Source organism: Pongo abelii, chromosome 3, assembly GCF_028885655.2.
Source record: "Pongo abelii isolate AG06213 chromosome 3, NHGRI_mPonAbe1-v2.0_pri, whole genome shotgun sequence".
Taxonomy (NCBI): domain Eukaryota; kingdom Metazoa; phylum Chordata; class Mammalia; order Primates; family Hominidae; genus Pongo; species Pongo abelii.
Window position 1 is genome coordinate 37,976,544 of NC_071988.2, and position 144,179 is coordinate 38,120,722.

The 144,179-nt window shown below is 42.7% G+C and overlaps 1 protein-coding gene, 1 long non-coding RNA gene and 1 pseudogene across 3 annotated transcripts; 1 reads left to right on the forward strand and 2 right to left on the reverse strand.

Annotated features, from left to right (window-relative positions):
* Window positions 1-3,293: 3,293 nt before the first annotated feature.
* On the reverse strand, window positions 3,294-32,232 carry LOC112133076 (uncharacterized). Its single transcript, XR_010139664.1, has 3 exons — window positions 32,107-32,232; window positions 20,179-20,272; window positions 3,294-3,373 (listed from the first exon to the last, which is right to left on the reverse strand). It is a non-coding gene; the product is annotated as an uncharacterized LOC112133076 (long non-coding RNA).
* On the forward strand, window positions 31,339-68,219 carry KLF3 (KLF transcription factor 3). Of its 2 annotated transcripts, XM_002814662.5 has the most exons (6): window positions 31,339-31,777; window positions 47,866-47,961; window positions 55,835-56,321; window positions 56,985-57,135; window positions 61,937-62,097; window positions 64,263-68,219. In XM_002814662.5, the coding sequence occupies exons 2-6, from the start codon at window positions 47,905-47,907 to the stop codon at window positions 64,442-64,444; spliced, it is 1,038 nt and encodes a 345-aa protein (XP_002814708.1). In that variant the 5' UTR covers window positions 31,339-31,777; window positions 47,866-47,904; the 3' UTR covers window positions 64,445-68,219. The 2 variants fall into 2 exon arrangements, with proteins under 2 accessions (XP_002814708.1, XP_063579445.1); XM_063723375.1 differs by lacking the exons at window positions 31,339-31,777; window positions 47,866-47,961 and adding an exon at window positions 48,003-55,094.
* Window positions 68,220-100,286: 32,067 nt separating this feature from the next.
* LOC134761338 (basic proline-rich protein-like) lies at window positions 100,287-101,819 on the reverse strand (annotated as a pseudogene).
* Window positions 101,820-144,179: the final 42,360 nt, after the last annotated feature.

Sequence of the window (144,179 nt, forward strand, 5' to 3'; positions counted from 1 at the left end):
AGCTGAGGTTGCGCCACTGCACTCCAGCCTGGGCAACAGAGCGAGACTCCGTCTGAAAAATAAATAAATAAATAAAATAAAAAGCATTTATGTCCAACACAAATAATGTTTTGTGAGTTCTCTAATAGAGAATGTATTGTGCCACATATGTTGGTCTGCAACTTGCCTTTTTCACTTTATTATCAGTACAGATAGATCTCATTCTTTTTGACTACACAGCATTCCACTGTATGGATGGGTATGTTTAAAAATTAATTGAACCATTTCTTTGTTGGTGGTCATTCAAGCAGTTCCTAATTTTCTAGTTGTTGCTGCAATGAACATCCTTGACTATTTGGATATCTATGTTTGTTTTCCTAAAGGATAGTTTCTTAGACTTTGGATTAGTAGGTTAAAGAACCTATGCATTAAAAATTTTGAAAACTACTGCCTAATTGCTCTCTAAAAAGTTGTTTCATTTTATGTTTGCCCAGGGTTATACAAGAGTGCTCATCTCTGCCCACAAAGGCCAAAGGTGGGGATTATCAAGCCTTTGAAACTTTGCCAATCTGAGAGATGAAAAATGCTATCTCATGATTGGTTCTGTTGGCTTTTTGTTGTTGTTGTTAACGCACTTGACCAGGTTTTCACATATTTATTGACTAAATGTATTTCTGTCTATGAATTACTTTTTTCTAAACTCTGCTGTCCCGAGATTCTCAATCTGTGGTCCCAAGGCCCCTGACATGTAATATAAAATGTTCTGTGCTTATTGGTTGTGCATTATTCTCAGGATAGGGGACAAGGAACATTAAGAACCACTGATTTTTGACTTCCTGCTGGCAAGGATAAAAAATAAATAAATAAATAAAGAACCACTGATTTTTGACTTCCTGCTGGCAAGGATAAAAAATAAATAAATAAATAAATAAATAAAAAATAAAGAACCACTGATTTTAACGGGTATACGCTGAAAAGTATATGTGGAAAGAAAGAAGCAGGCCCAGAAGAAAGGGTGTAAAAGAGGTGAGGCAGGGTTCTATGATTCCAAACCAGAGTGTGCACACACACACACCCTTTTATTATCTCTCCCTCAATTACACTAGGACTTCCCAATAGTATTTTCTCATTTTCCTTCCTAGAAGGCCCACCAGCCAGAGGCAGGCTCCTCGATCTACTGCAGATTGGGCTTATTTCTTTACCAATATGTTTGTACATATCACAGAGAATAAGGACAAACAAGTCAAGATGCTGCTTTATTTACATTTTGGTTTATAGACACATTCAAAACTTTATACGGACAAGCTGTCACCTATTTTTTTTGGAATCAGGACAGCCATTAACTTCAATTCTAACTCCTAAATATTTCTCTAATCTGCCCGTTTCTCTTCATTTCCACTCCAGCTATCACATCTTGCTTTGACCATGGCAGCACTCTCCTACCTGGCTTCCCTATATCCTCCCTGCCATACTCTCCAATCCACTGTCCATGCTTTAGCCAAAACTATCCCTTCACTCACCAGCTCTCAACCTGCCCATGGCTCCTCTTTGCTCTCTGGCTAAAGGGCCAACCTCTTGGTGCATGTGCCCAACTGTTCAGTCTGCCCCACCTACCTCTTCTATGATGCTGAGCCCCTCTTCCGTCACCCTGCCTCCCACCACACCTGGGACACTCAGCCATTCTCTCTCCCACACCATAACCTTTGTCATTCTATTTCTTCTGCCTGAATGCTCCCTCTCCCACTCCTTTCTTTCACTGAGTTGACTTCTACTCAGCTTAAAAATAACTTCCCTGACTTCCCAGGCCAAGTCATGTGCTGCTAGTTCATGCTTTCATAACAAAAGCATAAAATACTCTACTTGTTTTCTTTAGCAGTTATCCCAAATTTTCAATAATATAGTTCATTAACATCTGCTTCCACTCTGGCAGGAGACGTCCATGAAAATAGGATGGGATCTGTTTTGCTCTTCTTGAAATCCCAGAGCAGGGCTAACCCAGAGCAGATGACCAATAAGTACTGTTGAAATGGGGAGAGGAAAAGGATGCTTTTAGAAATGATCCTTTGTAGGCCTTTATTTTTCTTTACACTTTCCTTCCAACCTAAGAGGACAGTAACTATGTCCTGGATATGGAAATTTGCTAACCCTTTCAAGGCATTCCCAGCATTTATCAGGAACCTACTATGTACGTACTAGACACCTTTCCAGGAACCGGGAGACACCACAGTAAAAAAAAAAAAAAAAAAAAATCCAGACCAATCTTCTCCTTACATTCTAGGAAGAAACAGATAGTCAACATCACAGTTAAGTCAATTACATAGTAACTTAGAAGATGAAAAGTGCTGTGAAGAAAAAGAGAGCTGGGTAAGTTGGGTGAAAGAAGAAAGAAGAGGGAACTCACACCCATTCGTTGTTATGTTAAAAAATCAGGTTGGGGAGGCCGGGTGCAGTGGCTCACGCCTGTAATCCCAGCACTTTGGGAGGCTGAGGCGGGCAGATCACGAGGTCAGGAGTTTGAGACCAGCCTGGCCAACATAGTGAAACCGCATCTCTACTAAAAATACAAAAATTAGCTGAGCATGGTGATGGGCGCCTGTAATCCCAGCTGCTCGGGAGGCTGAAGCAGGAGAATCGTTTGAACCTGGGAGGTGGTTGCAGTAAGCTGAGATCACGCCATTGCACTCCAGACTGGGCAACAAGAGTGAAACTCTGTCTCAAAAAAAAAAAAAAAAACCAACTAGGTTGGGGAGATAGACATAGAGGGGGTGTCATGAAGTGACATAAGCTCATGAAGTTTAAACTAAGTTTGAGAAAAACAACAGAAATAGATACACATACATACTAACTCTCGTAGTAAAATATCGTGTACACTGGCTTGTGAGCTGCCTTGAGCAGCGTGCTGGCCGGTTTGAGTAGCTCCTATCACTCCCCGAGTCCATCCACATCTTGCTTAAGAACTTCATCAATTTCAATGTTGACTCTATTCCTCAGAACCCATTCCTTCTCCCTGGCACAGCTGGTGGATCTTTCTTCCATGTTCCTAAGGCCTTTTGTTCACCTTTAAGGTGTCACTCATCTCCCTGTCCTGTGATTACTTTTGTGTCAGCCCAACTAGAACACAGGAACTCCTCAAGGGCAGAAACCATGTCCCAGCACCCAGTGTCTGACAGCTCCCAGCATTTGGTAATACAGAATGTGCTCAAAGCATTTGACAAATCAGTGAATGAAAGAATGGGTAGAGAATGAATGAAGGGAGTTAGAATGAGTGTAGCTCTGGCAATTGGAATGCACCTTGTTCTGAGCAGCTGAATTCTCCAGAAATTCTCCGTACGTGTGTGTGCTCATCTTCAGCACTTCTGCATCCAAGAATACTGGTAATCAGACAAGTTATTCTCTAGAGGTAATCAGAAATGCTTGGTTTAGACTCATTAGTAGGTTACAAAATTAATGTAATAGGTCCTGAAAAGCATTTTTTAAATTAGCTAGAATACAAGAAAACAGAATGCATCCAAATACATAAGGTCAAGTGATTTGGGGACATGTGGCCCAATTTGCCCAGAACACCCTGCTTTATTCTTATTGGCCCAGCATGGTTACTACCTTCAAAATAATAACTTTCCCAGTGTGTACTGTAAATTGGGTGATCACGTTCATTATACATACATTTGTGTATAATGTATATACTGGTTTATGAAGTAAAGCATATTTCTTACAGTGGACAATGGTCAAAACAACTTTGAAATTATGTAAGATAAGGTGAATATAGAAAATAAAAATTAAAAAATTAAAAGTTTGATAAACATTTTTCTTGAGAGACTCAAACTTCTGAGACTCCGGGGAAGCAGCATCAAGGAGAAAAAGCCAGGGAAAAGCAGAGGAAAGAAAAGAAAATTGAAGTATGCCTGGATAGCTTTCTAACCCTCACACTATCCTGTGTGGAAGGCAGAACTGTTCCATCTTACAAATGGGGAATGAAGCTCACCGGGCTTAAATAAGTTGCCCAGGTCTGGTCTATATGCCATCAAGCCACAGTGCCAGCATTGAAATCTACACACAGTGAAAAGTAAAAGCATTTTGTTCTACACATAGCAGGGGAAAGGATTTTTTTCCACTTCTTGGACACCACAATATTTGTAACCACATCAAAATTGAGGAGGGGATAATGGAACATATCTCCCAGTGTCCTATTATGACTTTTGTAATTTAAGAAACATACTTTTATTTTGGAAATATTCTGCATTTGAAAGTAGTTAGCATTTTGATTCAGAGATCAGTTCTTAATTATGGACCAAAAAAGTGGGTAAGTGTTTCAGATTGATGAAATAAGCCTTGCTAGGCAAAAGCAAAGAAAATGAGCAGTTCTGTGCAAAGTGTCACATTAATAAAGAGTTCAGGGTCTGAAGTCAGACAAGCATCGGTCCAAATCTTAACAGCCAGGGGACTGCAGACAGGTTCTCAAATTTCTCTGTGCCTTAGTTTACTCATCTATAAAATGCCCACTACAACAGTACCTACCTCATGGGGTTCTAATAAAGACTAAACAAAAGAATCCACATAAAGCTCTGAACATGTTTCCTGGAATGTGGTAAATGCTTGGTAATGTTGACCACAGTCAAAATAGAAATCAAGATGATTGGAGCCAAAGGTGCTCTCTTCTTACTTTTATTTGTTCTTCCCATTGTCATACACCCCCACCTTTGATGGTCTTCCTCTAGTTGCTCATACATTCCTGCAATAACCCCCACTTGGCCATGACACATTATTTCTTTAAGAGAGTGTTGCACACAATTTGCTAATATTTTGCTAAGGACTTTTACATCTGTGTTTATGAAGTTTTTTTCCCCTTGTAATATCTATCAGATTTCATATCAAGATGACGCTAGCCTCATAAGATGAACTGGGCAGTATTTCATCCTCCTAGTTTCTAAGAGTTTGTAAAACATTGGTATATTTCTTTCTTAAATGTTTGATAGAATTTACAACCGAAGCCATCTGGGCCTCAAGGTTTTTTTGTGGGAGGTTTTTAAACTACATATTTAATTTCTTTACTAAATATAGGGCTATTCTACTTCTTCAGTCACACACGGTATGTTGTATTTTCTAAGGAACTGTCCATTCATCTAGGTTGTTGACTTATTGACATAAAGTTATTCATAATATTCATGTATTTTCCTTGTGGTGTTTGTAGCGTCTGTCCTCCTCTCATTTCTAGTATGATATTTTGTGTCTTCTCCCTTTTTTTCTTAACAAATCTGGCTACAAGTTTATAAACTTTGTTGAAATTTTCCAAGAACCAGCTTCAGGTTTCATTGATTTTCTGTATTATTTTTGTTTTATATTTTATTGATTTCTGCTTTTGTATTTGTTATTTTCTCCCTTCTGTTTTCTTTGGGTTTGTCTTCCGTGTCTTGATTTTTTAAGGCAGTATCTTAGATTGCTAATTTTACACCTTTCTTATTTTCTAATATAAACATTTAATATTTTACATTTCCCTTGAGACACTGCTGTAGCTACATCTACATCCCACACTTTTGATATGTGTTTTCCTTTTTATTCCGTTCAAAATATTTTTTAAGTTCTCTTGTGATTTCTTCTCTGACCCACGTGTTATTTAGTCGTTTATTGCTTAATTCCTAAATATTTGGAGATTTCTCAAATAGCTGTTATTGATTTCTAATTTAATTTCATTATAGGTGGAGGACATACTCTATGATTTCAGTACTTTTAAACTTGTTGGAACTTGTTTATGATTAACATATAGTCTCTTTTTGTTAATGTTCCATGTGAACTTGAAAAGAATGTATTCTGCTGTCATTGGACAGAGTCCAGTTACGTCCAGTTGACTGGTGCTGTCTTCTATATCCTTGCTGATTTTCTGTCTTACTTCTTTATTGATTGCTAAGTGAAGAGTATTGAAATCTGTAACTGTAATTGTGGGGTTTTTTAAATTTTTCCTTTCAGTTCTGTCAGGTTTTGCTACATGTATTTTGAAGCTCTAGTACATTTGGGATTGTCATATCATCCTGATGAATTGACACCTTTATCATTATGAAAAGTTCCTCCTTATTCCTAGTAATATTCCTTTTTATATTGTCTGCTCTAACATAACCAGTCTAGCTTTCTTGTAATTCATGTCTGCATAGTATATCTTTTTCCATCCTTTTAATTCTAACTTTCTGTTCTATAAAGTGGTTTTCTTGTACACATCACATAATAGGATCTTACTTTTCGTAACCAGTCTGACAATCTCTGACTTTTAATTGGAGTGTTTATACCACTTACATTTAACATAATTATCAGTATGGCTGAATTTAAATCTACTATTTGCTATTGGTTTTCTATTAGACTCATCTCTCCTTGTTATTGTTTGTTTCTTTTTTTCTTCTTCTTTTGATTTAATTAGTGCTTTTTAATATTTAATTTTATCTCTATTGCTGGATATATATATGTATATACACAAACACACATATATGTTTAAGTACATCTATAAAACTTATTTTATTTTTCATAATTTTCCTACTTTTTATAATACGCATTTCTAACTCATTATACATATTCAACTAATATTATGCTACTTAATATGTAATGTAAAACTCTTATAGCTACAGGCTTACGATGGTTTGACTTTATGATGGTGGGAAAGCAATACACATTCAGTAGAAATCATACTTTGGATTTTAAATTTTGATCTTTTCCTTGGCTAGCAATATGCAGTGTGATAGTCTCTTGCAATGCTGGGCAGTGGCAGTAAGCCACAGTTGCCAGACAGCCATGCAGTCACGAAGGTAAAAAACAGATACTCTACAGTGTACTGTGTTGCCAGTGTTTTTTGATACTGTGTTTTATGGTTTTGCATCCCGTGGTGTCCCTAAAATGCCAGTTTTGACTTATGATATTTTCTACTTACGATGGGTTTATCAGGATGTAACCCCATCATAAATTAAGGGGCATCTATATAGACTTCCCTTTCTCCCTATCCTGTCCTTAAAGCTGTGGTCAAATATTTTACTTCTATTAATACACATTTGATATATCTCAAAAATACATTGTTACTATTTTTGCTTCATGCAGTCAATTAGCTTTTCAAGAAATTTAAAAATAAGGACACAAAGTCTTTTCTATTTGCCCACATATTTACTACTTCTGAAATAGTGTCTTTCAAGTTTCCATCTGGTATCATTTTGCTTTGGCCTGAATAATTTCCTTTAAACATTTCTTGTTGTATATATCTGCCGACAACAAATTCCCTCAAGTTATGTCTGATAAACTTTATTTCATGTTTGTTTTTGAAGATGTTTTCATTAAATATAGAATTCAAGGCTGCGTTTTTCTTTGAGCACTCTAAAGATGTTATTTCATTGTCTTCAGGCTTGCAAAGTTGGAGATGAAATGAAGTCTGTGATCCTTCCATTGTCTGTTTTGTATATAACGTATATTCTTCTCTGATTGCCTTTAAGATTTTCTGTGCAACACTGGTCTTCGGCAACTTAATTATGTGCCTTTGTTTCTTTATTCATTTTATTTTTGGAGATGGGATCTTGTTATGTTGCCCTAGCTGGTCCCAAACCCTAGGCTCAAACAATATTCCCACCTCAGCCTCTCTAGTACCTGAGACTACAAAAGTGCATGCCACCATACCTAGACCTTAATTTTTTTTGATGAAATTATTTCAGCTCCTGGTTTATTAAGCTTCTTAGATTTATGAAATAGAGTTTTCATCAAATTTTGAAATATTTCAGCTATTATTTCTTCAAATACTTTTTCTGTCCCTTATCCTTTTCTCCATGTATGACAGCCTGCTTGATATTATCCCACAGATCACTGGGTCTCTGTTCACTAATTTTTTTTTTTCAGTTTTTTATTTCTCTCAGTGATTCCTCTTGCATAGGTAACGTTGCTGTATTTGTAGGTTCACTAATCTTTTCTTCTGCATTGCCTAACCTATTAATCCCATCTAGTGAAATTTTCATTTCAGATGTTGTATTTTTTTCATCATGGTTCTTTTTTATCTTTCTTTTTTTTTTGATTATTTTTGTGTTTTCATTTATTTTTATTTTATTTTATTTTATTTTATTTAGAGACAGGGTCTCACTCTGTCACTCAGGCCGGAGCGCAGTGGCACAATCACAGCTCACTACAACCTCAACCTCATGATCCTCCCACCTTAGCCTCCCAAGTAGCTGGGACCACAGGCATGCACCACCACACCCAACTAATTTTTAAATTATCTTTGGTAGAGATGGAGTATCACTTTGTTGCCCAGACTGGTCTTGAACTTCTGAGCTCACGCAATCCTCCCACTCTAACTTCCCAAATTGCTGGGATTATCCGCATGAGCCACCATACCCAACTGTTTTTGTGTTTTCCTTTAAATATTGATACACACTAATAAAATTTGTTGTAACATCCTTGTCTGCTAATTCCATTACCTTGTCACTTCCAGGTCTGTTTCTCTTAACTGATTCTTCTTCTTGTTACAGGTATTTTTTTCTGCTTTTTAGCATATCTAGTGATTTTGTTTGATGCTGGCATTGTTATCATTACATTGTTAAGTGTCTGCATTATGTTGTCTTCCTTTAAATAGTATTGGGCTTTCTTTTGCTAGGCAGTGAAGTTAAGTGCTAATCTTCAAGATCTGTTTTTAAGCTTTACTAGAGAGAGGCTAGGGCTGTGCTGTCCAATAAGGTAGTCACTAGCTACATGTGGCTACTGAAATGCGTCTAATCTGAATTGAGACGTGATAAAGGCATAAAATACACACTGGATTTGGAAGACCTAGTATGAGAATAAGAATGCAAAGTATCTCATTAATAATTTTATACTGATTACATATTGATGACACTTTGGATATACTGTGTTAAGTAAAATATATTACTAAAATTAATTTTATCTATTTCTTTTTACTATATAATATGTGGCATGCATTGTATTTCTACTAGACAGCACTGTTCTAGAACAGAGGTCTGCAAACTACAGCCTACAGGTTAGCCACCTATTTTTGTTAATAAAGTTTTATGGGAACTCAGCCATACCTATTCACTTATCTATTGTCTATGGCTGCCTTTACACTAAAATGGATTAGTTGTGACAGAGAATATATGACCCACAAGCCTAAAATGTTTGCTATCTGAAAATTTAACAAAAAATGTCCACCCCTGGTCCAGAGTACCCTTCACTCCAAGGATAGGTCAGCCCTATTTTCTAACTTGTGATGCCTCCAAGGTCTCCACTGAATGCTTCAGGGCTGAATGAGGACTCCCCTCTGGCTAGTTAGACAAAAAACACTTTCCCATATCATGTGTGCTCTGGGTTTATTCAGCTTACAACCAAAAAGTCTTTTCTTGCCCAGACTTGTAGAGCATCATTCTATATACTTGTATCCTAATACTCAGAAAAATTCAAGAGATTCCTATGCATATTTCTGGAGCTCTTTTTCTGCATAGCTTCCTCCTTCTCAGAACTCTGCCCCAGTACCTCTCACCACCTCAGCCTCCCCAAACTCTGATCTTCATCTCATCAATTCAGCGAGGCTACTAGGATCTGTTCATATCCCTCCTTCCTGGATCTATGGTCTAGAAATTGCTTTCAGACAGAAAACCAGGGCAGTCATTGAATTCACTTTGTTTCTCTTCTCTTAGGGATCACAGTCATATATAGACTGTTGCTCAATGTCCAAAAGCAGTTATTAATTATAATAATTTATAATGGGCAGTTAGGTCAGGCTATTATTATTCCATCATGACTATAAGGTGATGTCCCCTCTACTTATCATTTGATAGGTAGAACTTACTATGTAGTATACTCTGGGTCTTCAGACTTTCCAAAGATTTGGTAAATTTGACTGACTTTTATGGAGCTAGAGAACAAAGTGTAGAACTTTTCCTGCAGTTTGCCTAAATAGTTGATATGCTATATAATCATTGACCACAATTTCTCATGTTCAGGTTATGACAGAGAAGACAAAGAGAACTTGATAGAAGAAGCTGAAAGAAGGGTAGCTTGGAGCTATGCATTTCTGAATCTATTTGTATGTTTATATCAGAGGTAGAAGAAGCATATTTGCAGGCCTAGAAAAGATGACAGAGCAATGGCGTGATCTTGGCTCACTGCAACCTCTGCCTCCCAGGTTCAAGTGATTCTCCTGCCTCAGCCTCCCGAGTAGCTGGGAATACAGGCATGTGCCACCATGCCCGGCTAATTTTGTATTTTCAGTAAAGACGGGGTTTCTCCATGTTGGTCAGGCTGGTCTCAAACTCCCGACCTCAGGTGATCCGCCCACCTCGGCCTCTCAAAGTGCTGAGATTACAGGCGTGAGCCACCGTGCCCGGCCATGATGTACCTCTTTTTAAAGCATGTGAAAAGTTTAGGAAGCAATTATCATTAGCTCCAGATGCTATATTATGTGAAACAAATAGAGCTGTATACCTCCAGGTATTTACAGTGAAAAAAAAAGAACTGATCCAAAATACAGATAAATGATAGAGACAGATAGATGGATATCCCCCAGAAAGTTTGTTTTATATTAGTGGCATTTCTTTATTAAGAGATAGAAACTACAATCAGCCGACAAAACCAAAAAGGAAATTAAAAGTAAAAACAAACAAGTATCTATTTTCTCGCACCTGATTAGAAAAATATTTATTTCATAAAAATGTGAAGAACCCATTTGTTGAAAATAGAATGAGTAGTTATACTTTTAGTCAAGGTGGAGGAGATGGAAGAGAACTGGGAAGAAAATAACATCAAAGATGGGTGTCAAAAATAGAAGATTCAAGAATCATAAAGGGGTAGATTAAAAAAAAGGAGTCAAAAAGAAAAAAGGAGAAGAGAGAGGAAAAAATAAAGAACTTGGGGTGCAACAGTGCCAGGCTTATGTTAGGTGCTCAAGGAAAGTTTATTAGATAGATAATGGATGGATGGATGGATGGATGGATGGATGGATGGATGGATGGACAGACAGTAGGAACAATATAATAGAAGAGAATAAACATGATACCTGAAAGTGAGCATTTGATCTTGTAGAACAGAGAAGAAATCTAATGGAGATAGACAGAATTGTCATGAAGGGTTTTGTAGGATGGTAATTTGTAACTATTTTAAGTGCAAATAAGTTTTCCCCCAGTTAATTCATGATTGAAACTTCATCTCAAAGGTCAACTTTCTGAAAGAGACCTTGAGCATCAGTCTAGATTAATTCACCTGTTTTATTCGTCTTCTGGTACCATGTATTTTTCCTTTATAACTCTTATTACAGTTTTGAAAAATGTTTTGGTAACTATTTGTTGAATATCTGTTCTCCCACTAGAATGTAGGCTCCATGAGGGAATGAGCTATGCCTTCATTGCTACCCCCTTGTCATCAGGGTCTGGAATAAAGTCTGGCCCAAATTTACCTCCCAATAAATATTTGTTGAGTAAAGTGTAAGTAAGTGCATGAATTCATGAATGAAGGAGGGTGGTACTTGTGGAAGTGCAGAGCTGTGAGACCTACCCAGCCCCATGAGGACTGAGCCTGTTCATCCAAGGAGTGGCTTTAGTGCAATAGAAAATGCCCTGGAATTAGAGCCAGGAAGCTTCACATCTGCCTCTGCTATTTACTTACTGTATTAACTAAGACAAGATAATTTATCTCAGCTTCTGTTTTCTGATCTCTTAAATGAGGATTATACACCTCACATGGTTATTATGAAACTTGGATGAATAAAGTGTTCAAACCAGGTGTGGTGGCGCATGCCTGTAGTCCCAGCTACTCGAGAGGCTGAGACAGGGGTATCACTTGAGCCCAGGAGGTCAAGGCTGCAGTGAGCTATGATTGCACCATTGCACTCCAGCCTGAACAACAGAGTAAGAACCCATCTCTAAAAAAATAAATAAATAAAAAATAAAAATAAAAAAGTGCTTAGAACTTCTCCAGTGTTTTCTCCCAAGAACCCTTCTGGAAAAAGTGGGCATTCACATCTGTGTTGAACTCAAGGTACACTAAAAACAAAAGCAACTTCCTTGAAACAGATTTTAGCTAAAAAGTTCATGCAAATGTTTCATTTTATACCATAATATATATCTACATTGTCTCAATGTTGAAATTATGTTTTAAATTATTCATCAGTTAATTTAGATTTTATTTCATAAAATAATGGAATAAAATGGATGTTTATGGTACACGCACCATGTTATCCTCTGCTTTTCCATATTTTTGAGAAACATGGATTGATGTAAAATGACCTGCTACATGGTGGGCAGGACCTCTGTAAGTGTTTGCTGAATCCAAATCTGCCCACCAGAGTTGCTGCAGGGTTGAATCAAAAGCAAAGTTGATGATGCAAAGAGGATTTCTCCCACAGGAGGAGTGACCAGGCAGGCTGCTAATCTGGAGATAAATCAAAAGATACAGGTCAAAAATGACCTATAAACTTATTTGAATCTAGATAATCAAAAGGAAATGATCAGTACTATATAAAAGTAGGCTATATGTAAAATGATTATATATTTATCATAAATTATTTAGAATTATCATTATAAATTTGTATAATAATGTTTTATTATATATAAAAATGTTATTATATAATATACTGGACTGTCTACAGAGAAAAAAAGATACTTAATTGTAAAGATTACTCCTGGCCAGGTGTGTGGCTCATGCCTGTAATCCCAGCACTTTGGGAGGCCAAGGCGGGCAGATCACTTGAAGTCAAGAGATGAAGACCAGCCTGGTCAACATGGCAAAACCCCGTCTCTACTAAAAATACAAAAATAAATTAGCCAGACATGGTAGTGTGCACCTGTAATTCCAGCTACTTGGGAGGCTGAGGCAGGAGAATCACTTGAACCTGGGAGGTGGCAGTTGCAGTGAGCTGAGATTGTGCCACTGCACTCCAGCCTGGACGACAGAGTGAGACTCTGTCTCAAAACAAAAACAAAAACAACAAGAACAAAAAACTCCTATCTTTGGTTTTATTCTTAGAACCTAATGTAAAACAAACAAACAAACCTTCCCCACCCCCAGCTCTATTTTAACATCCAGACTTTGGTCTGCTCTGAATCTGAATTCGCCATGAATTCAGCTACACATTTAGCTGTAGCTCAATTTCTATTTCCAAGGCTTTGACTCAATGAAAGCATTAAACATACTATCACAAAAGCAAACTTCCCTATGAACAAACGTGGTCTGCCCTCAGTTTCCTCACTGTAAAGTGGAGATAACAACACCTATCTCACAGGTTGGTTACAAGCATTCAATGAAATGACGCACACGAACGTGCCTGGTACAGTGCCTGCCACATTGCAAACAACCACCCAACTTCTAGGGGTTTATTCACTGCTCTATCACCAATTTCCACTTGTTACAGGCAGAACTGTGTCCCTAGCCACAATTCATGTTGAAGTCCTAACCCTTCATATCCAAGAATATGACTGCATTTGGGTTGTGTTTGTTTGCTTGTTTTTTGAGACAAGGTCTCACTCCATCACCCAGGGTGGAGTGCAGTGGTGTGATCACAGCTCACTGCAGCCTCGACTTTCCAGTTTCAGATGATCCTTCCACCTCAGCCTCCTGGGTAGCTGGGACTACAGGCACACGCCACCACACCTGCCTAGTTTTTTGTAGAGATGGAGTTTCGCCACATTGCCCAAGCTGGTCTCAACCTCCCAGGCTCAAGCAATCCTCCCACCTCAGCCTCCCAAGAAGCTGGGACTACAGGCACACACCACCATGCTTGGCTAATTTTTGTATTTTTTGTAGAGACAAGGTCTTGCCATGTTGCCCAGGCTGGTCTCAAACTCCCAGGCTCAAGTGATCCACCCATCTAAGCCTCTCAAAGTGCTGGGATTACAGGTGTGAGACACCATGCCCAGCCCAATGTGACCGTATTTGGAGATAGGGTCTTTACAGAAGTAATTAAGTTCAAATGAGGTCATTAGAGTAGGTCCTAATGTAATATGACCGATGTTCTTTAAGAGAAAATCTGGATGCAGACAGAGGGAAGACAATGTGAAGACAAAGGGAGAAGAGGGCCATCTACAAGTCAACAAGAAGTCTGGAGCAGATCCTTCCCACACAGCTGCCCTGAAGAAACCAGCCCTGCCAACACTACCTTGATCATAAACTTCCAGCCTACAGAACTGTAGGAAAATAAACATCTGTTGTTTAAGCCACCCAGCTATGGCAGCCCTAGCAAACTAACATACCACTAGAATAAAAGCTCCATGAGGGCAAGTGTTTTTCTTTTTGCTCTATACTGTACCCTAAGTACCTAGAATACAGCCTGGCCCATAGTAAGCACCTAATAAATAATTGTTGACCTATTCCATAAATGTCCAATCCTGAGCCTGGCACAGATATTTAGCAAATATTTGAAGACTGGATCAATGATTCTATTTCTAAATACCAAATTAGAACACAGTCTGAAAAAAATATATATTACCTGATTTTTAAATATATATATATAAGCTTTGTTAAACTTTAAATATTGTCACACTTAAATCACCTTAATTGGAAAGGACAAAATGTCACGAAATCCATGCTGGTCTTGGAAAATCCAATTTTGGTAGAGTACGTCCTTAATTGTTTAACATCCAAACTCCTTGGCCTAAATTTAAGCACTGCAGAGCTCTCTCTCTCTTGCCAATCTAACCTCATTTCCCCAAGTCCCCCACAGGATCCATCTGCTGAAACCACACTGGTCTCTGCATCACTTCCAGAAATACCATCCTGCTAGGCTCAGCTCAAACCCCTCTTCTCACATGAAGCCTTTTTCACCCTCTGAAGCCAAAGTAATAAAGTAATACCACTTTCTTTAGGGACTTTTTTTTTTTTTTTAATGTATCACTTACTTCCTCATACCATTAGTTATCTTTGTGTGAGTTTATCTGGTTTCCATTCTAGGTTAAAAACTCTTTGAGGACAGGAACTTTTAAAAACACTTAATTCTACCCTATCTAGGTTGGAATCCAGCAAATATTATAAAGAGATTTTAATTAAATCACTGGAAAACACACAGTCAGCATTTACACCTAACCCCAGCATTGAAAGCACAGAGAGCCAGAGAAGGCACTGGCAAATCCAAGTCTCTTAACATTAACAACTTGAGCACAAGTTCTACTCAAAGTGGGAAATAGAGAAGAACTGCAACAACATAGTTCAAAGTGATGCTGTTGCTTCTGAAAGGTATCGCTTTACTGTTAACACCAGTATAATAAATATCCATCATGCCCTACGTTTGAATAATATCTATTTGATTAATGCTGGGCATTTCCTTCCCAAGGCTTCATACTATTCCTCTTGCTACTTGTTCTTTTTCTTGTTTTTGAGACTGGTTCTTACTCTCTTGCCCAGGCTGGAATGCAGTGGCACAGTCATGGTTCACTGCAGCCTCAACCTCTCAGGCTCAAGGGATCCTCCCACTTCGGCCTCCTGAGTAGCTAGGACTACAGGCACGCACCACCACACCCGGCTAATTTTTCTATTTTTTGTAGAGACAGGGTTTCACTATGTTGCCCAGGCTGGTCTTGAACACCTGGGCTCAAGCGATTCTCCCGCCTCTGCTTCCCAAAGTGCTGGTATTACAGGTGTGAGCCAACTTGCCTGGCCCCCCTCTTGCTGTTTTTTTGATTAAGTAGGCATTTGCCTCAGATAACCAGATCAGCAGCAGGACCAAGAAATACATTTCAGCTGTTTTGTGGGCTTTGGCAAACAGTTAATGTGTGTTTGTGCAATCACAGGTAGAAGAAATACCATAAAGAATTAATTACTTTTTTAAAAAATATCTGATTCTTCTGATTCACTTGATATGAAACATGAGCCAATGTCAAACAAATTCTTTTCTCTTGGCCAGGCACAGTGGCTCACGCCTGTAATCCCAGCACTTTGGGAGGCCGAGGCAGCTCAAGAGTTCGGAGACCAGCCTGGGCACCACGGTGAAAATACAAAAAATTAGCCAGTCATGGTGGCATGTGCCTGTAGTCCCAACTACCTGGAAGGCTGAGGTGGGAGGATCACTTGAGCCTGGGTGGTCAAGGCTGCAGTGAGCTGAGATTGTGCCACTGTACTCCAGCCTGGGTGACAGAGGGAGACCCTGTCTCCAAAAAAAAAAAAAAAAAATTCTTTTCTCTAATTTAATGGGAAAAAGGAGTGTAATATTCCTCAAGTGGCTTTCTAGCTGCTTGATCCCATCTTCATATGACCTTTAAAAATCTTGTTGCTATATTTCTTTTCATATAATTGCATCCAAGCAATATGATAAATAAAGGTAGTTAGGGTGAGGCAGGAGAGTGGTTCCTAACCTCACACATAAGCACGAATGTCAGTCCTTGGCTATTTCAGTAAGCATTCCTCATTTAACCCCCAGTCTAATATTTTTATGTGATATAACAGTGATACTAGAGGAGGGCAGGGAAGCGTAGGGAAGGGAAGGGTGTGGTCTCCCTGGCTAGAGCTCCACCGTGAGCCTGTGCCCACGGACCTATGTGAGGACAGGCATTTCTGTTTTCCTGCCTAAATGTTGCATTTCCCAAGACCACTCCGGCCTGCCATGCCCCCATCCTGTGCCTATAAAAACCCTGAGACCCTAGCAGGCAGAGACACAGGCGGGTGGACGTTAAGAGGAACACATCAGCGGAAGAACACAAGCAGAGGAACGCACTGGCATAAGAGTACACCGACAGACACTGGCAGGCCATCAACCGGAGGAACGACACAGTTTGGCCAGAGTGGTCGGAGGAGGGCCCAGGCTGCTGAGTGGCTGGACTCCAGGGGAAAACCACCTTCTCACTCTATCCCCCTTCTGGCTCCCCTACCTGCCGAGAGCTATTTTAACTCAATAAAATCTTGCACTCAGGCCGGGCGTGGTGGCTCACACCTGTAATCTCAGCACTTTGGGAGGCTGAGGCAGGTAGATCACTTGAGATCAGGAGTTCGAGACCAGCCTGGCCAACCTGGTAAAACTCATCTCTACCAAAAATACAAAAATTAGCTGGGTGTGGTGGCACATGCCTGTAGTCCCAACTATTTGGGAGGCTGAGGCAGGAGAATCACTTAAACCCAGGAGGCAGAGGTTGCAGTGAGCCAAGATGGTGCCACTGCACTCCAGCCTGGGCAACAGAGTGAGACTCTGTCTCAAAACAAAAAACAAAAAACCTTGCACTCATTCTCCAAGCCCATGTGTGATCCAATTTTTCTAGTACACCAAGACAAGAAACCCCAAGATGCAGAAAGTCCTCTGTCCTTGCAATAAAGCAGGGGGTCTCATTGAGCTGACTGACACAAGCCACCTACGGATGGCTAAACTAAAAGAGCACATGGTAACACACGACCACTGGGGCTTCAGGAGTGGTAAACATTCACCCCTAGACACTGCCATGGGGTTGGAGTCCACACTCCCCATGACCTGCCCATCTGCCTGTTCCCCCTAGGGTTTTTTTTTGTTTTTTTTTTTTCTTGAGACAGTCTTGCTTTGTTGCCAAGGCTGCAGTGCAGTGGTGTGATCTCAGCTCACTGCAACCTCCGCCTCCCAGGTTCAGGCAATTCTCCTGCCTCAGCTTCCTGAGTAGCTGGGATACAGGCGTGTGCCACCACGCCCAGCTAGTTTTGGTATTTATAGTAGAGACAGGGTTTCACCATCTTGGCCAGGCTGGTCTCAAGCTCCTGACCTCAAGCGTTCTGCCCAGCTCAGCCTCCCAAAGTGCTGGGATTACAGGCATGAGCTACCGCGCCCAGCCACCCCTAGGGGTTTTGAGCAGCAGGGCACCGAAGAAGAGAGTCCAAGCCATACCCCATCGCATGCCCTGCAAAGGGGACAAGAGAATTTTTCTCGTTTCAAAAGGACATCCATTTTTATGTGATATAACAGGACATTTTATATGAAACTCTTAATTATAATACTTTAAATATAATGTAATTATTAAATATTATAATTAAATTTAATTATATTTAATATTTTCCTTGAGAAATGGCTTTAAATTATACTATTTTGAGTAAAGTTTATACTTTCAAGAATATAACAGAGGTACTAAAGCAAGTGATAAGCCATAAGGTATAAGATATAAAAATACAAATCAATACTAAATAAATAATAGTATAAGCATCCTATTTATGGAGAAATAAATTCAAATTTTAAAAGTCATATATATGTCCAGGCACAGTGGCTCACGCCTATAATCCCAGCACTTTGGGAGGCCAAGGCAGGTGGATCATGAGGTCAGGAGTTCGAGATCAGCCTGGCCAACATGGTGAAACCCCGTCTCTACTAAAAATACAAAAATTAGCCAGACGCGACGGCAGGCACCTGTAATCCCAGCTACTTGGGAGGCTGAGGCAGGAGAATCGCTTGAACCCAGGCAGCAGAGGTTACAGTGAGCCGAGATTGCGCCACTTCACTCCAGCCTGGGTGACAGTGAGACTCTGTCTCAAAAAAAAAAAAAAAGAAAAGAATAAGAAAAGTTATTTTTAAGGCCAAGGATATTAGTTGTTAGAATAATATAGAACTGTCTGTTAAGTATAAAAATTGTAACAGAAACTATAAACAAGACAAAGCCCTTGCTCTAAGTAGCTTATAAACAACTACAAGAGTTCAAGCAAACTAGAAATGTATTTGGGTTTGTTTTTGTTTTTGTTTTTGAAACAGTCTTGCTCTCTCACCTAGGCTGGAGTGCAGTGGCGCGATCTCAGCTCACTGCAACAATGATTCTCCTGCCTCAGCCTCCTGAGTAGCTGGGAACACAGGCATGTGTCACTGCACCCGGCTAATTTTTGTATTTTTACTAGAGACAGGGTTTCACCATGTTGGCCAGAGTAGTCTCGAACTGCTGACCTTAAGTGATCCGCCCCCTGCTCGGCTTCCCAAAGTGCTGGGATCACAGGTGTGTGCCACTGCACCCAGCTAATTTTTGTATTTTTAGTAGAGACAGGATTTCGCCATGTTGGCCAGGCTGGTCTCCACCTCCTGGCCTCCAATGATCCACCTGCCTCAGCCTCCCAAAGTGCTGGCATTATAGGCGTGGCCACCTCGCCCAGCTGCTAACTAGAAATGTGAACTGCACAGAGTGGTGGCAGTGGTCATAATTCTAGAGTATAAAAACAATTTAAAAATTTTTTTGGAGAATTTGTTTTTCAGATTTGAAAAGAAAAGGTGAATGATACACATATCTGTTTAAAACAATGATACAAGAAAGGTTTTCTTTAAAATAGGCTAAAAACTTTTGCCTTCCTTTACTAATTTCTAAAGATGATGGAACAGAAAGACCGTCATCTGGGCCAGGCGCGGTGGCTCATGCCTGTAATCCCAGCACTTTGGGAGACCGAGGTGGGCAGATCACTTGAGGTCAGGAGTTTGAGACCAGCCTGGCCAACATGGTAAAATCACCATCTCTACTAAAAATACAAAAATCAGCTGGGCATGGTGGCGTACACTTATAATCCCAGCTACTTGGGAGGCTTAGGCAGGAGAATAGCTTGAACTCGGGAGGCAGAAGTTGCAGTGAGCCTAGATCACACCACTGTACTCCAGCCTGGGAGACAGAGCAAGACTCCGTATGAAAGAAAGAGAGAAAGAGAAAAAAGGAGAGAGAGAGACAGAAATTAAGACTGTTATCTGGAATTGAAATAATAACATAATCAACAGTGTTGGCAGGGTGCAGTGGCTCACACCTGTAATCCCAACACTTTAGGAGGCCAAGGCAGGTGGATCATGAGGTGAGGGGTTCGAGACCAGACTGGCCAACATGTGAAACCCTGTCTCTACTAAAAATACAAAAATTAGCCGGGTGTGGTGGTGGACCCCTGTAATCCCATCTACTCGGGAGGCTGAGGCAGGAGAATTGCCTGAACCTGGGAGGTGGAGGTTGCAGTGAGCCAAGATCTTAGACACAGCAATTGCTGTGTCTGAATTATACAATGCATCTTTGTCAGTCATCTGTACCAAATGGTTTAGATTCAATTAACTGGGTTTTTTTTTTGGGGGGGCGTTGTTGTCTGTTTGTTTGTTTGTATCTAAGGGTACTTCTGCAGGTACAGAAGAAAGTTAAAGGAAATACATTAATAAATGTGACTAATTTTGTCATTATCCAAACTACACTACTCATTTGATAACTACCACCTAATGAAAATTGAAAAGTCCTGAGGACTGGACTTTAGACAGGTACTTTCAAATGCATCACAATTGGGAACACCTTGAGATACGCGGTTTGAGAAAGTAAGCTGATATCCTACCAAGAGTATCCCTCCTGGGAGGCGGTGATAAATGCTCCTCAAGACTTCTCCTGTTTCCTCCTGAATCTTGGGAATTCCTTTAAGATGCCTTCATCTTCATAGTACCAAATGAAAGAAAATCAGTTGCATTTGAAACAATTTGCCACATAAGAAAATAAACAAACATGGAAAAGGAGACACATTCGTGTGAATCTGAGGGGAAATCTTATTTTTCAGATATTGATGAAATAGCAAAAGAAACAAGATATTCATATGAGTTTAGAATGCCGTCATCCATTTCTGCTTCTTTTGAATCCATTTCCCTTATCTTTAGTGCAGAAAAGGAAACTGATTAGATCTATTACTGTGTAGCAAAAGTTGTACTCAAATTTTGAAAGTGTTTCCCTCCTTTTTAAAAAACTAAATGTTTCTCTTTTTTAGAAAGTGAATTTTCTCTATTGTGAAGATACCATGACTACTAGGCAGAATTACATATTTAGTTGTGCTAGAGCACTGATGACTTCTTTTATGATGATATTTTTTAAAATGTTTAAATATTTCTCATAAACCTGCGAAACTTAAGTGCTAAACTCTATAATGTTTCATAGTTAATAGACCCATTTGCAACAGCAATGAGAAAAATTTTAATGTAAGTCCAGACACTTCACATAAAATTATTGACTGGCTGGGCTGTGCACAGTGGCTCACGCCTGTAATCCCAGCACTTTGGGAGGCCGAGGCAGGCAGATCACGAGGTCAGGAGATCAAGACCATCCTAGCTAACACGGTGAAAACCCATCTCTATTAAAAATACAAAAAAATAGCCAGGCGTGATGGCACGCGCCTACAGCCCCAGCTACTAGGGAGGCCGAAGCAAGAGAATCTGTTGAACCCAGGAGGCGGAGGTTGCAGTGAGCCAACATCGTACCACTACACTCAGCCTGGGTGTCAGAGCAAGACTCTGTCTCAAAAAACAAACAAAAATTATTGACTGGCTAAAATATTCTGGAAAATCTAATAAACTAAACATCATATTGATGTGAGCATGAACACACTATATATTGTAGATTTCTTGTTCCTATCATAAGCAAGTAACTTTAAGGGCAAAGCACACCAAAAAAAAAAAAGCCTTTTACATAATTCAAAGTTGTCCATACTTTCTTTTATCCTCTTCCGTTCTTTTTTTTAATTTTTTATTTTTTTAAAATTTTTATTTATTTATTTTTTGTTATACTTTAAGTTCTAGGGTACATGTGCACAACGTGCAGGTTTGTTACATATGTATACATGTGCCATGTTGGTGTGCTGCACCCATTAACTCGTCATTTACATTAGGTATATAACAGTATCTTCAAGACAAGGGGAGGAAGGGAAGACACACTGCAATATATAGCTAGACATATTTTAAAGATATTCACGATAGAAGAAAGCACAAATTAATGAATAAACAATTGGATAGATGACGTGCCTTGTTTGATGTGAGAACACTTAATAAAAGGTTAAAATTAATGAGCTAAGGGAAGAAAACATGGCTAAAAGGGCTGGTAGCTCTGTAAGGGTGGGGACAGGGCGGGGAACAGAGTCAGGGAGACAAACAGGATGCTGGGAGGTGAGAAATAAGGGTGGGGAGTAGTGGGCAATCTCAAGAGGAACTAACAAGGCCGTTGCTTATAGTTACCCAGAAAAGCTTATGAACAATAACAGACAAGCAGATGCAGCTCAGAAAGAAACAGAGGAGCAGCTAGAAGCCCCTCCTGCTGAGACAACGCACCAGACACGTTAATGGTGTTTGGGGGCTGCAGGTCATCTCTCACATACTCACATCCACAACTGCTGACACCTCTGTTTCCCGTCAAATCAACAGATCCTGGCAAAAGACCCCCAGAGAGGATGAATGGACCTTGATCCAGGAGTTTTAATACATTCCTATCTCTTCAGAAATAGGAACTTCGACTCTACTCATTGTAGTTTGCTGGCTTTTCTATTTTTGGTTTTGTTTTTGTTTTGTTTTGTTTTTTGTGTTTGTTTTTAGCTTTTCCTCTTTGGAAAGGTTTGCCAATTAAATACTGTACGTGTTATTTTGAGGAAGAAATTCCAGTTCCAAGAACCAGCACAGGTCCAACTATCCAAGCAATCTTTAAAAAGCCAAAGAGTCAGCCGAGTGCAGTGGCTCATGCCTGCAATCCCAGAACTTTGGGAGGCCGAGGCAGGCGGATCACAAGGTCAGGAGTTGGAGACCAGCCTGGTTAACATAGTGAAACCCTGTCTCTAATAAAAATACAAAAACTAGCCGGGTGTGGTGGGACATGCCCGTAATCCCAGCTATTCGGGAGGCTGAGGCAGGAGAATCACTTGAAGCCAGGAGGCGGAGGTTGCAGTGAGCCGAGATCATGCCACTGCACTCCAGCCTGGGCAACAGAGCTAGACTTCGTCTCAAAAAAAAAAAAAAAAAAAGCCACAGTCAATAAAAGACGTTTGCCTTCTCTCACTGCCCTTGATTCCTAGAGCCTCCCTCTTCACAGCCTCCTGCCCCCCTAGACTCAGCCCCCTTCAAAATCCCAAGCAAAGGACTGCACCTCTGGCTCTGAGGTGCTTTCAAAGGGCCAACTTGCAAAATTGTGCTTCAGATCCGACACTTAATCACACACAACTTGCCCGTTTCTTTCTTTCTTAGCGTTTTTTTTTTTTTTTTTTTTTTTTTGAGACAGAGTGACTCTGTCACCCAGGCTGGTGTGCAGTGGCACAATCTCGGCTCACTGCAAAGTCGCCTCCCAGGTTCAAGCGATTCTTCTCCCTCAGCCTCCAGAGTAGCTGGGATTACAGACACGTGCCACGACGCCCAGCTAAATTTTTGTATTTTTAGTAGAGACAGGGTTTCCCCATGTTAGCCAGGCTGGTCTCGAATTCCTGACCTCAAGCGATCCACCACCTCAGCCTCCCAAAATGCTGGGATTACAGGCGTGAGCCACCATGCCTGGCATTTTAGCTATTTTTTAAAACACACTTGTTTCTTATTACAAACGGAATACATGCTCATTAAGGAAAAAAACACAGAATATTGAAAGGCAAAGAAAAAATATCCCCCCTACTCCTATCAATTGGATATGAGTATTAATATCATTTTAATGTTTTTGTGTAATAGCAAATCTTTTTTAATTGCCAGGGTGATGAAGAACTCTCCACTGTTCATGTGGGAGAACCATGTGTTTAATTTTTTCTAGGACAGATCAGCAAAACTTTCAAAGCATTTGTGAATGCAGAATGGCTTGCTGGGTTGGGAGACCAAGGAATAAAAGGCTGAAGTCCTCTTCCCAGCCAAGTACCAGGGAAGCCTGTGCAACTGAGCTTTTACATGGAGGGAAATGCTTCAAACTTCAGGGTTTTGGAAGTGTGGGCATGCAATGCACTTGGAATGAGCAGAAAAGAAAAGGTGGCAAGACCACTTCCCTAGAGCACAGTGTACACACTGCCTCTTTGCTGGCTTAGTCACTAAGGTAGAAAAATGCTCACACGTGCACATGTACATGTGCATGTGTGTACAGGGTGATAGAGTGAGAGATGACATGTGTATATATACATGAATAGATGTATGCACCCTTTGCTTGCTGCCTTCTTCTCTGCACTGTTGGAGCTTTACATTGACATTAAACTTCATGTCATTTTTATATGCTATCATGCCACTCACCTGCTTAAAAACCTTCTGTGGTTTCCCGATGTCAAATTCCAATTTTCTCCACAACATGGCCTTGGCTGACCTCTCCTGCCTTATCTCACTCCACTCCTAAGTGACCCAGGTTCCTGTTGGACCCTTTGCCTCCATGCCCTTTCCAGATCCTAAAATGTGATTGCTAGCCCCTTCTGCAGCCATGAGTTCTAACACAGATATCACCTCCTCCATGAAGATTTTGAGGATTTCCTGACCAGATATGATTTCTTTTGCAAGACTGTAAGCTCCTTGAAGACAACCAAACCACACATTACTACTCATATTTTGGACAAATAAATTTACCTTTTTGTCCATTTTACTCTCATATCATTGCCCTTTTCTAGATTTTATTCATTATATTCTTGGCCAGGCACAGTGGCTCACACCTGTAATCCCAGCACTTTGGGAGGCCAAGACAGGAGCATCACTTGAGATCAGGAGTTCAAGACCAGCCTGGGCAACATGGTGAAACCCCGTCTCTACTAAAAATACAGAAATTAGCTGAGGGTGGCACACACCTATAATCCCAGCTACTTGGGAGGCTGAGGCAGGAGAATCGCTGGAACCCAGGAGGCAGAGGTTGTTGCAGTGAGTTGAGATTACGCCACTGCACTCCAGCCTGGGTAACAGAATGAGACTCTGTCTCAAAAATAAAATAAAATTAAATTAAATAAATTTTATTCATTATATTATTATTTCTGCATTGTGTAATAATTAAGCAGAATAATACATATATTCTAATTCCTTGAATGCAGGGATTATGTCATGCATATTTCTTGCACTATCACCCCCACCGAGACCTACGGTAAATGCTCAAGCAATACTAACTGAAGTAGATTAAATTCAAGATTTAAATGCCAATAATTATTCCTTAATATAGAGGAGAGGGCTGGAAAAATAAATAGTCCACCTTACTCCAAAATAGTTGAAAAACAGCCTCATTCCAAAACAAGGGAGGTAGTTTTTCTTACTTTGTGGGTCTCCCATTCTTTACTTACTCTGACTACCAGCACAGGAAAAATCTAGGTAGTCTCCAACTCAGCAAGAAGTTGCAGTCTCTTTGTATGTGTAGGACATTGATTTGGAAATTATAAATCATTTCCCTTTGAAGTCATAGTATAAATAATGTTTTAAGGTCTCTGACAGGTCTCCAAAAGTTGATTGAAACTCTCAATAAAGCAGAAATAATATATTTTCAATAAAAAGTAGAAAATAAAACTACTGACATATTTTACTTGCAAAATAACCAATAAACAATGAAATACATTGTTTTGTTTTGTTTTTTTTCTTTTTGAGATGGAGTCTTGCTCTGTCGCCCCGGCTGGAGTGCAGTGACATGATCTCGGCTCACTGCAAGCTCCACCTCCCGGGTTCAAGCGATTCTTCTGCCTCAGCCTCCAGAGTAGCTGGGATTACAGGCGCATGCCACAGCGCCCGGCTAATGCTTGTATTTTTAGTAGAGACGGGGTTTCATCATGTTGGCCAGGCTGGTCTCAAACTCCTGACCTCAGATGATCTGTCTGCCTCAGCCTCCCAAAGTGCTGGGACTACAGGCGTGAGCCACCGCACCCAGCCCAAGTGATTATTTTTAATCTGAATAATCATGATTCAAGGAAAGCAGATTTAACTATAGAAAAAGGAGGATATCTTCTAACCATTCTCTCCTGGTGGCTATCATCCATGTTTCTCGGAGGCTTTTTTTTTTTTTTTTTTGTGGAATTAAGACATGACTTGAGGGCCTAAGTCTTACTCTGGCCATAGCTCTGAGTAATTTCAGGATCCACAAGGAACCATGTTTAACACCCCAGTCATTCTTTTTCCTCGTCTCTTCATCTTCAGGAATCTTCTCCACTCCTTTCTAGTTCTCCCACTTCCATAGGCACTCCCTGGACCACACCATCCCCTAGGACTACTTCACCTCTAAATACTAAACTTACAGGTAGGTCCCCATTCTCTGACAACTCACCTCCTAACCTTCCAGGTCACTCACTCCATTATTCCCAAGACACACACTCTTCAACCTATTTGGAATGTCCAGTTCACCAATTCCTTGGCTATTTCTCTACAGCCTTACTCTGTTTTACCTCTCTGACTTCGATCCCAAGAACCAACATTTCCACTGTGTCACTGTCCACGGATTGCACTGTCCTGCCAAACACAATCCAAGACAACTGTCCACCTGCACTAGAAATGCTGAGAGCTTCTGGAGGTGGGAGTGGATCATACATCCAGTCTGATCTTCACCAGAACTCATGGTCACCTAACTCAGCCTCAATATTTCCTGGCAATTCTAAATTACATGGATGGATAGATAATAAAGGTGGAAACTTGCAGAGATCATGCAGAGAATCTCCAGACCTTTTGTAATGTTTTAGAGATAGATAATCCTTAGACTAGCATTTCTAATTTTACTTCAAGTCATATAGCTTTGTTTTCCTTTAAGGTAAATGTATCTGTGCTGCTCGTAAATTCACAAGCACATGACACTTTTCTGCCTTGGTAGCTTTGTCTGTCATCATACGAGGAGGAGAAATTCCCCGGGAAGAAATAGAAAAGCTCTAAAGTAGACTGGAGAAGAAATAAGGAATCTCAAGAAAATGTATTTGTGTAGCAGGAAGAGACTGCCTGAGATGGGATATATTGTGATGTAAGTCACAAAAGAGAAAGTGGAGGTTTGCAGTGGCTTGTGTCCACTAGCCCCTGAATACATTTCAACATGGTGTTATTGTCCTGGGGTAGCTTAGCTGTCATACATTAATCCACAAATACTTATGGAACACCTTCTACTTCTATTTGTCAGACACTGTTCTAGAAGCTTGGGAAAAAGTGAATAAAACAATGTCCCTGCTCTCACAGAGCTCACATCCTAATAAGAAAAAAAGGCAGCAAATAAACAAAAAAAGAAAGGGGGATTTTCAGTTAATGATATACAAAAAAAGAAAAGAAAATAGGACAATGACTAAACAATGAATGGGCATATTAGTCCATTTCGTGTTGCTGTAAAGGAAACACCTGAGGCTGGGTAACTCATAGAGAAAAAACATTTATTTGGCTCACAGTTCTGCTGGTTGGAAGGCTCCTTCCATGCATGGCAGAAGGTGAAGGGGAGCCAGTGTATGCAGAGATCACAGGGCAAGAGAGGAAACAGGAGAGCCAGGAGGGAAGTGCGAGGCTCGTTTTTTTGTTGTTTTTTTTTTTTTTGAGACGGAGTTTTGCCCTTGTTGCCCAGGCGGAAGTGCAACAGTGCAGTCTCAGCTCACTGCAACCTCCGCCTCCCAGGTTCAAGCGATTCTTCTGCCTCAGCCTCCCACGTAGCTGGGATTACAGGCGCCCGCCACCACGCCTGGCTTGTATCTTTTTTTGTATTTGTAGTAGAGATGGGGTTTCACCACGTTGGCCAGGCTGGTCTCGAACTCCTAACCTCAGGTGATCTGCCCACCTCAGCCTCCCAAAGTACTGGGATTACAGGCGTGAGCCACCACGCCTAGCCCAGGCTCCTTTTAAGAATCAGCTTTCTCCGAAACTAACATAGGAAGTGCTCATTTATTCCCCATCCTCAGGGAGAGATCCATGAAGGATCCACTCCCATGACCCGAACACCTCCCATCAGGCCCCGTCTCCAACACTTAGGATCAAATTTCAACACGAGATTTGGAAAGGACAAATATCTGAACCATAGCAAAGAGGAAGGGGGGTATGTTTCAAATTGTGTGGTCAAGGAAGTCATTCCTGAGGAGGTAACATTTGAGCTGAAAACGGAATGACTTGGAAAAAAAAAAAAAAAACTATCCACATGGAAATTGAAACGTTGGCTTTCTCTCACGAATACAAGATGGCTACCACAGCTTCAAGCATCACATCCTCACCTAACAACTTCCAAAGCAGGTCTGGGGATTTCCTTTTATCAGGAAGAAACCCCCAGCACACTTCCCTTCATGTCCCACTTGCTAGAACTAGGCTGCATACCTACCCTCTAACCAGTCACTGGCGAAGGAGACTGGGATTGGCTGGGAGTAACCAGGGTTCCTCTGCTGGGACCAGGCATTGGCATCCTCCACTGAGGATAGGCTTCCCACACCTAAACCAGACTGGCCTGCTGTCAGCAAGGAAAAAGGGCAAAGCAGCTACCACAAAGATCACACTTCAGATTGTCATGTAGGATTTACTGAACACCTGACCATGTTCCAGGCACTGTGCTAGTGTTAGGAATTTTAAAAAGACCCAGGCATCACTTTTACTATCTCACTCTGTTGCTTAAAAGCACTCAGTGGGGGTAACTCCCTCTTCCCTCCTCTCCAACATTTCAAAGCCCCTGGACTGATGGAGGTATAGTTCACTGCCACTTGCCTCCCTATAGCCTCCGCTTACCTCTTCAGCTCAGAACGACTCCTCCTTCCTCTCAACTCATAAACCACATTTATTCCTTTGACAAATACTCATTGAACATCTGGGCCCTGGGAATACATTTTTGCTGAAAAGACAAGGTCCCTGCCCTCATAGAGTTTCCAGTCTAGTGCCACAGAGAGATCATTAAACAGCCAATTACAAGAATAAAAAGTGTTACAAGAGCGGAAATAGGAGGATCCACTCCGATGACCCAAACATCTCCCATCAGGCTCCACTAAATGTTACCAGAGCACCTCAACTTGCCCAAAGGTGCAGTGAGAGAATACATATTTGGAGAAAATGTCATTTAAGTCAAGACTGAAACGATGATAGAATTTAGGGAAATGGGAGTACAGATCAGGTTGAGAAGACAAGGCTTTTCTACCTAGAAAAATGAGCATGTGCAAAGGGCCAGAGGCGGGGAGAGAGAGTTGGAAGAAAGGAATGGAAAGAAGTTCAGCGTTGCCGGAAAAGAGTAGGAAGAGAGAAGAGGGAGAAGTGTCTGTAATGACAGGCAGAGGCCAGGCCAGCAGGGGTGGAAAGCTTAGGACTTCATCCTCTGGGAAGCCATTGAAGGGACTGACATGATCAGGCTTGCATTTTGGAAAGGGCACTCTTACTCCCGTGCTCTAATGCCTTTTTCACGCTTCAGCCCATACTACAAACAGGATGACAGGATGACCAACAAGACATGGTGGCAACAGGCTGGGCCAGCATAGTGGCCGGAGAGTGGGTAGTGACGAAGGAGGTCCAGGACTCAGTGAAACATGGGCTATGCCCTGCTAGCGAGAAGGGCTTAGGTGCTTCTGTTGGTTTTTTGTTTTTTGTTTTTTGACAGTCTCACTCTGTTCAGTGACATGATCTCAGCTCACTACAACCTCCACCTCCTGAATTCAAGCAATTACCCTGCCTCAGCCTCCCTACATAGCTAGGATTACAGGCGTGCGCCGCCATGCCTGACTAATTTTTGTAATTTCCGTAGAGACGATGTTTCGCCAACTTGGCCAGGCTGGTCTTGAACTCCTGGCCTCAAGTGATCCACCCAACTCGGCCTCCCAAATTGCTGGCATTACAGGTGTGAGCGACCACGCCCCATCCTGTTGGGCACTTTGAAGAATGATGCTGTCGTTCACTGAGCTACCCAGCACTAGATAGATTCATTTCTGACAAGTTGCATTTGAGCAGCTTCCCACGGGGCACCGAACACACTGTGTTGACTAATTAACTTTTTAAAATGGCTTTTCTTCTCCTTTGCCGCCTGCCCCTTCCATATCAAAACCACTCCTTTCTTATCTTGGGTCACACTTTTCTCCGACAGGCCTGTTTCGCTCTTCCCCTTTGCGTCCACACCCACATGTAAAAAACATGGTTTATGTGCTTCAAGTTTTCGTCACTGTGTCCCTGGAGAAAAAAACGTACTTTTTTGAGCACCTACTATGAGCCAGTTCCACCAGCCATTCCTAACACGGTGTTCCGCTAATGCAAACCTTAAGGTAGCCAATCAGACATTTAATGATGTCAGTGATCAATAAATGGCAATTAGTAATTGACACGAATCCAACTTTTTTTTTTTTTTCTGGAATGTCTTTTATTCATTATGAAGAAAAAAAAACTCACACCCTTTACATTTTAAAGATGAAGCTTATGGGACAGCACGACGTCCCATGAGCCGGTGTCGGTTCTGGGTATCCTCCACGTGGCCTTTCCCGGACTTGCGTTATTTACAATATGCGATTTCACTACTTGAGGTTACCGAGTACTAATTTTACAATACTGTGTAGCTACATGAAGCAGCTCGGAATATACTATTATCACTCCGTTTTAAGCAGTACGATGTCTGGATGAAGCATCGAAGCGAGATGGGTCAACTTAAAGGGCCTTTAAAACATCTTGAAGCAATAATATGCCATACACTGAAGCAGGGGCGGTTTTAAACATTACACAGAACTTAAACAATCGAACCAATTTGTCCTTTGTTCTTTTTATTACATTCATTATTACATTAATACTGTTTAAAAAGAAACTCAAAAGGCATTAAACTTAGTTACCAATCTACACAAAGTCCTCGAAGGGGCCTGGCTTGGACCGAACGCGCGTTTGTGCCGCCCCGCTCGCTCGCAGCGCCCTGAAGGCCACTGAGCTTACGGCGCTCGGTCCCTAGAAGCGACTTGAAATGAGGGGGTCGCCAGGCCAGGCCGTCGCTCTGCAGGGGAGGATCCGACCAAAGTTTGCCAAGTTTCCAGGCAAGCCCAGCTGCGCAAATGCCGCTTTTTAGCTCCAGCGGCAGGCCTGGCCCGTGGGAGGTTTGCCCCGGGGGTCTCCGGGCCTTCAAAGAAAAGTCCCACGAGGCGGGGGGCGCCGCCTGGGCCGCCGGCCAGGGGGACCCGTCGCCCCGGGGCACAAAGAAAGAGCGCGCCTACAGGGTGTCCCCTGACCCCGGCGACTCGGGACCAGGGAGGCTCGGCGCGCCCCAGCGGCCGCTCTTCCCCTCCCGAACCCGCCCGGCCCACCCGCTCCTGCACCACGGCCGCCTCGGCTCGGCTTTTCTCTTCCAGTGAGCAGAGTGCGCTCAGCCGAGGAGGGGCCGCGCCGCGTCGGCCGCAGGGCCCAGCCCTTCCCGCCGCGCCCAGGGCCGCCCTTCCCGCTGGAGCCGGCTGATCGATGGCCCTGGCCGCCCGCGCCCCCCGCCTCGGCTCGCCCGCGAGCCCGGCTGTGTGTTTTGGAAGCGGCGCAGCGGGCCGCAGCCGTGTGACGCCCGGAGCGGGCAGCGCCGCCCTTCCTTCCCCCCGGGCTCGGGCGGCGGCGCGGCGGTGGGGCCGGGCGGGAGGGCAGGCGGGGCGCGGACTCCGGGGAGGAGGGCGCGGGGAGGAGGGCGCGGGGAGGGGACGCGGGCGGGGACGCGGGCGGGGGGCGGAGGCCGCGCCGCGCACGCCCAGCCCCACGGCCGCGCCGCGCCTCGTGGGACAGGTTGGGCCGGCGGGGCGGCGCCCGGCTCCGGGGAATAATGAGTGTCTGTCAGGCCGTCCCCGGGTGACTGGGCGGGGCGGGGCGGAGGCGGCGCGGGAGGCGGGGGTGGCGGGGGAAGGGCGCAGGGCGGGGTGCGTGTTTGCGCGAGTGACTCGGCCGACCCCTCCGGCGGCTGCCTCCACCCAAGTGGGTGGGGACCCGCCCAGCCCGGGCGGCCGCGGCGGCTCCCTCTCCCCTCCCTGACCCTCCCACCCCGGGTCCCAGCCTCTACTTACCCCGCCAGCCCCGGGAGGCTCGCAGAGCGAGCGGCGCCGGCGTCATGTGACTGCCCGGAGTTGGTGCCAGGAGCCAGAGGGGAGCCAGGAGCGGAGCCGCGCGGAGCCGGGGCTCGAGCCGGAGCGCAGCGAGAGCGCCCGCCGCACGCGCGCCCGTCCCCGTCCCCTGCGGCCGCCAACGCCGCCCGGACTGGAGCCCTGACATTGCTGCGCTCGGGGGGCTCCAGGCAGCCCGGATCGGGGCCTTTATTTCTCGTCGTCGGCGCCCCGCACCGCGCCTCGCAAAGTAAGTCCCGTCTGCCTCACCTCTACTCCGCACCCCGGCCCCTGCCGCCCCCCTCCTCGGCCAGTCTGGTTTCATTTTTTCCCCTGGAGGGGGCCGCGGGGAATGGGTCGGGGGTGCAGCGCTGGTGGGGGGGGCGCCTGCGGGCTTGGGAAAGTGCGGCGGTTCCACTTAGCCGGGGTGGGGGCGGAGAGCGAGCAAGGAGGAGGGGATCACGGGTTCGCGGTGAAAAGTGAGGGGTTGAGGCGAGGCACCGTGCAGACCCCGGGTGCGGGGGAGCGGGGCCGGCAGCGCCCGCCGCCGTCCCGGGCAGGGCGCGGGCGGGGCCTCACCTGTGTGGTCCCCGGCCTCCTCCCGCCCGCTCACGATTCCCTCCAAAGCCCCAGAAATCTTCGTGCTCTTCGCGTGTGGCAACGTTGTTTGGAGAAAGGTAGCGCCGAGGCCGCGCGCTCCTGCTCCTCCCCCTCCCGGTGCCCCCCCCTCCCCACCACAACCCCGGCTCCCGCGTCCTTCCCCTCCCCGCCCTCCGCCCGCGCCCCCCGCCGCCCCCCTCCCAGGACACGGCGCGCGGCCGCTCGCCCGGCAGAGCAAACTTGGAGCAGCCTCCCGGCCCGCTGGAAAGAAACTTAGGGCAATTGGGATTGGAGGCAGCATCCCATTCTTGGTTCTGGAGCCCAGGAGCTGCCAGGGCGTCTGGATCCTCCGGGGCAGGAGAAATGAGCTGGCCGGGTTTGGAGAGTCTTCCCGGGGGCATGGAGAGAACCTGCCGCAGTGCCTGGAGCAAGGATTGCAGCGTGGCTGAAGGCGGAGGACGCCTTAGGCAACTGCCTGCGGCCGAGCCTGATGGGGACCCAGGGACAGATCCCTGGATCAGGACCCATGGGACCTACCTAACATTTCCAAGTGGCTTTCTTAGAGATGGCAGATAAGACTTGAAATTGTCATATTCATTTTTTTGGGCAGATAGCTACTGACAAGGAGAGGCACTTTTCTGGTTTAAATTTTATAGCAGTATACAATAATACTAGAAGAATGTGAATGAGAGTTATTTTTAATAAGTCAAGTTAAACGGAAATTGGAAATTGCTCACCTTCTTGTATTTCAGTAAAATAAACATTTTACACTTAACCACTGAATTTCTTACTCAGAATTTATGTTTCCATTAATATCACCCAAGACATTTTAAATATATTGATTATATTCTCACAAGAGTCTGGTATATGGGAAAAAGTATGAAGTGGTATTCTGACAAGTACCTGAAATATGCCAGCAAAATCAAGTGGGGAATAGGCCAGTTGTTCATTATAGGTTTTTCCACACAGCAGTTTTGTGCTATCCTTTTCTGTTTGAATTTGAAGGAGCATTTTTATAAGAGAAATTCATCTGGATGATCTGCCTCACCCTAGGGAAGAAGACTTGCTTTTAGGGGAAAGAACAATCTGCTAGCATTAATATCTACAAATTTTTTGGAGTTAGTAATAGTGTTTAAGGAAAGTGTCCACGAATGATTTCTTCTGGTTTGAAAAGAGGTATGTTAGTTGACCTTAGGCTGTTAATAGAAACCTGAAATTAGATGTTCGATTAAATTAAACTCCCTAGAGAAACTGGTATCTTCATTTCTGCAGTCAGTGGGCTTTGCTGCAGAACTATTTATTGGAAGAAAAAAACCTAATGTACTATCGGTAAGTTTAATGATGATACATTGTAAAGAACATTTAGCTTGCATGAAAGAATGCAAGTATAAAAATCTCAACATGGGAATAACAAAGAAAAGTAACTGCTTAGACCACAAAACCTTGTCAGGTACAAAACAACAACAGAGTTTTGCAGAAAGCTATTGTTTTATTCACTGCAAAGTTTCTAAATTAAAACCCAATCTTGTTGCTATGGGCACAGTGATGCTTTTTTTTTTCCTTTTTTTCTTTTTTCTTTTTTTTTTTTCCTTACCTGTACTTAGTCTGCACACACCACATTCTTATCTCTGATAACGTAAGCTTGAGTTAAACAGTCCTGGCTAACAAAGTAAAGAGAAATAATGGGAAAGGAACTGTGAATGGATTTTACTATCTTAAAAATAACCCAAAGGGAAAATAGACATTTTAGAATGACTTCTAGAAATTAGTACTCTGGTGTACAGATTGTATAATAATTTTTAGATAAATGTCAGGAACAGAATCGCATTCTTAAAAGGCGAATTTCTGTAAACGTGTGTATATGTTGAACAGATGAGCAGCTCTGTGCAAAAATGTGTATAACTGCATTTGAAAAAGACAGTGAAAATTTTCGGTTACTCTAGATGTCCCACAGTCTGTCTTGGAATTTAGTTCTGTAACTAAAGGAGGCTTACAATTGCTCCAATTTTCGTTCTGTGGGGTACCCCAATTGTAATCTGAATTCCTAACAGCAGTGCTCTATCTTTTTTCCTCTTGATGCACTGAGGCTGAACCATAATCATTACCCTAACTCAGAATTTGATCAGAGCTAGGGACTAGCCATTGGAATGGGGCAGAAAGGGACAAAAGAAATCAGGAGGGAGGCTAGTGTTCATTAGGAAGGTCTCTGCTGCTTGAATATGATAAAATCACATTTCACTTATGATGTTTACTGTATGTGGCAGCTCTTATTTGTAAATAGGGCAGGTCCCCTGTATAAAGCTGGTGTTATTATTCACACCCATAGAACAAACACCTCCACCCCCCTGTTGTTGTCTTAAAAAACTCCAGCTGCTCATGAATATAGGGTCAGGGAGGGCCGGCTAAATGTTTCTCTGTGCTTTCTCTCCAGCACAGCCAGCAGAGCTGTTTCCTGTTCTTTGTTTCAAGGCTGGGGTTTGCGTCATACATTCCAAGTGGCATATGTGTGCTCTTTCCTGTTTCAGGCTGTTTTCTGGTAGATCAGTAGCCCAGACCAGGCTGAGGTCCCTGCCCCTAAACTCTGTATCCCCACCCATGGAGTTATCATGTCTCTACACACTTGATATTGCTTAAGACGCCTGTGTTATGTCATAATGAGAAGTCAGTTAACCTTTTTACGTACACCCTTTGCTCCACTGCATTTGTCTGGGTGAATAAATGCTTTTACCTTTTTAAATTTTTTATTGCCAGATTGTGATTTGGGGAAATTCGGGTCCATCTTGGCAAAGAAACCTAAAGGAGTTTTGTTTTTATTTGTTTGTAATTCTTGTGTTGAGGTGGTTAGGGCGTTTGTTTTAAGATAGGCATTTTGCCCTGAAGCTGTCAATTTTGGATCAGGATTAACACCTTACAGTTTGGAAGACCTAGCATTATCTGAAAGATGTGGTCCACCCTCGTTCACGTTTAACCCAGGCTGCTCCAGGTGGCTTCCGTGGATGGAGAATTTAAGCAATGTTGGGAGCCTGGCCTTAGTTTAAGTCTTGCTTATGTTTGGAAGGAGAAATCTTTAGAAAAATCATTGAAGCAAAGCATAAGACATTGAGAAAATCCCAGGATTATTTATTTTTAAAGACAAAGATTTAAATATCAGGATAATGTTTTAAGGACAAAGATTTCACTGTGCAATATTCTACATCTCATTTCCAACCCATTTTTAAGAATTAAAAAGCTCAAAGAAAAGGAGAACTGGCATTAACAAATTCTTTTAATGATAGATTGTTTGGAAAATTTTAATCTTCTATTTTGAAAACAAGAAGAATGCTCTTCTCATTTTTGTTTTACAATAATATTTTTCATTATTTTAAAAATATTCTATCAGTTGTGGGTTAATGAATTTCTGGGATAACTATTTAAGATCTGCCTTAATATTAGTTTTCTGTTGGTTCTTGAGAAACTAAGATTTAAGGAAATATTTGGTTGAAAAAGAAAAGTTTTGGAAAGTGCTCTTGTAAACTTACTTGGGGATTTTTTTTTTTTTTGATTGAATCATCTACAGCATCTCCGTGGAATTAATTTAAAGAGTTGCTGAAGCAGCAAATCAGGCTCTCTTCTCCCCAAAATTGATGATAATGATGCATTAGTTTTAAATGTCACATTCCACCACATTCTTTATGTATAAATGGAAAGTATAAAATATGATATTAAGAGAGTTATTAGTATCAAATAGTTGGCTACTGATAACCTTCTATGAAAAAAGCTGGGAGTTTTAGAAGTCCCAATAAGTTCTTTCTCCTTTGGGAAAAGCAACTGGAAATACTTAGCTGACCTGTAGGACAAGAGACTTTTAAGCTTAAAATTCATAAGTAACTCCAATAGAAGCAGGTTTTTTTGTTTGTTTGTTTTGGTTCCAAAGTTGCTAACAGTCTAACTAGGTTTGGTAAACAGAGTCTTTATTTGGCTTTCCCCAAATTCTTTCTTCTCTCTTTTGCAGGGAGATGAAGTGGTTAATAGAGATAATTAGGGTCTAATATATTCTATCAGAAAAAAATTCTGCAAGCTTCTAAATGCTAAGCTGAATAGTTGGGGAAAATTATCCTATCTTATAGTTTGCTATAATTACCAAAAAAATGGGAACAAGAGTTTTATTTCTTAACCATATAAATCATGATTCCTAATTTAATTTCATTGTGTCTCCATCCCCCCTTGAGATACTTGCCTTCTTAATATTTTCAAATCAACATTTTTGCTATAAAATGACAGATTTCTTAGACATCATTTCTTGTTCTCTGTTTTCACACCCAGTTGTGTTTAAGAAAAATAAATACACACAACCTCATTCTTGAAGGTACTAGGAATTACAATTACATTATTCTGGAACTTGGATTCTTTCTGAAGTGCTTCATTTGTCATTGGTTCTAGCTTTTTAAAAAAACAAATCCCTAGAATCTTAAAACAGTTGATATCTGGTTTGCTAGTATGTGATATTCTAGTCAGAATTCCTCTTGGGAGTGAGTTGGAAGAGGGTTATGGTGGTCGCTAGCATTCTCATTTTCAAGACCACTCTGTTCCTTTCTTAGACCACGTTTCTCATCGTAAGCAGTCATGCCTGAGCTGGAGACAGGAAACCAGACAGCAGTCTGCCCTGATAAGGGACAGCATTGTCTGAAGGCGGGGATAGCCCTGCCTTTCCCCCCAACTCAGCTCTCTTTCCTTGAAATTTAGTAGTCATAGAAGAGGCACAATGCTGTTGACAGTTTCTGAACCAGAACTAGGATTCATTTCTTCCAAAGCAAAAAAATAGTGTCCTTGGCCGGGTGCGGTGGCTCACGCTTGTAATTTCAGCACTTTGGGAGGCAGAGGTGGGCGGATCACCTGAGGTCAGGAGTTCGAGATCAGCCTAGCCAACATGGCGAAAACCTGTCTTTACTAAAAGTGCAAAAATTAGCCGGGTGTGGTGGTGGGCACCTGTAATTCCAGCTACTCAGTAGGCTGAGGCAGGAGAATCACTTGAACCTGGGAGGTGGAGGTTGCAGTGAGCCGAGATTGTGCCACTGCACTGCAGCCTGGGCAACAAGAGCGAGACTCTGTCTCAAAAAAAAAAAAAAAAAAAAAGGTGTCCTCTTAACTGGCCCTGTCCTAATTCTGTAATGTGACCATATTCTCTGGAACAGTAAGAGAAAAAAAAATGATCTGTGCATTTTGTATCCGTTGGTCAGAGGGTTTGTAGTAAAATTCTTTCTTTAGCAAAACAGGCTCCTGGAGGTTTTTGAAACTCACTCCATTGTGTCGGCAGGCTGAATTCATTATCATTTCTCCATCTAATTATTTAGAAGGGCTGGAGACAGAAGAGAGCAAGTTAAGTGGCCCTCTAGCCCATGCATTTCATGTAACCCCTGGGTCTGGCTCTTACTTACCCTGTTTCCTGTAAGGGGGCGCTCCCTGAGGCAGACCCTTTGCAGGAGGACCCAGAATTGCCCTGCTTAGTCTGGGACATCCTCAAGATGGTTGTCAGTCTCTGGAAGGCTTGTGGATCCTGCCAGGGATGGCCCAGAGCTAGTCTCAATCCAAATCAGTGGAGTTTGGCCAAATCTGGACATAAGAGATCAAATGGATATTGAGGTCAGCAGATTCTACCCTGGAGAGCGACTTGCAAATCAAGTGTGGGGTTTTTTCTCCTTTGGCCTATATGCTGTTCTTTCTGCTACCACTGTTGTTTAAGTGTAATCACTGAAATCCACTCCTTTATCTGTTCCTGTACTTTGCACCCCTGGTACCTTCCAAAGCTTCACACTCCAAAGCCTCTTTCATTTGTAAGATCAAGTTCCTGTTCTGAGTTTCCAAACCAGGGAGTTTTTCTCTCCCAGGCTCCCAAAGTTTTCACATTTACTTTGCATTTTAGAAGATGAGGTTTCAGGCTGGCTTCACCAGCTGCTGGACAGAGTTTCCATGTAGGACACCTGGTGCACCATCATTCCAGGGCCCTTGCCCTTAATTTATCCTAGCATATGAGAAGTGTAGTTTGACATCCATTCATTTATTCATCTCACAAGTATTTATTGAGTACCTACTTATTAGAGCTAATCTCAAATTATGTGCAATCATTACTCTGAGTTATGCCATAGGATGGAGTAGATCTACAGTGATCTAACCTGAAAAGGCATTTTGAAATCTTAATTGCCTGCTGGAACCTTCCCCTGGCACTGCTTCCCATGGGCCAGTGTGGCCGTGCACACCCATACCCTCCCTACTGGGGAATGACCCCAGCATTAGGCGATATTACCTAAAAGTCGGTCTCACAGCACAGGCTCTGAAGCAGAACAGAAAGTGCCCGGGTCTGCAGGCAGACACACTTCTGTTCCTGGCTGCAGCTCCAACCAGCTCTGTGAAATTGGGCGAGTCATTTCACCTCTGTTCCTCCATTTCCTCATTTCTAAAATGGGGATGAGGACCTGACCCTTCCACCTTTGTACAGTTATTATGAGGATTTCCGTATTTACTTGGGTCAAGCTGCCAATTTTTCTCAGCAGTTATATCGACAATGCAGGTGCACTGGCCAGGAAGAATAATTGCCTAATTTGGGGCCTTCAGAATGTGTCTTTTGATCTTGCATCCAAGTGTGCATACTGAGACAGGGTGGGCAGCAGGGGCCAGTTGGAAGGAGTGGAAACTGTCACTAATGTAAACAGACTGTCCCCACGTTCTGTCTTCTCCAGGGACCAACCTGTTCACAGAAATCACTATCCTGTACTTACTGTTGTTGGTGTAATGTTGTCCTCTGCCTGGGGAGGTGGAAGAGTGGTGTGCCAAGGCCACCAGTCTTAAGTCAGACTACCTTGGGTTCAAGTCCTGGCTCCACGAGTTAGCAGCTGTGTGATGTTAGGCAGGTTACTTGACCTCTCTGTTTCAGTGTTCTTTTCAGTAAAACGGGAAGGTAGTAACCACCTCATTGATTAAACAGCACCTGGGGATTACCAATCACGAAGGTGGTGGTGATTGGCAGTAAACCTGTGACATCACTTAGCCCCTTGCCTTCCTTGATCCCTTTTCAAAAACCTGTATTTGTGCACACACCCCTTCCCCATGCAGTTCCCCCCCACCTGCCTCCTCTCTCCCTTTCTCGCTTTCTTTTTTCTATTTTAGATTTTAAAATACAGTAGAGACCTCGACACTAGACTTGTTTAGAAGACCTCACTGAGTAGATAATAATAAATTATTTGAAGATGGTACTGATAAGGTCTCTGGAGTACACACGATGGGCCAGGCTAAGGTTAGGGGCAATAACTTTTTCTTAGGAAGTTTGGTTTACTAGGTTTCCCTTAGAGTTAGTTAGGCCCTTCGTCCCTATTACTTGTTTAAGGGAGATTTCAAGTGCATTCAGAGGGAAAGGGAGATGATTGTGGAACTCCTACTATAAGCTAAGTGCTCTTATGTTGTTAGCTCCTTAGGCTTGACATAAAAACTTCATTCAGGGAACAAGCCCGATCTCCTGTGGGGAGTAGGGAGGGAGCCCTCTCAGGAAGGCCAAGGCCTGCCTGTCTGTCCTTCCCAGTACTGGTGACAGTGTGGGACGCACCACTGGGAAAGCTAAAAGGCCTGGCCTATCTAGGTAAGAAGAGGCGGCCTTGGATCCCCCAGGGAGCAATCAGCTGGCTGCAGAGTGGGGAGGGCCTTGAGCTGGTCTTTGAAGAATTAGGGGGATTTAGATAAGCCGGAAGGGGAGGGGGCATTCCATTGCCGGTTGCCCAGCATCAGGGCCAAAAATGAACAAAGGCCTGGGAGTGGGCAGGGCAGCCAGCATGAAGGGCACTTGTTGGAGCAGGGGGCAGCTGGTGGGGAACGGGGTGCCAAGCATGGGTGCCTGAGCCCACTGTCAGACCCGGGGAGTGCACGGGAGGGAAGTCTGTGAGCTGGGGAAGGACGGGATGAGAAGAGATCTGTGAAAAACGTGGGTGGCAAGGGGCGAGGGCTGGACTGGAGAGGCTGAGGGAGACCAGTGGCGGAAAAGCTGCAGCAACGCGGGTGGGAGGCGCTGAGGGCCTGGCCCCCAAGGCAGGAGGGGAGAGCAAAGGAGGTGAGGAAGGCTTCAGAGATGGCCTCTAGGTTTCCATGGTGAAGGACCAGAAAATAAGGCCAATGGGAGGCAGGGAGGGGGCAGCCTTAGAGGCAGGAACAAGGAGGAGTAGGGTTGGTTTGGGCCACGTTGATAGCAGTGGTTCAAAATGCTTTTCTCTTTCTTTTCTGCTTATTTTTAAAGGGAGAGGGTAGGCTTCGCTCATGGTTTTGTATCCAAAGTTTCAGTGGCTCTCTGGGAGGAACTTCAGTGGACAATCCTCAGGAGCAGAGGAATGATCACAGCCCCACGGTTCCTTCTGGTTATTTTTAAGATTCTAACCATCCCTGTTCAGGCTGGAATTTCCAGGAACTGGCTGCTGCCCAGAGCCAACTGGTCCCTCCCAGCCTCCCACTCCCTGCAGGGTGGGGCCCCATGGGTGGAGGCTCCTTAGGGTGGAGTTGGGTGGGTCTCCAGTGATAGGGAGGGCACTGAGCAGAGGCAGATGAGAGGCAGCGTGGCCTCACACAGCCCTTCTGGATTTGATTATATAACACTTCACAGAGGAGAATTGTGAGGGCTTAGGCGAGGCCTTGTGAGATATGTACACAGCAGGATTAGACATTATGGGTATTTTTCAGTTTATCATGGGTTGCTTGCCCTTAAAACTAAAACACAAAATTGTCAGAGAGCATAAACAACTGTGTAACCCTAGTAGGGAAAATGATTCGAGTTTGCTGCAGTTTCTCTAAGAAGGGTATGGAATGCCACTAGCCAGATGGCCTTGAACTTAGAGGGTAGCATGGGTGTGGGTGTCCCCGCCCCCAGCCCTGCTTTGCTAGGCCTCAGTTTGGAAACTTGTCAGGCTTCTGCTTGGTTGTTACCTTTGCACCTGTCCTTATTGACATGCAAAACCAATTGCTTCACGTGGTCTTTCCGAAGTACAGGGTGTGGGCAGAATCTTATCTGAAGCCATGTCCTGTTTGGACAAGTTGGACTTGCCTTGGCAACTCTCCATAGGGTGGAGCAGATGGGTGGAGGCAGGAAAGTAAAATTGGGTGGCTTGTTAGCAGAGAGAGGAGAGAGGGTGGGTTGTTTGCTCACTGGATCATTATATTTCATCTGAAACGAAATAATTAATTTCTTTCCCATTTATAATACACATTAATGCAAAATAACTAATTCATGAGGAGCAAAGATTTAGAAACACCCCATGGAATTTTTCTCCTTTTCAAACCAGCCGTAGTAAGACAGGTGAAAATCACGGAGTGGCATGAAAATTTCCAAGAATGTCCAGGTAGGAATTTCCAGGTAGGTGCCAGGGCTTAGCTTTTCTTCAGGGAGCCTCCAGCTTAAAAATGCCTGCTGACATCTGTTGCCTGTCCCCTGTATTTCTGGCTAGGGCAACTGTCCTTAAATAATACTTGAGCCATTGGGGGATTTTGAAGAATTTGGGTAAAGAAACGAAGAGAGAAAAGTTTCTCTGGAAAGGAAGTTTAGCTACAGGGATGTTGCTTGCCTGCCCAGTTTTCCTAGCCAAGAATTACACACACACATGCACACACAGCCTTTTTTTTTTTTCTTTCTTTCTTTGCCTAAAGTTCCTTTGGGGAGTAAGGGTGGGGGAAGATAATATGTTTTCTCTTTTAAAAATCCAAAAACTTAGAACAGTTGAAAGGGAGGCTTAGCGATGGTGTGTTGGTGTATTGCTCCGTACGCCTAGCCGAGGTCAGCTGGGAGACGGAAGTTTGCTTGGAGGAAGGCAGGTGATTTGGAGCCTCGGGGTCAGTCCTGGGTTGGGGAAGATAATGCAGGCACCCTTTGAGGATCTGTGGGAAGAAATGAGGGCATGGAAAAAGGAAGAAATAGGGAGATGAGAAGGGAGAACGTCAGAGGCAGGTCTTGCTCTAACCCCAAGAAACAGGGAAGAAACTGCTCCTGATACGTACACATTCTCTCTCCACCTTCCTCCTCCCTCAGGAAGGGGCAGGCAGTTGTCTGTAAGGTCGTTTCTGTAATAAATCATGCTCTAGCCTCCAGGCAAGCTGCTTTCAGAGGAGGTTTAGTAACCCCCTAACCTCCTCTTCCATGAAGGACTGTGTGTGTGTTTCTAAGCCCTGCAGCTCACCTGCAGCCCCGCCCCCCTACCCCATAAAGCCATTGTGCACAGGCCTCAGACACCACTGGATAGGGCTCCAAAGCACGGCTGCATTACTTCTGAAACTTCATGTCAATGATTCACCAAGCCTTTTAATCTATAATCACGCAGTCTTGCATTTTGACAGAAATTTGACCCTTATTTTAACATCTGAAAAGTCAGAAGTGTAGGTGGAAAGAGCATGAAGGGAAATCTGTTTCTCCTTTTTGAGGACCGTTCATTTTTATTGGCCTTTCTCTGCAAAATAACACAGCTGGGGAAGATGGCATTTGCTCCAGTTATGGAAAATTATTTTGGCTGTGGTGATGTTCCTGTATATTTTTGCTTTTAAGCACCTCAATAACTTAGAATCTTTCATAAAAACAATTTTGCCCTTCCCCCCCTTTTAGATGCAGTTTTGTTATCCTGATATTGCTTAGTTTAGCATTAGAATGTATTTCTAAGACTAGCTAATGTATTTCTAAAGCTAGCTAAGCTAGTTAAATATAATGAAGATGTAAATGTGTTTATGATTGGAAAATAGTCGTCAGAAAAAATAGAACCACATTTAGAGCCTCCTCTTCTCTGTGATACCCACATAAAATGATTAATAGAATTCCTGAGCCTGGTTAAAACCCACTAGGTTTAAAGACCCCGAGGTTGGCCAACTGGATTGATTTACTGCCAGTGTCCTGGTCTCTAATGCCTGTTTTAGTGCGCCACCTACTGGTTCTGCTTCAGATTGCCGTCAGTACTGTATGATAGATTTTCTAAGCATTTGTGGTTTACTTAGCATTCTTTCAGAATGGTAATAACCCCAGTGCACTGAGCCACCCATGGGTACCAAAGACTGCCAAGTTTAGGGACCCTAATTCTTTCAGGGCTTAAGTTACTTCTCAGTTATGTGGAAGGCACTTTGAAGACTTTATAGTCACTCTTTTATGATTGTAGATCAGAACCTGTAAACAAATCAGTACCAATGACAAAAGTGGTCCCTCTAGTCAGAGAGATGGGTGCAAAGTATAGAAATTTTTTGCAAATACATAAACAGAAGCCTCATTTCTGTTCATGTGTTTGATTCTCTTTCTAAATTTGGTTCCTTCCTAGCTTGGCTTCCCTATCTTGTCTTTGTTAAAAGTTTTGATTATGGAAATAATACACTTGGCCGGGTGTAGTGGCTTACACCTGTAATCCCAGCACTTTGGGAGGCCGAGGCAGGCAGATCACTTGAGGTCAGGAGTTCGAGACCAGCCTAGCCAACATGGTGAAACCCCGTCTCTACTAAAAGTATAAAACTAAGCCAGGAGTGGTGGTGCGTGCCTGTAATCCCAGCTGAGGCTGAGGCAGAAGAATCGCTTGAACCCAGGAGGCAGAGGTTGCAGTGAGCCGAGATCGTTCCACTGCACTCCAGCCTGGGTGACAGAGTGGGACTCCATCTCAAAATAAAAATACATATAAATAATAAACTTTAAAAATAGAACACAGATGTATAGAAAGCTGTCCCACCCACTGCCACTCCCAAGAAGCTCCTGTTAACAGTTTTGGGTGTGTGGTTCCAGGCATTTTCTTTGCATGTCCTTTATCTTCTTGTTTTATATCCTGTGACTATCACTAAAAGCATCATCATTTAAAAGCTATTATCAGAAGCTACCAAATTGGAAACAAAGTGCTTGTAGACATGTGAAATAGTCAGTGAGTTTGATTCTATTCATTGTGATATTTGAATTTTGCACAGACTTTTTTTTTAATGTCCAGGAATGCATTATTTAGTTAGGAGTTTCAAAAATAGGTATTCTAATCCTATCATTCCTTCTTTGTTTATTAACTTAAATACTTCTGTAATGAGAATATCCCTTCATCAACATTTGGATTACTTTGAGGTACATTTCTGGGCAAATAAACATACCTTTGTAATTATTTTTTAGTAAAAGTAAATCAGGTTTTGTTAGTGCCAGTGTTTTTTTTTTTTTTTGAGACCAGAGTTTCGCTCTTGTTGCCCAAGCTGGAGTGCAGTGGCGCTATTTGGGCTCACTGCAACCTCCGCCTCCTGGGTTTAAGCAAATCTCCTGCCTCAGCCTCCCGAACAGCTGGGATTGCAGGCGTGCGCCACCACACCCGGCTAATTTGTTGTATGTTTAGTAGAAACGGGGTTTCACCACGTTGACAAGGCTGGTCTCAAACTCCTATCCTCAATGATCCGCCGGCCTCAGCCTCCCAAAGTGCTGGAATTACAGGCATGAGCCACCACACCCAGCCAGTGCCAGTGTTTTATACTAGACTGTGTTTCTCTTAGGATTACAAGTCTTGCATTTCCTTAAACTTAGATAAAACAAAAAATTAAAGAACAGTAGTGATTTAAATAATGTCTTAATGATAAAAAGATGTAGCACATTAATGTGTAATTCATTTCTAAAAGGATTCAGTAGTCGTTGCTGTGGCCATTAGACAAAGTCATTGAAAGCTCTGTGAGCTAAATGGTAGACTTAGAATTTGAACGAAGAGGAACTCCAGAGCCCATCGGCTTAATTTATTCTGCTGTGCTACAATTAGTGGTAGTAAAGAGTGCAGGATGACATGAAGTGTGGGGATGCTGGCCTCGCTCAGAAGCTGTTTTTGCAGTGGTACAGTTGTGAAGTGACAAGGCCTTATATGAGACCTCATACAGGATGTAGGCAGCTGTTAACTTTGAAACTGAATCTATTCTGAGTTTTATTTAAGGGTGGGGGATAGACCTCTAAGGCTAGGTATGTTAGCAAAGAGGCAAACACCAGACATTTTTGCTCCGAAAGTTGGAACCAACACATTTAGTGTTGTGTGTACAGAATATATATCCAGATTTTATGTGCATGTGGATATAAATGAGGGCAAAAGGAGTGTGTGTGTGTGTGTGTGTGTGTGTGTGTTTTAATCTCATTTGATAGATCTAAATCCTTGAGAAGCAGATAAGGGAGGCATGCTCTGCATTTTACAGATGATCACTCTTGCCCCATGGCTGCGTTAGTTTGCAGCCTGCTTGAGTCTCAAAAACATGGCTCCTTCCTTATACACCTGAGAATGTGAATGCTTTAATTTAGAAGCATTTGCATCAAGATACTCTCTAGTGGGATAGATGAGTCTGGAAGAGTGAATTCAGTGTAAAAAACTGGGGGTGAGGAGGTGGGAGGCTGCCACAGGGTGACCAGCCATGAGTCAGGGCTGCTAAATGATCTGACCTCATTGATGTAAGCAGGAGATCTCACATCTTTTGTTTATGGTCCACTGTGAGGCACTGGACAACAATTCTTAGAACCATGTTCATCTGTACAGCTGCTAGGCTGGGAACTGGTTAATAAGAGATCCCAAGACACAAAAGCGTTTTCATCCCTCATTATGAAATCATCTATTTTTCACTGGCTGTTGCGGTTTGTTCTTGCTGGAATACATAAGAGGGTAGTAGCACCATTGATTTGAGCAGCTTGGTATCAAATCGTGTTTGCAGATTACAATACACCCTGTGATGTAGGAAAATATAATTTTGAAGTCAAGGCCTTATGTGGAGTTATTGATGAAATTCATGTGTTGTCATGAGATTCAAAATAGGCTTTCTTCAATGAATCAATGAAGCACAAGAGCTATATAGTATCACTTCCATAATTGTATATGAAGATATCTTAGTATAACCCGTAGAGCACCAACACAACAAATTATAGGATTGCTATCATGGCGGTGGGGATGGGGGTTTTTAACACTGAAATACAAGAAGTAATCCAGAACCCTGGATTGCTGCAACTTCTTCAGTTGAAACTCACTCTAGAACTTGTTCACTTTGCCACTCAAACCAGGGTGATCTATAAAGACCTTACCTCTAACCAAAGCACTGAGCACTTAAACCAAATTTGGCTAGTGAGTGCCTGAAGTCGATTTCTGAAAGTGTGTCTAGTAGCAGGACAGTGTTTCTGTAACTGAGGAGACACAGTTGAACATTGAGCAGACTGAATATTTCATCTTGTGAAGAAGCAGTCGGCTTGATGTAGATTAGTGTTAGAAGTGGACTATACAGAACACAGAAGAAAATAGAAGGGATGACAAGCAGAGAACAACAGAAGAAAGGGACAGGACAGGATCAAGGTGGATATTTCCTTTACAATAGGCTCATTTCCTAATGAGGAGAAATCTGAGTGAAAACAAGCTAATATTCTTCATATGTGAAAAGTGCTTAGAAAACAGTAAGAAGTGGTGGAGGCTGTCAAGCCCTAAGTAGGCATTTCTCAAAAGAAGAAATCCAAATGGTTAATAAAGCTGAAAAAAAAATAACTTCAATAACCAAATCAATTTAGAATAAAAATCATTTGCCATCGTGAGATTTAACAAGTTGGCAAGGTGTTTATCTTTTATAAAACAAGTACATGTTGCTGGTGGAGATTTGGGGAAACAAGTTGTATTTTATTAATGAAAATAATAGTTCGTCTTTGCCAGATGATGCATCAGGCGCTTTGGGAAATGTATATACTTCTCACCCAGGAATTCCCCTACAGAAAACTTATCCTAAAAATTAATGGTGTGCAGGAGAATATATTTAAAGAGGCTCATTGCTGTTTGTAATGGCGAAAATTTAGAAGCAACCTTAAGTGCCTAATAAAGAGGAAGAAGTTAAGTAAACTGATATGTTCACACAGTGGCACGGGGTATTTGATGGTGCAGAACCATACTTACTGTAAAAGAAACATTTTCACATAAATTGTTCAGTGAAATGATAGGTACTAAATACCATGTACACTGTGAGCCCAGTTTTAAAGAGGGTTTGTTAGAATAAAAATGAAATTTTAATGATGGTTGGTTCTAGGATTTCTTTTTGCTTGTCTTTTTTTCCCTTAATTTTTCTGTGACCAACATCAGGAGAAAAGGGAAGATGTTTAACAATCATATGTAATCTGAACCTCTAAAGAGTTCCACGGCAATCCCAAGCAAGCTTTGGTGCTGAGAAGGGGCTGTACATAGTGTTCCAGAAAAGTCAGGGTTTCTGTATTGAGTTAGAAATGCTGGTTGGCTCTCATCTGGTTATGACCATGGAGTCTGGTTTTAATTATGTAAATGGCATCTTTCATAGGTAAGGGAAACAAATTCCAGCCATTCCAGGGGTAGGGGAGAAAAAGGAGTAGAGAAGTGGGGTGAGGAGTATTATATTTCATTTTATTATTTATTTATTTATTTTTTTTTGAGATAGTGCCTCGCTCTGTCACCCAGGCTGGAGTGCAGCGGTGCCATTTCGGCTCGCTGCAACCTCCGCCTCGTGGGTTCAAGCGATTCTCCTGCCTCAGCCTTCCGAGTAGCTGGGATTATAGACGAGTGCCACCACGCCCAGCTAATTTTTGCATTTTTAGTGGAGACAGGGTTTCACCATGTTGGCCAGGCTGGTCTCGAACTCCTGACCTCAGGTGATCCGTCTGCCTCAGCCTCTCAAAGTGCCGGGATTACAGGGGTGAGCCACCTTGCCCAGGCTATATTTTATTTTTACTAGTTTGCATTTAAAGTAACCTTGAGACTTAGATGGATACCTTGTTTTGTTTTCTAGGCCGAACACCAGAGCACCCTAGAAGGTTTAACTAAAAGAATGCTCATGTTTGACCCAGTTCCTGTCAAGCAAGAGGCCATGGACCCTGTCTCAGTGGTAAGTTTTCCAAGATTGAACACCTCGCCTTATTTTTTCCAAGTGATGATAACATTACTGTGTGTTGAATTATTCCTTGAAATCATGACCGGGTGTGGTGGCTCACGCCTGTAATCCCAGCACTTTGGGAGACCGAGGTGGGAGGATCACCTGAAGTCAGGAGTTTGAGACCAGCCTGACCAACATGAAGAAACCCCATCTCTACTAAAAATACCAAATTAACCAGGCGTGGTGGCACATGCCTGTAATCCCAGCTACTCGGGAGGCTGAGTCAGGAGAGTCGCTTGAACCCGGGAGGCGGAGGTTACGGTGAGCTGAGATAGCGGAGATCGCACCATTGCACTCCAGCCTGGGCAACAAGAGCGAAAGTCCGTCTCAAAAAAAAAAAAATCACTCATTGCTTGACAGGCATTTCATAGGCAAACTTTTCTCAACGCCACCAGGTATGAGTGAGCTAAATACTGTCCTAGCAGCTGTGGATCCTTTAAATGAGGTCTGCGCTTCCTTAAGACCTGTGCCCGGTGTCCCCCTGAGATATGATCAGCATAGAACTTAGGCCACAGGTGAATCCTCTCATGACAGAAGTAAGTTTACAAAAATTCCTCAGCCCTTTTGTGTGTAAAAATATATTAAGAATAGGATGATTTGCTTAAAAACCAATGACAACAGCCATATGGAGCTGTAACTATATGAGATGACTGAGGGAAGCCAGCAAGAGAAAGACTTGGCAGTGAGGACGGAATCTCGTTTACTTGGAAGAGTCTGGCTGGGTAGGAATTACGTTCATTGTCCTTTTCAGCACCTTAGCGCTAAGCCAGCCCCTCATGGGAGCCAGGCCACTGGCTGCTTTTAGGCCGCTAGGGACTAGTGAGGAGTCTGGGGTTTCTGCAGGTACAACACCAGTGCCATGGAGGTGAGACATGGTGACAGAGGCAGGTGTCTGACTTCAGAGCAGGGAGTGGTTTCAACTTGAGGGTTCTGGTTGAGTGAATATTGAATAACAAGGCAACGCTCCCACTCTGTCTTGCTCTTTTCTTCCACGGGCTCGGAAAATATTCACAAGGGGGAAAACTTGGCCCGAGTTGTGTGTAACTGAAGGTTGGTAATGACACGCTTGCAAAATTAGATCATCCTTATGCATGGGCTCTGGAGGTTCCTGCCAAAAATGTTTATACGAGACACGGGGGTCACGCCGAGGCCCTTGGAGCTGAGTTGCTATGGATATTACTAAGCCAGTAAAGTGTTTACCAGTATCTATAATGCAAGTTAAGTCAGAGGGGCTTTAAGGAAATAACATTTACATTCCAGCATGATAACTGAATAACCAAGTGTCTGAATATGGTAGCAACTGAGCAATCAGGATTTTATTAATCAAAAAACTAAATTACTTTTTGAGATGGAGTCTCACTCTGTCGCCTAGGCGGGAGTGCAGTGGTGTGACCTCAGCTCACTGCAACCTCCGCCTCCCAGGTTCAAGTGATTCTCCTGCCTCAGCCCCCATACTAGCTGGGATTACAGGCGCCCGCCACTACGCCCGGCTAATTTTTGTATTTTCAGTAGAGGCCGGGTTTCGCCATGTTGGCCAGGCTGGTCTTGAACTCCTGACCTCAGATGATCCACCCGCCTCAGCCTCCCATAGTGCTGGGATTACAGGCATGAGCCACCACTCCTGGCCAAAAAACTAAATTACTTCAAATGTTATTCAGTGCTGTCATTGTATTCATCAAATCCCCCTCCCCGGCATCACTACATGATCACGTTAGAGGAAAATGAAGGTATAAAATTTCCCCATTAATTATGTTCTTGAAATAGAAATAGGTTTTTAGCACTGGAGAATATGATTCATTTACAAATGGTGTAGAGCCATCAGTTAGGCATTTTACTGTTCAATGTACTTCCAGTGCTTTTAATCAAGCATGAAAATAAGGCTCAAGAGTCTAATATAAAGCTAAAATGAAGATCCACATTGCTAAATTGGTGTGATATATATAATTAAGTGCAAGGAAATGCACTTAACCGAAAAAAAAATGTGGAATAAAATGAATTTGAAGTAACTGTTAAACTTGTATTGTTGTAACGTATTAATACATGAAATTAAAATATGTAGAAGTGATTTTGCAGTTAGTGGTCTTTTTCTCCTTCATGTACTAGATTTCAACTGCAACTGACACTTTTAGAATTTAGTTTCACCAAAAGTTACTGTCAGTCCTTTAAAATGAAGGTTGGTTTTTTTTTTTTTCTTTTTTTGGTTTTAACTTTCTTCAGCAGGAAGTATTTTTTTCTTAATTCAGTGCAACCTCAGTTAACAGAAACATTTGAGCAGTGGGGTGTTAAAATGATTTTACTTAAAAAAATTAAAAAGCTTTTGTTTCCACTCTTAAGTCTTCAAATTTCGTCTTTCCTGCCTTCATAGGTGAAGTATATTGAACCTAATTTATTATTCCTTTTTCTTTTTAATTCAGTCTTTGACCTGAAGGTCAAAGTCTTTGGCTATTCAAGTCAATGTAGTAAACATTAAGGCACAATAGGACATTTGTAAAAATATTTTTAATTTCTATAGATGAATAAAAATATTTTATGGTAACTTATTTCTCCCCCTCTTCCCACCCCCTAAAAGGATAGCATAGCAGAAACAATCACTTGTTTGTGCTTTTGCTATAGGTTAGAGAAAGTGAGGACGTGTCATTTCCCTCTTAATCAAATATAAGCCCTTATACTGTTCTCCACTAGCCTTGTGCTTTGAGGCTTGGGGTCACCCTGTTAAAATTTGCAAGAATGAGGAACAGAGGAGACTCTCCCTCCCCAAGTCTGTGCCTTCAGTCTCTGCTACTTAACGTCCACTCATTGTTGGCAAAATCACCAGCAGCTCCCCGAGCTTCTGTTTTTTTTTTGAAAAAAAAAAAATGCGCATGTACATAAATTGTTTTTTTTTTACCATTTCCCAAAAGATTGAAAATTAAAGGATTTAATTCAGGAAGTGAGCAAGGAAACAAATCGTAAAAAAACACAAAACAAATCAAAAAACAAACTTTAAAAGTATTCTTCTATTCCTATGGAAAGATTACTTTTGAAGAAAAGATTAATAATATTCTGTCATCTTCAGTCGTCTAACAGACTCCTTATAGATAGGAAAGTATGTCACATCAGTAATTTCCTCTGCTCTGTTCTAACAGAAGCTTTTCATGGCTTTTTCAAGCCTGGTCGAAAGAGAGCTTTCTACCTCTGTTTGCATGGGGGTGCATGCCATTTGCTCTTCCCAGAGTGTGTGTTTATACACGCACCATGCCTTCCTGTGCCTGGAACCCTCTCTTGGTTGAAGATTGTTTTGACTTGACCTGTCATGGACATTCACTTTTTTTCATGTTGATAAATAGTGAAATAGAGATTTCATCCATGTTTCCATCATTCCGTCCACTGAAACTGTCTTATAATGGAAAGCTCGCCAAAACTATTCCTCATAAAATAAGAAACTATTGCAATTATCACCTTAGCATAAAGTGATAGAGCTTTGGAAAATTATCCAAACGTGGTACCTCTTTCCCTGTCGCAATTAAAATCATTTTTTCAAAGTTCAAGATAATTGGTATATTATTCTTCACCTTATCAGTAATAAAAACCTGCTAAGAGAATGTGTTAATTTACTACACATTCATCAAGTATTAATTGAGCACCTATTGCAGGCCCTCATCACCTCACAGTGCAGTGAGAAGCAGCAGTCAATAAGTAAATGCACACTATGCAGGGGTGTGAACATCTGAGTACATGTTACAGACGGAAATACCTTTTTCTTATAGCAGATCAGTGGTTTTGTGGGGGTTTTTTTGTTTTGGTTTTTTGTGTTTTTTTTTTTTTTTGGTTTTGTTTTGGTTTTGAGGCAAGGTATTGCTCTGTTGCCCAGGCTGGAATGCAGTAGCGAGATCACCGCAACCTCAAACACCTGGGTTCAAGCAATCCTCCTCCCTCAGCCTCCTGAGTAGGTGGGACTACAAGCAAGCACCACCACGCCCCACTACATTTTTGTTTTTTTCTGTAGAGACAGGATCTCACTATGTTGCCCAGGCTGGTCTCAAACTCTCGGCCTTAAGATATCCTCCTGCCTCAGCCTCTCCAAGTGCTGGAGTTAAAAGTGTGAGCCACCATGCCTGGCCCAGCCCATTGTTTTAAGCCCTTATGATTTCTAGTGGGGGCCAGAGGCAGAAGCCGGAAAGACCCATGTCTGTGTCTTGTCTTTGGACTGCTCTGTTCGAGGACACAGGATCTCTTGGACTAAGCAGCATGCACAGAGGGCACTGGAGGTCCATCCGTGGCCAGAGGCACATTTTTTGCTTCATCAACACTTTTCTCTGATTTGGATATGGGGCCAGTACAGCCGTGCTTGTATGCATTGCTTTGATAGAACATAGGAACTGTCTGGAACAGAGGGGAAAGACTGTTACCAGGTTGTACCTGCCCAGAGCACACACCCTGCCGTGTCAGTCCCTACACGGCACCAGACTGTTGGAAGCTGATTGCAAAAGCTTGTGTGTGCCACGCAAATAAAGTGAACCAGTTTGAGAGGCCACATGTCCTCACCCTTTTGTGAGGCAGTTGGGCTGGAAACAGTTAATTGTCTGCCCAGAGTTGGGTGTCTGTGTCCAAATGTGTCTCTCCCCACAGTTAGTCTTGTACCTTACAATAATCGCACATCCAGTAGAGGGAATGAGGGCATTCATTTGAGAACAGACTTATCGGCAAACTGCATAATGTTGATAAAGCTTAGCTTTATGCGTGGCTTTTTCTGTCTTAATGGCTTGAGAAACCTGAGAATATTACTAAATTTGCAAGTCTGGAGGTTCTAAATTCCTACTCTCCCAAAACTCACCCCATGCATAGAAAAATCCAGCAATGACAGCAATAAAACTATGTCCTCATTTTGCTTCCCATTTAGCTGCCAATAACTATTGGCATTAAAATCTAGGTCATAGGGAGGTCTTGGAAGAATAGGGCTGAAAATAAGGGAGAAGCTACATTTTGGTCAATAGAAACAATGCTGCCTCCCATTTCCTAAAGTTTTTTCCTAGTACCAGAACCATTGCCCTTTGGAGAATTATATAAAGCACATTAGACTTTAGGACTAGGCGAAATCATTCTCCTTCCTATATTTAATTACTTCCTGAAACCCTCCAATGTACATGATTTATAATGGATTTATTTTGTTGTTGTTGTTAATGAACCTTGTGCCTCTTTTAATAATACCCATCTTAATATTTAAATTTAAATCTATTTAATACTTAATGTTGCTATCTTTTGGACCTCTTGTGTTGGTACTGTGCGTGCCTGGCTTTAAAGAAAGGTAGAGAATCTTTTCTTCATTTGATCCTTGATCTATAACTCAAAGCCGTTTTTATGCATTTTGTGTTTTCTGATTTTATATCCTTCATGTTCTTGTTTTTAAGTAGTGTTAGTAGTGAAAACTGGCTGTGCGTGGTGGCTCGTGTCTGTAATCCTAGAACTTTGGGAGGTTGAGGCAGGCAGATCACTTAAGCCCAAGAGTTAGAGACCAGCCTGGACAACATGACAAAACCCAGTCTCTACAAAAAAAATACAAAAATTAGCCAGGCGTGGTGTCACGTGCCTGTAGTTCCACTTCCTCCGGAGGCTGAGTTGGGAGAATCATATGAGCCCAGGAGGTCGAGGCTGCAGTGAGCTGTGATCATACCACTGCACTCCAGCCTGAGTAACACTGAGACCCTATCTCAAGAAAAACAAAGAAAAGAAAATTATTTTTCCCTCCTTTAAATAGACGTTTAGTATCTTTATTTTCTATCTCTGTCATTTAGAGCATTGCTATTCAAAAGGTAGCCTAAGTTCCCTTGGTCCACTCCCTGGTAATTCAAAATTTGCATTTTAACGAGTGCTCCAGGGAGATGGATGTGCACAGTAAAGTTTGAGAAGCTCTGGTTGGGAGCAGTAGAGCCCGTGACAGTGCGCATCTCTTGTATAAGCAGGGACAAGAAGGGATTTCCAGGATGGCACGTGCATAAGCTCATTGTGTAGGTTATCCCATAACCTTGATCTTAACCGTGAGGACCTGACGTCCAAACCAGATAAAGATAAACACAGTTATGTGATCAAAAGTTTCACTGACTGACTCCTCCATAACAGGCTGCTCCGCAGGCCTGGAGCAGGGACTGGGCATCAATTTTAAAAACAACGCAGATGATTCCAATGCATAACCAGCCGAGGATTCACCCAGACCAAGCCCAGAGAGGAAAGAGGGTGATCTCAGTAGGAATCCCTATCAAAACCACTGCTGTCCCACAGTCATAACTCAACAATAGTGGCCCCTAGAGGGGCCAAGGAGACCCAGAAATTAATAGTGCATTTACGCTGTTTAATTACAAGGCACCATTGGGTTTTCTTGGTTGCATCCCAAGTTAGTATTGCCTCTAACTCATAAACACATAGGATTTTAGAGCTGGAAGAGAAGCACAATATGTTGTTTATCACTGTCACTGTCAGACATTCAAGTACAAAGAATTTTCTGCAGGTAAGCAGGCTTGACATGCAAAATTTCAGTTTCCCTAAAATGCCTAGTAAAGAAAATGGTTTATATTGAATTTAATTTTTTTAAAATTAAAAATTAGGTTGCATTCTACAAAGAAAATTTACAACAAAATGTTAGTTAAGGAACAGAAGTAATTTAGGTGAACTCCATGGTCAAGGATAGTGCCCATTGTGTGAAATTATGATGACTGGTTTGTATTTAAAGCTGGCAGATGAAAGTTAGGTTATCCTGATATTTAAAGAGAGAAAGGTGTTTGAAGATAAATGAGGTCAGTTGTGGACCAGATCTTGGGAAGGAAACAGACTCTTTTGTCTCTTCTGCACTCCCTTGTTTGTGCCCCAGCTTCATTTGATGAGTGGGTAGCAGAGTATAGAGGAGAGAACACAGGGCCTCAGCTTGTGTGAATGACTTTGAGCACCGCATTTCCTTATGTGAGTCATATCACGTTAGCTGTTTCTTATAGTTCCATGTCATCCACAGACTTGCCATTCAAGTCTACAGCTTCATTCAGATTCTGAATAAGAACATTGAGCAAGTTAGGGCCAAGGATATCATTGCCGCAGTGACGGTGGCCTTCAGTACAAAGGTGTGTATGGTGACTGACCCCCTCCTGGTTTGCCTGAGACTGTAGAGTTTCATGGGATGTGGGACTTTCAGTGCTGAAACTAGCACAGTTCCAGGCTGACTAGGATTGTTGGCCAGTCCTAGGCATGGATTATACAGCTGCTGAAGCCCATCAAACGAAAGGTACTGTCTATCATGCAGCCCCATTGTTGCTTATTATACACAAATATGATGAGAAATCAATGTCCTGCTGAAGTTGAAGACACTACTTATCCTGAGAAAGAACTGTCCTGCCAAAGTTAGACACCAAGCTAGAGAGCATTTCCTGCTCATCAAGAAACCTCACCAGAAAAGCAGCCAGGTTGGTTTGGCTTGACTGGTTCTTGTGATCCCCAGCTCTGACTCCTAATGATAATGGCCCCCAAGCCTGTGCTATCTACCTGTCTTAGAATTTTGCCAGGTATCGACCTTAATGTTTGACACAGGAATCATCTTAGGATTAAATTTCAGATTTTTCATCTGCAGTAGTGACCACATTGATCTTAGTTTTAATATTTTTGAGACCGCCTCTCATAGCATTTTTAATGTTGTTGAGACCACCTCTCTGAGCAATTTTTTAAGGTCACGTATATATCGAAATCTAAACTATTTTGCAAAGCCCATGTAATTGTTAAGTGCCTTGTTAGCATATTTTTCTTAATTCATGTTTCAAGTGAATGGACTTATTTGGCTGTTGACACGTTTCCTTTTCTTTTCTAATAGTCATACCCATCTAATTACATGGAATCCATGAAGCCTAACAAGTATGGGGTCATCTACTCCACACCATTGCCTGAGAAGTTCTTTCAGACCCCAGAAGGTCTGTCGCATGGAATACAGATGGAGCCAGTGGACCTCACGGTGAACAAGCGGAGTTCACCCCCTTCGGCTGGGAATTCGCCCTCCTCTCTGAAGTTCCCGTCCTCACACCGGAGAGCCTCGCCTGGGTTGAGCATGCCTTCTTCCAGCCCACCAATAAAAAAATACTCACCCCCTTCTCCAGGCGTGCAGCCCTTCGGCGTGCCACTGTCTATGCCACCAGTGATGGCAGCTGCCCTCTCACGGCATGGAATACGGAGCCCGGGGATCCTGCCCGTCATCCAGCCGGTGGTGGTGCAGCCCGTCCCCTTTATGTACACGAGTCACCTCCAGCAGCCTCTCATGGTCTCCTTATCAGAGGAGATGGAAAATTCCAGTAGTAGCATGCAAGGTAAATTCCACCACTGCTCCATGCCGCTGCACTTGCTTAGTGTACTGGCGCTTCACCAGATGGGGTGGGTGAGGAAGCATGGGGGCAAGAGCTGTTGAACTCTTCCAAGGAAATACTCATCTGCCTAAGGCATTTCCTTTTTTTTTTCCCCCCCTAAAGTGTTGATACTGGAAGAGATCCCAAGAACCAGGCTGTCTGTTTGATACCATGAGATGATTACTTTCACTATGTAATAGTCAACTTGGGGATAGAAAGAATCTTGACTTTATGTTGCTTTCTTGAATACCAACATAGTTCTAGGTACAAAAGGCATTTAATAAATCCTTTTTGATCGTGGCATAAACTATTGGCGATCAAAAGCCACCTTGTTTATCAGCTGGTCATAGACAGAGGACTGAGGGGTTGAAAGGAAATAATCCAGAATTATAAGAACGAATCATTTCAGGGCTGGTGTCTTAGAATCCAGGTCCCTATATTTGCTGCTTACTGACAAAATAATGGTCAGGAGAGGCGAAAATCTCCCCCAGATTTGTTCCTGCTATAATCTGCCAAAGGCAAATAAACCTGTCATATCTGTGTTGTAGATAGGAGCTATGCAGTAAGCTTTTAAAAGCTGAAATTGGTAAACTTACGTGAAGTGACTTTTCTATTTTTATTTTTTAGTACCTGTAATTGAATCATATGAGAAGCCTATATCACAGAAAAAAATTAAAATAGAACCTGGGATCGAACCACAGAGGACAGATTATTATCCTGAAGAAATGTCACCCCCCTTAATGAACTCAGTGTCCCCCCCACAAGCATTGTTGCAAGAGTAAGTATATTTAGGTCTACCCAGCATTTGCATAGTAGCGTGCATCTTGGAACCTGGAGCAGAAGCACAAGATTTCACACGTGTGATGTGGTGTGGATGACCAGGAACGGCTTGTGATCTGTGGCCGCCACTGGTCCAGTACCACTGGTCAAGATGGGAGAATCTCTCCAAAAACAATATGCTGTTACACTGACAACGTTATAACAAAAGTTACATCAAGTTTTCATGGAATCAGTCATCCATGATTTTGCACCTTACCACATGAATTATTTTTGTTTTTTTTTCCATTCTTCCAGGCTATGTATACTTAGTTTTTCCATGATGAGAATCCTTGTATAGATTAAACTTGGTGTTCTGTGGATCATGTAAAGTTTTCATGTGGACACACATAGTCCTTACAGAGTGTATAGTATGCTGTAGAATTGCTATCCAGTGGGAAGGCTGTGCAGTATTGGTCAGCATCCAAGCACCTGAATGGTGGTTTCTTGTAGGTTTAACATGGTATAATGTGGTAGTTGCAACACACAGGTTCAGTAACCTCATTTGTGAGATCCTGCTGTAGATAACCTTGACCTCCACCAGTGATTACACTGAAGGCTGGGTTTGTAGTTGCTAAGAAGATGGTTTTCGGGTTCAACAAGGATCCTACCTCTGCTCTCTGCCATATGTATGATCTTGGACTAGTCACTTAATTTTGCTGCCCCCATTTCTGTTTTCATTATTGATTGTAGTTGTGATTGTCTTGTGTTATGGTGCTTCAACATTGGATTCAGCAGCCAGCTTCCTAGTACAAAGGCAACGATTACCTCCACAGGGTGCCTTACATTGTCCTCCTGCATCATTTTCCTCCAACTTGAATAAATGTTCTACCCACCTTTCTCCTTTATCTTTTCTACCCCCTGTACCCCGCTCCCTCTCACAATTAACTCTACATCAGAATGTGAATCTCTGATTTTAGAATAACTATTTTATGGTAACTTCAAATATATCCTAGTTGTATCCACATTCAGCTTGGGTAGGTACCTTCATAGTAGCTCATGGATTAATTGTCCGCTGCACCCAATCATAGTCATTTTTGGTTTGGGTTGTCATATGCTCCCCAATAGTTGAAGAAGAGAATAACTCTTAGCCAACTGCATCAGCAGGTAGGGAGAGAGTCTCTGATGGAATTATATTTTATTATTCCTCACAATTGCATAGTGCCCTTTTCCCTCAAAAAAACCTTCCCAGGTGTTTTCAAAGGAATTATTTCATTCCTCCACAACAAGCATGTGGGAGTTGGAGCAAAAGGCGAACTGATTACCTGAGACATTAGATAACTCACCAATAATCACACTGCCAACAACTGAGGGGCCTTGGGCTTGATCTCCTGCTTCCGAATCATTGCTTTTCCTGCCATCTTGTCACTTCCAACCCATTGCATCTGCTCATGCACTCAAGTGAAAGGAAAAAATGACTAGGCAAAATGGGCACATCTTAGAGGTGGAATTGACTCTTTTTTTATGTTGAGGGATGTTTCTGACAAGGTAACTAGCAACATGGCCTGCACTTATAGTTGTTCCTGCATGGGTGATGAAAGAGATGCTATAAAACTAAATAAAACCAGGTGCCTCCATAGGGAAGGATCCGTTGACCGGACAAGTGTTATTCCAAAGTCTGGGTTATTATGAGTTGCAATGTAACATTACATAAGAAGATTTGAAGGCAATATTCTGTGCTATGAATGCTGCTGAAAAGAAAATACTTTTATTTTAAGTAATATTCTTTTGATGATCTCAAGCTCAGTGGCTTTTAATGATTAATGAGTAATATGCTTATTTTAATGCTGACCTAAGAATGCATTCTGCTTCTCAAAAAAATGCAACAGATTAGCCACAGCTGGGACATGTACTCTTTAAGTAATGTTCTCACAGATGTGATTAAGTAACGTCTTGGAGTATGCCCAGTGGCAGCCCACGTAGGAAACCAGCTAGCCAGGAAAGAATCACTTGAAACTAGGCACCCAGTACCACTGCAGTGAGGCAGCCCCAATAATATTTGCCTTAGGAAACCCTTCCTTTCCAGAGGCAGACTTAAAAGTACAGCTTTGAAATCCATTTGCTTGATTGTGGTGTTGAAACTTTAGGATTATTTATAAAGGCACTCAAAGGTACATAAAATTCTTTTTGTTATAGATTTACAAAAAGATTTCTTTGTTCTAAATATACAAAACTATATTTAGAACAACAAGCATAAGGATCAGATTTCCCTATTGAGTTGTGTGTGCAAATTATAGCAAACTTAAGAGGGGCTGTCTCAGCTCAAAACAGTGGACAGATATCTTATATGTATTAGCTCTCTAACTTCTTGGTTATAATAATCCCAAACCATCTCTTTGAAAATGGGAGTGGAGGCCAAAAAGTGTGAGATCCTAAGACTCTTAATCTAGCCTTGGCCTCAACCAACATCAGTGTCTTCAGAGATGCGGCAGGTAACTGCTCAGAATGTTTGAGCAGGTAACTGCTCAGAATGTTTGCTCAAGCAGAGATATCCTGGTTTGGGGACATCCTCAAAAAACTCATGAAATTAAACAACCGTAGGGTACAAAGTTACAAATAGACTATTCTGAACCTGAAAATATTCATGGCTACCATTTATAGCTTTATCCTAGGAACAGACATTGTTCCGAGATATAACCTTCTGAGATAACATTATTATCATCCCCAGTTTACAGAGAGGAAACTAAGACACAGAGAGGGCGAGATCTTGGCCCAGGATCACAGAGACTGTCAGTGACAGAGCTGGGATTTGTAACTGGAGCCCACAGCCTTTCGGTGCACCTTTATGTGTAAAATAAACAACTGGAAAGGGCAATCAGAATTACTGCACAGAAACGATTAGGTTCCCAACCCATAAAATCCCGTAATTGGGAGAGATTTCTAAAGTTATCTGAGAAAGATAGTCTCCCAGTATCCCAAAGACATATAAAAGTTTTATAGTTAATAATTAAATTTCTACCCCAGCACTTTATTTCCTGAATTTCTTTTAATGGAGATGAAACATTTTCATTAGATGGCATTAAAGCTGAAAGTTAAAAATAAACTGAACTTGTTTCTTTCTATTGAAGGATTTTAAATGAATAATTTAGCCTTATAAAAACTCTGTAAACCTCTCACTTTGCTGTGTTCTCTGCTGTTTGCACATATATATATTATATATATATATATATAATTGAAGTCCTTGTTCTTTTCTCTCTCCTCACTACTTTATGTTCACTTTTCCATGTATCTAAACTTGGCCTATTTTATCCATCTCTACCACCCTTCCAGGTATTAGAGTAGGAAGGTGAGAGTCAAAACTGACGGTTTCCTTTGCTCATAATAAAGAATGAGCAGTAAATAAATAAATAAATAATGTTTTTTTTTAAAAAAAAAGCATGAGAAGTAAGGTCACTTAAGAAACACACCTTTTATTCTTTTTCTAGTCACTTCTTAGCATGCCTGAAAAAGTGATTGACAAGGGATGTGTATTCAAATATTTACCAAGACAAGTTTTATATCAAGAGACTCCCTTTTGATTTTTATGGATAAATTTCTTTTATTCTTTTTTTAAGCTCACGAGTTAGAGTGTTTACTCTCATCAAATTCTTTTTTTCCTTTTCACACACCTTTTTTCTCCTCAAACACTTAGGCAAAATATTCCTGTATTATATGGAACATTTTAGGAGCTATAGATTCAAATATGAAAGAGAAAGAAGTCTTTCATTACAGTTAGAGGGCAACGACATACACTTGTGATATATCAAGTAATTAGTCATTAGGAAAGTGAATGAGCAGATTAGAACATTATAATTACTTACATTAATCAGCAGGGGAAGCCTGAGGAACTTAACAGACTTTTCCCAGCTCTTCCTCCATCTCCCTTTTCTCTCCACCACCTTCTTGCTGAAAAAAAGAAAGCTTAGATTATAAGATTTTTAACAGGATTTGGTTTCTAATCCACCCAGGGAAGGTGCAAACTCAGGAATGAGAGAGAAATCAGGAAGGTAGGGAGAACGCCAGGCATGCTATGGGGGAGTCGGCACCACGTGAGCCAGCATCTTGGGTGACCACAACACTGCATGGAAATTCTCCCTCATACAGGAATCACAGTGACAGTGGAGGTTTGAGTTTGTGAAGACAGCAATGCCAACTTTTTTGTTGTTTTTTGGAAGAGCCGGCATTTGAAAATTGCACATGAATTGGCAGTCTCTAAGGGACTCCAATTAAATGCCAATTACAGAAAGGATAAAAACGTAGATATACCCTACAATGTGGTTTCCTGAGACTTAGGAGTTTGATCTTTTCCATTTTTCCCTAGCCAACAATAATGAAAATCAGAGCAGCCTCTGAAAAAATAAAGTGTTCAGCATTGCCTAGAACCACAAGATACTATAAGTAGGCAAAAGTTGACTGAGGGAAAGAGCCTCCCCAGCACTCGGCGCCTGCCTCTAGCATAGCACTTAACCCTTCTTACTGTCATTACTTATCTCCATGTCTGTCTCCCCCTAGAGTGTGAGCTCCTCGAGGGCAGGAACCCTGTTTTTATTCATCTTTGTGTCCCGGTGCCAAGCACAGTGCCTGGCTCATGGTAGGTGCTCACTCAATGTTTGTTGAATGAATATAGCAGTGCTTCTTGGGTTGATCAGCTAATTTCTTTTTGTTTATTTTGTTGGGATTTTTTGTTTGTTTATTTTTGCCTAGTGTTGTTAATGCTTTTAGTAGACTGATGAAAAAGGAAGAGCGTGCTCTCAACATTTGGCCTGTAACGTTGGCTTTCACAGGAATCACCCTTCGGTCATCGTGCAGCCTGGGAAGAGACCTTTACCTGTGGAATCCCCGGATACTCAAAGGAAGCGGAGGATACACAGATGTGATTATGATGGATGCAACAAAGTGTACACTAAAAGCTCCCACTTGAAAGCACACAGAAGAACACACACAGGTAATAGAAACACCAGACCCACTTCGTCTTTCTTCTAAAGAAGTATTAGAATGGAATGCAAAGGTTGTTACGATGAAAGTTTTCAGGCATCTTGAAAGTTACCACAGTCATCTCCAGATGTGTCGTCTCCAGATTAGTTGTGCAGAATGAAGATATTGCTAATGATTTGCCTTTGTAATAAGTTAGAATAGATTCCAAGTAATCCCCAAAACAAGGCCGCTCACAATCACTTGCAGTTCTGTGCTCTCTAGCAAAGGACGGAGAAAGGGTTGGAGCCTTTGCCACTGGAATGGGGGAAGTGCTTTCACAGTCGAGGATGTGGCCTTCCTATGAGCTATTTCACATACCTGCATTGTAAATTCGTGAGAGCGAAGAACAATCTTTGTGCAGCACAAATTAATGCAACAGTTTAACACAAACAATTCAAATAGAAGACTGTCCTTGAAGGAAAGAAAAGTGAAGAAATGTGGTTAATATTTGTCTTCTAAACTTGAGGGAACTCTTACGCCATTGCCTACTGTATTTGTTCTAGGATTTCTTCCATCTCGCCCAATACAGAATATAGAGCATGAGCAGCCAGATCATATAAAAGTCATTATATGGCCGAGAAAAATGTGAAATTGGTCTCAGTGCCAAACATTTTGGTAGTAAAACATCTTAAGGAAATAATACAAAAATGTTTTAACAGCCAGGTGCAGTGACGAGCGTCTGTGGCCCCAGCTCCTTGGGAGGTTGAGGCAGGAGGATTGCTTGAGCCCAGGAGTTCAAGTCCAGCCTGGGCAACATAGGGAGGCCATGTCTCTAAAAAAAATTAAAAATGAAATCTTTTAACAGCCTGATTGACTATTAGTAGTGGTGATGTATATACAGTAAGGCTCATCTCACCTCAAACTCTTTGATGTGAAATTCTAGTTTGACAGCAGTTTGCATCTGTGTACATTTTCCTTAGCAGTGTAGGTTGCTTTTCTGAGTCTTGCAAATCATTTTTACTCAGAAAATTTACAAAGAGGAATCTGAGGTTTGGAAGAGAAAAGGGAAGGAAAGTGGCAAAATGGAAGTGAAGTTTTTAAGTGAATCCTGGGAGGAGGCAGAGGAAGCTAACACCCACAGAGAGAGCTGAGAGTGATAGCCTTGTATCTAGAGCAACGCCCAAACAGCAGTGCAAATCGATGATTACTGAGGGCATCGTTGAGGCATTAGTGGGACCCAAGAGGTGGATGTTACCCACTTCCAGCCTAAAATTAAAAAGACATTGAATATTTGGGTGACAGTTTAGATGTAGGAAAAAAAAATGCCTCTTTGTGTGTGTATTCTGTACCAGGAAGCAGATAGTAGAAGTCCTGCATATCTCATTCAAATGCCAAGGAATGGTAATCCCTCAAGGCTTCTAGAGAACAAAGGGTGTTAAATGGGAGTTAATTTTGTCATACTTATGACCCTTATGACTAATTTAAAATGTAAGATTGCCGTAACAGCCTTTTTATTTGTGAGGGTCTGCCTTCATCCTGGTTCTCCCCATCGTTTTCTCACAAGGAGCTTTTGTTCCTCATCTGTAAATGATCCTTATCCTGCAGGAGAGGGTTGTAAAAACCTGGCTCAGGACAGATGGGGAATAATTCGTATATTTTAGTACCCCCGAATTAAAGCATTATACTTAGGCATAATTGTTATTGACTAAACAGGAAAATAAGATGTTAATCCCTAACAGATACTTCAGTTGTTAGAGACTTCATATTTTTGGAAAACTATTGAAAAGTTTAAGAAAATCCCACAAACTTTCAATTTGGAGTTCTCATTATCTCATTAAATGAATAACACTGCATATAATTAAGCTCCCAGGCAGGTTTAAGATTTGGGAGATATGCAAATACAGATCACCGTGTGTTCATTCACTATTTGGTAGTCCCTCAGAATGGATTTCAGTGACTCTGTGTTTTAAGAACTCTTAAAATTCTCCTCCCGTTTTTTTGGCAGAGAGCCAATGAAACATTACGGTATTAGTTCATTTTTTTCTTGCTTGTCTTGCAGTAGTTTATAATGCACTGTGTTATTGAAGAACAAATGTGTGAACATATCTTGGAAATAATATTTGTCAAGCATTAGCTCAAAGATCTTTACTACCTTTACAGAAAAAAAAAAAAGCTCTTTTCTTTTTTCTTTTGCAGGAGAAAAACCCTACAAATGCACATGGGAAGGGTGCACATGGAAGTTTGCTCGGTCTGATGAACTAACAAGACATTTCCGAAAACATACTGGAATCAAACCTTTCCAGTGCCCGGACTGTGACCGCAGCTTCTCCCGTTCTGACCATCTTGCCCTCCATAGGAAACGCCACATGCTAGTCTGATTGCCTCTGTGTCCTGCCTCAGCGTGACTCCCCACTCACCTGGCTCTCTCTCTGTCCTGCCTCCCATTATCTAACACATTTTTTACATGTACATTTTAATTTGATTCAGCTGGTCTGAATCTCTGAATTTATATCATCCAAAACTTCCATATGGTCAGTAGTAGACGTTCTCTAATCCTCCCTCTCCTTACCACGGGTCAGACCTAAAGAATGTGAACACTTTTTTTTTTTTTCTGGGGATGCTAAGCAAACCCTTCTTATAGATAGGTTTAATGTAATAAGAACAAGGGAACATGTAAACTAACATAACCAATTGTCAGTTCTCCATGTATTCCTCAAAAGAATGTCAGAGTAAATGTATTAGAAATACAGTATCCAGACTGCTAGTCCTTGCCAGAGACATTCTTACCTCTGTCCTGTGATAATATTTTATGCTTGACAGTGAAAACAAGTGTGGCCCCTTGCACCGGTTAGCTAGAAGTACAGCAAGATTTCAAGCTAGTGCAGTCACCTCTTCCGTCATTCTTCACAAATCTTGTCAACCTGGATCTTAGACTTCATCTGAATCAAGTTCTTTGCCCTCCTTTGTGCCTGCAGCTCATATGGAGGTCTTTGCCACCAATGGGAGATGAGCCCAAACTTTCAATCTAGGTGGGTGATGTGTAGCAGTTCAAGGGAAGGGTGCTGTGTTTTCATAGCATGGAGTCGGAGGAGAGGGCCATTTAGCAGGGGGGAGCAGAAGAGGCAATTCCTCCTGGGCTAGGGGTTGTCAGTGAGGTTTCGACATTTTGTTAGCTGTGTGCAGCATTCCCAGAGCTTCAGTCTCTGTGCATACTCAGCTTTGCAGAACCATGCTGCAAAGCCATATACTGATGGGGTTATCCATGCAACTGTCTCCATTCCTACAATGTCCTTAATATGAGATCATCAAACATTGATAGTAGGGACTCCGTGGAATATTTGCCCAGTAATGGTAAGAAATCTTTTGGGTAAGAGTACGGATGGTTCTTCTTTTACCCAATCTGCTTACAGCTTTTTTTGTAAACAGGGAAATGTTGAGTGGTACTTGTATTCCCTTATCAAATTAATCACATAGCTTTTATACAGAAACTCTTCTGTGTGAGCTGTTAAGGTGCCAAATTGGCTGTCATTTGTATTCATGACACATACCATAAAGCATCTGCTAATGCTTTAATGGATTGATTCAATTAAGACCTGAGTGACACTATTTGTAAATATAACTAGTTGTGAAGCACACATACCTTTATTTTGGGAATTTATGAAAAAATATAGAAAACCACAGATCAGGGATTCATATATGTAGCTCAAAAATTCCCAAAAGTTTACTGTTAGAGTTGGCAATTTCCTATCACTATTTCAGTGTCAGAACAAACTGAAAATAATGGCTCGTGTTTATGTTGAAGATAAATAGCACCATTATTGGGGGAAGTTATTCAAAAGCAGGCTTTTGAGCACCAGAGTCTAAATGCCAATAAAAATAATTGATACATAGAAATGTCATTGGTCCTGAATTTGAAGAAAGTGAGCAACAGTAGTTAAATGTGGGTGCATATAACCAAATTCCCCTTCATCAAGAATGGAGGAGAAGAGAGAAGAATGAAATCCTGAAGATTCATCCCAGCCACAACTCAGGATCCAACACAACTTTAACTGGGAGGAATACATTGTTTGATCATTTTTAAAACATCTGTGAATGAGTGATTCCGGAGGCCTGTGAATTGTGTGGGGAGCTTACTTTGATGGCACTATGTTAATAAAAGTTGTAGGGACTGTGCACCTAAGAGGCTAAGAGGTCCCACTCATCCGCCCTGTGAACCAGCTGTAAAGAAATGTAGTTGAGAAATGCAAAGAAATGTGTTATCTTGGCACTTGGGTTTGATTTTCCTTTTTTTAAAGCACTGCAAAATTTCTTTAGGATATTAAAACATCCTAATTGGGCTGTTTTTTGTTTTGTTTTGTTTTTCAGCTAAAGGCAAAGAGAATTTTTTTTTTCAGCTGAATTTTTTCTTTTTTGCAAGTATGACATGAATTGAGTGATAAAATGGCTCTTTGAAAAGTAGATATTGTCTGTATTGTAAATGCTTAGTCATATTCGTGGCAAAGTGTTCATTTCTTGAGATGGTTCTTTCACAACACACAAGAATCAAGACGGAACGCAAGGAAAATCTTTTTGTTTTGACCGAGGTAACCAGTTTATGTGTGTTCCAATCCCTAGAGAAGTGGGGAAAGGGCAAGAAAGGATCAGATTGATCTGGGATGAGCTTTGAGCCTGAGTTCAGTGAATAGCCTCATGGGCATCTCATGGAATTGATGCATTTGCTGTGGCATATTTAAATTTTGTTCAAAAGATTTTAAGCAAAACCTTGCAAAGACTCTTAACGTTGCTGTTCAGCTTGCTTAGATTGTGTTAACAGTTCATTTAACAAAGATCCATTTTAACTCTGGAACAAAAGCAACCCAGAGCGGTCATTCTCTATTCCCATGCTGGTCAATATGCTTTCATTACCAATTGGCCCTTACCAAACTTTTCTTATATATATATTTGTATTTTACTATGATAGTTGAGAAATTTAGCCTCTTAGTCATTTTTAGCTGTTATTGTGGAAGACCTCAAATACAAGATTAGATGCCCTTGAACATGTTTTAATGATGTGTGTCATGTTACTATCAATGGTGATTTCAATCGCAATATTTTAAATTGATGAGAATGATTTGTAAACATGAAGTTGCTATTATGTAAATTCTGTTTGTTATAGAGTTGCTTCATTTGTTACCCAAGTGTCATCCTAGAGAAGTCAGAAGAATCAGAATCCATCGTACTTTAGAGTTATGTGAATCTACATCATAAATGGGCATTAACATTCTAAATTGCTTGGTTTGGAGAATGTTAGCAGCATAGCTATGTTCAACTGGGGAGATGCTAAATACACAGAAGTTTCAAGAGCCTCGGAACAGAATTACAGGGGAACTATATATGTATATGTATATTTTATTAAACACCCATCTGCACTATCAGTATTGCACTAATGTGGAATTTGAAAGACTATTTTGCTGATACTGTATATATGCGCATCATTCCTGATTAGATTGTTGTAAAGACAATCTGAAAGATCTAAGGTTTTAAAATAATTTGGTTTGAAAATATACAGTTGTCTTGAAGGAATTGCTGTCATACATGAAGTTGCTCCGAGCTGTCTTTATTCTCTTCTTGGTCAAGGTTAACAATTGCTAAATGATCGCAAATTCACCTAAACAATACATTTACAAAGCCATCTTTACATGCATTAAACGAGGGCTACAACAATATTGTTTTACAAATACTAGCACTTTTTTTCTGTTATGTACTTAGTGTTAGAGGGTCAAAATAATCTTTCTGCTTAGCATCTCTTAAACCATACCTGCAAATATAGCAGGATTATTACATTTACAGTACTTTAATACTTGTATAAACTATGCAGAAATTTTTAATAAAGTGTAATATATTTTATAAGCTAATAAGACTGAATGGGTAAAGGTTTTTAGCATGCATTAGTATACTTGCAGATACTGAAACATTTTGGTAATCTTTCTTACTAAAGATGTGAATGTTTAATGTACCTTCTCTGTTTCTACTCTGTAGTCCAATGGGAATTCAGTAATGACATTTTGTCATGTCAAACTGTGAACATAAATTTGTACTGTACAGTCCTCATATACTATATACAGTATGCAATATATATTATATACTTGTTAATAAAACCATCAGAATATTAAATGTGATCATGTGATTACTTCCTATGCAGTGATCACTAGAGCAAAACTTACCGAGCAATGTAAGAACCCTCGCTTAGAACTTTACTTACTCTGATGGGCAGTTATTGTTGATGGAGGGACAGAAAAATAGATCTAACTGGAAGATGAACTAACGGAATTAACTCAGCCCTCAAGCTTTGTCCCTGGTTTTCTGAAAATAGCCAACAGGAAGTCTTCTAGGCTGAAATCATAAAACTGCAGACAATCCAGCAAAAATGTACAAACTCACCTAGTTCACTCTTGAAATACTTTGGGTATTTGTTATTTATGACCCCCGCCTGCTTCCAAAAAGAACTTGCAGTGTTTTGTATTAAAAGACACGTGTATAATACTTTAAACTTTTAGAGTAAAATATCAAGACTCTCATGTTGGGGAGTGGGGAACGAAGAACAGAACAATAACGCATTAAAGTAAGTAATTCTGGATAAAAGTACTATTTTTCAAGCCTTTAGTAACCATGTTCATGGACACTGCATTCTCCAGCATCACATGAAGAAGAAGTAGTTTCCAATAGGGATTTAGAGTTGAGTTTTTGTTTTGTTTTTGTTTTTTTTTTTTTGAGACAGTCTGGCTGTATTGCCCAGCCTGGAGTGCAATGTTGTGATCTTACTGCAACCTCCGCCTCTTGGGTTCAAGTGATTCTCCTGCCTTAGGCTCCTGAGTAGCCAGGACTACAGGCGCACACCACTGCGCCCAGCCAATTTTTGTAATTTTAGTAGAGATGGGTTTTCACCATGTTGGCCAGGCTGGTCTCAAACTCCTGACCTCAAGTGATCCACCCCCCTTGGCCTCAGAAAGTGCTGGTATTACAGGTATGAGCCACTGCACCCAGCCAAGGATTTAGAGTTCTTTTGTTTAAGGCAAAATGTAATTACCTCTCCTCTTCCCTCTGCATCCCTGCAATGTAATTGAAACTGAGGCTAGCTTGTTAGATCTCAGCAGTTTCCTCCAGCCTGGACTTCATCTTAGCAAAACACAAGATAATGTCTGGCCGGCACTTCCCACATGACTTACTTTCACAGGTTGGAGATGGAAGGAGGTTGGGAGAAGGCTAAATTCAGCCTCTGGGGCACTCTCCAGCCTTCTCTGGGGAACTTCTCTGTTTTTATACCGAGATAGTTGATTGCAAGATCAAAAGCAAGTGTATATGACTATAAATCCTAATGGAATATTGGCTTGAATTAGTCCAGTTGACTGGCTGTAATCCTTCCACTATATTTCTTTTTGTTTGTTTGTTTGTTTTTGAGACAGAGTCTAGCTCTGCTGCCCAGGCCAGAGTGCAGTGGCACGTTATTGGCTCATTGCAACCTCTGCCTCCCAGGTTCAAGCGATCCTCCTGCCTCAGCCCCTGTAGTTGCTGGAATTACAGGCATGCGCCACCATGCCCAGCTAATTTTTGTATTTTTAGTAGAGACGGGGTTTCGCCATGTTGGCCAGGCTGGTCTCGAACTCCTGACCTCAGGTGATGCACCCGCCTCAGCCTCCAAAAGTGTTGCGATTACCGGCGTGAGCCACTGTGCCCAGCCAATCCTTTCATTATATTTCTTATGCATGATTTGACACTTGCTGAGTTCAAAATAAGATCCATCCTTCTAGGAAGAATTGTTACAAGCTGAATTCTGCCCAGGTGAATGATCAGGATGGTAACAAATGTGGATTCTATGAGAAACTAAATTATTTGGGGAAAATGGTTGAACAAAGTTAAGATGGTCCAAACAACAAAAAAAAATGCATAACCATTTCCCATTACAGTCAGCCCTCTGTGTCCACGGGTTCCGCATTTGCAGATTCAACCCAGGGCGAATAGAAAATATTCAGGAAAAATAAAAAAACACTACAATAATAATATAAATAAAAAGAACACAGTATAATACTATTTACATTGCATTTACATTGTATTAGGTATAAAATCCAGAGAGAATTTAAAATATACAGGAAGATGTGCATCAGTTGTGCAAATACTATGCCATTTTATGTAAGGGACTTTAGCATTTGAGGATTTTGGTGTCCCTGGGGGTCCATGCATACCGAGGGATGACTATATTTTAAATGCTATCAGGTTAAGAAAGCAGGATTAGGAGGCTTACTGGGAGCCAAGTTATTAATTCTAATCTGAAAGAGAAGAAATGGCTGTGTTCAGGGAAGGATGGTGCTAGAAGATAAACTTGGGCACATTATAATCTTAAAAGAGTTTATTTGAGCAGACAGCAATTCATGAATCTGGCAGTACCAGTTGCAAACAGTTGCCTGATTCAAGGAGACTGAATAAGCTGTTCTCGGAAGCAAAACAAATTATTTGATGGTTGAAGTCGAAAGTTTGTAGTTAGAGGTTAGTTGGCAGTTTCTGATTGGTTAAGATTGTTTCCCTAGGCTATGATCATTCACTCTGATTTGGGCTTTGGTTTGCTTACACAGGAACCAAAGGCATGGGAACGGTCTCAGCCTAATGATCGCGCAATTCAAAACAATGGATTGAGATGGAAGTAAATACATACACATATACATGTAAAAGTTAAACTACTAGAGATCTGACTTACTGGTGTGTATGCATAAAACTCAACAACGAGTGTACATTCATTTTAAGAATGTAAACGGAACCTGTTACCATTTCCTATTGTCTGAGCAGATCATAGTCACACTAGTTAGTAATAGTGCAGTATGTAGAGAGAGTGACTCCGAAATTAGAATAACACGTGCTGTAAATTAGAATTATTTTTAAACTTATGGGGAAGTGGGAGGTTGATTCTCACCAAGTCCAGATATGCTTATTGGTTTGAGAGCTTCTGCTCATTATATCTCTGGTTTTGCATTCCCTACAGGCACCCTGAGTGGTGGGGTTAAGAATAGAAAACGGAAGCTGGATCTTCAGGTTCCTGGATCATGGCTATTTCACACTGCATACACTTAATGCATTCGATGTTTCTTCCTTTTCTCATGATTCAGGAACTCCATCAGTCTAAGGACTTGGTGTCTAAAGAACCCAGAGAGGTGGCTCTTGGGGACTTTCAAGCCTTGCTGATCTGTTCCAGAAGAGGTATCACCTCCTGCTGCAAAGTACAAGAGCTTGCCTGTCAGTTACACACCTCCAAAGCTATGTTCATGTGATCCCTCAACTAAAATAATATCCCACCCACACATTCACCACCAGAATGAGATCCTCATGGCTGAGCTGGGACTTGCTCGTCTTTATGAAGACATTGTTAGATGGTAGTTTGTTTCTGAACCAAGCTAGAGTCCGCTAGTCCAGTGCAGTAAGGCCAAACATCCACACCAAGGTTTTGCAGCAGGAGAAAGGAGGGCATTTATTTGCAGGGCACCAAGCAAGGAGAACTGGGCAGCTCATGCTTAAAACCCAACCTTCCCCGTGACTTTTAATTAAGCAAGGATTTTTAAAGGCAAAGGTAAATTTCAGGAAAGCAAAAGTTATAAGCAAAATCTTAAATGTATCCATGGAGTTTATACATTGGGTTGGCCTAAAAAGATGGGATATCTTGAAGTGGGGCTGTACAGGTCATAGGGAGATTCAAAGATTTTCTGATTTGCAATTGATTAAGGAAGGGAAGATTTATCTGAAGACTTGGGGTCAGCAGAAACGAATATTGGGTCTGGCCCATGGGCGTGACTTCCTCCAGGATCCTCAGGAAGAACTTTAGAACAAAGAGCTGTGGTCAGAGCTCAGTCCTTAGTTCCCCCTTATCTGAGGTCTACATGTCAGCAGATGGCATTTTCCATTTTGTGGAGTTCTGGGTTTCTGAAAAGCAACTGAGGGACGTGAGTTAAAATGTTATCTTTAGTTTTTACAGGGAACCAAACATCTTGTAACTCTAACTTCCTTGGCTATTGTTTAATGCTACTATTACCTTCTTGCTTATCAAGTTGTTCATTTACTTCTCATGGCTAGCTAGGTGCCTGGAATTCCCCTTAAAGGAACTCAAGAATTTCTTTTATTTCCATTCTTGGGTGCCCAACAGGCCCCTCAGAGAAATTGGTGCTCCATCTCAGTTTAAGGAATAGGTGAGCCTGAGTTCTGCTCCTATCTCTGACCCTAACCTCTCTCTCACCCCATCACAGCCAGCTAATCGCTTCTGAGGCCACTTCTGGGTCTTTTCCCTTCTGTCCATTGCCATTGAGCTCCTGTGTTTCTCACTGGGGCTAGCACAGAAGTGTCTTCACTCTCCCACTTCAATCATTCTCCTCCACCAGACACCAAAGCCATCTTTCCCAAACTAAGAGCTGACCATGTTACGCCCCTCTGCTTAGAATCCTTCCATGTTCCTCACTGTACTGAAGCTGGTTCTTCTTAATTCAGTCCTACCCCCTTTAAAGCCTCATCGTTTATCGTTAAACTTTTGTTTTCATTTTCCTGTTTTTTTCTAAGAACCTTCAAACACTTCCCATACTCAGTGAGTTTGATAGGTGCACAAGGCATTCGGGGAGTTACAAAACTCTTACTCATTTGTCGAAATCCCACTCAAAAGTTACCTATTCTTTGAGCTTTCCTTGAATGAACTCTACTCACCCTCTCTGCAGAGATACTCTCTCCCTACTTCTTCTTTTTTTTTTTTTTTTCTTTTTGAGACGGAGTCTTGCTCTGTCACCCAGGCTGGAGTGTAGTGCCGTGATCTCGGCTCACTGCAACCTCCACCTCCCAGGTTCAAGCGATTCTCCTGCCTCAGCCTCCTGAGTAGCTGGGATTACAGGTGCACACCCTACCCGGCTTTTTTTTTTTTTTTTTTTTTTTTTGTATTTTTAGTAGAGACATGGTTTCACCATGTTGGTCAGGCTGGTCTTGAACTCCTGGCCTCATGATCCGCCTGCCTCGGCCTCCCAAAGTGCTGGGATTACAGGCGTAAGCCACCGCGTCTTGCCCTCTCTCCCTACTTCTTTCTGTAACCACATAATACTTGAGTTTCCCTCAATTTTCCACACTTATCACCCTGCATGGTCAGTCTGCCCATCTGTCTCCCTCCCTCCCTAGATCTCAGATCACCGTAATATGATTCTCTTCTGGGTGTCCAGTGTCCAATCCCCAGCACCAGGCACAAAGCATGCCTGGGTGTGTGTTGGAAAGTGTGCTAGGGAAGGTGTGTTGAATGAGCAAATGGGTACCAATAGCTAACATTAAGTGAACACTTACTATATACTTCGCACTATTCTAAGCAATTTGCAGGCATTAATTAGTTTAATTCTCAACACTGTAAAGCATGTAACTATTATCATTTTCTTTTTACAGATGGAAATTGGGGAACATACAGATTAAGTAATTTACCCAAGGTCACAAAGATAGGAAGCAGAAGAACCAGCTTCAAATTCAGGCCACCTATGTCCAGAGCCTGCTGTCTTAACTATTATATGGGTCTCTGGCCTGGGTGGCCCTCAGGCCATTTCATGCTTCCTCTCAAAATTCAACCCAGGTATGCTATGGGTTGAATTTTTTTCATACTTTTACTGCACTGAGCCGTCTGCTGGGATACCCTCCCCCTCCATCCCAGGTCGCACTCATCCACCCCTTCACTAGAAAAATACTGCTAATTCTTCAGTACTTGCAAAGCCAGAAATCCCCAATGGGTAAAGGAAGGGGGAAATTTGCTGGTTTCTATAAATAAGTGGTTTGCGATACATAAGTACATATATTTGTATATATGTATACGTACATTTATATGTGGGATTACACCTGTAATATACAAAATATACAAAAATTAGCTGGGCATCCCATACATATATATATGTATGAGTATATATACTCATATATATACTCTCGTATATATATACTCATATATATACTCTCGTATATATATACACTTATATATGTATATATACTTATATGTGTATGAATATATGTCTACATATGTATATATGTATATGTGTATGTGTATATGTGTATATACATATATATATATATATATATATAATTTTTTTTTTCAGACTCCGTCTCAGTCTGTTGCCCAGGCTGGAGGGCAGTGGTGTCATCTCGGCTCACTGCAACCTCTGCCTCCTGGGCTCAAGTGATCTTCCCACCTTAGCCTCCTGAGCAGCTAGGACTACAGCCACCTGCCACCATGCCCAGCTAATTTTTGTATATTTTGTAGAGATGGGGTTTCGCCATGTTGCTCAGGCTGGCCTTGAAACCCTGGACTCAAGAAATCCACCCACCTTGGCCTTCCAAAGTGCTGGGATTACAGGTGTGAGCCACTGTGCCTGGTCTCGATTTATTTTTTTTTATGTCAGGTGAATTGTATCATTTAGATAAAAATCATTCTTTTTAGTGTACATTCAGTCATATCATCACAATGAAGACATAGAACAATTCCATCCTTCCTTAAAATTCCCTCAGGCTCCTTTATATTCACCCATCCTCCAGGCCTATTTTATTTCCCTGTACTTTCACCTCTTATATATGTGTGTGTCACCTTTTTGAGTCTGGTGTCTATTGTTTCACATTGTATATTTGAGATTCATCTATGTGGTTACATGTATCAGTAACTTGTTCCTTTTAATTATTGAATAAGGATATACAACCATACGCTTATACATTTACCGGTGGAAGAATATCTGGATTATCTTCAATTTGAGGCAATTATGAATAAAGCCACCATAAATATTCATGTGCAGATATTATTCACCTTTTTTGTGTTCAATTTTTGGGTTTTGTGTTCCTTACTCTTGGGTAAATACTTAAGAGTGGGATTGCTATATTGTGTGCTAAGTAAATATTTAGCTCTTTAACAAATTGCCCTACTCTTTTCCAAGCAGCTATGCCATTTTTCATTTCCACCAGCAATGTATGAGAATTCCAAGGTATTCTACAACCTCACCCACACTTGGTATTGTCAAGTGTTTTGTTTTGTTTTATCCAACCGAATAGGTGGGGCAGTATCTCATTGTGGTTTTAATTTGCATTTCCTTCATTTATGATGAGCATCTTTTCATGTGTCTATTTGCCAGCCTTGAATCTTCTTTAGTGGAGAATCTCTTAAAATCCTTTGCACATTTTTGTATTGGGTTGTTTGTTTTCTTATTATTACATTCTGAGAAGTCTCTGCACATTGTAGATATGCGTCATGTTTTGCTAATATTTTCTCCCAGTCTGTGGTTTGTCTTTTCATTTTCTTAACAGTGGTTTGTAAATAGAAGATATTTTTAATTTTGATAAAGTTTAATTTATCAATTTTTTCTTTTATGAATCATAATTTTTGTGTTCTAAGAAATCTTTCCCTAACCCTAGGCCACATACATTTTCTCCTATTTTCTCCTTCTAGATTTCTTATGGTTTTAGGCTTTACATGTACATCTATGATCTGTTTGGGCTTAATCTTTGCACATAGATATAATTTATGAATTAAGGTACGTCCAATTGTCCCAGCACCATTTATTGAAAAGACTATTCCTTCTCCATTAAATTGATATTGCATGATTGTCAAAAAATCAACTAACCATACATGTGTGGGTCAGTTTCTGGATTCTCTGTTGCGTTCCATTAATCTATGTGTCTATCTTTTCACCAAGACCACACTATTTTAATTACAGTAGCTTTACAACAAGTCTTCAAATTAGTATGAATTCGCTAACTTCCTTATTCTTTTTAAAAATTATTTTGGTTGTCTAGCTCCTTTGGGCTTCCATTTAAATTTTAGGACCAGTTTATCAGTCTTTCAAAACAAAAGCCTGCTGGGATTTTGCTTAGGATTACACTGAATTTATAGAACAAATGAATCTTTCAATGTAAAAACATGGTCTAGTACTCCATTTATTTAAGTCTTCTTTGATTTCTTTCATCAGTGTTTTTATAGGTTTTGTGTATAGGTTATGGACATATTTAATTAGATTTATACTTAAGGTTTCTGTTGTTGTTCTGTGCAGGGGATTGGGTTTAGCAGTCATAGAGGGACAGAAGACAAGTCCTGGCTTTGAATGAGATGGAGAGTTAAAACTGAGACCCTCTACATAAATCTCTGAACATAAGCAAACACAAAACACTGCTGGAAGAACATATTTAACCCATGACACAGAGAGTTTTCACAGAGAAAGCTCTACTTTGATTTAAGTTCAAAAGCCAAGCTAACAAAACTCATAAAGAAACATATATTATAAGCGAGAGCACAGATGCTGCAAAGACCACAACACCAGAATTTCCTATGGTAGAACTGTCAGAACACTATAAGTATGTTTAAAGACATAATAGGATTAATCAAAGCCCTAAGGAAATGGGTATCTGGAAGAGGGTTCCAGTCACAATATTAATAAATGGATTCATTCCACACTATTCCTTCTCCTAATTACCTCCCAAAGTGCTGGGATTCTGGGCATGAGCCACTGCACCTGGCTGACTATAACAGTTATATCAAAGGGGTCCAGCCTACAGAGCCATTCTTTTCCTGGTCTTTTGGACAATGGGTGAGGGGGGTGCTGCACCTCTTACGGTGTTTACCTGGAGTATAAAAGTGGTTTTTTGTTTTGTTTTGTTTTGTTTTTTAGATGGAGTCTCGCCCTGTCACCCAGGCTGGAGTGCAGTGGCGCGATCTCGGCTCACTGCAACTTCCGCCTCCAGGGTTCAAGTGATTCTTCTGCTTCAGTCTCCCTAGTAGATAGGATTACAGGCACCCGCCACCATGCCCAGCTAATTTTTGTATTTTTAATAGAGACGGGGTTTCACCATATTGGCCAGGCTGGTCTTAAACTCCTGACATCGTGATCCGCCCGCCTCGGCCTCCCAAAGTGCTGGGATTACAGGCCTGAGCCGTCGTACCCAGCCAACAGTGTTTTTAAAAAATTTTTTAAATGAGAGATGAAGGGTCTTGCTATATTGCCCAGGCTGGTCCCGCACTCCTGGGCTTAAGCGATCCGCCTGCCTTGGCCCCCCAGAGTGCTGGGATTACTGCACATAAGCCACCACACTGGCTTTCAATTATAGAATGAGGGAGAGGATTGTAGAGAGCAGGGAGCAGAAGGAAAAGATATTTTAAACCCACGTCTGAAGTCCCTGGCTCATCTGTGGGTAGCCCAAGCATCAAACTGACCAGAATCAACACAGAAGAAGCTTTGAGAATTGAACTACAGCATGGAATATCACCATGTTTCAAACTGGCCTCTGTGCACACTATGGCTGACCAGAATCGTACTACAAAGCTTGAAAATTTAAGTTAACATTCAAACCACAGCCCACAAAAATGGGCCAGGATGTGTGCTCTAAATCTAAATGGGTGGATGGCCAGCTAAAATAGAAGATTGAAACAGGAACCAGAGTCTCATAACAGTACACACAGAGTTTCTAAGACATAATCCAAAATTACTCAGCATAGCAAGAACCAGGAAAATCTTACCTTGCATGAGAAAAGAAATCAACAGACACTAACACTCAAAGGACAGAAACGTTAGAATTATCTGAAAAGGGTTTTAAAGTAACTATTATAAAAATTCTCCTAAAAGCAATTATGAACACTCCTGGAATAACTGGAAAACTAGAAAATCTGAGTTAGAAATACAAGACACAAAAAAGAATCAAAAGGAGATTTTAGAACCAAAAAGTATAATATTCAAAATAAAAAACCCACTGGATGGGCTTAATGACAGAATGGAGGTTACAGAGGAAAGAGTAATATGAAGATAGATCAATGCAAATTATCCAATCTGAACAACAGAGAGAAAAATAGATTGAAAAAAAATGAACACAGGCTAGGGACCTGTAGCACAATATCAAAAGATCTAACATTCGGAGTTCCAAAGAAGGAGAAGAAAGTGCAGGGCTAAAAAAAATTTGAAGAAATAATGTCTGAAAATTCCTCACATTTGTTGAAAGATCAAAAAAAACTACAGATTCAAGAAGGTCAGCAAACTCCCAAAAGATTAAACCCAAAGAAATCTCTACCCAGATACATCATAATCAAACTGCTGAAAACTAGACAAATAAGAAAAATGAGGGGTCAGGCATAACCTGCATGAAGCATGGTATTGAATTTTTACATCGACAACTAGATAAATACTAAATACTAGAATTGTAAGTGGTTTTATTTGTATTAAAACATTTAATATTTTATTTTTGCCAAAAAATAAATAAAACTTCTTAGCTTCTCCCTCTGCCCAATCCTGTTCCCCTCACTTTCATGCAAGACTTCTTTATTGCAGATATTTCCCCCCGCTTTAAATCACGTGCATGCAAATCTCTGTCTCAGAATGTCTTTCCAGGGAACCTGACCTAGACATATGCCAACTGGCACAGAGGTAGAAAGAAACGGCCGCCTGCCTCCTCTTTCAGATGTTAGTATAGTGAGACAAGCAAATGGTGAGCTTGCTGATAGATATTATTATTGAATGTACAAATGTGTAAATAAATTTATAATTTATTTTAAATAGCTTTGATTTCAAATTGTAGATATTTAAATACACAATGGTATTTTCCCTTGTATTCTTGCCCCAGGTCCCACAAATATTTAGAGTAAGTCTGCCCTTCCTTCTTGATTTCTATTATATTTTCTAGTTTCTGGTATAGAGGAACATTATTGGTTTTATAATAGCATCTTGTATCTGGCAAACAGGCTGAGCTGTCAAATTAATTCTATTACTTTGCCTGATGATGCTATTGCTTTGCTGTTATTGTTTTTAACACCTGTAATAACTACAGTAATAACTATTTAATTTTCCCCCAACCCCCCCAACCTTCATTTCTTTTATGCTTTTCTCGTTTCTTATGGTATTGGCTAAATTATGCAACACCATATTTAGCATTAGTAGCGACCATCTGGCATCCTGTCTTATAGTGATCTTCATGGAAGTGTGTCTAAAATGGCTCCAATAACCATGATTTCTGTTATAGGATTTTTGTCGTATAACCTTTACCTGGGTAAAACTGGTTCCTGTGTTTTTCTAGTTTTCTGAGTGTTTTCGTGTAAATAGGTATTGAACTTTAACAAACGCTCTTTCTGCATCTATTTAGATATAGGATTTTTCTCCTTTAGACCATTATAATAAATGACAGTGATAGTTTTTTTTTAATGTAGAACCATCCTTGCATTTCTTGTATAAAGCTTGCTTGTTCACAGGATATATAAATATGTCGTTTTAATACAATGTAAAATTTGGCTAGCTGATGTTTTATTTAGGATTTTATATCCATGGGAATAACTGAAATGAGCTTGTAAGGTTTCATTAGCTTCATAAACCGTGTGCAAATGAATGAAGACCAACCAGATGAGAACAAAGGCAATTAATTCAGAGCTTGCTAGTAATGGAGTCAGCCACCAGCATTTGCATTTTGACAGAGATTCAAAGGCAGGGAAAAGAGGGAGAAAGCTTCAGAGCAGAAAAAGGGAAGGCTACAGGTAAGCCCTTATTGGAGGCTGTTAGCCTGGGGAAGCAGGTTAACTCAAAGCAGGGTATCCTATGTGATTGGTTAGGGTGCATATTTAGCTTTCTCTGGTTGGTCGTAGGTTGGAAACAGGAACAAAAATCAGGGATGTTAGCTGGGCGCGGTGGCTCACACTGTAATCCCAGCACTTTGGGAGGCCAAGGCGGGCAGATCACCTCAGGTCAGGAGTTCAAGATCAGCCTGGCCAACATGGTGAAACCCCATCTCTACAAAAATACAAAAATTAGCCAGGCGTGATGGTGGGTGCCTGTAATCTGAGCTACTTGGGAGGCTGAGGCAGGAGAATCTCTGGAACCAAGGAGGCAGAGATTGCAGTGAGCCAAGATCATGCCATTGCACTCCAGCCTGGGTGACAGAGTAAGACTCTGTCTCAAAAAAAAAAAAAAAAAAAAAAATTAGGGAAGCTGTCAATTATTAATCAAGTCCTGGCTATTTTGGACTGATTGTTACAGGGGTTGTTGTTTGGTTTCCTGGACTATTTGCTAGAGATAGTGGTCTGACTTCCTCCAAGTCTAATTTGTAGATTGCCGGCTGGTTTTCTAGGCTGGTTATTGTAAGTAACGGGTTAGCCTCCTGGGCTAGTTGCTGCAGATTGTGGGGCAGAGTTCTATTTTTATGTATACCCTGGCCATTGTCTGTTTATATAGATCATTTCAATTGAGTTGGGCAACTTTCACTCTTTCGATTTTATGGAACATCTTATAAAAGGCAGGTATTCTTCCTTGAAAGTTTGGTAAGATTCCTCTGAAAAACTGGGCCAAATTCTGGGCAGAGGGGGTGCTTGCTTACCCTTTGAGGTTTTAAAATAATCATTACTTTATTGAAATATTCTACTTATTCTTCCACCAATTGTTGCCCTTTATATTTTTCCAGAAATGTATCTGGTTCATCTAAGTTATCATATTTATTATAAAACAGTCATAATAGCATTTTACAATTCTTTTTATCTCTAGGTCTATAGGTGTTTTCCTTTTTATTACATATTTTGTGTAGTTATGTCTTCCTTCTTTTCTTGATCAGTTTCGCCAGAAGTCTATCTTCCTAATTTTTTCAAACAGCCACATGTTTTCTTAATTAATATCCTAAAGTGCTTTATGTTTGTTTGTTGGTATCTAATACATTAATTTATATTTTCTTTCTTCTTGTTTGAGTTTGCATTGTTGTTATATATTTTAATTTCTTGAGATAATTCCTAACTCATTTGTTTTTAATCTTCCTTGGGTTTTTTATTTATTTATTTTTCAGACAACACCCGATTCATGAGGTTTTTTTAAGAAATGTATTTAGAATTTTTGTGTTTTTTTGTTTGTTTTTTATTATACTTTAAGTTTTAGGGTACATGTGCACAATGTGCAGGTTCGTTACATAGGTATACATGTGTCATGTTGGTGTGCTGCACCAAATGTATTTAAATTTACTGTATGAGTCTGTTCTCACGTTGCTAATAAGGACATACCCGAGACTGGGTAATCTATAAAGACAAAGAGGTTTAATGGACTCACAGTTTCACATGGCTGAGGAGGCTTCACAATAATGGCAGAAGATGAATGTGGGGCAAAGTCACCTATTACATGGAAGCAGGCAAGAGAGCTGGTGCAGGGAAACTCCTGTGTATAAAACCATCAGATCTCGTGAGACTTATTCACTATCATGAGAACAGTATGGGGGAAACAGCCCCCATGATTCAATTATCTCCACCTGGCCCCACTCGACACGTGGGGATTATGACAATTCAAGGTGAGATTTGAGTGGGGACACAGAGCCAAACCATATCAAGTTATAAATGTCTTTCTAAGCTCTGCTTTTATTTGGCACCCTAAATTTTGTCATTCATGCAGGCAGAACAGCCACACAGAGTGAACCATTTTGCTCACTGCATAAGGTCTGGATGAGCTGGTGAGAAGAGTTCTCTGTAGAAAGGAAGAAATGCTTTTTCTTTGCAGAAAAGGACCTCTAGCTCTCTCCTTATAGGCCCTCAAGGTTGTGACTGTCCAAAGCAGGTGCCTCTGTCTGATTCAAACAGAGATGCCATGTAGGATAGTGAGAGTCCTGAGGTGGGGCTGCTGCTCAGCCCTAAGTATTTTATTTGTCTTATGATTTTCTTAACCCAGGAGTTACTTAGCAGCATTTTATCCAGTTTCCATGTGTCTGGGATTTTGTTTGAGTAATATACTAGATGGGACAAATAGACCAATAGGACTGAGCAGACAACTGAGAAATACTGTGCACCCTTGCACCTCTGGGCTCTTGAGATGTAAGACAGGTGGTGACAAACATTAATGGAGAAAAACAGAAGTGCTTTAGGAAATGATGTGAAAAGAACTGGATCACTATTTAGGGAAAAACAAAGCTGGATTTGCTCCCTTATCTCCTATGCAAAGATAGATGTCTGGTGTAAAAGAAAGAAACTGAAACCTAGCTGAAGAAAATGTAGGCATTCATCCTTGTGAGCTCCAAGTGGGGAGAGATATCCACAAGGCTGAAAATGTATAAACCACATAGCAAAATCTTGATAGGTTTGACTAAATCAAAATTAATTTATTTCAGCAGAAAAAGTTAGCAGGAGCTAACAGAGTAGGAGAAGATGTTTCCAATATCTATTCAAGGACTGTCCTAAGAACACAAGTAAATCAACATCAATGACCTCAAAAACAGCCTTGAGTAAGAAAACTAGAAAAAAATACAATAGTTTCCCCTTATCCATAGTTTCGTGCTTTCCACAATTCCAGTTACCACGGTCCAAAAATATTTCATGGAAAATTCCAGAAATAAGCAATTCATAAGTTTTACATTGCATGCCATGTTGAGTAGCATGATGAAACCTCGTACCGCCCTGCTCTGTCCTGTCTGGGACATGAATCATCCCTTTGTTCAGCCTATCCATGCTATCTACACTACCCACCCGTTATTAATTTAGTAGCCCTCTAGGCTATCAGATCAAAAAAACATAAAAGCAAACAAACAAACAGCATAGTATATATAGGGTTTGGTACTATCTGAGGTTTCAGGTATCCATGGGAGGTCTTGGAACATATCCCCCAGAGACAATGGGGGACTATTGTATTAATATCACACCTCATTCATATAAATTAGAAACATATATGTACAAAGCTACATGCTTTACAAGAACACAGGCATATTTAAGGTCACAGCTTAAACACATTAAAGCCGGTGTGCATGGGCATAAGAAAAAGGGAATAGAGACTAAGAAAGAAGGGAAAAAAGAAAATAAGAGAGACTTACACCTCAGCTCAGAGTGTAAGGTCGTCATTAGTCTGTCCATGAGTAACTCAGTTCTCAGCAGAAAAAAAATTTAGACCAGAAAACATTTGTAAAATGTCTATCTAGTACCATCACATGCTAGTCATATAGTTATGTTAGTTGCTTTTTTACACTTCTACACTACTGTGAAAATCCATGTCACATTGTGCAACCCAGCCTAGACCTGTTTTTTGTTTTGTTTTGTTTTTGATTTTTTGAGACAGAGTCTCACTCTGTTGCCCAGGCTGGAGTGCAGTGGTGCGATCTCTGCTCACTGCAAACTCTGCCTCCCAGGTTCACGCCATTCTCCTGCCTCAGCCTCCTGAGTAGCTGGGACTACAGGCACCCACCACCATGGTCGGCTAATTTTTTTTATATTTAGTGGAGACGGGGCTTCACCGTGTTAGCCAGGATGGTCTCGATCTCCTAACTTCCTGATCCACCCGCCTCGGCTTCCCAAAGTGCTGGGATTACACGCATGAGCCACTGCGCCCAGTCGATCTGTTGTATTTTTTTTAATAGGCAAAAGCTTTCAACCTTACCAGTCAGAACTTCCTTGCTATTAAAAATAAAATGGTTGAGCAAAATGCTGATTTGAGTATTTGAAATGAGACAGGCGTCATCTGGCTAATTTCTTTTAAAGACTTCTCTCCCCTAATAAAGAATGGAGTGAACAATTGGTTGTATTTGAGCTTTTAATTAGACCCAATATAATATGCTTACAAGTATTTTGCCTGCCAGGCATCGCAAAAATCACTCTGCTGATTTTACAAGAATTTAGTACATGGGAACACAAGTTGGCTGGGATTCAATAAGAGATTATCTTGCTAAGTGAGAATAATGAAAAAATCAAGGAGAAACACAACTTTATTGGAAGGGGTGGGAGGAAAGGAGATGGGTGGGAAGTCACACTGGAAATAAGTTTCAGAAGTACAGAGTAATTTACTCAGGGACAGGTCCTGGTTTTGTGGGGCCTGACGCCTACCTATTTGGTGGAGGCAGGTGAGAGGAGCAAAAGATTTAAGGAAAAGAATATTAAAATATGAATATGAAACCAGTTATGATTATATTTATATCAAATGAGAAAAAAGTCTCAATAAACTACAAATTTTAAAAGATGATAGATATGTTAAACATAATAAAATCTAGACAAATCTCATAATGTTTCTTAATGACTTGCCTAACCATCTCTACAATATTTGTTTTCTACATATTTTTTGGCTATGTAGCCTTTATAGCCTTTTTCCGTGACAACAATTTTATAATGTTTTTTATATGGAGAGAATACAAAGACAAGTTAATCTTTCCCTAGCTTGGATTATTAAAATTTATTTTTTATTACTTTTTATTTTTGAGATGGACTCTCGTTCTATTGCCCAGGCTGGAGTGCCATGGTGTGATCTCGGCTCACTGCAGCCTCTACCTCCCGGGTTCAGGCTATTCTCCTGCCTCAGACTCCCAAGTAGCTGGGACTACAGGCACGCCACCATACTCGGCTAATTTTTGTATTTTTAGTAGAGATGGGGTTTCTACTATGTTGGCCAGGCTGGTCTCGAACTCCTGACCTCAGGTGATCTGCCCACCTCAGCCTCCCAAAGTGCTGGGATTACAGGTGTGAGCCAGCACGCCCATCCTTGTTACTCTTTCTTTTAAAATTTTTTTTGTGTGTTTTGTAGAAACAGAGTCTTTCTGTATTGCCCAGGTTGGTCTCAAACTCCTGGCCTCAAGCAATCCTCCCACCTCAGCCTCCCAAAGTTCATGCCAGTAGGATGAACACCAAAGTTTATGCCAGGCATGAACACCACATCTGGCGTACAATTTCTTGTTATTAATAATCAGATTCATAAAATACATGATTTCACACATAGATTTACTCACTTTTATAGAACTGCTACAGGTTTGTGCCCTATAAATATAGAAATGCTGATAAAATCTATTTCATATGATTCATTTCTAATTATATGTGTTGCATTATTGAGTAGATTCTTGACAGGAAAGAACTTCTGCATGAATCAGATGCTGATGAGAACTGAGTGCCCTGCTTACCACTGTACGTGCCTGATGCCTGGCAGAGTGTTCTCTGGGTTAGCCTCTGTCCCTGCATGTGTTAATCCTTGTTTCTCTTCCACTGGCACATCTGGGTGAGGTGTCACAGGACACATTCTTATCACCATACCACCTCTGGTCCTCCAGCTTCATGTCTCCAATCAGGTCAGGTCAACCCAGTGGGCGATGAAAGTATTCCCTGGGTATTATTCCCACACCAGGATGAACTGACAAGAACTGAGCATGGAAGTGACGTGAAACACACGAATATATCCTGTGAAACCCAAACGAAATGAAATTTCCAGGTTAATATTCCCTTAGATGACCTCCCCAAACTGCGCACAGCTGTTCCAGGCCTCTTCACACTTGGGGAAGTCAGAAAGGAAAGAGAGGGCAGTCGTAACCAATGTGCAGTTTCAATATCGAACAGCAGGCCCTAAAATAACACCGTTTCATTCAACATTGTTTCCGTATCACGTTGAGAGAAAAAAATGGATTTCTGGCCGAGACCGCTGCCTATGTGGAGTTGCACACCTCCCCGCATCAGCATGGGTTTCCTTCGAACACGCTGCGTCCCCACCACATCCCAAAGCTGTGCACACTGGGTTAACTGGCATCTACATGGTCCCAGAGCAAGTGAGTGTCGGGGGTTGTGAGTTGCTCTGCCATAGCATGGCCTCCTGTCCAGCCCCAGTTCCCACTGTGTGTGCCCTGCCCTGCCCTCCCGGGACCGGCTTCAACCACCTGCAACTCAGAGCTGGAGTAATAAGGTAAATAATTATTTCAGTTGTTTTATTCATATTTCCTTTGTTTTTTTTTTGAGACGGAGTCTGGCTCTGTCGCCCAGGCTGGAGTGCAGTGGCGCCATCTCGGCTCACTGCAAGCTCCGCCTCCCGGGTTCACGCCATTCTCCTGCCTCAGCCTCCCGAGTAGCTGGGACTACAGGTGCCCGTCACCACATCCGGCTAATTTTTTTGTATTTTTAGTAGAGACGGGGTTTCACCATGTTAGCCAGGATGATCTCGGTCTCCTGACCTCGTGATCTGCCTGCCTCGGCCTCCCAAAGTGCTGGGATTACAGGCGTGAGCCACCGCGCCCGGCCGGTTTTATTCATATTTCTTAAATGCATGTATAACTCACATTTATTTCAGTGTTTAATATTAGAGGTGTTTTGGTCTTTATTTAGAAGTTTGATGATGTTCTTCTGACCAGATATATGCCATGGGAACTTAATTCTTGTTTTTATCTATGAGCCTATGGGAAAATCGGTTTCATTATAGGTCGTTTCGCTTAAGGTCGCAGTTTCCAAGAACCTATTGATGACATTAAGTGAGGACTTGCTGTACCTCCATAGATTTCACAAACCTCAGTGGCAAAGGAACACAGCATGGGGGCTCGTGCCAGCACTTGGAAAGCCCCAAAGCTGCAGATGCATTAGCTTCACGGTAAATCGCCTCTGACCCTAGAGGCGGGCAAACCTGGCTGATAATCAAACTCATCTGCAGGCCCTCTTAGAGAAATACGGACCCGAAGGCCCCACCTCTGGAGATTTTGCTTCAATAGTGAAAAGGGAAGTGGTGCTTTTGGAAGCTAAGAGGGTTGGGTAAGGTGTGCATGGTGGTGGGAGGGAGGAGAGGGCAGATGGAACTTACTGAGCCTTCTAAAATCATTCCCTTCAGAGCTGGTCCTGGCACCCTGTGAACTGTCCATCATCTTTTTTTTTTTTTTTCTTTTTGAGACAGAGTCTCGCTCTGTCGCCCAGCGTGGAGTGCAATGGCGCGATCTCAGCTCACTGCAACCTCCGCCTCTTGGGTTCCAGCAATTCTCCTGCCTCAGCCTCCCCAGTAATTGGGACTACAGGTGCGTATGCCACTACGCCCGGTTTTTTTTTTGTATTTTTAGTAGAAACAGACTTTCACCCATGTTGGCCAGGCTGGTCTAGAATTCCTGACCTCAAGTGATCTGCCTGCCTCGGCCTCCCAAAGTGCTGGGATTACGGGTGTGAGCCACCACGCCTGGCCTGTCCATCATCTTTCAAAGCAAGCTTGTTCAACCTGTGGCCCGCGGGCCTAATGCAGCCCAGGATGGCTTGAATGCAGCCCAAAACAAATTTGTAAACTTTCTTAAAACATTGTGAGATGTTTTTGAGATTTTTTTTTTTCTCATCAGGTTTTGTTAGTGTCAGTGTATTTTATGTGTGGCCCAAGATAATTCTTCTTCCAATGTGGCCAAGGAAAGCCAAAAAATTGAGCACCCCTGTTTTAAAGGCTCCTGGTATTTCAAGAAATGATGGCCAGGGCCAACTTCTCCAAACTGCTATTGCTGCCCTTCCATCACAAACACACACATCCTGCCTCTCCCTTTGCACTCCTATTCTGGCTGGGTTTTTTTGTTTGTTTTTTTGTTTTTTTTAAGACAGAGTCTTGCTCTGTCGCCCAGGCCGGAGTGCAATGGCGCGACCTCGGCTCACTGCAACCTCGGCTCACTGCAACCTCTGCCTCCCAGGTTCAAGCAATTCTCTGCCTCAGCCTCCCGAGTAGCTGGGATTACAGGCGCCTGCCACCACGCCTGGCTAATTTTTGTATTTTTAGTAGAGGTGGGGTTTCACCATCTTGGCCAGGCTGGTCTTGAACTCCTGACCTCGTGATCCACCCACTTCGGTTTCTCAAAGTGCTGAGATTACAGGCGTGAGCCACTGAGCCTGGCCTTAATGAAATTTTTTTCCCCCCGAGACGAAGTATTGGTCTGTCGCTCAGGCTGGAGTGCAGTGGCGCGATCTCGGCTCCCTGCAACCTCCGCCTCCTAGGTTCAGGTGATTCTCCTGCCTCAGCCTCCCGAGTAGCTGGGATTATAGGCACACGCCACCATGCCCGACTAATTTTTGTATTCTTAGTAGAGACGGGGTTTCACCATGATGGCCAGGCTGGTCTCAAACTCTTGACCTCATGATCCGCCTGCCTCAGCCTCCCAAATTGCTGGGATTAAAGGCGTGAGCCACCACACCTGGCCCTGACTGTTTTTAAATAAGGGACATGAGTGTGTGTGTGTGTGTCACACACAACACACACACACACACACACACACACCTGTGTCTTCCTCTAAATTACTACCATCAGGGCAAATATTAAATCAGGAGCTGAACCTGTTGATTGGAATCTGGAACTGGTCACTTGGAAACTGGGAATCGTTGGTCTTCTCTTTGTGTTCTAGAACGGAGGCAATTATACTTCCACTCGTCTCCCAGGCAGACAGTTCAGGTGAGAAATTAAACGAATCCACTCCACCCAGAGTTCATAGGAAGCTCCTTAAATCCTAAGAATAACTTTCCATTTAAAAAATAAGTCTTTATTTCTGCACAGCTAGAGGGTAAAAGACTCTGTAATTATAAGCCTGAGATACCATTTGAACAGTCAAATACTAACTAAATAATATTCTTAAAACAATAGCAACCCTTGACATTAAATCTTTTTTTTTTTTTTTTTTTTTTGAGACAGAGTCTTGATTTGTCACCCCAGCTGGAGTGCAGTGGCGTGATCTCAGCTCACTGCAACCTCCACCTCAAGCGATTCTCCTGCCTCAGCCTCTCAAGTAGCTGCGATTACAGGAACTCACCACGCCTGGCTAATTTTTTTGTACTTTCAGTCAAGATGGGTTTACACCACGTTGGCCAGGCTGTTCTCAAACTCCTAACCTCAGGTGATCCACCAGCCTCGGCCTCCCATAGTGCTGGGATTACAGCCTGGCCCCTTGTCATTAAATCTGTCTCTCTTTTTGACATCTTTGTGCCTAAGTGTACAGGCTTCAGAACAGACTGCCTTTGTCCACGTTCCTGTTTTATTCCTTACCATTATGCCCTCCTTGCAAGCTACGTAAGCTCTCTGAGCTTCAGTTACCTGGTCTGTAAAACAGGAGCAATTCATAACTAGCTGATAGGGCTGTTAGGATTGGATGAAATTGTGCTTGTAAAATGCCTAATGCAACATTTGAAATTTGCTCAACAAATCAGTTAATATTTTCACTATGTTACTATTTGTACTTTCAGAATGAATGAGAAGGACATGCAAATGAGAAGAAGAAAGAGAGCCCACGGTTGTTGAGCCTACAGGACATTCTCAAACACTGAGAATAGGAAGACTGACAAAGATCATTTAGGAAGTAAGTTGATAGTGTTTATCAAAATTTAATCTGTATATATCTAATTTCTAGGAACCTGTTACAGATGGATCTAAACTAATTTGACTGGGCAACAACTGTCAGATTCTCTTGGTAAAATTCGGCTGACTGCAGTGACTAGAGGTAGATGATACGACCTTCACACGAAGAGCCACACACCTCAACTGTGCCTCTTGATTAGGCCACTTCAAATACTAACTGCCCCTACGGCATAGAGATGAAAGATAAACTATCATACACACTACTAATGCTCATGGTGGATATGATGAATTGGGTACCTCTTTCCTTTTTTCTTTTCTTTTCTTTTTCTTTCTTTCTTTTTTTTTTTTTTTGAGTCTCGCTCTGCCACCCAGGCTGGAGTGCAGTGGTGAGATCTCAGCTCACTACAACCTTTGCCTCCTGGGTTCAAGCGAGTCTTCTGCCTCAGCCTCCCAAGTAGCTGGATTACAGGTGCGCACCAGTGTGCCTGGCTAATTTTTGTATTTTTAGTAGAGATGGGGTTTCACCATGTTGGCCAGGCTGGTCTCGAACTCCTGACTCAAGTGATTCGCCTGCCTCCACCTCCCAAAGTGCTGGGATTACAGGCATGAGCCACTGTGCTCAGCCAAACTACTCTTTCTAAATACGCTTTTTTTGGGGAGGAAAAAATCATTTTCCTTCTACCCTTTTAGGTTCTCAGCTGAGGCTCTGACAGGTGAACAGGAGAGAAACAACAGAGGTTTATTAACATGTGTATACACATGGGAGAAATTCAAGGATGAGTAACCCAAACAGGTGGCTAGAACTTGCACTTAATAGCACCTTTTAAAAAAAAAAAACAATAAATTTCAAAGACATAACAAGACAAAGCAGAAAAACTTTGAGCAGCAAATTGTGGACAGGTAAGTATATGGAAGGTCAGCACCAGTCAGTAAAATTTGTTATATGAATGTTCTGATGCTGTCTTTTCACTGACAAGGGTCTAAGATTGTCAGTGATTAATTGTTGTTCAAATTTACGTCCTCATTTTAGCCAAATAGGGATAAGGATGACAGCTTTTCATGTATCTTCTTCTCAGTTGTCTTTAGCTCAAAAGAATCCTTATGCCCAAGTGGCATATTTTGGGGTGGCAAATTCTGCTATCCTTTACCTTCCTGTACTGCAAAGTCTAGAAAACTAAAAATTACACTCCCTAGCTTCTCTTGCAGCTGAAATTTGGAGGGAGAATTCGGTTCCACCAAAGTCACGTCAGATAATTTCCAAAATATTCCCCTTTTTTATTGATAAAGGCTAAGATGAAGGATGTGCTTAGTGTGAGGTCCAGATGGCCTACTGTTAATAACTGAGGCCCAGGATCTGGCCAGCCTACCTGTCCCCAGTGAGGGCAGCATAGGACTGACAGTGGCCTTCCCTACTGGGGTTTGGGGAGTTGGGGCTGAGCTGGTAACATTTAGGGAGGGTCTGTAGAGGCTGAGGAACGTTTGTGTTTTTTGCAGACAGTTCACTCCCAGGAGGAAGAAAGGGAAACCCTGGGCTGAGCACACCTAGTATTTTTCCCAAATTTGCCAACCAGGTTAAACCACCTTTTTCCTCTCTCAGCCACTGCAGAAAGTCAGAGAGAGAGGCCAGGGTGTCACAACTCCACATCGGAGAGAATCACCAAGGAGGGTGAAAGGGTTTAGTTACCTATATTGGCAGGAAGTCTGGTGAAAAGGGACAAAAAGAGCTGTCACAATTTACTGTATATACTCCTGTGTAAAATTAATTTTTACAAAAATCCTGTATTCATGTGCAATTTGTATAGTTGAAAGAAAAAGAAACCTACCACTTCGGTGTAGGATGGAATAGCCTACAGCAAATCAAAGGTCCTGCCAAGAAAAACTGGAAAATCTAGATTACGGTAATTTAAAAAGAAAAAAATATTTTAAATGCATCAGAGGGCTGGGCAAAGCAAAAAAGGATTAGAAAGGGCCCCACTCTGGAGAAGGGAGAACTGCAGAGAGGTGAGTTGCTAACTAGCAGCCACTTATCCCCTGGGGGCCCCTCATCCTGCCACTGGGCAGAGGAAAAGTCACTTCCTGGGATGACCGCATCTAAGGCCAGCTTTCCTCTTTTACTCTTCATCACAACTGTCTCAGGGCTTGCACTGCAATTTGTCATTAAATGTCAACTTCATTGCATTTTTATTTGTCTCTCTGCGTATGCTATAACCTTCATGTGGGCAGGAAGAGTCTGTCCATCTTGTTCATTGTTGCATTCCCAGGCCTGGTATACGGTAGATGCTTAGTAAATATGTGTTGGGTTGGATTGGAATGAATGGAATGAAATATGAACACTGGAAGCTTTCCAGCTCTTTCAGATTTCCTGGATTTTAGAGGCCCCTTTTCTCCCCGGAGGCTCTGTTCCCTTAAGGCTTTGTCAATAGGACCAAACCTAAGCTCCTTTCTGATAGAATGGCATCCTCTGAGTCCTGCTCTAACACCTCCAGGGCTTGGAAGTGGGTGGGGTTGCGAGCCTTATCAGCAACCCTCTAATCTCCCAGGCCACACCCAAGCTAGCACCTCCAGGCCCTTCTCTCCCTAACCACAGAATGCCTTGCAGCTCTAACAGAAAAAGTGTAAGAACTCCTGTTTTGAGGGCCTACCTGGCATCCAGTTTCTGTTTAGCTCAACCCATTTCTCAATCTCTCCAAAGCCCTGCAGGTTCCTCAAGTCCACGTGCTCTCAAACCCCTGCCCCAGATTCTAAAACCAGGCCTGTCCACTCTCAGTCTTATTGCCGGGCCTCTGGGCCCACCTTTCCCATTCTCACTGGACCCTGGACCACCCACCCTCTCTGGGGGTCCCATCCAGGGGGAGCCCACACCCCATGAGCGAAGACCGTACAGAGAGAAAAAATCTAAATGGAAATCCGCAGTTGCTGGGTACTTTAAAAATGTCTTTCTAAGGCCGGGCGCAGTGGCTCTCGCCTGTAATCCCAGCACTTTGGGAGGCTGAGGCGGGTAGATCATGAGGTCAGGAGTTTGAGATCAGCCTGGCCAATATGGTGAAACCCTGTCTTTAAGGAAAATACAAAAATTAGCCCAGAGTGGTGGCACACGCCTGTTGTTCCAGCAACTCAGGAGGCTGAGGCAGGAGAATCACTTGAACCCGGGAGATGGAGGTTGCAGTGAGCCAAGATCATGCCACTGCACTCCAGTCTGGCAACAGAGCGAGACTGTTCCAAAAAACAATAAATAAATAGAATAAGTCTTTTTAAGTGCAGCTTGACATTCTCGAAACTTTATTCTTGTGCATTTGAAGTATTTTATTTTCCTTTCCTGGTGTAAAAAGACCAACACTTAAGCCAGGAAAAACAAATTCTGGTCCTGGTTCTGCTGCTATGTGATATTGGACCATCGGTTTTCTGATGGAAACCTGGCTCATTTGCTTTGGGGGTTGGTCCTCTGATGTCCTAGCAGGGACTTTGATCTTCTTGTGAGCACACAGAGGCTGTCAGGCTCAGGGAAACCTACATACATGGTCCACGTTGAAATGAGGGTCTAAAGCCTTGATGTAAGCACGAAAGCATGTGGGCAGCATGCAGCCCTACAAGCAGGCATTGATCCTCAATGGGTCTATGGGTCAAGGTTTATCCAGCCCCCGCTGGACCAGAGAAACCCCTTTAGGCTTGTGTATTAGCCCTTTTTCACACTGCTGATAAAAATACACCAGAGACTGGGCAATTTACAAAAGAAAGACGTTTAATGGACTTACAGTTCCACGTGGCTAGAGAGACCTCACAATCATGGTGGAAGGTGAAAGGCACTTCTTGCGGCAGCGAGAGAGCAGATGAGGAAGAAACGAAAGCGGAAACCCCTTATAAAACCATCAGATCTCGTGAGACTTATTCACCACCATGAGAATGGTATGGGGGAACCGCCCCCATGATTCAATGACCTCCCACCAGGTCCCTCCCACAACACGTGGGAATTATAGGAGTACAGTTCAATATGAGATTTCGGTGGGGACACAGTCAAACCATATCAGCTTGTTAGGCCTCTCCAGAAATGGGGAAATTTTTTTTTTCTCACTTTGGTACTTATAGAGGCTTCCTGTGTGCCAGCTCTGTTTTAAGCACTTTGCACCTGACGGCCCATTTCATCCTCATGACAAATCTATGGAGTAGATGTACTTTACCCCCCGCTCCCCACCGCCCCCACCAAGAGCTCCAAAATGTGAGGCCTTGGGAGGGTAAGGCATTTATTCAAGGTGAGCATTTCCTACAGTAAGAGGCAATCTGGCGGCGGGGTCCGTGTTCTTACCCACAGTGCTAGTGATTTTTCTACAGGCACCAGAAGAGCCTCCTCATTCGTGGTTTGGGTTCCCTGGTCACTAGATCCCAGGTGGACAGTGCTAAATTTGGGCATGCCACTCACTGCAGTTTAGTCACACCTCAGTCTCATGGTTTGGTTTTTCTGGAGAACCTTAACTAACACAGTACCTACAGGGTGTTCTGTAAATATACATGTTTCATCAATGTATGGATTTGATTTTGGTATTTTGAGTCTCCTTTGGGCATCAGTCTACAACTCATTTTGGGTGTGGTTTATACCTGCAAATTGTCCACCTCATTAACTGCTTTCTTCCTGGTTTCTCAGTGAGTGACATTTTCCTGACCTCTTTTCCAGAATATGGAAGCAATTTTCCAAAGCCCATTTCCTAAAGGAGGCCCTTACACAGAGCAGTATATACCCAATAGGGGTCTTTCCTTTCCTTGAACGCTTATCAAATCTTTCTAGTCTTTTTTTTTTTTTTTTTTTTTGAGATGGAGTTTCGCTCTTGTTACCCAGGCTGGAGTGCAATAACACGATCTTGGCTCACCGCAACCTTTGCCTCCCGGCTTCAAGCTATTCTCCTGCCTCAGCCCCCTGAGTAGCTGGGATTACAGGCATGCACCACCACACCCGGCTAATTTTGTATTTTTAGTAGAGATGGGGTTAGTCAGGCTGGTCTCAAACTCCCGACCTCAGGTGATCCACCTGCCTTGGCCTCCTAAAGTGCTGGGATTACAAGCGTGAGCCACTGTGCCCAGCCAAATCTTTCTAGTCTTTCAAGGGTAAACTGATACACAGCTCTCCAGTTTCTTTATTTGTGTCATTTCATTTAATGGTTCATTTTATTTTATTTTATTTTTTGAGATAAGATCTGGCTCTATCACCCAGGCTGGAGTTCAGTGGCACAATCTCAACTCACTGCAACCTCTGCCTCCCGGGCTCAAACCATCCTCCCACCTCAGCCTTCTGAGCAGCTGGGACGACAGGTGCACACCACCATGCCCAGCTAATTTTTGTATTTTTTGTAGAGACAGAGTCTTGCCATGTTACCCACACTGGTCTCCAACTCGTGAGCTCATAAGATTTGCCTGCCTCAGCCTTCCAGAGTGTTAGGATTAAAGGCGTGAGCCACCATGCCTGGCCCTCACAGTTCTTTTTTTTTTTTTTTTTTTTTTTTGAGACGAAGTCTCGCTCTGTCTCCCAGGCTGGAGTGCAGTGGCGCCATCTCGGCTCACTGCAAGCTCCGCCTCCTGGGTTCACGCCATTCTCTTGCCTCAGCCTCCCGAGTAGCTGGGACTACAGGCACCCGCCACCACGCCCGGCTAATTTTTTGTATTTTTAGTAGAGACAGAGTTTCACCGTGTTAGCCAGGATGATCTCAATCTCCTGACCTCGTGATCCACCCACCTCGGCCTCCCAAAGTGCTGGGATTACAGGCATGAGCCACTGTGCCTGGCCCACAGTTCATTTTAAACCTCAATCTAGAAATGGGACTCTCAAGCAAAAGAAGGTAGATGTTTTTATTTAAGGCCCTCAAAGAAGATAAGGAAGTTCAAGAAATTTTCCAAATGGAGTTGCAAGCAGAGAGAATCATGGAGACTTACAAAGGTGCTCGATCTCAACAGGAGCTGTTATTTGTTTGCGGATTTGCCTGGGATCTTCTTGTGGGCCTACATACTCCCCATTGTCACTGCAATAGAGCCGGGACCCAGCCCAGTGCCTGGTCAGAAGAAGCTCCATTAGTGCTTAAGAACTGTATTAAATTGGAACTTTCAACCAATTCAGTATGGTCACAACGGGTTGGCTTCTAGTAAGCTGCTCAACAAGCGTTTCTTCAGGTGACATTGGCAAATGAAAGGCAGTAAGGCCCAGTGATTTCAGATCCAGAGTTTGGTACTCAGAACCATATAATCCTGGGGTCAAATCCCAGCCTTGCTTGCTTCTTTCTGCATGTCCTGAGCCTCTCCCCTGTAGAGAACCTATTTCACAGTATTGCTATGAAAATGACATGAGATCATGAATGTGAAATTTATCATAGTATTGCTCATACTACTACCTTGGGCTGGGAACTATTCCTGGGCTTTCTCATTTAATCCTCTTGCAATTTAAAGAGGAAGGTGCTCTTAACTTCCCCACTTCTTACAGATTAAGAAGTTGAGGAACAAGGGCTGGAGCGGTGTCTCCAAGGTCACGAAGCTAGTAAGAGTGGGTATAGATCGCAGGTGCAGCGGCTGGTCTTAACCGTTAAGGGAGAGCTATGAAGTCCCACGTGTGGACAGTTAAGTACTCAGTAAAAGTACACTGTTACTGTTACTGCTGCTGCCATTGTCCCGGACAGCCAGGGAAAATGAGGGGCAGAGAACTTGAGTCCCCATAGCTACACCATAACAGAGCCAGAACCACGGGTGGCTCCAATATTCAGACCTGGGGTACCAAGCCTTGCTGCTTGTTTCTTAACTGCTTTCTCCAAGGCCTGCCCTGGGCAGCCACACCCAGAGTTCTCACCACACCCTGGAGCTCTTGCCACCCAGAAGTTCTTGCCACACCCTGCCTGCTCCCGGAAGGTAACAGGGCCACTGAAGAAGGGCTGCATTGTTGTGGCCTTAGCCTTGGCCCTGAAGGCCAGGAGGACAAACACTTTGGCTTATAAGTACTGCAAATCAATAAACAGTAAAAGTCAGAATAAAGGCCCTCTTGAACTTCAGCTGACCTCAACTCCAAGCTGGCTGATCCTGAAGACAAATACCCAGGAACGTGATTCCAGGAGAGAATACTTCTGCATGGCATCCAGTTGCTACCTGGCAGGAGAGTGTTTGCCTTTGAGAGAGGTGGGGGCAGGGGTATCAAATTCTCCTGGGAAAGACAGGAAGTTTGCCAGCGCCACCCGGAGCAGAAAAAAAGTGTGGCGGTATCAATAAAGATGACAATAGCAAGAGATTTCCTTTTTTCCTCAGAGTCCTGGCCTGCATGAATAGGTGAAATCACAACAGCTAAGATTCAGTGAGTGCTTCCTGTGTAGGCCACGCACTGCGCTTAGGACCACACGCATGGGTTCGTTGAATGCACTCAACGACCCTATGGCATGGATTTTATTATTTTCATTTTTCAGGTGAGAAAACCATGGTACAGAGAAAAGTAAATCGCTTCCCCAGGGGCTGCTCAGCCCCCAGGAGGCAGAACTAGAGTCTGAACCCAAGCGATTTTCTATGGCCCTTCCCTACAAGCTGGCAATGGAGTATTTCTCTTTATGGTCCCTCTCATTTAATTTTGAATCAGATGTCTTATGCCAAAGTATACACAGAAAGGACACCACTTTGGAAGGTATCTTTGTCCATTCTGGCTACTATAACAAAATACCATAAACTGGGTGTCTTTTTTTTTTTTTTTTTTTGACAGAGTCTTGCTCTGTCGCCCAGGCTGGAGTGCAGTGGTGCTATCTTGGGCTCACTGCAAGCTCAGCCTCCTGGGTTCACGCCATTCTCCTGCCTCAGCCTCCTGAGTAGCTGGGAATACAGGTGCCCACCACCACGCCCGGCTAATTTTTTGTATTTTTTTTTAGTAGAGACGGAGTTTCACCGTGTTAGCCAGGATGGTCTCAATCTCCTGACCTCATGATCCGCCCACCTCAGCCTCCCAAAGTGCTGGGATTACAGGCATGAGCCACCGCGCCCGGCCATCTGGATGTCTTATAAACAACAGAAATTCATTTCTCACAGTTCCGGAGGCTGGAACTCCAAAATCAAGGCACAGGCAGAGCTGGCATCTGGCAAGGTTCTGCCCTCTAGTTCATAGATGGTGTCTTTTCACTGTGTCCTCCCAAGGTGGAAGGGGTGGGAGGTCTCTCTTGGGCATCTTTGATGAGGGCATTCTTCCCATTCAGGAGGCCTCTGCCTTCATGACCTAATCACCTCCCAAAGACCCAGCTCCCAATACCATCACCTTAGGGGGTAGGATTTCAACATGGATTTTAGGGAAACACAAACATTCAGACCATAGCAGAGGGGCTGAGAGACCCCTGAAGCCTGCTAAGGCTCCTGAGAGCAGCTGACAAATGTATAGGATTTTGAAGAAACTTTTAAAGTCCCAGGGCAATCAACTTTATTCCTGCTCTGAGTCTGAGAGGTCCCCATTCAAAGTTACCCCCTCATTCAGTCTTTTTTTGTTGTTGTTGTTAAATTTTGAGACAGGATCTCACCCAGGCTAGAATGCAGTGGCACAATCACGGCTCACGGCAGCCTCCACCTCCCAGACTCAAGGGATCCTCGCACCTCAGCCTCCTGAGTAGCTGGGACTACAGGTACACGCCACCGTGCTTGGCTAATTTTTGTATTTTTTGTAGTGACAGGGTTTTGCCATGTAGCCCAGGCTGGTGTGGAACTCCTGGGCTCAAGCAGTCCACCCACCTTGACTTCCCAAAATGCTGGGATTACAGGCCTGAGCCCCTAACTCCGTCCTTATTGCACAGCATTAAAAGGGTGGAAGGAGCACTTCACAGAGCCGTTCTCCTCCTCCCACCACCGTGAGAGGTACAAATTCTATCAAACCTCGTCTCCTGGCCTCTCTGCCTCTGGTGCAGGTTGAGGTTTGGCCTTCAGGGATTGCTCCACTGAGCTAATTTCTTGCAAAGGATGTGACAAAGGTCACTAGAGAGAAAACACCTCAGCACGTGTTCCAAAGGGCTAATGCGGTGAGTTCAGCACGGCCCCATCAGCATGCAGACCATGTGAGAGGACTCATGCATGGGAGGCCACCCACGAGCAGGGCTATTTTAATAGAATGTCTTCGGGGTGTGGTGAGAAAAACCCCCACTTGGAGTGTTACTGGTTCATCTGGAATCAGGCAGCGCTGTTATAAGCCTGGGGCCTATACTGGCTTCCTGGGATTCTGCTTATTGATACACATTGTAGGTCCTCCAAGAACGGTCCTGAATCATTCCCTTGGTTATGTCCATGCACCGGATCATTCCTTTGATTAGTACACTGTAAATACTTCAAGAATGCTAGAGAAAGTTTTGAGATCAGAGCCTTTCCCACAAAAGGTCAGGAGTTCCAGTTCTCAATAAGCAGAGGTATCTGTGGTTAGAGGGAGCCCAGAAAATGCGGGCTGTGTGCGCCCCCTGCTGGAGATGGAGGCCCAGGCACGTGGGGCTTCTAGTTCAGGGCCGGGGTCCTGTTGAGGGTTCTCGGAGCACCTTCTCGCGGCTCAGAGGGTTCTTCTTCCTGTCCTTCCAGGGCTGCCTTGCGTGAGAGCAGGACTGCTAAGGGTAATGTGGCAATCTAGAGCCAGATTGCCGGGGTTCGAATCCTGCTTCTGCAACTGCTGTGTAACTTTCGGCAGGTCATTAAACCTCTCTGTGCCTCGCCTTCCTCATCTATAAAGTTGGGATGATCGTATTAGAGCCTACCTCAGAGAGTACTTATGAGACATAAACGAGATAACGTCTCAAACACTGAGGCACAAACGAGGCAACATGTCAAAACATTTAGAATAGTGCCTGGCACATAGGGAGTGTTATGTGTTAACTATATATTAATTATTGCTATTATTAATATCATCATCATAATTCTCTTGGTTATTAATAAAATCTAAGAGAAAGTTTTTCTCCTCTCTCTCAGCCCTAAGGGTCGCTTTCACGGGCATCAGAAATTCTAACAATCCCAGAGCTAGGATTACAGGCGTGAGCCACCGCACTAGGCTCATTATTCTAGATACTAGGAGGAGGGAGGAAACTGCTAACTCTATTCCAATAAAAACATCTTCCTCGAAGAAAAAAGGTAAGCCAAGTACAGTGGCCATGCCCATAATCCTGGCACTTTGGGAAGCTAAGGTGGGAGATCACTTGAGGCCAGAAGTTTGAGACCAGCCTAGGCAACCTAGCAAGACTCCCCCTCTACAAAAAAATTTAAAAATTGACACATGCCTGTGGTCCCCGCTACTCGGGAGGCTGAGGTGTGACGATCATTTGAACCCATGAGTTTGCAGCTACAGTGAGCTGTGATTGCACCACTGCACTGCAGCTTGGGCAACAGAGTGAAACACTGTCTCTAAATAAATAAATAAATAAATAAATAAATAAATAAATAAATAATTTTTAATTAAAAAGAAAAGGAAAAAAGGCAGAATAACTTTCATATCAGCCAGGCACTTCCAAAGTTTGTTGGGCTTGTTGGTTGTCTCTGATAGCAAAATAATCTATAGACTGCCTTTTATTTCTGCTTTTGGGAAAATTTAATAAAGTTTGGTTTCTGAGGTAGTAACCTCAATTTAACAATTTGTTTTCTTAAGAATATGAAGATTGTATATATGTCTCTTCACATGTATGCTTATGCCTTATGTATATATACACATATGTGTATTTGTGCAAACATGTATACATCTATATTCCATTTTAGGCATTTGGCATATGCTTACAAAGATACATAAACATATATATTGTGAACATGTTTAAGACTATATAGGCCAGATTGGTGGCTCACATCTGTAATCTCAGCACTTTGGGAGGCTGAGGCAGGCGGATCACTTGAGATCAGGAGTTTGAGAACAGCCTGGCCAACATGGCGAGACCCCATCTCTACTAAAAACACAAAAAAATTAGCCAGACATGGTGGCAGGCACCTGGAGTCCCAGCTATTTGGGAGGCTAAGGCACGAGAATTGCTTGAACCTGGGAGGCGGAGGTTGCAGTGAGCCGAGATTGCACCACTGCACTCCAGACTGAATGACAGAACAAGACTCTGTCAAAAAAAAAAAACAAAAAAAGACTATATAAACACATACATACAGAATGCCTTATAGATGTTTATGCCCCTTTGAGTGGAACACTGGTGGTTGTGGGGAGGAAGGCACACATAGAAGAGGTAAAAATAGCCATAGGGTTCCCCAGGGGACGATATTCTCAAGAAATTTGGAAGTTCAGCAGGGCACAGCTTAGAAAGGGAGGTGATGGTGGTGGTGGTGGTGGTGGTGGTGTTGATGATGGTGATGATGGTGGTGATGGTGGTGGTGGTGGTGATGGTAGTGGTGATGGTGGTGGTGATGATGGTGGTGGTAATGGTGGGATGGTGGTGGTGGTGGTGGTAATGGTGGGATGGTGGTGGTGGTGATGATGGTGGTGGAGGTGGTGGTGATGGTTGTGGAGGTGGTGGTAGAGGTGGTGGTGGTGATGGTGGCAGTGGTGGTAGAGGTGGTGGTGGTAATGGTGGTGGTGGTGATGGTGATCATTGTGGTTATGATGGTTGTGGTGGCAGTGGTGGTGGTGGTGATGGTGGTGGTGCTAGAGGTGGTGGTGATGATGGTGGTGCTGGTGGTGGTGGTAATGATGGGATGGTGGTGGTGATCTTGGTGGTGGTAGTGGTGGTGGTGGTAGTGATGGTAGTGGTGGTAGTGATGGTGATGGTGGTAGTGATGGTGGTGGTGATCATGGTGGTGGTGGTGGTGATAATGGTGGAGGTGGTGGTGATGGTGGTAGAGGCGGTGGTGATGGTGGTAGAGGTGGTGGTGATGGTGGCAATGGTGGTAGAGGTGGTGGTGATGGTGGTAATGGTGATGGTGGTGGTGGTGATGGTGGTGGTGTTAATGGTGTTGGTGATGATCATGGTGGTGGTGATGGTGATGGTGGTGGAGGTGGCAGTTGTGGTGGTGGTGGTAGAGGTGGCAGTGATAGTGGTAGTAGTGGTGGAGATGGTGATAGTAGAGGTGGTAGTGGTGGTAGAGGTGGCGGCAGTGGTGGTGGTAGTGGTGGCAGTGGCAGCAGTGGCAGTGGAGGTGGTGGAGGTGGTGGTGGTGGTAGAGGTGGTGGTGATGGTGGTGATGGTGGTGCTACTGGTGGTGGTGGTGATCAAGGTGGTGATGATGGTGATGGTTTTGGAGGCAGTGGTGGTGGTGGTGATGGTTGTGGTGGTAGTGTTGGTGATGGTGGTGGAGGTGGTGGTGGTAGAAGTGGCGGTGTTGGTGGTGGTGATGGTGTTGTTGTTGGTGGTGGTGGTGGAGGCAGTGGTGGTGGTGGTGATGGTGGTGGTGGTGGTGTTGATGGTGTTGGTGGTGGTGGTGATGGTGGTGGAGGCAGTGGTGGTGGTGATGGTGGTGGTAGTGGTGTTGGTGGTGGTGATGGTGTTGTTGGTGGTGGTGGTGATGGTGAAGGTGGTGGTGGTGGTGATGGTGATGGTGGTGGTACTGGTGGTGCTGGTGGTGGTGGTGGTGATGGTGGTGGTGGTGTTAGTGGTGGTGATGGTGTTGGTGGTGATGGTGATGATGGTGGTGGTGGTGGTGGTGATCATTGTGGTTGTGTTGGTAGCAGAGGTGGTGGTGGTGGTGGTGTTGATGGTGTTGGTGGTGGTGGTGATGGTGGTGGTAGTGGTGTTGGTGGTGGTGATGGTGGTGGTGGTGGTGGTGGTGGTGGTGATGGTGGTGGTAGTGGTGTTGGTGGTGGTGATGGTGTTGGTGGTGATGGTGATGATGATGGTGGTGGTGATTGTGGTGGTTGTGGTGGTAGTGGAGGTGGTGATGGTAGCGGTGGTGGTGATAGTGATGGTGCTGGTGATGGTGTTGATGGTGGTAGTGGTGATCCTGGTGCTTGTGGTGGTAGTGGTGATGGTGTTGGTGGTGTTGATGATTGTGTTGTTGGTGGCAATGGTGGTGGTAGTGGTGGTGGTGGTGGTGATGGTGTTGGTGGTGATGGTGATGATGGTGGTGGTGGTGACCATGGTGGTTGTGGTGGTAATGGAGGTGGTGATGGTGGTGGTGGTGATAGTGATGGTGCTGGTGGTGGTGTTGGTAGTGGTGATGGTACTGGTGGTGGCAGTGGTGTTGGTCCTGGTGGTGATGGTGATGGTGGTGGTGATGGTGGTGGTGGCAGTGGTAGTGATAGTGATGATGGTAGTCCCGGTGGTGGTGGTGGTGGTGGTGCTGATGGTGGTGATTTTGGTGCTGGTGGTGGTGATGGTTGTGCTGGTGGTGGTAGTGCTGGTGGTGGTGGTGTTCATGGTGATGGTGATGGTGGTTGTGGTGGTGGTGGTAATGGTGGTGGAAGCAGTGGTGGTGGTGACAGTGATGGTGGTGGTGGTGAGAGTGTTGGTGATGGTGGTGGTGGTGATGGTAGTGGTGATGGTGGTGGTGGTGATGCTGGTGATGGTGATGGTGGTGGTCGTGGTGATGATGGTAGTGGTGATGGTGGTGGTTGTGGTGATAGTGGTGGTACTGGTGGTGGTCGTGGTGGTGATGGTGGTGGTGATGGTGGTGGTGGTGGTAGTTGTGATGGTGGTGATGGTGGTGGTGGTGGTGATGGTGGTAGTGCTGGTGGTGGTGTTAGAGATGGTGGTGATGATGGTGGTTGAGCTAGTGGTGATGGTGGTGGTGGCAGTGGTGGTGGTACTGGTGGTGGTGGTGGTAGTGGTAGTGGTGGCGGTGATGGTAGAGGTGGGGGTGGTGTTGGTCATGGTGATGATTGTGGTACTGGTGGTGGTGGTGGTGGAGCTGGTGGTGATGGTGGTGGCAGCATTGGTGATGGTGGTGGTAGAGGTGGTGGTAATGGTGGTGGAGGTGGTGGTGGTGGTGGTAGAGGTGGTGGTGGTGGTAGAGGTGGTGGTGATGGTGATGGTGGTAGATGTGGTGGTGATTTGGTATATCTACATGATGCAGCAGGCTAGCAGAAGATCCCAAAAAGTTGATTTCAAGAGTACCTGATGGTTGTGGTAGAACCAGCTTTGCCATTCTTTTGCCAGGAAAATCTTGTGCTTGGCATCACTACTTGTGGCACGCCTGTTCCGAGCCCTAGACTAAGTGCCCTCTCTCAGCCTCCATAGCACCCTGTACCACTCACTCCTACCATAGTGTCTGTCACTCTCTTGTCTGACCTCTTAGTAGAATGGAAGCTCGATGAGAGTGAGTAGAGCTTTTCCTTTTCACTTCTGCCTCTCTAGCTGTCAATACATTGCTTGGCACAGAGTTGGCACACTGTAAATACTTGTTGCATGGATGAATGGATAAGCAGATAGGTGCACACATGCATGAATGAATGAACAAATGAATAAGTGAGTAAATGAATAAAAAAGAGTCAGAGGGCTGCAAGCCTGGAACTGGGAATTATTCCTACCTGAGGAGCTCCAGAGAGCAAGAGCAAGAACTGGGGATTTACCATCTGGTGGGGTTTGCCTCCTGGTAGAATGACAGATCAGTGGCAATGGCACTTTACCATAGCCCAAGGACATAAAGCGTTCCGATTCAGGAAGCCTCTTGAGACTGAAGAACCTCCTAGCTGAGAAGATATTTGTCCAAGGCAGTCCTAGCCAGATGGGAAGTCATTTTGGATGAAGTCACCCTGTGGTAGTTGAAAAACACAATAAGGTCAACACCTACTCTGCGATGACAGCATGCATCTTCCCTCTAGTGTTCAAAGCTTACTTTGGCCTTGTGAAGTAGGCATGATTATTCTATAAAGAAGGTTACACCCAAAGATGCAGAGTGGCTGGCTAGTAAGTACAGAGTCAGGATTCAAACCAGCTCTGTTGGCTCCAGTATCCCCTGTGGCTACTTGGGAAAGCAGGATTGATGAAAAACGGAAGAAATTCTGTTGGTTAGAGAAACACTTGCTGCTGTAGCAAACTCTGAAATTCGTAATTGCTCCAACAATAGACGTGTGTTTCTCATGTAAAGTCTCAAATGGGATTCCTGGTGAGCAGATGGGCCTTCTCCAAGAAGAGATTCAGGAACCTGTGCTCCCTCCATCCTGTGGTACCATTAACTTCAGACATGACTTCAAGCTGCCACACCCATCTGCTTCGAACTGGCAGCAAGGAAGAGCCTGGGGGAATGGGAGATTTTGTGGATCAGATGTAGAGGTGGCACATGTCACTTCTAATCACCCTTTGGCTGTAACTCAATTACTTGGCCAGTGCTTACCAGCGATGTAACTTCAACAGAGTCTGCAAAATACAGTGCAGCTCTGTGCCAGGAGAAAGGAGGCAATGAGTTTGGTGAAGCTAGGCAATCTCCACCACAACCCATACCCAACAATTGGGGACAGCAATGAGATTCCAGGACAGCAAAAACCCAGCTCAGCCCTCCACTAGGGTATAGTAGCCCTGTAGGTAAGCTTGCAGGAAGTCAAAATTTGAAGCCCTATCTTGGGCTGCACACATGCCTAAAGCCTTGTTTATTTTATCCCCTTCTTTGGGGAACTGTTCCTCTCGAACTTCAATAATGCCAATCCTAGTATCCCTAGACCCCTAGCTAGAGGTAAGCATATGACTCAGGTTTAAGGGTGGGCATTCAGGGATCGGTTTAGGGAAGGTCATATGATCCTAGAAGAGCCTATTGGCATGCTTCCCTAACCAATCAAGAAGGCTTTGCTCCTAATTGTCTGGTTATAGGGCTGCAAGGATGGAAGTGAGGAGTGGTCTGACATCATGCCTGCACCCTCAATGGAGAAAGCCAGAAGAAAGAAGGCAGCATGCAGAAAAGAGCAGAGAAAGAAAGAGAGAAATGACAGCAATGACAGTGTTCAAGTCCCTGGCTCTTTAAGGCTAGGCTACTCCTCCCCTGCTTTTTTTTTTTTTTTTTTTTTGACAGAGTCTCACTCTGTGCCCAGGCTAGAGTGCAGTGGCACAATCTCAGTTCACTGAAACCTCCACCTCTGGGGTTCAAGCGATTATCCTGCCTCAGCCTCCCGAGTAGCTGGGACTACAAGTATGCACCACCATGTCCAGCTAGTTTTTGTACTTTTAGTAGAGACGGGATTTCACCATGTTGGCCAGGCTGGTCTCAAGCTCCTGACTTCAAGTGACCCACCCACCTCAGCTTCCCAAAGTGCTGGGATTACAGGCGGGAGCTACCGCACCCGGCCACCCCTGCCATTTCTATGGTTTGATTATATAACCCAATATATTCCCTCTTTGCTTAATCTAGTTCAAGTTGAGTCACTTGCAATCCTAAGATTTATGAGTTAACACATCCAACATGCCAGACACCAAGAGAGATTCTAGCAGGTAAATGGGCTTCAACAACAAATCCGTATCAACTCCCACAATGCTTTTGTCCAGTGTTAGCTCTGCTCATGTGTATTCTCTCTCTCTCTCTCTCTCTCTCTCACACACACACACACAAACCGTCTTGCACACTGGGTGTCCCCCCCAAATGATACATTGAAGTTCTAACTCCCAGTAACTCAGAATGTGACCTTCTTTGGAAATAGGTCCATTACAGAGGTCATCATATTGAAACGAAGTCATTATGGTAGGCTTCATCTGGTGTGACTTATGAAAGAGAGAAATTCAGACACAAAGACACGCACACACAGAGGGAAGATGATGTGATGAGACATCATCAGGGAAATGGACAATGACACGTGAAGATGAAGGCAGAGATTGGGATGAAAAGCAGTAGGTATTTGTCTTTGTAAGTTCTCTGGAAAGGCCTTGAGAAATTTCATTTCTCTCGTCATACCATGTATGTACAGGTATGTGTATATGTATGTGCATGTATCTAAACATTCTATGTGGGAAAACGAGTAGAAGAAGATTAAGGCAATCTAGTGTACAGATGGTGTGTGTGTGTGTGTGTGTGTGTGTGTGTGTGTGTTTTGGACATGGGGAAGAAGGTTTCCATAATAATGGTAATACTAATTTCCATTTGTTATTATCTGCTTTAGGACAGATATTATTCTTAGTAAATTTTTTTTTCTTTCTTCTTTTACAAGATCCTACAGCTAGCGTGTCAGATATTACTCTTGGACATAATATAGACATGATTTCATTTAGTTCCAGTAAGGAGCAGTGTGTCTTGATTTGAGGTCAGTTTGGCCGGGCGTGGTGGCTCACGCCTGTAATCCCAGGACTTTGGGAGGCTGAGGCAGGCGGATCACGAAATCAGGAGATCAAGACCATCCTGGCCAACATGGCAAAACCCCGTCTCTACTAAAATACAAAAAAAAAAAAAAAAAAATTAGCCAGGTGTGATGGCACGCGCCTATAGTCCCAGCTACTCGGGAGGCTGAGGCAGGGGAATAGCGTGAACCTGAGAGGCGGAGGTTGCAGTGAGCCAAGATCACGCCACTGCACTCCAGCCTAGGCGACAGAGCAAGACTCCATCTCAAAAAAAAAAAAAAAAAAGAAGTCCGTTCATACCTGAGTTTGCATCTCAGTTCTGCTGTTTATTAGCTATCTGGCCTGAGTCAGATTACTTAACTCCCATGAGCCCTATTTTCTCTATGGAATAATAATGTCTATTCCATGGAATTTCAGTAAAATTAATGCAATAATATATATAAATTGGAACCAACCCAAATGCCCATCAGTGACAGACTGAATTAAGAAAATGTGGCACATATACACCATGGAATACTATGCAGCCATAAAAAAGGATGAGCTCATGTCCTTTATAGGGACATGGATGAAGCTGGAAACCATCATTCTGAGCAAACTATGGCAAGGACAGAAAACCAAACACTGCATGTTCTCACTCATAGGTAGGAATTGAACAATGAGAACACATGGACACAGGAAGGGGAACATCACACACCAGGGCCTGCCAGGGGGTGGGGCGAGGGGGGAGGGATAGCATTAGGAGATATACCTAATGTAAATGAGGAGTTAACGGGTGCAGCACACCAACATGACACATGTATACATATGTAACAAACCTGCACGTTGTGCACATGTACCCTAGAACTTAAAGTAAAATAATAAAAAATAATAAAAATATAAATAAAATAAAAATAAATTGGGTGGCCTATAGGAAGGCCCCTAGTAACTGTTTGATACTATCATTCATCTTCAGAATCACCCTCTATGACAGGCATTTATAATTCCCATTTCTCAAATGAGGAAACGAAATCCCACCCAACTGGTAAGTGACAAAGAACTAAATTAGATGCAGATCTCCCTGGTAGCTCCAAAGCCAAGGTCTCTCTCCTGCACAATCCTCCTTGACAAGGAAAAGATGGAAAGGGCAATAATTTGTCAGTACAACACAGTCATGTTTTAGGTGAATTTGAGTTACATGTATTTGAAATTGTGTAATACAGAACATTTATAAGGTCTCATTTTGTGCTCAAAATGAGAAATGGTGCAAATCCCCCAAATTAAAATAAAATCAAGAATCACTCATGTCAAAGCTGCTCAGACAAGTGAATTGTAAACTGTGCCACTTCAGTTCTAAAACAGAAACCCTCTCTTCCTTTTGCAGATATCTCATAGACTACGCTGCTGTTCACATAGCTCAGAACTCCAAGTGATTTTGGTGACAATTGAAATGTTATTATAATTGAAAATACTTTGTTAACATCCTATGGCCATGTCATGTGAGCATTCATAATGTGATGGCACAGAAAAGCACCAGGAGCAGTGCATTTATTCTGCACTTTAGATGTCGTAAAAAGGCTCTGCAGAAGACCGGACAGCCATTATGATATGATACGCTTATAATTCAGCAGATTGATTTCTGCAAAATATCAGAGATCATGCTGGAGAAATGAAAAGCACCATTAAAAAGCAATTATGTACCCAACTGGTGTAGATTTATGTGCACTGGAAATCTACTCTTTCATACTTTAAATGTATTAATGTGGGAAAAATTGCTTTGAGTTACATAAGTTTTGAATAATGCAGTCTTCAGGAATGTATCCATTGTATAAAATAAACTCATCCTAAAGATATTATCATTTACTTGTAGGAACTAAAATACCCAATGCATTTGGTAAGTAAATTGCTCATGATAATTTATAAATTGAAAGTTTGATTTATACATCAGTCTCTAAGGAGCTTATCATGAGTAACCTCTGGGGACACTGAGGAAAGTGAATTTTTCCAGTTTGTAAGCCTAGGGCCTGCCTTTGTACTGTGGCAACTTAGCATGCACTAGCATGTAGCATATCTGAGTAGATCTCAGTTTTCTCTTTCCATGTTGGCCAAACTCGGACAAGAGCCAAGGCTTTCTGAGAGGCAAGTAGAAGATGTACGGTGGTATACACTATACAGTTAGTAATAGGAGCTACCACTTACTGGGTGATTTTTTGTTTGTTTTTTTTTTTGTACATCAGACATGATTCTAAGTACTTTATGTACATTATTTTATTGACCTAAAAATCTATGTGCATGAACAAATGAATAACCGAAAGCACAGGAATGTTGACTAACTTGTCCAGATTATTAATTAGGATGTGGCAGAGATGATTGTTCTAATATCTCCAATTTATTTTAAATATTTCCATATATACTGTGTGATATCATATGTATTGCTTTCATTAAGCCACAACCCAGGTGGTCAATTCTTTTTTTATTTTTTTTATTTAGAGACAGGGTCTCACTATGTTGCCCAGACTGTCCTGGAGCTCCTGGACTCAAGTGATCCTCCTGCCTCATCCTCCCAAGTAGCGGGATTACAGGCAAACGCCACTGTCCCAGGCCCAGGTGGTCAATTCTAAGCAAGAATTCTAACCCAGGTGGTCATGGGGCAATCGACCCAGGAAGTCTGTGCCCAAGCAGCAGCTGCTATACATGCTTCAGTTATTTGTATCTTGACCAACAGCTACTGTGTTGCCAGTCAGCATAGGGAATGTCAGACACGGGTTTTTATTTCTGATCCTAATGACTTGTCAAATAGCATGATGGATTTTAGAAATAGGCTGTAATTTGGGCATTAAAGGTATTTAAAATATGTGGCTTGGCTAAAGTATTTTACAGATACTCACACAATTGCACAAATAGAATATAATGACCTTTGACTCCTGTAGTCTTCACTGTTGAGCTATAACTCTGGGCTAAAGCCCTAACCGGTTCCATGTAAAGCCATGACTCAGAGGATCACAGCTCACTCTCCATCCAATTCCAGCTGTCAGGGTAACAGAATCCTGTCTCTAGAGGTTCAGCGTGTCTGCTTTGGATGACCTTGTCACGCAATGTAGTAGATGAAGCACCTAAAGTGACAGAGAGTTGGGGCTTCTTTTAGCCTTAAAGAACCAGCTGCAGAAATGGCTCTGGACTTGCCTGCTAATAAATGTTTGCTGAATAAACAAGCAACTACATAAATAAATGTAGCAGAATTATAACCTGGAAGCATAATTGTGAGGAAGGGAGTCGCTTCAAATCTATTCTGAGATTACAGAAGAAACCAAGAGCTGTGTCTGACCAAAGTGACTCAGGTGAGTTTTCAACATGGATATTGAACCCAGAACTGTTTGTCTGCCTCCAGAAGCAGACCTTGCTCTTTAGAGCAAGACCTGTTCTGGAAAAAAAAAAAAAAGCATCATGGTTTCAACTACAGGATCTCACTCTGTTGGTGCAGGCTGGAGTGCAGTGGTGCAATCACGGCTCACTGCAGCCTTGACCTCCAGGGCTCAAGCAATCTTCCCATCTCAGCCTCTTGAGTGGCTCTGACTACATGTGCATGCCACCATGCCTGGCTAATTTTTTTTGTATTTTATAGAGATAGGGTTTTTCCACGTTGCTCAGGCTGGTCTTGAACTCCTGGGCTCAAGCCCACCTGGTTAATTTTTTTTTTTTTTTTTTTTGAGATGAAGTCTTGCTCTGTTGCCCAGGCTGGAGTGCAGTGGCATGATCTCGGCTTACTGCAACCTCCACCCCCAGGTTCAAGCAATTCTCCTGCCTCAGTATCCCAGGTAGCTGGGATTACAGGTGTATGCCACCACGCCTGGCTAATTTTTGTATTTTTAGTAGAGACGGGGTTTCACTGTGTTAGCCAGGCTTGTCTCAAACTCCTGACCTCAAGCGATCAGCCTGCCTTGGCCTCCCAAAGTGCTGGGATTACAGGTGTGAGCCACTGCACCCAGCCTTTTTTTCTTTTTTCTTTTTTTTTTTTTTTTTTGCATTTTATAGAGATGGGCGTTTGCCATGTTGCTCAGGCTGGTCTCGAACTACCAGGCTCAAGCCCGCCTCAGCCTCCCAGTGCTCTGGGATTACAGGCAGAGGCCACCATGCCCAGTGGGTTTCAACTGTTGAAACAGTAAGTAGGTCAAACAAAAGATGATAACCCAAAATTCTGGGAAATAATGGATAGCAGACTCCAAATGGGACCATCATCCCATGATATTGATCTCTCTTGGAAATGACTGGCATAGTTGAGGGGAGAAAAGACTGGTCAGCTCTCGGTGCTTTCCTGTAAGCCCCTACTGCACTCACCTATTTGGGTCAACGGGTCAGAGATGGCCCATACCTTTGACTCATGGAAGTAGGCCGAACCCAGCTGAGATGTTATCAAAAGGAAGTTGGACCAGACATGAATTATGCAGCATGGGATAATTTTTGGGGAGTGCTGTCATAGTTTGAAAACCAGAACACATATTCTCTTCAGGAAGCCATCGTGCTTATCTGCAGAGAGGGTAATGTGTTTCCCATGGCAGGCATCACTTGCTGGGTGTCATGGTCTGTCTCCCTGTCCTCCACTCCTTAGTGTCCGGGTTTAGGTCTGGGTCTCAATACTGTCTGGCTTCTCATATCTCCACCCATGTCCAATGTACTGGATTGTAATGAGATTTTGGACAAATTTGTTTACTTCTGGTTTGATTAGTAAGTTGTGGATAAAACTACCAAGCTACCCCAAACTCTGCTTGACAGCAGGGCATCTTAAATAGTCACCTTGCCATAAATGCTGCCTTCCTCTGCTGAGATGATAAATTATGTTGACTTTTGCAAGGAAATCAACCTTGAATTTCCACAATAAACTCTTTGAATAAATAAACTCGGTCACAATGTTTTATACTTTTTATACACGGCTGAATTCTGGTTACTAATGTTTTATTTAGGACATTTTCATGTGTGTCGGATTGGCCTGTAATTTTCCTTTCTTACAGTGTTGTCAGATTTTGGGACCAAGGGTATACTGGCCTCTTAAAAAAAACTTGAGTTGTTCTATTTTTTTCTATGCTCTGAAAGAGTTTGTGTAAAATTGTTTTTCTTTCTTTTCTTTCTTTCTATCTTTCTTCTTTTTTTCTTTTTCTTTCTTCTTTCTCTCTTCCTTTCTTCCTTTCCTTCTTTCTTTCATCCTTTTTTTTTTTAATAAGGTCTCCCTCTGTCGCCCAGGCTGGAGTGCAGTGGCAAGATCTTGGCTTGCTGCAACCTCCGCTTCCTGGGCTCAAGTGATCCTTCCACCTCAGCCTCCTGAGTAGCTGGGACTACAGGAATGCACCATCACACCCAGTTAATTTTTGTATTTTTGTAGAGATGGGGTTTCACCATGTTGTCCAGGCTGGTCTCAAATTCCGGGCCTCAGGCAATCTGCCCTCCTCAGCCTCTGTATTAGTCCATTTTCACAGTGCTGATAAAGACATACCCAAGACTGGGCAATTTACAAAAGAAAGAGATTTAATTGGACTTACAGTCCCATGAGGCTGGGGGAAGCCTCACAATCATGGTGGAAGGCAAGGAGGAGCAGGTCACGTCTTACATGGATGGCAGCAGGCAAAGAAAGAGAGCATGTGCAGGGGAACTCCTCTTTTTAAAACTACCAGATCTCATGAGACTTATTCACTATCATGAGAACTGCATGGGAAAGACTTGTCCCCATGATTCAATTACCTCCCACTGGGTTCCTCCCACAACATGTGGGAATTCAAGATGAGATTTGGGTGGGGACACAGCCAAACCATATCAGCCTTCCAAAGTGCTGGGATTACAGCCATGAGCCACCATACCGGGCCTACAATTGGTACTATTTCTTACTTAAAGTCTTCATCAAATTCTCTAGTGAAGCAATTTAGGCCTAGAGTTTCATTTGTAGGAAGGATTAAACTACGGATTCTATTTTAAAATGTATTTATTGGACTAATCAGACTTCTCATGTCCACTTTGGCCAGTTATTTTTCTAAGAATTTATCTGATTTATCTAAAAAGTTTGGCTTTATTATTACTTATAATACCACCTTGTGATCTATTTAGCATCTAAGGTGAGATGTTTCCTTTTCCGTTTCCAGTACTGGTGATGTAAGCCTTCTCTGTTTGTTCATGATCATCTTCATCAAGGCTTTATTTTTCACTTTGCTGAATTGTACAGTGTTATCTAGTTCATTTGGCTTTTTAAAAAAATCTTTGTTATGTCCTTCCTTCTATTATACCTTCTTTAAGTGAAATTTTCTGTTTGTCTTCTAATTCCTTCAGGCTTATTGATTTTTAGCTTTTCTTTTTTCTATTCTAAATACTTAACACAAATAGAACACTTATGGAAATATACAATCCTATAACAACAACCAAATTTTGCATCCCAAGAAAAATGTAAAGTTAAGACTGTGTCCACCTAGATTTATTTATTTATCTTAGAAACATGGTCTTGCTATGCTGTCCAGGCTGGAGTGCAGTAGATATTCACAGCAGTGATCAAGCACATGGCAGCCTTGAATTCCTGGGCTCAAGCAACCCTCCTGCCTCAGCCTCCTAAGTAGCTGGACTACAGGCATGCACTCTGTCACCTGGATCTAATTAGAATTAAATTAATGCAGCTCAGTTTATATTTCATCATTACATTATTTGAATTCCATCACTAAAAATACCCATTAAATTTGGTAAATTAAAAACATCAGGCCGGGCACAGTGGCTCACACCTGTAATCCCAGCACTTTGGGAGGCTGAGGTGGGCAGATCACTTGAGGTCAGTAGTTCAAGACCAGCCTGGACAACAGTGAAAACTTGTCTCCACTAAAAATACAAAAATTAGCCAGGCATGGTGGTACATGCCTGTAATCCCAGCTACTCAGGAGGCTGAAGCACAAGAATTGCTTGAACCCGTAGGTGGAGGCTGCAGTGAGCCAAGATGGCACCACTGCACTCTAGCCTGGGTGACAGAGCAAGATTCCGACTGAAAAATAAAATAAAAATACTAAATAAAAATAAATAAAAAAATAAAAACATCATTTACAGTTTTGCCCCCAGCTTTACCAGTCCCACCAAAATAACAGAGAGTGGCTTAAAAAAAAAGATATTAACTCACAAGGACAAAGTAGAAAGGAAAAAGAAATATTTTGGAAGCTGGAGAGCATACAGAACAAGTGATTACCAGCTTAGCTGACCAAAGGAAGCTGGAACCAATTGGGGGCAGCCTGAAGCGGGATGATTTGAGACACAGAACCTCAGAAAGACTCAGGAGTTGGTGGCCCAGGGTGCAATTGAGGCTGAGAACAGAAGACTGGTTACAAGCCTGTATAAACATAGGTGCATAGATGCCCCCAGATCTGCCAACCACTATCTCCAGTCTCAGAAGTCCAGAGTTGACCCTCCAAAGAGGGTTAGCCAGAGAGACTCCAACCTCAGTGACATCACAGCAGGGCACCATATAAACTGGGGATCAAATGGAGTTCTACACCTTGTGGGGCTCATCCCCTTCCCTCCACTCCAGTCTCAGAATGCTAGCAGTCAGGTTTATAATTCTCAAATCAAAAAGGATTTGAGGAAACTGTCTAGATTAAGAGAAAAGACCAAAAGAAACTACAAAATGGGAGTTCCCCAATGAAAGAGCCCAGCAAGATCACTGTACAGAAAAGTCCATCCATTGGTGAGCTCCCTCCAGCTCTCAACACCACCGTGTATGTGCCTGCACACACACACACACGCACACATGCACACATGCACATACATATACACATGCATATACACACACACACTACACAACTTACAATCAGCTTTTTAGTGCTTCACTTTTAAATATGAGAAAAGGGTCAAGGATGACCAAACATCTGAGAAATTTTCTAATAGAAAAACTGAGATAAAAACAAATAAGATTTTTATAAGAGCTCAGTAGAAGCATAAATAATTTTTAAAAAGCAGAAGAAAATTTCAAAAAGCTATAATTGATGTGTTCAGAGAAAAAAAATAAAGGAAATTAGAAAGTTACATGAAGTAGAAATGTCAGAAGATAAAGTTTGGGAAAGTAAAAAAAATTTCAGAGATGGAAAATATACAAAAAAAAAAAAACCCATAAGAAATAACACCAATTTTACACAAACTCTTTCGAGTTTGAGAAAGTAAAAAAAATTTCGGAGATGGTAAATATAGGAAAAAATTAAAGACCTGATGAAGAACTATAATATTCAAATAAAATGGGAGTTCCAGAAAGAGAGAACAGAGAAAATAGAAGGGTTGAAACTATTCAAAAAATAATTCAAGAAAATTCTTCAGGCCGGGCATGGTGGCTCATGCCTGTAATCCCACACTTTGGGAGGCCAAGGCGGGTAGATCACCTGAAGTCAGGAGTTTGAGACCAGCCTTGCCAACATGGTGAAACCCCGCCTCTACTAAAAATGCAAAAATCACCTGGGCATGATGTGGCGTGCCTGTAATTCTAGCTACTTGGAAGGCCGAGACAGGAGAATCACTTGAACTCAAGAGGCGGAAGTTGCAGTGAGCTGAGATCACACCACTGCACTCCAGCTTGGGTGGCAGAGAGAGGCTCTGTCTCAAAAAAAAAAAAAAGGAAATTCTTCAGAGCTGAAGGACATGAGTTTTCATATTGAGAGGCATCACAGGGTCTCCTACATAAGGGGTTTAGAAAGTCCCACACCAAGACACATCATTATAAAATGCTGGAATTCCAAGGACAAAAAGAAGACTCTAAATACATTCAGAAAGGAAATAGTATGCCTCATTAAACAGGTAAAATATCAGACTTCCCAATAGCTGCACTGGAAGCTAGGAGAGCAACACCTTTAAATTTCTAAGGAAAAAATACTTTCAATTTAGAATTCTAAACCTAGTCCAATATCAATCATGTATGAGGTTGAAAGAATTGTATAGATATTCATGATCTGGAAGCTGCAGGAGGATGTGTTCACCCAAAATGAAAGTGTAAAATGAGAAACAGGATGTCATGGGACCAAAAAAAAAAGAGGATCCAATACAGAGGAGAACTGAAAGGAATTTTGAGGTTAAGAAAAGGAAATCCCAGGGTGACAGCTGGGTGGCAGATTTTGAGAGCAGCCAGTCCAGACTGCAGCCGGGGGAGAGAGAGCTCCAGGAAGGATATCTTCCAAAAAAGGGTTTACGCTGGCAGAACATATGGAGAGGAGATTTCCATTTCTGAAGCAGGGTTTGGGATGATTTCAGTAGAGGTAAGGAGTCTCCTCCTATCCGTGGGGATATGTTCCAAGACCCCCAGTGGATGCCCGAAGCCACAGATAGTCTGAACCCTACATATACTATGTTTTTTCCTATATGTACAGACCTGTGATAAAATTTAATTAGGCACAGTACTCTTGGGGCCATTATTAAGTAAAATAAGGGTTACTTGAACACAAGCACTGCAATACTGCAACAGTTGATCTGATAACCAAGATGGCTACTAAGCAACCAATGGGCAGGGAGCACAGACCTTGTGGCTAATTCTTTTTTTTTTTTTTTTTGAGACAGAGTCTTGTTCTGTCACCCAGGTTGGAGTGCAGTGGCGTGATCTTGACTCACTGCAACCTCTGCCTCCTAGGTTCGAGCTATTCTCCTGTCTCAGCCTCCTGGGACTATAGGGATGCGCCACCACGCCTGGCTAATTTTTGTATTTTTAGTTGAGACGGGGTTTCACCAAGTTGATCAGGCTAGTATCAAACTCCTGACCTCAAGGGATCCACCCGCCTCAGCCTCCCAAAGTGTTGGGATCTCACGGGCGCGTGAGCCACCACGCCCAGCCTAAACTTTTTATTTCTTACATTTTCCACTTTATATTTTTGGGGTTGAACATGTAGTAACTGAGGCCACAGAAGGTGAAACCATGGATAAGGGGGATTGTTGTACATAGAAAACTAAGCAAACAAGAAAAAAATGAGATGATAAACTCCAGTGAAAACAAATAATTGAAAAAGAAAGAAAATATAATCATAATATTTTATGTGGCTCAGGTATAGATATTTTTAAAATCATAGTTATGTAAACACTAAATATTAATCTTAAAAATTTATGATAGAGATATATTGTCAGATGGCAGGAGGAGGTAGGTATTCAGGGAAAGATGTGTAAATGGTGTAACAGAACTGAATCATAATTATTTTATAATAGAAAGACAAGAGATAATAACAAAAACTGAAAAGTCAATATAACAACAGTAGTGCCAGGCACTGTTAAAAGTACTTATTTTTAATGCATTAATTCCTTTTGTTTTATTTATTTATTTATTTATTTGAGCCAGAGTCTCACTCTGTCACCCAGGCTGGAGTGAAGTGGTGCAATCTCAGCTCACTGCAACTTCTGCCTACCAGGTTCAAGCGATTCTCTGCCTCAGCCTCCCGAGTAGCTGAGATTACAGGTATGCGCCACCATGCCCAGTTAATTTTTGTATTTTTAGTAGAGACAGGGATTCACCATGTTGGCTAGGCTGGTCTCAAACTCCTGACCTCAGGTGATCCACCCACCTCGGCCTCCCAATGTGCTGGGATTACAGGCATGAGCCACCGTGCCCCACCTGAATTAATTCCTTTTAATGCTCACAGTAATCTTATGAAGTTTTAAAACCCATTTAATGGATGAGAATATGCAAAATAGTGATATAAGCATATAATTTAGAAATATGGGGGCAAACTCCAGAAGCAACAGCTTTAAGAAACAAAAGTAATTGCCTCCATGGAGAGGAAATTGGATGGAAAAGGGCATGTAGAGGTCTGCTGGTTTTCAGTAGAAACCTTGGTTAGGCACAGAGGCTTTCATCTGCAATCCCAGCACTTTGGGAGGCTGAAGTGAATGGATTGCTTGAGACTAAGAGTTCAAGACCAGCCTGGGCAATATAATGACCTCATCTCTACAAAAAATACAAAAATTAACCGGCATGGCGGTGTATACCTATAGTCCTAGCCACATGGGAGACTGAAGTGGGAGGACCATTTGAGCCTGGGCAATAGAGGCTGCAGTGAACCATGATCATACCACTGCACTCCAGCCTGAGTTACACAGTGAGACTCTCTAAAAAAAAAAAAAAAAAAAAAAAAAAAAAAGACAAAACCTTATGAAACCATTTTTTTGTTTTGTTTTGTTTTGTTTTGAGACAAAGTCTCACTCTGTTGCCCAGGCCAGAGTGCAGTGGCAAGATCTCGGCTCACTGCAACCTCTGCCTATCAGGTTCAAGCCATTCTCCTGCCTCAGCCTCCCAAGTAGCTGGAACTACAGGTGCATGCCACCACATCTGGCTAATTTTTGTATTTTTAATAGAGACAGGGTTTCACTATGTTGTCCAGGCTGGTCTCAAACTCCTGACCTCAGGTGATCCACCTGCCTCGGCCTCCCAAAGTGCTGGGATTACAGGCTGAGCCACTATGCTTGGCCTGAAACCATTTGACTTGTTAACCTTTGTACATATAAAACTTCGATAAAACTAAAAAATCAATTAAAAGACATCAATTCAATAATTTATTAATCAACCAGTGATAATGGTTTGGCTCTTTGGCCCCACCCACATCTCATGTTGAATTGTAATACCTAGTGTTGGAGGTGGGGCCTGGTAGGAGGTGACTGTATTACAGGGGAATTGGTCTCTAATGGCTTAGCACCATCTCCCTAGTGGGAGCACTCACGATAGAGTTCTCACGAGATCTGGTTGTTTAAAAGTGTGTGGCACCTTCCCCTTCTCTCTCTCTCTCTCTTTCTCTCTCCTGCCACCATGTGACGATGTGCTTGCTTCACCTTAGCCCTTCTGCCATGATTGTAAGCTTTCAAAGCCTTCCCAGCAATGCCTCCTCTACAGCCTGTGGAACTATGAGTCAATTAAACCTCTTCTTTTCATAAATTACCCAGTCTCAGGTAGTTCTTTATAGCAGTGTGAGAACAGACTAATACAGAAAATTGGTATCAGATAAACGGGGCATTCCCATAAAGATAACTGAAAATGTAGAAGTGACTTTGGAACTGGGTAATGGGCAGAGACTGGAACAGTTTCGAGGGCTTTGGAAAAAGACAGGAAGATGAGGGAAAGTTTGAAACTTCCTAGAGACTTGTTGAATGGTTTTGACCAAAATGCTGATAATGATATGCACAGAGATGGCCAGGTTGATGAGGTCTCAGATAGAGATGAGGAACTTACTGAGAACTGCAGTAAATATCATTCTGCTATGCTTTAGCAAAAAGACTGGTGGCATTGTGCCCCTGCTCTAGGGAATCTGTTGAATTTTGAACTTGAGAAAGAGGATTTAGGGTATCTGGCAGAAGAAATTCCTAAGCAGCAGCAGAGCATAAAAGTTTGGAAAATTTGCAGCCTGGCCATATAGTAAAAAAGAAAAACCCATTTTCTGAGGAGGAATTCAAACCTGCTGCAGTAAAGATAAGCCAAATGTTAATAGCCAAGACAATGTGAAAAATGCCTCCAAGGCATTTCAGAGACAGAGGGCTGGAAGACTACAAGGGAAAAATGGTTTTGTGGGCCAGGCCTAGGGCCCCCCACTCTGTTCTGTGCAGCCCCAGGACATGGCGCTCTGCATCACAGCTGCTCCAGCTCCAGCCTTGGCGTAAAGGGCCTCAGATATGCTTCAGGCCTCCGCTTCAGAGGGTGAAAGCCATAAGAAGCCTTGGCAGCTTCCACATGATGTTAAGCCTGTGGGTGTGCAGAGTGCAACAGTTGAGTCTTGGGAACCTCCACCTAGATTTCAGAGGATGTATGAAAATGCCTGGATTTCCAGGCAGAAGTCCTGCAGGGGTGGAGCCCTCATGGGGAAACTCCACTAGGGCAATGTGGAGGGAAAATGTGGAATTGGAGCCCCCACACAGAGTCCCCACTGGAGCACTGCCTTGTGGAGCTGTGAGAAGAGGGCCACCGTCCCTCAGACTCCAGAATGGTAAATCCACCGACAGCTTGCACTGTGTGCCCAGAAAAACTCCAGGCACTCAATGCCAACCCGTGAACGCAGCCACAGGGGCAGTACCCTTCAGAGCCACAAAGGCAGAGCTGCCCAAGGCCTTGAGAGCCCACCTCTTGCATCAGCATGCCCTGGATGTGAGGCATGGAGTCAAAGGTAACTATTTTGGAGTTTTAAGATTTAATGACTGTCTACTAGGTTTCAGACTTTCATGGGGCCTGTAGCCCCTTTGTTTTGCCCAATTTCTCCCTTTTGGAATGGGAGCATTTACTCAATGTTTGTACCCTCATTGTACCTTGGAAGTAACTAACTTGTTTTTTATTTTACAGGCTGATAGGCAGAAGTGACGTGCCTTGTGTCAGATGAGACTTTGGACTTGGACTTTTGAGTTAATGCTGGAATGAGTTAAGACTTTGGGGGACCGTTGGGAAGGCATGATTGTGTTTTAAAATGTGAGAAGGACATGAGATTTGGGAAGGGGCAGTGGTGGAACAATTTGGTTTGGCTTTGTGTCCCCACCCAAATCTCATGTTGAGTTGTAATCCCTAGTGTTGGAGGTGTGGCATGGTGGGAAGTGATTGGATCATGGGGTGGTTTCTAGTGGTTTAGCATCATTCCCCTAGTGCTGTCTTATGACAGAATTCTCACAAGATCTGGTTGTTTAAAAGTATGTGACACCTTCCCCTCCTCTCTTTCTCTCTCTCTCTCTCCTGCCACCATGTGAAGACATGCTTGCTTCCCCTTTGTCCTTCTGCCATGATTGTAAGTTTCCTGATGCCTCCCCAACCGTGCATCCTGCATTGCCTGTGGAACTGTGAGTCAATTAAACCTCTTTTCTTCATAAATTACCCAGTCTCCGTTAGTTCTTTATAGCAGTGTGAGAACGAACTAATACAATCAATAAATACATATTCACAACAAACCATTTTTAATTAACAAAAACTATGCCTCTTGTAATCATTTCTATGTGAAAAACTCACAGAAAGCAGGTCTTGTACATTCCTCTAGTCAGCCTAGGCTTCTGGTGATGACTTTCTCTGGCCTGCAGGTTCCCAGTTGAACCAAACTGCCATCAATTTCCTCCCATGGAGGCTGGAGGAGTTCTGTGGTGCAACTTGACCACCACTCTACCTCCAAGATGTTTAGCAAGTGTGTGCACATAAATCAGATTAAAGACTCAGCCTAAATCAAAAACACCAAGAATCATCCTTACAGATGCTTTAAAAACTATGAAAGCCCTAAACAATCACCTTTCATTCAAACACCCACTGAGAACTATGTGGTCATTTGCTATATTTTCTGAGAATAAATCAAATAAACAAATAGATATAATAATATTATAACATCTAGTTTTAATTAAAACACAAAATTAAACATAACATTTACTTTGGTCAGTTTTAAGAATGATAATTCCACTGATACTTTTTGGAAAACAGTTGCTTATTAATAATGCTGGAGAGAGAAAAACCAAGAATAATGAATGCTTAGCTCATTATTCCAACTACCCTGGAGCCCTTGTTTTCATCTCGTCCTAAACCATTCACGTTTTCAGGCTGACAGTTTTTCCACTGTCACTCAAGGCAAAAACAGAAGACTCCTTAACTTATGTTAGAAATAAATCAGCTCCCAGATAACACACACTCCATGTAAGAAAGAAAAGAAAGAAAGAATAAGTCCCGAGGTAAATTAACTCCTGGCGTACATAATGAAACTTTACACCAATGCAGTGATACAAACACCAAAAATTCTGCCAATGACTGCACAATCTGTTTATTTGTGAGAAGGTGGAGGAGAGAAAAAGAAGAGCACCAGGCCCTTAGACAAATAAGACCATATTGAAATGACCCCCTTAAAAATGGACTTTATTTTTTAAAGCAGTTTTAGGTTCACTGCAAAATTGAGCAGAAAAAAAATTGACGAGAAAGTACAGAGAGTTTCCATACTTCCCCTGTCCCCACCTGCCACATGCACAGCCTGTCCCACTGTCAACATCCCCCACCAGAGTGGGGGATGTTGCAGTTGATGAATCTACATTGACACATCATCATCACCTGAATAGTACAGGTTTTAACGAGTGTATAACAACATATATTCACTATTACAGTGTCGTATAGAATAGTTTCACCGCCCTAAAAATCCCCTGTGCGCCAACTCTTCCTCTTCTCCCTAGCTAGCCCCTGGCAACCACTGATATTTTCGCTGCCTCCATAGTTTTGCTTTTTTCAGAATGTCATATAGTTGGAATCATACAGTGTATAGCCTTTTCAGATTGGCTTCTTTCACTCAGTAATATGCATTTAAGTTTCCTCCATGTCTTTTCATGGCTTAATAGGACCTGTTTTTTAAAAGAATCATTTCTACTGTAGTATTGGATATTTATAAATATTTATGCCTTAAAACTTTAGAAAAACACAGTACCCTTCCACTGATATCCTAGGATACCTCTTATCTTTTCTACTCCCGAGGTGGGTTCAGGAATTTGAGAGAGCCCATGGCCAATCGTTCATTAATGCATTCAGTGTCTGTCATCCACCATTGTTGTAGTTTTTATGGATTCATAACAAATAACCCCAATGCTTAGTGGTGTACTCCATTTATTATGCTCAGAGACTTGACTCTGTGGGTTAAGACTTGGCCATGGCACACCAAGGATACCCCATCTCTGCTCTGCAATGTCTGAGGCTTCAGCTGGAAGACTTGAGAACTGGAGGATGGGATCAACTGAAGGCTCATTCATTCACTCATCTATCTGGTGGGTGAAGCTGGCTGTTGGCTGGGGGCATCTTTCACTCTCCACATGAGCTAATTGAGGCTTCCTCATAACCCAGTGGCTGGTTTCAAGGGTGAACATCCCTAGGGAGAGAGCTGCAGGCAGAAGCCTAATTGCTTTTTATAACATAGCCTTGGAAGTCAAGTATGCTGTAGCATTCCAATTATCAAGACAGTCACGGAGTCAGCCCTTCCCCAATCCTGGGTCTCTGGAGAAGACAAATAGATTCTGCCTCATGATGGGAAATGGAAAGTTTGTGGAAGAACACGTGAAACTGGAAATATTGCTGTTTCTATTTTTGGGAATCAGTCACCTCTGTAGGGCAAGGACTTTGCCAGGTGCAGGGATTCATAGTGAAAAGCCATGGTTTCTGATCTCAAGACAAGAGAGAGGATCCATAGAGTAGGTTAACAAGCAACAACACTAATGATTTTAACTTCTAGACTAGTGAATAACTGAACCATTTTAGAAAACAGGAAAAGCCTCATTGATATGGACAGGAGACAGTGAAATACTGGGTAGAAGAGGGTGGTTCCCTGGCAAAGGCCCCACCCTGAAGTCTGGAGACCCGCGGCCCTAAATGGAAACAGGCATTTCTGTTTTTGAGCACAAAAAGTTGCCTTTTGGCCCACCATGCCCCCCTATCTTGTACCCATATAAACCCCAAACCCCCAGGCTCCAGAAGCAGATGAGCAGACAAGGAGACAAGGAGAGGAATGTCAAAATGCTGTGGCAGAGAGAGAGAAGAGGAGGAATGTCTCAACACTAAGAGTTCAGCCGGGGGCGGTTCAGCTGCGGGATGGCCAAACTCCAGGGGAAGACCAACTTCCTACTCCGTCCTCCCTTCAGGTTCTCCATCCATCCTGCTGAGAGCCACCTCCGCCATTCAATAAGACCCCCACATTTATCCTTCAAGTGCACATGTGACTCAGTTCTTCCAGGATGCTGGACAAGAGCTTGGGATACATAAAGCTGTCACACTGGCCCTCTGCCCTTGCTCGTTAACACGCAAGCCATTCGCAGACGGCTAAAAGAGCACATTGTAACACGTGCCCACCTGGACTCCTGCACCTGCCCATCTGCGTGCTTTCCATCCTGTAAGGGGTTTGAGCGGTGTCAGCAATCGAACAGACAAGCCACACCCTTGTTGCATGTCCTCTGAGAGGGGTCAGGGAACTCTTCCGTTTCATCATTACCCAACTTTGGGACTCAAGAAAGGTCTCACAGGGAAATTCTTACAGAATCTCATGGAAAATCTCACATGTATTTGTGAAAATATAATGTGGATCTGTGAGATCCCACTTCAATACAGGCCACAGGGCCACCTTCTGCACCCACGTGGGTTGTCATAAGTCTTCCTTAGTCTCCTTGAAAATGACATGATGCTATGATGTGGGCAGGAATCTTCCACACCTTCCAAAACATGACAATATGGGTCAAGCCCATGCAGAGACTGTGGCTCCTGCTTTGGGAGTCACCTGGAATTGTTGAGAGAGTTAGCAAATCCCAGAACCAGGTTTGTTAGAATAAACTGCTCAACCAGATTGTATTGAAAATGGTCTGAAGTCAAAGATGACAGACGCAAACTGGCTAAATTGCTCAGTTAATTCTTCCATTTCTCTTCCTCCTACTTGTTCTAGCTTCAGGGAGGACTCAGGAGAGTACTGTTTGGAAACCACTGATCTAGTTTACACTTTCATTTTACAGAGAGGAAACTGACAGCCACAGAGATTCAAGTGACTCATCCAAGATGACCCAAACCCTGGGGTTTGTTATTGTTTTTCACACTATGCAAAGCACTAAAAAAACATTCATTTGAAACAGGTGAACAAAAGTCTAATTTGTAGTGAGGTCTGGGGGAATGACTGTCCAGTCAATTCCTCAATTCATGAAGGAGCATTTGGGACGCCACAGAGGAACAGACGCAGGTATCCCTACTCCCACCCAACACCATTCAGGAGGAGCGGTTTCCCCTCCAACACACTGAAGCAGATTCATTTCCCTCAGGGCTGTGGGAGGTGACTGAGGCTGAGTGAATGATACAGCCTTTTAATTTGTTTTTAATTGTCGTGTCCTGGTAACCCTTCCAAAGACCCTTCACAGAGAGTAGTTTTATTTTTCCACTTATTAACCGCATTCACTAGACTGGAAAAAGAATTCCCTATCTCCCAAGAACTCTCCCTTTCATTCTTGTAATTCCTCTTTTATTTTATTTATTTTTTTTTTTAGCACCAGGAAAGTAATGTGTGTAAAACTAGAGCCAAGTATATTGTGGTTTCAAATACAAGCCTGTTTGGAGCAGAAGCCCGTGGGATTGCTGCGTTTCAGCCTCAGGGGATGGCCCGCTGATGGCCTCGGCCTGTCAAAGGGAGGGGCTTGAATGGCCCTTTGATTCAGCCCAAATCTGGGGGTGGAGGGTGGGGAAGTGGCAGGCCTGTTATTTGACACTCTCTGTTGGGCCTGGCCCAGGTCTCACTCCTTATGCAGGCCTCCCTGGAGCCTGCAAGCCCTCTCTGAGGATGCACTGACTTGGCAAGGGCTGAAATGCGTTAACATTCCTTGCTGCTTAGAAGTAGACCAGCAATCCCCAGGGCTCGTGAATTCCCCGCGCTTTAAGAATGGTGCTCTTCATAACGTTCCCCATCCAAACATACACACAGACACACTACACACACACCCCAAACATACACACTCACGCACACACACACTCCACACACACCCAAACATACACGTACACACACTCCACACACACACACACCCAAATATACACACACATGCACACAATAGACACACACCCAAACATACACACACTCCACACACACACCCAAATAAACACACACGCGCAAACTACACACACACTACAGACACACCCATACACACACATCCAAATATACACACACGCACAAACTACACACACACTACACACACATTATGCACACACCCAAACATACACACACGTGCACACACACGCTCCACACACACACCCCAAACATACACACACTCTACACACACGCCACACACACCCCAAACATACACACACGCGCACAATCCACACATACACTCCATATACACACACAAACCCAAACATACACACTCTACATACACCACACACATCGCAAACATACACACACTCTACACACACCCAAACATACACACACATGCACACACACTACACACAGACTCCAAACATACATACTCACACACATTCTATACACACACTACACACACGCTCTACAAACACACTCTATACACACACTTTATACACATACCCCAAAACACACTCTACACACGCCTACACACACCCCCAAACATACACACACACTCCACACACACCTATACACATACACACTCTACACACACACTCCACACACACAGACTCCCAAACATAAATATACACACACTGTACACACACACCCATACACACACATGCACACACACTACACATACACCCCAAACATACATTACACACACTCCACACACACACTCTACACACACACTCCCCACACATGCTCCATACACACACACTCCACACACACACCCCACACACACACCCCATACACACACACACACTCTACACACACACACTCCACACACAAACCTCCCGAAACATACACATATACACACACTCAACATGCACACACGCCTCCCACACACTATAACCACACCCTACACACACCCAAACATACACACACACGTGCCACATACACACCCAAACATACGCACACACACTCCACACACACACACCCAAACATACACATACACACACTCCACACACACACCCCAAACGTACATACATCCATACACACACACACACTCTACACCCACACACCCAAACATACACATGCACACACACTCCACACACACATCCCCAACATACACACACACCCCCACACACATGCACACACACTCCACACACACTCCACACACTCCAGGCACACACTACACACACCCCCAAACATACGCACACACGCACACACACATCCAACTATACACATACACACACGCTCTACACACACACTCCACACACTGTACACACACTAGACACACACCCAAACATACACACATGCACAGACACTCCACACACACACTTTACACACACACTCCACACACACTTCACACACACCCCAAACACACACTCCACACACACACACCGCACACAGACTTTACACACACACTCCACACACACATCCCAATATACACACACTCCACACACACATACTCCACATACACACTCCATACACACACACACATAAATATACATACACACACACCAAATATATGCACACTCTCCACACGCATACTCTACACACACACTCCATAACACACACACTCACACACACATATCTACACACACCCCCCCAAACATATACACACACCACGTATACACATACACTCCACACACTCCCCAAACACACACACACAGAACCTAAACATTCACATCCACACACACACACACTCCCAAACAACATCCACACACACACTATACACACAAACACATTCACGCATACAAATCACACACACATACACACACTACAGGCATACACCTTCCCACACCCCGTACATACACCCTGCATGTACGGGTGTATGTACACACACACTCTCTACACACACACACTCCATATACCTCACACATACACACCCCATACATACACACTCTGCACACACACACACACCCTACACACTTTACTATGGCATTAACCATGTGTGTGTTTGCTAGCTGATTTTAAGGTATTTATTATCGTTGTTTGCATGGAAAACCTGAGAATAGACAGGCATATTATCAGAATTATCAGAATTAATAACAGAGCTTACCAAGAGTAAGAAGTAAATGCAGTACCACGAGTATCCCTGGATGCTGGAGAATGAGTTTGAATCCTGGCTTCACCACTTACGATGGAATCTACTTAAGTTCTCTGCACTTCTTTGGACTTCAGTTTCCTCATCTATAAATAGCTATAATAATAAGATCTCCCTCACTGGGTCATTGTGAGATTGAATGCATGTCATCCATGTAAAATGCCTAGAACAATGCCTGACACACAGTAAGAGTTACATGAATGTTTGCTATTATGATAAGGTAGTATGATATGCTGCTATGGCTTTGAGATCAATATGCAAAAATTGATAGTATTCTAAACACTGCAACAAATAATGAAAATATATAATTTGTAAAAGATCACTTTTATATAACTTGTAATAGCATAAAAATAAGGTACCTAGGAATAAATCTAACAAATGTTGTGCATGATCTTTAAAAAGAAAATTATAAAATTTTATCAAATGTAATTAAAGAGACTAAAATAAATGGAGAACTCTTCTATGTTCTTCATGAAAAATTTATAACCTTGAACACTTTTCTTCCTCTCATATTATTCTTTAATTCAAAGTAGTTCAAAACAAAATGTTGATTGGTATTTTTAGTGTACGTTGTGGAACTTGATGAGTTTGATTTTAAATGAAGGCTAAATAGTAAATATTTGAGAAGCATGGGATCAGCACAGAGATTGACAAATAGAATAATGAAACGGAAATAGCATGTCCAGGAAGACTTTCCTGCATTTATAGAAACTTAATAGATGGTAAAGGTGATATTACAGGTCAGTGGAAATAGGGTGAAATATTCAAAAATAATAATACTGGGGCAATTAATCAGCCATTAGCAAAAACTCAAAATGAGATCCTAGCTTCGGTCATACCCTGGGCTAAAGATTTCAGTGTGAAAAACAAAACAGAGCTGAATATCCTCCTGGTGACCCTGGGTCAGAGAAGCATTTCTTAAACAAGGTTGGAAAACACAAACCATAAAGGAAAAGACCGATACATGTGACTATGTTAACATTAATTTTGTTAATGTTTTATTATTTTCCGGTTCACCAGGGTAGGCTATGGTCCAGTTTTGCACTGTCTCTGCACAGTATCACCACACAGCTATGGCCTTTACATGGTGACTTTGCATCACCTGCCTGTAGGGTGGGCAGCATGCATCTCCACACAGTTGAGTTTGAGTCTCACTGGGTGACTTGCTTTGGCCAACAGAACGTAGGACAACATGCATGATGCCCAACCCGTTTTTTTTTTTGAGACAGAGTCTCACTCTGTTGGGCAGGCTAGAGGGCAGTGGTGCGATCTCCACTCACTTCAACCTCCGCCTCCCAGGTTCAAGCAATTATCATGCCTCAGCCTCCTGAGTAGCTGAGATTACAGGCATGCACCACTACGCCTGGCTAATTTTTGTATTTTTAGTAGAGATGGGGTTTCATCATGTTGGCCAGGCTGGTCTTGAACTCCTGACCTCAAGCAATCCATCTACCTCAGCCTCCCAAATTGCTGGGATTACAGGTGTGAGCCATCGCGCCCAGCTCCAACCTGAGATTTTGCATGTGCTTGTGTGGTTTTCCTTGGCCTCTTCCATTTATCGTGAGATGAGCATGCCCTGAGTAGCTGCTGTCTTTGAATGTGAAATATAGACAATAGACTTAAACCAGATCTGAAGTCTGAGGCAGAGCCACCCTGGTTGAACAATAGAACTGTGAATTAGAAAAATACAATTTTGTTGCTTAACTACTGAGATTTATCTGCAATATTATCCAAGTAATAACTGACTAGTACATTAACTTATTCAAAATAGGTTTTTTTTTTTTTTTGGAGAGGAAAGGACATTGGGGCTCATAGAATCAATAAGAGGGTAGAGGCTTTGAAATAGGCAGGAGCCAGGATATTTCTCGGGGATGGATTCCAGGACCACCAGCAAGTGTAAAAAGCAGGCTCTCGTAAGGCTAGGGCACAACTGCTGGGATGAAATAGAATTATTTTCTGCTTCTTTGATCCTCTGGTCAAGATCCAAGTACTAGGAAGAGAGTATGTAATTGTCCTAGCTTGGACTACCTCCACCCACGAACTAGACAGTACAGGTATCTGGGTCACTATCTACCAGACAATATCCCCTGGGAAGAAAGAAGGCCTCGAAAGGAAATGATGAGCTGGGCACGGTGGCTCACGCCTGTAATCTTAGCAATTTGGGAGGCCAAGGTGGGTGGATCACTTGAGGTCAGGAGTTCGAGACCAGCCTGGCCAACATGGTGAAATCCGTCTCTACTAAAAATACAAAAATTAGTAAGGTGTGGTGACGTGCATCTGTAATCCCAGCACTTTGGAAGGTTGAGGTGGGCGGATCACTTGAGGTCAGGAGTTTGGGACCAGCCTGGCCAACATGGTGAAACCCCATCGCTACTAAAAATACAAAAATTAGCCAGACATGGTGGCACGCGCCCGTAATCCCAGATACTTGGGAGCCTTAGGCAGGAGAATCATTTGAACTCGTGAGACGGAGGTTGCAGTGAGCTGAGATCATGCCACTGCACTCCAGCCTGGATGACAGAGCGAGACTCCGTTCCCCCCACCAAAAAAAAAAAAAGGAAGTGGTGTACTTTTCAGAAGAAGAGATTGACACTGGGCAGAGCCAGAAACAAGAAATGGCCAAGACACATGCTGACTGATGTACTTTTACACTGAGGGTTCCCAGCCTGTGGGCTAAGAATACCTTGGAGAGCTTTGGAGCTGTTGCAAGAGGCCCTAAGTCTATCTATGCCACAACTATGGTCTGAGGCTTGGTAGATAACATAATTTATATCCCTATACTACCCTTCCCTGAAGATATATAGATGCTATTGGATGTTATTGGCTTAAATCAATGCAAATTCATTTTCAAGAGTTACTGGATTCATAGCAATAGTTTCTTCTTAGGGTAGACTTTCCTAACCAACAAATACTACAAACAAAATGACTGCCACACGGGAATCTGCAAAATAGAGATCGCTATTTTGATCTCACTAAATTGTTCTAAGGTTCAAATGACTAAGTACTTGGAGGTGCTTAGAACAGTGCTTGGGACACAGTAAATATGCAGTAAATACCAACCACTAGCCTTCTGATGATGCCATTTCGTCCCACGAGGGCCTGCAGGAGAGAACTCTACCAGCATGTGCACTGACCTGGTCACCTCAGTAGCTATATTTCTCACAGTGAACTCACGCTCGGTCTTGAGAGAAGGCCCTCCAACTCTGTGGCTCGCCAGCACTGTCTTCCTGTGTCTGGGTAGGACCTAAACATGCACTCCTGGTGACTTAACTCAGGTGCTGCTTCCCAAGGAAGGTCACCTTAGCCACTAGGTGGCCTCCCTCCAAGTCTGTTTGTTGTACTATCTGTTGGTTAGGAAAATCTACACTAAGAAGAAACTGTTGCTGTGAATCTAGTAATTCTTGAAAATGAATTTGCATTGAATTAAATCCAATAACATCCAATAACATCTATATATATTCAGGGAAGAGTAGTATAGAGATATAAATTATGTTATCTACCAAGCCTCAGACCACGATTGTGGCATAGATAAACTTAGGGCCTCTTGCAACAGCTCCAAAGCTCTCCCTCCAAGTCTTCTCTAAGGCCAGCATTCTTCTTGTCTTATGGGCTACACATAGTCTAGACAGAGGGTAAGGGACATCAACAGAGTAACAACAAGCAGGTTGGTTGGTGTTCGATTTTGCTTTGGAGACGAAGATGGCTTTACCTTACAATAAGCAGTCAGGTAGAGCTGGGGGTCATTTTAAGGGGGAAAATAACCCAAACAGAATTGTGTTTTAGGAAAATTAACCTTCCTAGGGTGTATAGGTTGAAGAATGAAAAGGGGACACTGCCCATGGTCTCTTTTTCTCTATAGTGTAGCTTTTTCAAACTAGAAGAATAACTATAACAACTTTCTGAAGTCAGTTTCCTCATCTGCAACTTCCCCCACAATCTCCCATCCAAGACCAAGGTAGCCTGATCCCACTAATCATCAGAGACCAGACGAAATCAGGTGTGTTCAGGATTGTACGGTGTGCCATCTATAAAGCACGTGGGGTGTGCTTCTACACTGGGGGTTCCCAGCCTGTGGGCTAAGAATACTGTGGAGAGCTTTGGAGCTGTTGCAAGAGGCCCTAAGTCTATCTATGCCACAACTATGGTCTGAGGCTTGGTAGATAACATAATTTATATCTCTATACTACTCTTCCCTGAATATATATAGATGTTATTGGATGTTATTGAATTTAATTCAATGCAAATTCATTTTCAAGAATTACTAGATTCATAGCAATAGTTTCTTCTTAGTGTAGATTTTCCTAACCAACAAATATACTACAAACAAAATGACTGCCACATGGGAGTCTGCAAAATAGTGATCGCTATTTTGATCTCACTAAATTGTTCTAAGGTTCAAATGACTAAGTACACGGAGGTGCTTAGAACAGTGCTTGGGACACAGTAAATATGCAGTAAATGGCAACCATTATCATAACGCGATTCTCATTCTTGAAAGGGGGGGTCACTCATCTAGATGATCTCTAAAGCCATGCTTTGTGCCTCTGAGCTTTAATGGCTTTCTACATTTTATGAAAAATCTTATGATGGGGGCAGACATTCTTTGAGATCTGTTGCTGTTGCTGATGCAGAAAGTGCCTTAGCCTATGAGCCATTCTTCTAAGCTTCGATAGAAGGCGTCCTTGGAAGAGGGCCCATATCTCTTCAATTGAGAGTGTGGCCCAGAGAGGCCGCAGTCGGAGACCTCTGGGCACTAACACAAGGGCGGTCTGTTTCCTCCAGGGAGGAATGAACTGACTTCTGTTGTGTCCCAGGCAGCTGGTCCACTGCAAAGCTCAGCGAAAAATACTAAAGTGACCTCAAGGTGGCACTGCGACCCAAAATTTCACACAAGGGCACACAACCTCATTTTTGGGGTTTTTTTTTGTTGTTGTTAATTTTTGTTTTTTGATCATATCAATTATTTTTATTATCTTTAGAAATGGAAACACAAAACTTAATAATTTTGTATAGAATTTGAGTGACTTTAAGAGTGTGTCCTCAGAGTCCAGTTTAAAAAAACAATTCTTCCCACTGGGAAATCCTGGAGTTGCAGGAAGTATCCTGTCTTCAGGTGAGGGTCTCAGAGGTGATTTCTTCCTGAAGTTGGGTATTTGCAAGCTTTTCAAAGCTTTCAGAGCTACCATCATCAGAGGGCCACAAGAAGGAGAAGGCAGTCCTTGAAATATCCTTTATTTTAGGAAAATAATTTTTCAAAAATTTCAATAGGTTTTGGGGGAACAGATGGTGTTTGGTTACACGCATAAGTTCTTTAGTGGTCGTTTCTGAAATTGTGGTGCCCTCATCACCCAACCAGTGTACGCTGTACCCAATTTGTAGTCTATTATCCCTCACCCCCCCTCCCACTCTTTCCCCCGAGGCCCCAAAGTCCATTGTACCATTCTTACGCCTTTGTGTCCTCATAGCTTAGCTCCCATTTATAAGTGAAAACATGCGGTTTGATTGTCCATTCCTGAGTTACTTCACCTAGAATAATGGTCTCCAATTCCATTCAGGTTGCTGTAAATGCCATTATTTTGTTCCTTTTTAAGGCCCTCGGTTTATTTTTTTTTAAATGATATATGATAGTTTACTTATTTATGGAGTACATGTGCTATTTCGTTATACGCATCAAATGTGTAATGATCAAGTCAGGGTATTTGGAGTCTCCATTACCCTGAGTATCATTTCTATGTGCTGGGAACATTTCATGTTCTCTCTTCTAGCTACTTTGAAATATACAATACATTGTTGTTAACTAGAGTCACCCTACTCTGCTATTGAACACTGCCCCACCCCCTACAAAAAAAAAAAAAAAAAAAAAAAGATTGTGTTGCTCAGTTCGTTTTTAAAGCCTTCTTTCTCAAACTTCACTGTGCATAAAATCCAGCCAGGATCTTGCTAAAATGCAGCTTCTGAATCAGTAGGCCTGGGATGGAGCCTGAAATTTTGCATGTCCGATGTCTCTCAGGTGATGCGAACGCTGCAGCCTCGTTTTAGCTGGAATATAGCTTTCAGCAATTCTCTGTTGTTGTTTCTAGTTAGGGACAGGAGTGAGAATTAAGAAGACCAGAAAAATGGCCCCTTTCTGTGCCTTTAGGAGGTGATGAAGAGCAAGAAGAAAGAAAAATCAGAAACAACCAAAGAAAACCAGGGCAGCTTTCTCTTTCCATTCCAATCCCAGGAGATTTGCGGTTCTGCCCTCGGAGATGACTGATTCAAGGTAGCATGTGCCCCGGTCAAGGTGAGTTGTGGAGGTCAGACCTTCCCAATAGGTTCCTTCTCTGACACAAGGGCTCCTTCCAGAATTTGTTACAGAATTTACAACACACAAAGTGACCCGATGCTTCAGCAAATACTTCATGGCTTTCCCCAAAACCAAAGTCGGGGTTCCTGAGAGAGTGTGGAGAAAGTTGGGGTGGAGGCCGGGCCTGGTGGCTCACACCTGTAATCCCAGCACTTTGGGAGGCTGAGGCGGGCAGATTATGAGGTCAGAAGATCGAGACCATCCTGACCAATATGGTGAAACCCTGTCTCTACTAAAAATAAAAAATTAGGTGAGTATGGTGGCGCATACCTGTAGTCCCAGCTACTCGGGAGGCTGAGGCAGGAGAATCTCTTGAACCCGGGAGGCGGAGGCTGCAGTGAGCCGAAATCGTGCCACTGCACTCCAGCCTGGCGACAGAGTGAGACTCCATCTCAAAAAAAAAAAAAAAAAAAAAAAGTCTGGGTGGAAAGAACCAAGCTTAGAATTGAAGAAGTGTGGAGTCACAGGAAGAGGCGCTCTGCTGGCAGTGTTACTCTTGCATACACAATGAGATTTATTTTAATCCCATGAACTTCTGCTTTCCACAGTTGAGAAGGCCCCGTGGGGAGCAACCAATGAAGTGAAACTGCTTCTACCCCAGTGCTGGGCGTCTGTAGGTATGGACAGGCCGTTGCTTTAAGGTAGATGCGCGCTCGCAAAACAGGAAGTTGCATTATGGCTGCCTCCTGCTGGGGTTCTTTTTCTCTTGGTATTTTAATTTTTATTTTTTGGATTTGGTTTGGTTTTTCCTCTTTAAGGATCTTCATATCATTTTTGTCATTTTTGTTCTTCAGCCTGAAGCTGAGTTTTGAGACAATAAAAAATTCAAAGCCAAATTCGATCTTTTCAGTTTTTAATCTATTATAATGATTCAGGTTAAAGTTTCTCCAGCCACCTGCTTTTAAGGGTGAAGGAGGATGTTGGCTCTATGTTTTCTCCAAGGCTCTGACAATGGAGTTCATTTCCCACCTCTCCCAGGCAGCCTTAGGAGACAAACTTTCCCATTTAATTTGTAGAAAACATGGATCAGGGTGTCCCAGCTGTACCCAAGCCGGGAGTAACAGTTTGGCTTTTATTTGGGTAAATTTTACTCGTCTCCGTCTGTGTGCATGAATTGATATGCATAGGTGGGTGGAAGGAGGAGTATTTGGGAGTTGGAAAGGAGAGATGGGACAGAAAAGGGACAGTGGAAAGGACGAAGTGCTGTGTCACCCTTCTTGCCCCTTGGGCTGGTTTGGAATCCCCGTGGAGGGAGGAGTGAGAGCTGAAGAAATGGATTTCATGAGCAACTCGGTGAGATGGTGGGTCCCAGCATTGCAGCACTGGGATGCTGAGAGGTTGACACACAATTTTGAGGAGAGAAGTACCGAATCTACTGCTAGCTCCGTGGAACTCGGCATGGCTCCTCGTCTCAAGGATAGTTGCATTTGGGATTACTGGGAGAAAGCATCCTTAGCATGGTCGTTAGCATCATCGAGAAAGCACCTTCATTCAGCAATGTCAATGGTGAGAGACTCTTGCAAGGACCTGCAAAGGGCCTGGGGGTAGCTGCTGCGAGCTAGAGGGGAGTAGACTACGGCAGCATGGGGAGAGGAGCTGACAGGAAGCTATCCGGCACCTGCGAGAATCTCGGGTTCCAACGGAAATACTCGTGTGCACGTTTGCAGGAGGGTGAGAGGCCCCGCTTCAGCAGGTGGGAGCCAGAATAAGAACTGGGGTCACTGATGTTGTTGTGCCTTCTTTGTAGTCTCAGGCTGGTAAGGATTGGTAGCATTTGGATTACACACGTCATGATAAGAATTGCTCTTCCACAATGAGATACCTCCATCCAAGAATAGGGTCTAGCAGGAACAAGTATGTCCATGTTACTACACATAGGAAAGAAACGAATTATTCAAGTCACCAAGCTCTGGCTCTACCAGTGTAGCAGAGCATCTGTGAAAGCAGACTCTGGCCTGGGCACGGTGGCTCACGCCTGTAATCCCAACACTTTGGGAGGCCGAGGAGGTTGGATCACCTAAGGTCAGGAGTTCAAGACCAGCCTGGCCAACATGGTGAAAACCCGTCTCTACTAAAAATACAAAAATTAGCCAGGTGTGGTGGTGCACACCTGTAATCCCAGCTACTCAGGAGGCTGAGGCAGGAAAATCACTTGAACCCAGGAGGCAGGGGTTGCAGTGAGCAAGACAGCACCACTGCGCTCCAGCCTGGGCGACAGAGTGAGACTACGTCTCAAAAAAAAGCAGGCTCTGTCATCACAGTCTTGCATTTCTGTCACTTACTAGCCATGAAACCTTGACTTCTGGCTGGGGACTTTATCTGTTAATAGGAATAATGATAATATTTAACCCTTGGATCTATGTGATTTAACAAGTATAACATCATGACAGACTTAGAACAGTGGCTGGCACATTTGAAATCTCAAAAAGGGCTGAGCATGGTGGCTCACGTCTGTATTCCCAATGCTTTGGGAAGCTGAGCTGGGAGGATCACTTGAGCCCAGGAGTTCAAGATCAGCCTGGGCAATATAGTGAGATCCTATCTCTACAAAAAAATTAAGATATGAGCAGAGCATGGTGGCACGTGCCTGTTGTCCCAGCTACACTGGAGGCTGAGGTGGGAGGAATGCTTTAGCCCAGGAGGTGGAGGCTGAAGTGAGCCATGGTCATGCCACTGCAACCCAACCTGGGCAACAGAGTGAGACTTTGTCTCTAAATAAATAAATAAATAATAAATCCTCAAGAAAGGTTAGTGCCTTGTATTGTTAAGTATACAAGACCAGGATGCTAATGACAGCATCATGGAAACTTATTTTTCCAGAAATAAAAGAGCCAGAAAGAGGTTGAGGGCTCAGGGGTAGTGAGTCCAGGAATCAAAGATATCGATCCTAATGGAATATCTGAGCTAACCTTTCACAGATTTTTTCAGCAGCTTTCTCTGACCTGTTTTTTCCCAGGGCCAAAGGTACTGCTGCCAGGAAAGACACTTAAAGTCCTTAGGTCTAGAAGGTTCCTGGGCGTGACCAAGGATCTAACTTTCTTCACAGGGAGAACACAGTCTAATAATGTGGTGCCTTAACCCATCATGGCCTAAAATAATAAAGGCCTCATCTCCTTTCCATTTTTAATAAACATCACAGGAGGAACATCCAATAAACTTAATATTGTGGTATTAGAATGTGCCTGTTCCAATCTGTCAGAGCAACCCATCTTACCACCGAATTTCACCACATCATCCATTAGTACTCAAGATAAAAACTGTCCTGCTGCCAATGACTTCCTCCAAAACAGAAACAAATCATTGTACAGCTAAAAAATCAGAAGCAATACACATTCTGGCTGCATAAGCCAAGATATTCTTCTTCTCAGGGCTGTGTAGCACAGGGCCCCTGTCTATAAAATAATTTGATTAAAAAATATGTTTTGGCAGGGAGTGGTGGCTCACACCTGTGATCCCAGCACTTTGGGAGGCTGAGGTGGGCAGATCACTGGAGGTCAGGAGTTTGAGACCAACCTGGCCAACATGGAGAAATCCCATCTCTACTAAAAATACAAAAATTGTTCCAGCATGATGGCGTGCACCTGTAATCCCAGCTACTTGGGAGGCTGAGGCAGGAGAATCGCTTGAACCTGGGAGGCAGAGTTTGCAGTGAGCCAAGACTGTGCCATTGTACTCAAGACTGGGTGACAGAGCAAGACTCCATCTCAAAAAAAAAAAAAAAAAAATTGTTTTGTGGCCCAGTGGCTCACGCCTGTAATCTCAGCACTTTAGGAGGCCTAGGCAGGCAGATTGCTTGAGCCCAGTTTAAGACCAGCCTGGGTAACATGGCAAAACCCTGTCTCTACCAAAAAAGATACAAAAATTAGCTAGGAGCAGTGGTACACTCCTGTAGTCCCAGCTACTCAGGAGGCCAAGGTAGGAGGATCACTGAAGCCCTGGAAGTGGAGGTTACAGTGAGCTGTGATTGCACCACTACACTCCTGCACTCCAGGTGAGAATGAAATCCTGTCTCAAAAAAAAAAAAAAAAAAAAAAAGATTTTGAAATGGATGGACCTATGTGAGGTTCAGTGAGTTATTAACGAGAATTGGTACAGAAGAGTCATTTGCGTATTGTTTATTTTCCAGCTGCTACCTGTGAGGATTCTTTGCAGCATCCAAGCAACATCTCTTCCTGTTCAAACCCAGGAGCCATCTCTTCATGCATTTTATTGTCCAGTGTGCTGTTCTTGGTTAACTGTGTCTCTCACCAAGAAGAAAACAGCAGCAGTGTTGTAATTAATCACAAGATAGCTCTTCAGAACCTGCTCACATTAAATGATGTAGGTCTTCTTGCCTCTGCAGTTCCCCGACAGTATGTTTGTAATGCTGGTTGAATTATTACTCATGCCACCACATCATCCATCCACCCTGGCTTCCCATGACTCTCCAAGGTTGTTACCGTGCTTCATGAATGCAAGCCTTCCCCAGATGATGCAGAGAAATAGGAGCCCGTACAGTATTCATTTTCCGATTCTGTTAAGTTTACCATTCAGAATCTTATAGTAGAAACATAGAACTACCCACCATCCCGCCGTGTTTTCTCTTGGCCTTTTGAGGTGGTAACCATGGCGTTTCTACCATGGAAATACTTTTGATTCTGACTGAACCCCTGCCTTCCACACAAGGGTAGGCAAGGGGTCAATGCACAAAGAGAGAAGAGCAGTCCCGCTACTGCAAGAAACATTCCTCCTTCATCAGGCACAGCTTAATACTGACTGGCAGAGCACCATGTAACCATGGGAGGCAAGACCAGGATGCTGATTGGAAGGCCCATTGGTGTACAGTTTTGAAAGCCATCCTTGAAGGACTGCCTGGCACATGACTCAGAGCATGCAGCAATGGCAGCTATTGCCCTGGGTGCCCGAGGCTGGGGGCACAGGCGGGCGCAGGGTAAAGGACACCTGCCAGCACACCTGCCACCCTCAGGTGTTATAGACAAGAGGTGGCACCACAGTCAAAACACAGATGGGCATAGGTCCACACTGGTGGCTCAAGCCCAAGGGTCAGCGATGAGCTGCTGGAAGCCAATGCCCTGAAGTCATCTTGTGTTCAATGTGAGAGTCGCCCCAATCAACACATCAGCAGCATTCTGGAGCCCCATCCTGGGTGGGCCTATACTGCTTTTCAGGCCACCCACCTCAAATGGGGATGCAACCACCAGTCTCTGAGAGAGCCCCATAGATGTGAATTCCAGAGCTCCTCAGGATATCTGGTTGACTCCATGTTTGCGGTAGAGGGTCAGAGGTCATCTCAAAGGGGAGAAATAAAGACTGGGGTCCATATGGGTCTGCATCTGGGCTGGGGCATCCAGCTTGGGGAACACTGCCAGTCCCAGCTGTACCAGGCCCTCAGAAGGACTTAGAAAGTTCAAGGGAGACCTCCCAAAGCACTGGGGCAAGGGGAGATCTGAGGCCCACGGCAGGGGCTTCGTTGGCCCAGTGCTGCCCCTTCCCCTCTAAAAAGGCTGAGACAGCAAAAGAACAGGGGAAGTGGTTGGGGGTGGGGGAGCCAGGTACCGCATTTGCAGTGATTCATATAATCTGCAGACTCCAAAATAGTTAAAGGGCTGCCCACAGCAAGCCCCTGAGATCTGGCAGCTTCCAATAGAAGGAGGCAAAGAGAAGATTCATCAAGTGTGGCGGGGATTGGGGGAAGCAATAGGCCAGTGATGGCAGGTCCTAGAAAGTGTCAGCAAAAATACAGATGGTGAGGGATGCCCCCTGATATGATTTGGCTGTGTCCCCACCCAAATCTCATCTTGAATTGTAGCTCCTATAATTCCCACATGTTGTGGGAGGGACCCAGTGGGAGACGATTGAATCATGGGGGCAGTTTCTCCCATACTGTTCTCATGGTAGTGAGTAAGTCTCACGAGATCTGATGGTTTTATACGGGGTTTCCCTTTTTGCTTGGCTCTCATTTGCTCCTGTCTGCCACCATGTAAAATGTGCCTTTCACCTTCTGCCATGATTGTGAGCCCTCCCCAGGCACATGGAACTGTGAGTCCATTAAACCTCTTTTTCTTTATAAATTACCCAGTCTTGGGTATGTCTTTATCAGCAGCATGAATATGGACTAATACACCCCCTTACAAGTAAAATCTGTATCCTTGATTTCCAACAGCAAGCGCTGACACTGAAGGGGGCAGCCTTGGCAACAGAGGCCCTGCTGGACTTCAGAGGAGCAGAGGAGGCCAATCAACAAAGGGTCCACAGAAAGAAAATCCTTGGGAAGTGGACCTGTGCCAGGCACTGTTCTAGGAAGAGATGGAGAAAATATCTGTGAGCAAAACAGAAAAAAATCTCTGCTGTAAAAGAGTTTGCATTCTAGTGGGGGAAGACAGGGAATCAGCAGGATAAAGAGAAAACTTAGAAGTAAACTTAGAAGATGGCAAATGCTATGGAGAAATAAAAAGCAAGGAAGGTGGACAAAGAGTGCCGCCATTTTCTACTAGGTCATCCAGGAAGTCTTCAACGGAAATGGGATTGGAGCAAAGATTTGAAGGGCAAAAAGAATACTGAAATAAATGTCTTGGGGAAAATGTGAATTGATTTAGAGTCCACTCCACTGGCTTTTCATTAAGTATTTCAAAATAATGATTAGAATGTGCATGTGTTGTTAAGAGTATTAATAGTTACCCTTGAGGCTGCTTGGACACCACTAACAAGACAGATTCTGAAGACAAGAATCTCATTATGAAGAGGCAGACATGGGCTGCTGTCAGGAGTTGTGCTGGCCAGGATCCCTCACCCAGCTTCCCTACCCATAACCCTGAACACCCCTACTGTTAGCTGCAACTTTGTCCTTGAACATCCAGAACACAATGTTGTCCAGCAGCTCAGAGCCCCCATCTGTGAAGGAGGGCAGTGTCTCAGCAGCTGGCTGTTGAATAGATGTACAGGTGTAGGCCACTTCCAGACCCACAGTCAGGAGTTTTTCATTGTGCTTGTCCCCTGGCAGGACTTCAGGATGCACTACCAGACCCACTCCCTCTCTCAAGTGGGTCCTCAAGGAGCCCTGTCCAGGGTTAAAAGGATCAGTGGCAGCAGCACGTCATGGGTCACAGCACACCAGGTGGAAAATTGAGCTCAGGGACCAAGGGATGTATCCCCAGCAGAGTGCTGGTGATTAAGTTGCCTTTGAAACCTCCAGGGGAGAACAGGCTCCCCATTATTCCCCATCCTTTACATAGAGAACATTTTCTGGCTCTTAGACCAGGGGTGGCTGATCTGAGGAGCAGCCCCCATTGCAAGTTACTGATGGCAAAAGAATGCTTTTTTTCAGGGATGGAATCAGGTGGCAAATACAGGATGCTTTGGCCATGGAGGAAGACTGCAGAGACAGCCTAGACCTCAAATGACTTTGGGGAATACAGACGGGTTAATCAAAGTGCCCCATCCAGGGCTGTTCTTGAGAATTGCAATAGAAGGAATGAGAGAATAAAAGTCAAATGCATAAAGTAAAGGCCACTTGGTTGTGGATTGGAAGGAAAAACATTAGGAGTTAAAAGACTATGACCTTGGGCTTGGGTGGGTCATTTAAAATTCCAAAGCCTCAATTTCCCCATTTGAAAGTGAGAGTTATACTTGACAATCTCCAAATTCTCACCCACTTTTAATATGCCTAGTCTAGCTTCTCTTGAATGGTTCATCATAATAGATAAAGAAGTGAACTTTGGGGAACATTTGCCAAAAATTAGATGTAAAATTCCTTCTTCCCACTAATCTGTTGGGAATTCAAGGATTGCAATTCCATTTCAGTACAGCTGTCTTTGCCACATTCGCTGAGAGAATACAGACCATTCTCAACAACTCAACTGTTGACGTCCAGAAAGGATTGCAATTTATCTGTAGAGATGCTAAGAGATTGTGAAAGCCTCCTGAGGAATACACAGACAGACTTCACTTAAGAGTTCAGTTTCCTCAGGGAAAAAAATGAAACAAGCTCCAGGTTGACAAATGGAAAAGAAATAAAAAGGAACTTACAACCTCCAGAGTCATTTTTAAAACATGATCGGAGTTCATGACACCAGCTGCTGTTACAGCATTCAGTCTGGGTATGCTCACTTCCGCATCAATGTCATGATTCAGAACAGTGGGTCTGTTGAAATCTGAAATTTCTTGGGTAAAAGTGTATCATCAGGTTTGTATGAGGCTAGGTGTTACTTGTATTTCAAGCCTCAAAAGCAAATAACATTCAACTCATATAAAATTTATTTTTTCTGATTGTAATTCATAACAGTCAAAACCAAGCATATTAGGAAATGTTGGATGGTATTTAAGTTTCTGAGACAGGAACAGCAAAATGATTTGATAGGTAAGATTTAAGGATTGTCCAGCTGTGAAGTTGTTGAGAGCTCAGCCTAATGTGTTATTTTTAAATTTGTAATAAACCACATCTATTTTTTAAACGGTATTGCTAAACTGAGGGTTCTACCATGAAATAACTAAACCCTGGTGACTTTAGGGCTAATCTTACATTCTTCGCGTGTTCCAAATTAATTAATTAAATGTGAATTAATTAAAGCTGGATTAATTAATCAAAGGTGAATTCATTAAATAATTAAAGGTGAATTAATTAACTAATTAAAGGTGAAAGTCTCATTCTGAATAATTTACTCAAGATTTACAAACCCTCATGCAGAATCGGTCTCACTCCTCCGGAAGCCAAGAATCACACTTACATCAGAGTCCTGCCCAGGAAGGCACCTTCCCCATGTTTGTCTCCATTCCACTGTGGTTTCCTTGGGTTTCCCCTTCCACCAGACAGACCATGGGCTCACCAGGGAAGAGAAAGAGAGATGCTCAGCCCCCAAGCTGCTAGACTCTAGCTCCTCAACTCCAGCTACTGGCTAAATGGTAGCGTGGCCTGGCTTCTAGATTGACACCCAGTGCCCTCCCTGTACTCTCAGATTGGCCTTCTTGAGTACAATTTTTGAAATAATCACCAGCATGAGGAATTCATAATATCACAAACTATAAGAAAATGAATTAGATGCAGAATCCAGTTTTAACTTGTTTAGGAGATTAGTCTTAGTAAATGGTGTGATGGCTAATATTGAGTGTCAACTTGATTGCATCGAAGGATGCAAAGTATTGTTCCTGGGTGTGTCTGTGAGGGTGTTGCCAAGGAGATTAACATTTGAGTCAGTGGAATGGGAAAGGCAGACCCACCCTTAATCTGGGAGGGCACCGTCTAATCAGCTGCCAGCATAGCTAGAATAAAAGGAGGCAGAAGAACATGATGAAACTTGACTGAGCTAGCCTCCCAGCCTACTTCTTTCTCCCGTGCTGGATGCTTCCTGCCCTCAAACATTGCACTCCAAGTTCTTCAGCTTTGGGACTTGGACTGGCTTCCTTGCTCCTCAGCTTGCAGATGGTCTATTGTGGGACCTTGTAATTGTGTGTGTCAATACTCCTTAATAAGCTCCTATATATATATATATATATATATATATATATATATATCTCCTATTATATATATCTCCTATATGTATAATATCCTATTTTTATACATGAAATATATATTTTATATATGTATATCCTATATAGCTCCTATATATATATCCTACTATATATATCCTATTTTATATATATATCCTATATATATAATATCCTATTTTGTGTGTATATATATATCCTATATATATAGGAGTTTATTAAGGAGTGTTGACCCACACAATTACAAGGTCCCACAATAGACCTTGTAATATATATATATATATAGTATTGTGTGATATATATATATCCTATCAGTTCTGTCCCTTTAGAGAACCCTGACTAATACAGATGGAATGAGATTTTTAAAAGTAGATGCTTTTCTAGGTCAAGAGCAACCAAATTTTGGCAATTTCACATGACGTGAGCTCTACTTAGGAATGCTACAATTCTGGATTCTCTGTCTTCTTACCTGAGTTTAACCTATTCCTGCTCTTCCTGAACTTCTCAGAATACACCTTTAAATTCCACCATCTATCCTTAAGCCAGCTGAGTTCCCACTAAGCTCCTCTAGCCAACCCAACATCCATTCCGTAAACATTAATTGAGCACCGGTTCTGAACCAGGGACTGCTGCAGACACAAGGGCAGATGTAAGTCTGTCTTAGCCTTTGAGGAGTTCACAGTCTAGTGGGAAATTGAAACTTTAAAAATGTACATAATTAGGTTGATGATAGAAATATGTCCAAAGTGTGGAAGAGAATCAAGAAGCATCATGCTTATGGGAAAGAGCGAGGAAGATTTCAAAGAAGAGTCGATATGTGGATTGTGTCCTGAGAGAACTGTAAGATTTCCTGAACAAACCCAAGTAGGGAAGGCATTACAGCAGGCATGATGTGAAATCTGGGCTCTGGAGCCATGAAAGAACGCTGGCAGTTCTGGGGAAGGGCCAGTAGCTCCATAGGGCCCAATGATAGGATGCAAGGAGGGGCTGGGTGTGGTGGCTCACACCTGTAATCCCAGCACTTCGGGAGTCCAAGACAGGAGGATCATTTGAGGCCAGGAGCTCAATACTGCAGTGAGCTATGATCACACCACTGCATTCCAGCCTGGGCGACAGAGCAAGAGCTAGTCTCTAAAACTTAAAAATAAAGAAGATGCAAAGAGATAAAAGGAGATTGCTGTCAGATCTTAAAGGAGCATGACATTCTCTCCCTGAGTCATATGTTTAAGCCACAAAATTTTTTCCTAACCAGAGAAGTGACATGATGTTTGTTTTTGAAATATAATTTTGCAAAATTACAATTTTTGAAATATAATTATTTCAAAATAATTATATTTTGTGCTTTTCTTCCTGTGACCTGTGAGACCAGAAAGAAGAATCAAGCCAAATGAGTAGGATGTGTAGGCTTTAAAAACTATCTTTATTTTTTTTCCTACTTATAAAAGAAATACAGATTCATTCTAAACAATTCAAACATTATAGAAATACACAACATAGAAATCAAATACTCCGTGTAATCCAACCTCCCAGACCCAAACCACTGTTACTACATCTGGTATAGATTTCTTTACACTTTTAT

Coding starts and splice junctions, on each gene's coding strand:
- KLF3 (XM_002814662.5), top strand. CDS start 47,905: ATGCTCATGTTTGACCCAGTTCCTGTCAAGCAAGAGGCCATGGACCCT. Junction 47,962..55,834: donor CCATGGACCCTGTCTCAGTG/GTAAGTTTTCCA, acceptor CTTTTCTAATAG/TCATACCCATCTAATTACAT. Junction 56,322..56,984: donor TTCCAGTAGTAGCATGCAAG/GTAAATTCCACC, acceptor TTTATTTTTTAG/TACCTGTAATTGAATCATAT.